The 143,676-nt window shown below is 44.0% G+C and overlaps 4 protein-coding genes and 1 long non-coding RNA gene across 5 annotated transcripts; 3 read left to right on the plus strand and 2 right to left on the minus strand.

Annotated features, from left to right (window-relative positions):
- Positions 1-35,981: 35,981 nt before the first annotated feature.
- HIF1AN (hypoxia inducible factor 1 subunit alpha inhibitor) lies at positions 35,982-44,705 on the minus strand. Its single transcript, XM_060100701.1, has 8 exons — positions 44,492-44,705; positions 43,958-44,208; positions 41,177-41,325; positions 38,708-38,853; positions 37,807-37,913; positions 37,319-37,382; positions 36,981-37,091; positions 35,982-36,130 (listed from the first exon to the last, which is right to left on the minus strand). The coding sequence occupies exons 1-8, from the start codon at positions 44,666-44,668 to the stop codon at positions 36,086-36,088; spliced, it is 1,050 nt and encodes a 349-aa protein (XP_059956684.1). The 5' UTR covers positions 44,669-44,705; the 3' UTR covers positions 35,982-36,085.
- A 1,641-nt stretch (positions 44,706-46,346) lies between these two features.
- Positions 46,347-51,436, plus strand: NDUFB8 (NADH:ubiquinone oxidoreductase subunit B8). Its single transcript, XM_060100710.1, has 5 exons — positions 46,347-46,477; positions 46,741-46,867; positions 48,347-48,446; positions 48,858-49,013; positions 51,253-51,436. Exons 1-5 carry the CDS (start codon positions 46,393-46,395, stop codon positions 51,343-51,345), a joined length of 561 nt encoding a protein of 186 aa, XP_059956693.1. The 5' UTR covers positions 46,347-46,392; the 3' UTR covers positions 51,346-51,436.
- Positions 51,437-54,880: 3,444 nt separating this feature from the next.
- On the plus strand, positions 54,881-88,902 carry SEC31B (SEC31 homolog B, COPII coat complex component). Its single transcript, XM_060100734.1, is given in 30 exon segments — positions 54,881-54,950; positions 57,464-57,550; positions 57,904-58,027; positions 63,928-64,123; positions 64,326-64,421; position 64,478; positions 65,390-65,529; positions 65,888-66,030; positions 66,886-66,985; positions 67,100-67,261; positions 67,810-67,849; positions 67,852-67,905; positions 67,908-67,942; positions 71,164-71,394; positions 73,329-73,403; positions 73,658-73,756; positions 75,632-75,731; positions 76,251-76,429; positions 76,700-76,826; positions 77,185-77,330; positions 78,042-78,215; positions 78,726-78,887; positions 83,240-83,417; positions 83,841-84,149; positions 84,378-84,436; positions 84,725-84,813; positions 84,815-84,869; positions 85,160-85,276; positions 85,731-85,802; positions 86,031-88,902. Coding segments are annotated over 29 exon segments (3,522 nt in total). The 5' UTR covers positions 54,881-54,950; positions 57,464-57,471; the 3' UTR covers positions 86,211-88,902.
- Positions 88,903-90,693: 1,791 nt separating this feature from the next.
- Positions 90,694-95,585, plus strand: LOC132491813 (uncharacterized). The gene is made up of 3 exons (XR_009532758.1): positions 90,694-92,045; positions 92,157-92,313; positions 95,417-95,585. It is a non-coding gene; the product is annotated as an uncharacterized LOC132491813 (long non-coding RNA).
- WNT8B (Wnt family member 8B) lies at positions 91,086-94,605 on the minus strand. Its single transcript, XM_060100722.1, has 5 exons — positions 94,579-94,605; positions 93,682-93,820; positions 92,747-92,872; positions 91,843-91,985; positions 91,086-91,631 (listed from the first exon to the last, which is right to left on the minus strand). Exons 1-5 carry the CDS (start codon positions 94,591-94,593, stop codon positions 91,086-91,088), a joined length of 969 nt encoding a protein of 322 aa, XP_059956705.1. The 5' UTR covers positions 94,594-94,605.
- Positions 95,586-143,676: the final 48,091 nt, after the last annotated feature.

Raw genomic sequence — 143,676 nt, forward strand, 5'->3', positions numbered from 1 at the left:
ACTGGAAAACCAAATGTCCATAAACTAGTGAATGGAGAAACAAACTGCTATATATTCATATAATGGACTACTACTCAGTAATAAAAATGAATGAGCTCTTGATACATGCAGCAAAATAATTATGCTGAATGAAATAAGCCAGAAACAAGAAAGAGGTACATATTTTATGATTCCATTTACACGAAACTCTAGAAAATGCAAACTCATCTATAGTGACACAAATAGGTTAATGGTTACCTGGGAATGGGAGTGGAGGTTGAGGAGAGAAAAAAGAGGGATTATAACGAGAAACTAGGACCTTTTTGGGGATATGGATATGTTCATTATCTCGATTGTGGTGCTGGTTTCATGAGTGTATTCATATGTCAAAACTTATCCAATTATTCACTTTGGATATGTGCAGTTTATTGCATGTCAAGTATACCTTGTATAATGCTGTAAAAAATATTTTCAGGCCCTCCCTAGGCCTACTGAATCAGAAACTGTGGGACTAAGCCCAGCAATCTCTGTTTTAACAAACACTCCAGGTGATCCAGATGCACAGCAAAGTCTGAGACCAATGAGTTAGGTGATAAACTTCCAACAGGTGGCTGAAATAAGGCTCTGGACTGGAGTACAGATTTGAGAGTCACCTGCTTGGAGGTCACAGCTGAAGTTACAGGATGACAGAATTTAGAAAGTAAAGAACAGAAAGCAAGAGGTGGGGACTAAAGAAAACCTATCCTCAGGAAATGGGAGGAACAGGTGACAGAAGCAAGGAAGAAGCCACCTGAGGTTGGGGGAAGAACTAACAGATGCCAAGGAAGTGATATTAAGATAAGGGATGATCAATAATGAGGATATCAATGTGGTATCTTATATTTGCATAAGTGCTATCCAGTTTCCAAATCGTTTTCATGTATGTTAGTGCATTAACCATGCCAGGGCTGGGCAGACAGACATCAATAATATTATACCTGGTAGGTAGCACAGTTTAGATTCTACCTAGGTCTGTCCAACTCCAAATCCTGGGTTCTTCCCAGAATTTGGAATTGGACAGACCTCGGTAGAATCTAGCTCCTTCACTCACTCATGTGACAAGTTTCTTGAACTGAGTCTCCATTGCCCTGTTTTCAAAATGGAGATAATTCTACCCACTAACAGGGTAGAATATTTGTGCTCTGTAAAATACCTGCACCAAATGACTTGCAAAGTTGTTAGTTTCTTTATGGTCTCCACCTACACCTCATGGTTCCTCATCTTACAGATAAAGAAATTGAAGCCCAGAGTGGGTGAGTGATGTACCCCAGGTCATAGGACTCCACATTCTTGACTTGAAACCTATGGGACCACTGGACAGGTCCATAGATGGGCCTCAGTGGGTATGGAACTCTTAAAATCATATGCAGACTGGATATGAGTGTGTGATGTGTGTTTTTCCTGGAGCAAGTGTTCATTATTTACATTGGCATCTCCAAGGGATCCAGGATCTAAAAAGGTTAAGAACTTCTGCTCAAAGGTCAGTTGTACTTATTTTCCCCTAAGTGCCTTGATTCATGCCTCCCCATATTCTTAGCCATCCGTCTTCCCATCACACACCTTCTTCCAGGACATAGTTTCACTATTTCTTTGCTGACTAACCAGTCTGAAAACCAGGAAACTTGCTTCATGGTCTCACCTCAGATCATTCATTCACTCCACAAGCAACTGCTTATTACCTGCAGGTCCAGTCCACACCATATATCTGGTACAGGGAAGGACCCAAACATGGATGAGGATCCCAGCTTGAAGGAGCTTATGGTCAGGTAAAGGAGTAGGCAGGAACAGAGATAACTATGATAGATACAGTCTATGATAGGAAACATGAGAGAAGGGGCGCAAGCAAAGGTCATCTGGAAAGACTGCATTTGGACTGCCTCAGCGTGGACCTTGGTGAAATCTCTCCATCCATATGTCTGTTCATTCAGAGAAGTACAACCCTCAGCTTCATCTTTATTCTTCAAACCACCACAACTTGCCTTCCACCCACCACTTTGATGAAATGCTTTCCTCCAGGTAAACCACCAGGAACCCCTTGCCCTCTTTTACAGACTCTGCCATTTTTATCTTTGATGCTCTGTGACACTGAGCTGTGTTGGCTGGTACTCTGGGGGTCTCCTTCCTCCCTTGGCTTTCCTGACAGCAGCATCTCCTTCTTTCTCCTGCTTCTCTGGGATCTCTTCTCTCTCACTCCCAAGCTCCCGTTAACGATGGTATTTGCCACAGTTCCATCCACAGCCCACAACTCTTCCCTTTCCACATACTCACCCCGATGACCTCATCCAGGCCCATGGCTCCCCTGACCAAATTCACACAGACAATCCCCATACCGTTTTTTTTCCATCCAGCCTTTCTCAGAGCTTAGCTCTGAACAACTGACCAGCATCTCCAGCTGGATTCCTTAAGAATCTCAATTTCAACTCATCTACAATGAACTTACCACCCTTCCCGTGAATCCATTTGTGTTCCCAGAATCAGTCACCCAACCAGAAACCTGGGAGTCATTGTGAATGCCATCTTTTTTATCACCTCTTTTCATCCAAGCAATCACTAAGTCCTGTGAATTTTACCTTTCAGAAGCTTTTAAACTGGCTTCTCCTTTTCCATCTCTGCTGCCGTTGTCCTAGTTGTGTCCTTACCACATCTTTCTTGAATACCTGCAGTAGTCATCTCACTGCTCTTTCTACTGGTCTCTGCCCATTCCAATCCAGCCTATAATAGCTATAACAACAGTTAATCTTCACCAAGGATTGCTACATGCCAGTTTTACCCATACTATCTCACTGCATTCTTACAACAACTCCAAGAGGCAGGCACTATCATTAACCCCATTCTACAGATGAGGGAATTGAGGCACAGAGAGGTTAGGTCACTTTTTAGTAACACAGCTAGGAAGTGGCATGCCAAGATTATTCTAAAATGCAAATTTTAATTATGCTACACACTGTCCTAAAATCCTTAAAGGTTCCCCATCCCCTTAATACAAAAACTCAAATTCTTTAGCACAGCAGTGCAGACTTTCAGATCTGAGCCCTGCCTACCTCTCCTGTGTCAACTTTGCCTCTGGGTTTTAGTACATGCTGTTCCTTTTTAAAAAAATTTTTTTTAATTTATTTTTTAAATTTTTTGATGTGGACCATTTCTAAAGTCTTTATTGAATTTGTTACAATATTGCTTCTGTTTAATGGTTTGTTTTTTTGGCCACGAGGCATGTGGGATCCTAGCTCCCGGACCAGGTATCAAACCCACACCTCCTGCATTGAAAGGTGAAGTCTTGACCACTGGACTTCCAGGGAAGTCCCCATGCTGTTCTTTCAACCAGAAACTCCCCTTTCCCTACATGTTCCCCTTCCTGATTTTTTTTTTTTTTTTTTGCCTTGTAACCCCTACTCATTCTTCTCAAAGCTCAGGCATTGCCTCATACACAGAAGCCTTACTTCACTGTGAGTGCCCCGCCCTCCCCAGCTCAGGTAGGTGCCTTGGTGGACACTATAATGTTCTGTCCGATTACCTTCAATGAAGGACTTACCCCAGTTGCTGGGAGTGCTAGCAGACAGTCTTCAGCTTTCAGCTCCCGTGGCGGAATGGCCTCAGTTGAAGAGAGCTGCCCAGCCTAAGGTCACACCCACTTCTGAGGCTACTTGCATTCCATGACCCACCAACACAGGGGTATGAAACCTCTGGCCCCAACTTGGGGAAAAACTGAAGGGCCATTCTAGCCTCAAGAGTGACCCAAAGAGCTGGGCTCTGCCCAATCCTGATTCCTTCCTCTCCTTCCACAGGTTTTGATCCCAAGAGCTTCCTGATAACACTCTGAGCATTAATTTCTATCTCAGAATCTGCTTCCTGGGGAAGCCCTCAGTACTTATGTCTCCCCAGCTAGGCTCCCTGAGGACTCAGTGATCCAGGGCTAGGGAACTACTGGAGAAAAGCAACAGTCTTCATGAGCCCCAGCCCGAGGGGTGCAGCTCTTTAAATGCAGGGCAATAAGTGACAAAACCCTCTCTCTCCATTGATCCACCTGGTCATGGCTTCTTAACCAGATAATTCACCTCCAGGTGGCCCTGGGCTTCCTGACCCCAGGCAAGTCATTAATTTGGTGACTCTTACTGTCCTCCAGTACTCACCTGACCTTCACCCCCCGGAAACCCCCAAACCATAGTGTGAGGCCAGAGCATGGATTTCAGAAGGCAGAGGGTGGGGATGTATGGCAGTGAGGTTGCACTCCCCTGTCACACACTATAATCACTCTGAAAACAAGTTATTTATACTCCAACTGCTCTCAGTCAAGGTAATGTGGACCCCCAAAGTACCAGCACCCTGAGACCTCATATCCTTGAATTGCTAATTCCAAAGCCTAAACTCTTGATCCTCAAAGTAAAGAAACAGCTCAGTGTCGGAAAAGGCACAGCTTTGGAATCAACTAAATCTGAGTTCACCTCCTGAATCTTCCGTCTTGGTTGTGAAGCCTCTCGCAAGTCACTTCAGCTACCTAAACCCTCATTTCCTTGCTCGTTAAACAGATGTGGTGACAATCCCATCTCACAAGGTTTTTTTGTTTGTTTTAATTGAGACACCACATGTAAGACACTCAGCACAGAGGGGCTGCTCAGTAGTTTACAGTTCTCTTCCTCTATACTTGAGAATTCTGAATCCCTAGAGTCAGAAGCAGAATAAAATGAGAAGCAGAACTCTCACTGTTATAGTACTATGTGTCAGGGACTGTTCTAAGCACCCTACTCATACCAAATCAATCCTCTCAACAATCCTGTGAGGCAGGTACCATTATTAATCTCATCTTGCAGATGAGGAAATGTGGCACAGAGAAGTTAAGTAATTTGCCTGAGGTCACACAGCTAGGAAGAGGTGGAGGCAGAATTACAACCCAGGCAGTCTGGCTCCAGATCTACACCCTGGGGGGGGGTGGAATGAGCTCACACAGTAGGCTCTCAAGGAAGCTTGTTGATGTGGAGAAGGAAGAGGAGGAGGAAGGGCAGTGGAGGGGAGGAGGAAGAAAGGTCACTCTGGGCAGATAATGAGGAAGGCTGAGGGAACAGGTCAAGGGCCATAACCCAAAAAACATATCAGGGCCTGTCTGGCAAGAGTGGGACCAAGAATATGAAAGGTCTTGAGGGTGGGCCATCCATGAGCCTGGAGGAGCCTGGACTTTGACCAGAGCAGGGTAGAAAGCACAAGACATGGTGGTGAAACGTCTTGATGATGTTGTCAACATTTGTAGTTGGAGGTCAGTGTGCGTGTATACAAGGGTGTATTTGGTGCCTGTGGTCTGAGCTGGAGCCTCTTGCAGGGGGCGATCAGGGAAGGTTTCCTCGAATAGGTGACATCTGAGTGTGGCTTTAAAAGATGTGGAATGTGGCTGGTGGAGAAGCAGGAAACTGCGGGCCTGTCAAGGAAGGTGGCCAGTCCTGAAGGGCTTATGGGGGGTGGGAGTGAGGGTGTTGGAAGGGGTAGGTTGGGGCCCATTGTGAAGAGCTCTGAATGCCATGCTGAATCGTCTTGGTCAATGGAGCACTTGCTCAGAGTAATGCTTCAGAAAAAATAATTAGGCAGCAGGAATGAAGGGCAAAGATGAGGAGAAGGAATACCCTGGGGGCCACCCACCCTCTGCATCCCTGTGAAGTCATCTCCCCCCCTCCCCTGGTCCTCTGACAGACTGGTTATCCTGGGAGAAAGGAGAAGCGGGCCACCACAGAGTCATTAATCCCCTGTGTCTTCTGTTTTTGGAAAATGCCTGCTCCACTTGCTGTAGCCAAAGTGGGCACTGGACCCCGAGAGTGCAGGTGGGTGTGGTGTGGAAAGAGGGCAGAGCTAGAGGAGAGAGAGGTGGAATGCATGCCAGATAGTGGCTCCTTTATGATTATTTCTTGATCCACTGACTAAGAGAAAGAGACAGACACCCAAAGAGAGATACACATAAAGGGAAGAAGAAAAACAGAAGATGTCTCCAGTAGAGGGACTTACCTTCTTTCCCATTTGTCTCCCACAGCACCGGGCAGCATCTTGTACGCCACAGGAGCTCAAGAATTATTTGTTGAAATAAGAGACTCAAAGGATATTCAGAAAGTGGCCAATGACTGAGATGGACACAAAAGGTGGAGAGAACTGAGGTTTGGATTGAGGAGCTTGGTGGACCTCCCTTCCCTTGTTGCATCTATATTTGCCACCGTTTCCTTGCCCCTTAACAAAAAAGCAAGTCCTGAGTCTGCTCCCTTCCCTCGAGCCTTCAAAGTGAACAGATCTCAGAGGAAGGCTTCAAAGGCCTAACCCCAGGTTCTTGGAATTTCTGGCAGGGAGCAGGGAGGAAGAGGGGAGTGGCGGTCAGGAAAAGAACCCTAGGCCAGGATTTAGCTGCTGCCTGGGGCTGCCGAGGATAGGGTGGGAGTAAAAGGAGGTTCTCTGCCTTCCATGGTTCCCATGCTCCTTCACTGTCCCCAATCCAAGCCTTTCTCAGAGGCAGCCTCTGTCACACAGGTAACATGCCTTCTCATGAGAGGCAGAGAGTCAGCTGTGAGTATGGGGACACTTAAAGACAGAAGCAAGTAAGGCACAGGAAGAAAGCAGAGGGGGAGGACATGGGAAAAAGGGAAGGAGAAGACAGGAAAAGAGGGAGAGAGGGAGAGAAAGAGAGACAGAGGGGAGAGGGAAGAGATGGGAGAGAACGTCGGGGGAGAGGGAAGGAGGGAGGGGATGGAGAGACAGAGAGAATTTTTACCCAAAATGAATATTACATAGATAATAGAAGCAAGTAGTCATCTAACAGGTGATAAACATAAACACTGGGGTCAGAGTCTGATTGTCTTTCCAACTGTCTGCTGCCCAGTTTGTCTGTTTATCTCTCTGTCCGTCTCTATCTATCCATCTATTCACGTACCCATTTCTTTTTGCTTTTAAATTTGTCTAACTAGCCAGATATCCACATGTCCTAGGTTTGACTACCTGTCTGTCTTTGTCCATCTGCCTATTTGTTTTTCTACCTGTTTTTGATCTGTTTGTCTGCCAATTTGTCAGTTGATTTGGGTAGAATTAGGATGCTTTTGGCTGCAAGTGACAGATGATCCTACCAAAAGTGGCTTAGATACAGAACTGGAACAAAAAATTTCACAATTTGTATGGAAACACAAAAGACCCCGAATAGCCAAAGCAACCTTGAGAACGAAAAATGGAGCTGGAGGCATCAGGCTCCCTGACTTCAGACAATACTACAAAGCTACAGTAATCAAGACAGTATGGTACTGGCACAAAAACAGAAATATAGATCAGTGGAACAGGATAGAAAGCCCAGAGGTAAACCCACGCACATATGGTCACCTTATCTTTGATAAAGGAGGCAAGAATATACAGTGGAGAAAAGACATCCTCTTCAATAAGTGGTGCTGGGGAAACTGGACAGGTACATGTAAAAGTATGAGATTAGAACACTCCCTAACACCATACACAAAAATAAGCTCAAAATGGATTAAAGACCTAAATGTAAGGCCAGACACTATAAAACTCTTAGAGGAGAACATAGGCAGAATACTCTATGACATAAATCACAGCAAGATCCTTTTTGACCCGCCTCCTAGAGAAATGGAAATAAAAACAAAAATAAACAAATGGGACCTAATGAAACTTAAAACCTTTTGCACAGCAAAGCAAACCATAAACAAGACCAAAAGACAACCCTCAGAATGGGAGAAAATATTTGCAAATGAAGCAAATGACAAAGGATTAATCTCCAAAATTTACAAGCAGCTCATGCAGCTCAATAACAAAAAAACCAACAACCCAATCCAAAAATGGGCAGAACACCTAAATAGACACTTCTCCAAAGAAGATATACAGACTGCCAACAAACACATGAAAGAATGCTCAACATCATTAATCATTAGAGAAATGCAAATCAAAACTACAATGAAATATCATCTCACACCGGTCAGAATGGCCATCATCAAAAAATCTAGAAACAATAAATGCTGGAGAGGGTGTGGAGAAAAGGGAACACTCTTGCACTGTTGGTGGGAATGTAAATTGATAAAGCCTCTATGGAGAACAGTACGGAGTTTCCTTAAAAAACTACAAATAGAACTACCATATGACCCAGGAATCCCACTATTGGGCATATACCCTGAAAAACCATAATTCAAAAAGAATCATGTACCAAAATATTCATTGCAGCTCTATTTACAATAGCCAGGACATGGAAGCAACCTAAGTGTCCATCGTCGGATGAATGGATAAAGAAGATGTGGCACATATATACAATGGAATATTACTCAGTCATAAAAAGAAATGAAACTGAGTTATTTGTAGTGAGGTGGATGGACCTAGAGTCTGTCATACAGAGTGAAGTAAGTCAGAAAGAGAGAAACAAATACCGTATGCTAACACATATATATGGAATCTAAGAAAAAAAAAAAAGGTCATGAAGAACCTAGGGGTAAGATGGGAATAAAGACACAGACCTACTAGAGAATGGACTTGAGGATATGGGTGGGGGGAAGGGTAAGCTGTGACAAAGTGCGAGAGTGGCATGGACATATATACACTACCAAACGTAAAATAGATAGCTAGTGGGAAGCAGCCGCATAGCACAGGGAGATCAGCTCGGTGCTTTGTGACCACCTAGAGGGGTGGGATAGGGAGGGTGGGAGGGAGGGAGATGCAAGAGGGAAGAGATATGGGAACATATGTATATGTATAACTGATTCACTTTGTTATAAAGCAGAATCTAACACACCATTGTAAAGCAATTATACTCCAATAAAGATGGAAAAAAAAAGCAATATTGAGAAAGAATAATGGAGCTGGAGGAATCAGGCTCTGGGACTTCAGACTATACTACAAAGCTACAGTAATAAAGACAGTATGGTACTGGCACAAAAACAGAAATATAGATCAACAGAATAGGATAGAAAGCCCAGAGATAAACCCACACACATATAGTCACCTTATCTTTGATAAAGGAGGCAAGAATATACAATGGAGAAAAGACAGCCTCTTCAATAAGCTGTGCTGGGAAAACTGAACAGCTACATGTAAAAGAATGAAGTTAGAACATTCCTTAACACCATACACAAAAATAAACTCAAAATGGATTAAAGATCTAAATGTAAGGCCAGACACTATAAAACTCTTAGAGGAAAACATAGGCAGAATACTCTATGACATAAATCACAGCAAGATCATTTGGATCCACCTCCTAGAGAAATGGAAATAAAAACAAAAATAAACAAATGGGACCTAATGAAACTTAAAAGCTTTCGCACAGCAAAGGAAACCATAAACAAGACCAAAAGACAACCTTCAGAATGGGAGAAAATATTTGCAGACGAAGCAACTGAAAAAAGTTTAATCTCTAAAATTTACATGCAGCTCATGCAGCTCAATATCAAAAAAACAAACAACCCAATCCAAAAATGGGCAGAAGACCTCTATAGACATTTCTCCAAAGAAGATATACAGATTGCCAACAAACGCATGAAAGGATGCTCAACATCACCAGTCATTAGAGAAATGCACATCAAAACTACAAAGAGGGGCTTCCCTGGTGGCACAGTGGTTAAGAGTCTGCCTGCCGATGCAGGGGACACGGGTTTGTGCCCTGGTCTGGGAGGATCCCACATGCTGCGGAGCGGCTGGGCCTGTGAGCCATGGCCACTGAGCCTGTGCGTCCAGAGCCTGTGCTCTGCAACGGGAGGGGCCACATCAGTGAGAGGCCTGTGTACCACAAAAAAAACAAAAACAAAACAAACAAACAAACAAACAAAAACTACAATGAGGTATCACCTCACACCAGTCAGAATGGCCATCATCAAAAAATCTAGAAACAATAAATGCTGGAGAGGGTGTGGAGAAAAGGGAACCCTCTTACACTGTTGGTGGGAATGTAAATTGATACAGCCACTATGGATAACAGTATGGAGGTTCCTTAAAAAACTAAAAATAGAACTACCATACAACCCAGGAATCCCACTACTGGGCATATACCCTGAGAAAACCATAATTCAAAAAGAGTCATGTACAACAATGTTCACTGCAGCTCTATTTACAATAGCCAGGAGATGGAAACAACCTAAGTGTCCATCATCGGATGAATGGATAAAGAAGATGTGACACATATATACAATGGAATATTACTCAGCCATAAAAAGAAATGAAATTGAGTTATTTGTAGTGAGGTGGATGGACCTAGAGACTGTCATACAGAGTGAAGTCAGAAAGAGAGAAACAAATACCGTATGCTAACACATATATATGGAATCTAAGAAAAAAAAAAGGTTCTGAAGAGCCGAGGAACAGGACACGAATAACGACACAGATGTAGAGAATGGACTTGAGGACACAGGGAGGGGGAAGGGTAAGCTGGGAGGAACTGAGAGAGTGGCATGGACATGTATATACTACCAAATGTAAAACAGATAGTTAGTGGGAGGCAGCCGCATAACACAGGGAGATCAGCTCGGTGCTTTGTGTCTACCTAGAGGGGTGGAATAGGGAAGGTGGGAGGGAGATGCAAGAGCGAGGAGATATGGGGATATAGGTAGATGTGTAGCTGATTCACTTTGTTATATAGTAGAAACTAACACACCATTGTAAAGCAATTATACTACAATAAAGATGTTAAAAAAAAGAATATTGGGACAAATCAAGGTCATGTGCCTCTTGATATAATGCACTGAGAAGGACACAGCATCATTCCTGCCAAAAAATGCATAACATGAGGAAACATCAGATAAACCCCAATTGAGAGATATTCCTAAAAAAAAACCTGTTCTGTATTCTTGCAGATTAGCCAGGACATGAAAGACAAAGAAAGACTGAAGACCTGTTCCAGATGGAAGGCAACTACAGAAACATGTCAATTAAATGCAACTGTGACTCTGGAGGGGATGCTGAACCAGAAGGGGAAAAAAGGTATCAAGGATATTATAGTACCAATGGGCGAGGTTTGAATGGATCTGTGGATTATGTGGTAGAATTATATCTATGTTAATTTTCTGATCTAGATGATTGCATATGACTATGTAAGACAGCATCCTTATTTTTTTCGGAAATACACATTGAAGTATTTAAACTGGAAAAGAAAAAGTGGCTTAGGTGATAAGAAAAATATTATCTCACATAACAAGAAGTTTGGGGACAGAGAGATTCCTAAATTGGTCAGTGTGGCCCAGGGGCATCATTTGGCACCCAGATTTTCACAGCTATCCTCTACCATCCCTGGCATGTCAGCTTTTGACTCAGGAGGAACCTCAGGGTTTCCAAAAAGCTGCAGCAACTCAGCACATTACATCTTCACATAGGAAAGTTAGAAATCCAGAAGGAGAGAAGAGGACACATCTCTTCCATCAGTCCTTTTATAAATTTGAGGTAAAATTTCCCCAAAGTCTCCTTAAGAGACTTCCTCCCACATTTCAGTGGTCGGAATTGTACCATATATCCATTTGTAAATCAATCTCCAGCGAGGGGAATGGAATTACCATGATTTTCCTGGACCAACTAAGATTCACCTCTGGGGCAAGGGAGAGGTTCAACCTTCCCCAAAGCACTTGGTCTCCAAACACCAAACAAAAGAATGGGTTCCGCTAGCACGAAGGGAGGACAGAATGTGGGGCGTGGCTATTGGGTAGGCCTATTCTACATGCTGAGCTCTGTGCAATCAGCTGTCCATCTAGCTGTCTATCGATTGGTCTGCCTGTCTGTTGGTCTGTTAGTCACTCCTGGAGACTGTCTGCCTACCTGACTATCCATGTCAGTCTGCGTGTCTATCTGTACACTTATTTATCTGTGTCTCTATTTGTCTTTTGGTCTGTCTATAAATAAATCTATTAATGAGTTTGTGTGTTTACTCAATATGTCTGTCTCTGTCCATCATCCATCTTGAACTTCTGTCCACTTCTGCCCGTCTCTTCCTCACCTATCCCATATTTTTTAAATGGATAGCTCATTTCTTTTTTTTTTTTTTTTTTTTTTAAACCACAGAATAGTCTGAAATAACTCTTGAAACTCATCACTCTGGACAAAGCGCCGACCACAGGGCCCACATCTCCTAACAAGAGAGACAGCAGGGAGAGACTGCCAGAGCTCCCACCCCACCATCTCATGGTGCACCATCTTCCCTCTTCCCAGGTCCTGCCCAGAGGCTGGCTTGCTCATGGTCTCTACCTGTGACGATCAGGCCGTTCCTAAGCTATCTGAGCTCCCAGAGTGACTTTGTTCATTCATTCGTTCTTGAACAAATATTTACTGAGTACCTACTATGAGCCAGGCCCTTTCTTAGGTGATGGAGATACAGAGAGGATACATGGTTCCTGCCCCTATGGGATTTACAGTCTATGCATAGACACGGCCACACATAGCCACACTTACACAGGCATATACACCACAATGGATGCTCCCATGTGTGTGCACACACAGGTTCTCAAATATACGTTTAAAGACACACACAGCTACATCTGGGCCCTGCCAGCCTCTGCAAACATTTGTTGAGCCTAATATGTATGTGGCACTTAAGTTAATCCTGTACAAAAGCACATCTTACACACACACACACACACACACACACACACACGTACACACAGTTATACATTTTACTGCCCTGGGACCCTGATAGTAGGGCACAGGGAAGTGGCACAGGATTCTTATTTCTGTCCCCACATCTAGGCTTGACTCCCTTCATGACCTTGAGTAATTTACTTCTTGACCATACAGTATCCCCTTGTACAAAAGGGGCAATGCCTGGCCCAGGGATGATCAACCCCCTCTCATTTCCTTGAACTACTCTACTCATGTTCCTTTACGGGATAAAAGTTGCTTCTGACCTGTCACTGGGAACATGTCTCTTTCTTTCCTCCCCCCTCTGCCTGTCTGTTTCTCTCCATGTCTCCACAGGGTCTCCCCCAACTGTGCTCCTGCTTTTGTGTTTCCTGTCAGAGTGTGACTGTGTCTGGGTCTCTGTCTTTGTGTGGTGTTTGAGTATTAGGATAGTGTTTGAATTCATGTCTGAGTATATGTTTGAGCTGCTGTGTATTCCTATGTGTGTCTGCCGTGGGTCTCTGTGTGTTTTTATCCAAGAGTGTGTGTATGCATACACACACACAGGCACGCGTGCGCGCGAGCACGCGCTCGGCTCCCCTAATATGCTGAATGGGCCATTACGCCTCTTGTATGTGGGGCTGGGGGTGGATGGGGAGGGGGAACAGAGGGAGGCAGCAGGATTCTGTAAGAACATTAAATCCCAAATAAAGTAGAAAATATTTTTTAAAATCACCGACTTCCCGTTTTCTCCAAAATGGAGTGAAACGAGGCTGGTCCCGAGGCAGGGGCTCTGCGGGGCCAGCCACTGGAAAGGGGCAGCGCTTTATTTTTTATTTTTGTAATAAGAGGAACTGAATTAGAAAAAACGGGGAAGGAAGAGCAGAGTCAGATTGTTAAAGGATTCAATGAGCTGTGGCCAATGTATTCGAAAGGTGCTTAAGGCAGCAGAGCCGCTCACCAAACACACACTCACATGCACACACGCACGCACACACACTGTCATACACAGCCACACCAAGGCACCACATACCGCCATCACACTCACACGACCGAGACAAAGGCACATTCAACCACACTGGCATTGGGACACACACCCAGAGAAACACAGACACACAAACCCATCCCCACACATCCCCCACATGGCCAGTATACACTCCAAGATGCACGCGTCCATCTCAGGTGCCAGGGCAACTAACTCAGATACACCCTGAGACACAAAATCATCTACTGCAAACAGATATACGCAATGACGCAGACACCCAAAGACAAAAACACACATTCACAGTCACACACAGACACTCACACTCCCCACACTTGGATCCACACAGATATTTTCGTATATTTTATGACAACTACCAAATTCACTTCCAACACCTGTATACTCACTCCCACAACAAACTTATTGCAAATAAACTTCACACATACTATGACGCTTGTTCTCTCACCCATGCACCCACTGTGGCTGATACACAAAGACACTCAGGCCTCCGGACACACCCACATCTTCACACACAGTCACCCAACACACCCCATTTGTAGTTATTAACAATACCAAACGTTTATAGGGAGATTTACAGTTGAACATGTATTTTGGTCTATTTAAGCCCCATAATCATCCTGTGAAACAGATGACCTTATCCTTACTTTAGAGATGAAGCAACAGAGCTCAGGGAGGTTAAATGACCCGCCCAACACCACACACCAGCAACAGGCCAAGCCAGGACAAGAGCCCCCTGTTTAAAAATTTAAATTGCCAACTGCAGAGAGCTGAACAAACACAAACACATAGGGTCTTGGTCTTGCTCACACGTTCTCATGAACACAGCCTCACGCTCATTTACATAGGCAGGTTCAATTTCACACACCCCCCCCACCCTTGCCTGGCCTGACAGTAACCTGCATGTGCTGTGCCCACATTCTCACACACAGTGACCCCCTTCTACCTCCCTTTCTCATTTTCTGTTTCTCCAGCTGCTTCCTAATCCTGCCACCCCTGGATAGCCTGAGCTAAGGTAAGTTTTCAGGGGACAGGGATGGGGCATGAGCCAGGCTCTTCCTCTCAGCTACACCTATGACCGCATTCCTCCCACCCCACCAAAAGCAACCCCACCTCGTGGCTGCCCCAGCCCCCTCCCCCAGGGCCTGGGAAAGGTGAGCTCCAGCTTCCCTCACCCTACTCCTCCCACACACTCTAACCAAGGGGACATTAAAAAGTGCTGACAGGGCAGGGGAGAGGCCACCTGCCTGCTCGCCAGTCGGGCCACTTTCATCTCAGCTGCCTCCTGCTGCAGCCGCCGCCGCCCTGGCCTTCCCTCCCCCGGGTCCCTCTTTATTAATCTGGCCAGTCTGGCTAGCCCAGACCCACCTAGTCGCCCCCATCACCCCTTTCCCCTCCAGCGCCAGCGGGGGCGGCTCCAGCTCCCCAACATCCCAGGGCCGCGCCAGGTGGAGGCTCCATTCCCTGCATCGATCATCCCAGGGGCCACGGAGAGTGCCTCCAACAGTCCGGGGAAGCTCGTTCTCCTCCAGATTTACAGCAGGAGATGGGGGTCTCCCATGCCCCCTACTGACACACAGACACATCACACACCGAGCCTCACCTGCACAGGACATGCATGCCACACACTGACAGTCCTACATTCACACTGCACAGCAACACACCCACACCCACAACCTCAGCCACACCCACTGTTGTTACACTGAGTTACACATAACACCCACAATGACAGTCACACACAAGGACCCCAAGGGGAGACATACACCAACAGCCATACAATAACATAGCCACCCGTAGTAACCATCATTTAGAGCACACGGTCAACACAATCACACACAAGCACCCACACATGACACAACATCACACACTAGGACACGCTATCACCCAGCTTGTTGTTGCCCATAACGATAATCAAATGGTACCTGGCTCTTAGTGGCACTCAATAACTTAACATTTATTGAATGAATAAATGATACAGTCGCAGTACATTCACACACTACACTGCACACATATACCTTAGAGCCAAAATGCATAGGCCATAGAGAGTGGAAACAAGCCCTGCTAAGAACATCCCAAGCAGCATGTGACTGATGTCAGAAAAGCAGACAGAAGAAGGTGATGGAATGAAAGCAACCCAGCTGGGACAGGGTTGGGGACAAGGTGTTCAGTTACCTTTTGCAACTGGAGAATCTTTCTGAAACACAAATCTAATACCAGAATAAAGCCCCAGCACTCCTCAACAGTCTGCACAGCCCCATCTTGTACACACCCGCTGCGTGCCTGCCTGGCCATGGTCCTACTTCCTATGCCCCAGCCATACTGGCCTCCTCTCATTCCTCATCCCACTCTGCTCCCTCCTGCCACAGGGCTTTGCATATGCTGCTTCCTCCACCTGCAACACTTTTCTCTCCTCTGTTCTCCCAGTTTACCTTTAGCCCTTGGCTCCAGGTCACTTCCTAACTAGGTTAAATCCCTCATGCTATAGAACGAATGTTTGTGCCCGCCCCTATTCATGTGTTGAAACTTAATCCCCAACGTGATAGTATTTGGAGATGGGGCCTTTGGGAGGCGATTAGTGCCCTTATGAGGGACTCCAGTGAGCTCCCTTGTCTCTTCTGCCGTGTGAGGACCCAGTGAGAAGACAGTGATCTATGAACAAGGAGGCAGGCCCTCACCAGATACTAAATCTGCTGGTGCCTTCATCTTGGACTCGCCAGCCTCTGAAACTATGAGAAATAAATTTCTGTTGTTTATAAGCTACTCAGTCTATGTGTTTTGTTCTAACAGCCCAGAAGGACTTACATCCCACTTATAAGCCCACCTTATCAAACCGTTGATCTCTCCTTTATGGCACTTTTCACGGATGCAGTTTTTCTGTCCCCACGACTAGACTGAAGGCCCTATGAGGGCAGACAGTGTCTGCTTTTGCTTCCACCAACTCACAGGACTGCTACCTAATAGTCCTGAGGGCCTACTCTGTACACATCGCATAGTAGGTGCTCAATAAACATCTAAATGAATGAATGACAGACACGAGGTACATAAAAGAACACTAGAGGGACAGCTTGGCTAGAAGTTAACAAGTCCTAGAATGCTAGAACTGGGAGGGATATGGGGAAACCCTGAGTTTTTGCCCTTGCTGTGTGACTCTGGGCAAGTCTCTTCATCTCTCTGGGCCTCATTTTCCTCACCTGTAACTGAAGGCATCAGAATGTGCTCTGTGGAGCTCTAGGGGCTCAGGAGCATCCAAGTTGCTGTGGGCAACGATGGGAGCAAAGGAGAGCAAGCTTCAGCCACAGCACTTCTGCTTTTATCTCTCTCTCTCTGTGTGTGTGTGTGTATGTGTGTGTGTGTGTTCAGAATTGAAGGTTCTAAAGTTTAAAATATTCTTTGAAATCCCTGAACTAGGTGATCTCTAGTTGTCTTCTGGAATATTACAATGCAACAGAAGCAGAATAGTTCCAAAACAGTAAGATGCCAGAGCATGTGCTACTTTTTATCTGCGAAGTTATCTAAGTGGGCCCTCAAAATCGACAGAGGAAAGGAGCAATAAGAATTGAATGAGCCCAATTGGAGGAGGATTCCTGGAGGAGAGGAGTTTTCAACATCCTCTGCTGATTCCTAACTCTGGTGACAGACTCAAAGAGACCAGGGAGCTGGTGGGGGAGGGATCAGGGAACCACTTCCCAGAAGGGATTGTGATCAAAGCAACAGACTAAAAAAGGTAAGTCCTGCCTGACTATGAGTAGGAGAAGACAGTGGGTGGGTGGGGTGGTGGGGGAGAAGGGCACAGGGTGGTCCACAAGCTTTCTGAAAAGCCCACATGCACTGAGGATGGCAAACAGGAAAAAACTCTATAGTCAAGTCACCCTACAGGAACTGAACTTTATCCTGGGAAAGGGAAGGCTGAAGGCACAGGAGTTGAGAATCACTGAGCATGGAGGGCAGGGTAGGAAAGCCAGATAAATCAGGATAGTTACAGGACACGGGCTATCTGTTTTTCTCTGTGTTCCTTGAGGGGGGCAGAGGAAACAATAGCCTAAACTGGGGGTTAAGAAGGCGGGTGGGGCAGAGAAAGGTCAGAGAATGGAGCCTGGAGAAATCTACTACTTTGTACCTAAGGTGGGGATGGTTCCTTGGGAACCCCTTAGCTAAGAGAAGAACTTCTTCTCCTACTCTATCCCCTCCATCAGCCTCAATGTTTCCTCTCTCTCATATACACCCTTTTCAACCTGCCTTGGGAACCTCAATTGTCTCCCTCTTTCCTTGAACTCCCAAGTTTCTCCAACCCACAAGCCATCTTCACCCACTGCCTCCTTCCTGCAGTGGCTCCCCTGCCTGTCTCTGGCCTCCACCCTGCTGCTGTCCTGAAGTCACTTGTTCTGGAAGCAGCCAACCCCTAGGCCTATTCTCTGGGGTACCTGGCACTGGTGATGCTCTTCTGGAAGCTCTCTGCCCTCTCCTAGTTCTCCAACCTCTCTGATTCTCTCCCAGCAACTCTTCTTATCTGCAGAAGGGGCCCAGGCTCAGTCTGAAGGTTTTCAGTGCTTTCCCCTCCACACTCTCTCCCATGACCAACTTATCTACAAGCAGGACTTCAAATTCAACTAGCAACCCCTTAGGAAAGACCCTCAAAGGGGCCCTCTTTTATATGTGTATTGAGTGTACTCAATAGATGTGGATTAATGACTCCCAAATCGGTACTTCAGTCCAACTTCCAACTGGCATCCCCAATTCCTCACCAGATATCTCCTCCCAGATTCCCCATCACTACATTAAATTCACTGTGATCACCTTGAGTCCCAAACCAGCCCACATCTCCCAGAATTTCCTCAGGTCATGTGCCTGCTAGATCAGGCCCAGCCCACTCTCAATTCATGAATCTTCACACTGGGAATTTCCCTTCAAATGTCCCTTAGTATTGCCGCTTATCTGCACATTTTAACCCCAAACCCAGTCCAATTCATGTGCCTTCCCTCCAGGGTTTGGTCCAGATTCTCCCCCTCACCCAATGTCTTCCCTGACTGCATGAGTGGTCTTCCTAAATATGCCATGCCCTCATCCAGAACCCCACAGGTCTCCATTTCTCTGCCCAGTGTCCAGAGCCCTCAGTCTGACCTTCTGGGATGTGCTCCCAGCCTCCTCTGCAGCCCTAAGCCTGCCCTTCCCTCCAGGAACACTTGCTTCCAACAGAGTCTAATTCTTCGCAGCCAGACAGGTCTGCAAGCTCCTCCCGACACTTGCTCAAGCTGCTCCAATCTCTGGGATTGCTACTCTTCTGAGGAGTTAAATCCCAAGCATCCTTTCTAGCTGAGTTTCTCCTGCACATTCTCAACTGGGACATGACTGACCACTGATACCACTCCTGGCTCCTGCCGGCCACATCAACAAAAATGTCCCTGGTTGAGAACCACTGGTTGTATACTGTTCTCTCACCTTCCTCCCAACTACTTGATCGTCTCTAAATTACCAGTATGTTCCAAGACCTTCTTTCAACTTCCTCAAAGTCCTTAGCTTCTGGCTGGAGGCAATGAGGATCAATGAGAAATAATAATAATAATAATAATAATAATGATGGCAGCATCCCCTAAGCAGAACTTTCTATGTACTAAACACTGTTTTAGGTCCTTTACATATATTTATTTAATCCTCACAAAAACCTATGAGCTAGCATTACTATTATCCCCACTTTTCAGATAAGGAAAGTGAGAAAGAAATTAAGTAATTTTTTCAAGGTTACTTACCTAGTAAGTAGCGATAAAAAGGCATAGCAGAAAGCATACGCTTTGGAAACAGAAAAAACATTCAAATACTTAACTCTGATACCAACTGGCTGTGTGACCTCAGCTAAGTTACTTCCCCTCTCTGAACCTTGATCTCATATGTAAAATAATAATAATAGCACCTACGTAACTCACGGATGGTCCTGTGAGGATCAAATCAGTTTATCTAGAACAGTGTTTGGCACAAAGCAATGCTCCCTTTCTGCATCTCCTTATGTTCTTTTCTCCACTCAAATCCTACCTCAGATACTTAAAAAGAGTAACAATGATAACCCCTCACAGTTAAACTCAGGCTCTTGGCCCCCCTACACTGCATGGCCCCGCACTGTTCAATCAAGCCTTCCCAGGCCTGCTCTGGCAGCTGTTCCTCTCTTCCCCAGCAAAGCCCCTCCCTGCCTTCATAGTGTTCTGACCTCTAGGCTCCTGAGACTGTTGTAATCTGGTCGCACCATGGCTTGCTTGCTCCATGCTGCTCCCAGAAGCAGAGTGTCAGACCTGACCCAAGAGAAACCCAAGCCCGAATCTTCTGCCTCCCAGGCCTGCGGGGCAATATGTCAGATGTCCAGACCACTCCTTTGATTCCACCCCTTCCTCTGTATCCCTCCAGCCCAGCCCCACCCTGGCCACCCTTACTTGAAGGAGCCTACTTTAGGAGGTCAAAGTCTGGGTCCAAGCAGAGCTCTACGACTTCAACCCTTTCTTCTCATCTGCGGCTTTGACCTCTTCTAGGCCCTGGCTCCCTTCCCTTACTTTCCTGTCTATAACTTGGCTCTTCCCAGTGTCTGCTCAATCTCTTCCTCTCCAACAGCTCCTTCTCCCCTGTCCTCTGTCCACAGATTTCCTCCTCCCCCAGGCTAACAAAGCTTTGCTGCGGCTTTTTTTTTTTTTTTTTTTTTTGCGGTACGTGGGCCTCTCACTGTTGCGGCCTCTCCAGTTGCGGAGCACAGGCTCCGGACGCGCAGGCTCTGTGGCCATGGCTCACGGGCCCAGCCGCTCCACGGCATGTGGGATCTTCCTGGACCGGGGCATGAACCCGTGTCCGCTGCATCGGCAGGCGGACTCTCAACCAATGCGCCACCAGGGAAGCCCTGCTGCAGCTTCTTTTTCAAACTGCAACCCATCTCCAGCCCTCTGTGTATTTCTCAAAGGATAACCTACAATGGTCTACACTTGCTGCCTCATTTCTTCTCCACCGACTCACTCTTTAACCCCTACCATTCTGCTGACCTCTTAATCACCAACTCTAATGACCTTCACTGGGTCCTCACCCCCACCTCCTATACCAAACAACTCTTCAGAGTTCGAGCTTGTGACTGCCCCTCCTGTGTTCTCTCCATCTCAATGACCTCCACTCTCTGGGTTCCACTCCTGCTTACTTGGTAAGTGCTTCTCTGGACGTATGTTCACACCTATCCCTGGAACCCCCTTCTCTCCTGTCTCCTGGGTGCTCTCATCTGCTCAAGCCTCAACCCTCACCGTCCCTACTGTGAGCCCAACCCTGAGCTTCTTTCCTCTGTCTTCCACCTCGCCCCTCCCGCCACAGCCACGCCCCTCTGTCCTTCTCACTTACTCTGTCCTGACAGTGGTCCCAGGCCTCTAACCAAGCTGGTCTCTCTATTGTCCCCCAAACCTCAGATGGATTCAGGCCTCTATAGCTTTGCTCCCCTGCAGACAGACGCAGACACCTCACTGTCTCATTCCAGTGTTTTTTGTTTCCTTCATTTTCATAAAATCATAGTCAGAACAAAAGTAACTAAAAATAATTCTACCCATTTTAAGGTGCAGCTCCAGCTGCCCTGCTCTAGGGAGCCTTCTGTAGGTACTCACCTACCTCTGACCTCCTAGGTGTTTACTGGCAGAACCCACAAACCCCTACCTGACTCTACTGAGTCTCCCTTTGCCCTAGGTAATGTGTGAGCCTTGTCTCCCACACCAGGCTCTGGGATCCCCAAAGGCTTAGAAAGCAGGGTGTCCTCACAAGGTCCTCCCCAGAACCAAACTGAGGGAGACTGCATCAGACGGCACCTAAATTCTCTTCCAATTTCAGGGTTCAAGGATTTGAAATTTGAGGTTTCTTTCTAGAATGTTCCTCCAGGAAGGTCTTCAGAGTTTCTGGAAGGTGTTTTCAGTTAGCAGACATCCACATGCTCATGCTCATGAGCTGACAAGAGTGCCCGCTTTTGGAGAGTTGAGCCCCAAGAGAAACCAGGCAGGTCAAACGTTATTTTGTATGTGAAGGTAGGGGAGAGGAGTCCTGGAAACTGACTCCCTCTCCTCAAGTCAGTGAAGAAATCCAGAAAAGGACTTTTTAAAATCTCAGTGCATAAGCTTGCCTTCCCCTCCCCATTCACACACACACACACACACACACACACACTCTCTCTCTCTCTCTCTCTCTCACACACACACACACACACACACACACACTCTTCACCTATACCCTCTGGGACCAGGAAAGTTCCCCCAGAAGCTTAAGGAGCATCCCCCTCCCCTCTTACACCAAAAGAGAATAGTCAGAAGCATGGGCTCAGTGTCTCACAACAAAACACAAAGCATGGCTGCCCCCGTGGGGCTTCACTGAGCATCGCAGTCTCCACCACTTCATCTTCATGGCCCCATCATGATATAACAAACCTTCATCTCCAGCCCCTCAAGAAAACGCCAGTGTACTCCAACCCATCCTCTCAGCTCCTTCCCCTCCCAGTACACTCTGCCCCTATTCCCTTCAACAACACATTACACTCAGCACTCCAATACACCAACATACCCCCATCACCCCACCAGTATCCCCATCCCTGGTGCCAGCACCCCAATTCCTTTATGGCCCTCAGTACATCCAACCTCCCCAAGTCTCAAAACATCCATCTTGGGCTTAAGTATTGTGTCCCCATCTCCAGACCCATCGTCCTCCTCTGAACATCTTGGCTACAGTTATCTGGAGAGCAAGCCTGTGTACTCTTGATCGCCCCACTGTCCTTGTGTGCTCTGAGAAACAGAACTGACACATACTAGGTAGTCTTGTATGTCCTAGGTCAGCTTCTCAAAATGTGGTCAGAGAGCCATGGACATCAGAATCACCCGGGGAGCTGGCTAAAAAAGATTCCTGAGCTCCATCCAGAACTACTAAATGACTGGTGGTGGAGCCACAAATCTGCACTTTCTACAAGCTCCTCTGGTGATTCCTGTATCAGTTCAGAATCATTGCCCCAGATGACTCTTTCAATCCTAACTCTATGAACTTGGCAGTGTTATTCTACTTCAAACAGTTAAGGAACCCAAGACAAACAGAACTTAGTTTAGGTAAACTGGTGACAGTCATTCAGCCAGCCAGGGGCAGGGGATTCAGGTTGGTCCATGACCCCACAGAAATGGAGCTCTCAGTGCCAGGGAACCCTCCTGCCATAGGAGCAGCCCTCTGCACCCTGGGCTCCGTGCCAGGGCAGACAAGAGGCCACGCGCACAGTAGCTCAGGCAGGAATGCTTGGCTGTTAATAGGAGACACACCTGAATTCCATGTGTGTTTGTGCTGTGAGTCTTCTTGCCACCCAGGAGTCCCAGGCCAGCCGCACCTAAGCCGAGTGGCCCCGTGGGCTCCCTGCAGTGGGGAGTGTGAGAAGTGCAGCCGCAGCCTGGCCGTCCACTGGGCTCCTGCTGTTGACTCAGGATCCCCACATGGAGTGAGGGCGCCACGCTGTGACCAAAGTGGGGACTACGTGTCCTGGGGAAGGGCGCTGGGGAGGTGGTGCTTGAGGTCCAAATTTGCAGATTCCTTCCTACCACACTGCCCCATTTTTCTACCCACTCCCACACTGATCCCCATCCTAGACCCCTTCTCAGTAACCCCTAATCGCCCGAGTTCAGGAAATCCTGGGATGAAATTCACAGGCCAATGCCTCTGGGTACCACAGGAAGTGAGGAGAAGTAGGTCCCCCTATTTTCTCCCGAGTACCAGAAGAGTGCTCCAGATACAACTGTCTTTGCCTGGGGTCACTCCTGCCCTTCATCCCAGAACCTCAGCACCATAGAATTTCTGGAAAGTTTCTGGCAGTATTCCGGCCTAATGCCATGCCGGCTGCTTGTCCAAAATATTTTCTCATTTGTCACTGACCTCCTTAAAAAAATGGACCTCAGAATGGACCCAGTATTCCAGAGGTGGCCTGACAATCTCAGAAAGCAGTGGGGTACCTCCCTCCCTTGATCTGGCTGCTCCTTTTCGGTTCATGCAATTTGTGATTGTATTAGAGGTTTTAGCAGTCGCATCACACAGTGGACTCATACTGAGCTTGCAGTCAACTAAACCCCCAGGTCTTTTCTTCATGAACCGCTGTCAAGCTTGGCCCGCCCCGCCACCCGGTATTTATGTCATTGATTTTGTTTTAACCTAAGTGCAGGACTCTACATTTATCCCTGTTAACTTTAATCTTGTTGGTTCCAGCCCAGTGTTCCAGCCTGCTGAAATCGTTCTGACTCCTGACTCTTTCATGCAGAGTGTCAGCTGCCCGTCCCACCTCCATCACCTGCAAACTGGATGAGCCTGCTGCCTCGGTCAGTTGTCAAAAATGTCAGACAAGACACCGGCCCAGACCGAACCCTAAAACATACTACTGGAGACCTTCCTCTAGTACAGGCTGACGTGGATCCATTAATCAACTCTCACTGGGTCTAGTTTTCACCAAGCTTCATGACCATTTGGTTCAGATGTTTCTACTGTGTCTACAGATACTGTGAGAGGCTGTTGGCTGCACTGCTGGAAATTTCTCCTGCCCCATGCTGTGGCCCCAACACCATGGCCATGCCCTTTCTACTCTCCAAACCTCCAGCATTTTACTTAACCCTCACTCTAGGGGATTACAGACTTCCAACAGTGCCCACTCCTACATCTCTTGAGGTGTTAAGATGTTTCTGAGCTTCAGAATCTCCCTGGGAGTCACCAACTATTGCTATTTCCTATCCTATCACCCTATGCCTCCTCTGAGGCCTTATTCTCGCACTTGAATTCTCTCTCCTGCTGCTTTCTCCTCTGCCTACAACTATGCTCAGTTGCCTCCCTCACCTAAAAACCCTTCTACTGGTTGCCTCCTTAAACTGTGATTGGCTTCTGCCTCCATGCTTCTCTTGAAAATGCAAACACTTCCAACCTCACCTCCCATGTCTCCTGAACCTTCAACAATCTTCCATCCCTCAGCTGAGTAACCACACTGCCCAGAGAGTGAGCAGTGATGGTGGAGATGGGGTTGGGATTTGGGAGTCTGAGTCAGAAGATTCAAAACCAAGCCTGATAGACCAGGTATAATCAGGTACAGGAGCTTCATAAAGCAGAGCCTGGGAGCCCTCACACACCAGAGTGAGGCTGTGGTCAAATTACGAAGGGAAGCAGGAAGTTCACAGGAACTGAGACATGAGGTCAGAGTCCAGGCAAACTGTCTGGGCAAGAGAATCTCTGGAACCAGTGTGGTTATAGACAAGAGCAGCAAACACAGAGAAGTCTGAGCCTGGGAACGTCTTGCGTATTTCCTCTAGGGGCTGAAACCAGCCCTGGGGCCAGGTGGCTGGGAAAAGACAGCCTGGACAGAGGGGATGATGAGAATAGAGAGGAGGGCAGGGACTGCACTTTTCCTGAGCCCTTCCCCCAGCTATCAATCTGCTGTTAGGAACCTCAGAAAACCTCTAGTTCAGGTCACAGAGGTGAGATAAACCAGGTATTAGGTACCAAAATGAAGAGTGGTGACTGTGGCAAATGGGAAGGACACGCCCAAAGGGGTGGCAGCTACTCAGCTCTGGCCAACTGCTGTCCTATGGGAAACGGGATCTTACTGTTGCCAGATCTTCTAATTTTCCAGAAAAGCCAAAAGCTTTTGTTTTTATCTAGTTTTTAGTTTTTTGGCTGCATTGGGTCTTCGTTGCTGCGTGCAGGCTTTCTATAGTTGTGGCGAGTGGGGGCTACTCTTCGTTTCAGTGCGTGGGCTTCTCATTGTGGTGACTTCTCTTGTTACGGAGCATGGGCTCTAGGCGCGCGGGCTCAGGAGTTGTGGCACACGGGCTCAGGAGTTGTGGCTCGCGGGCTCTAGAGCGCAAGCTCAGTAGTTGTCGCGCATGGGCTTAGTTGCTCTGCGACATGTGGGATCTTCCCGGGCCAGGGCTTGAACCCGTGTCCCCTGCACTGGCAGGCTGATTCTTAACCACTGCACCACCAGGGAAGCCCCAAGCTTTTGTTTTTAAAGTTTATCATAAATGTTGCCAACCAATTTTAAAAAGTTTCAAAAACTATGTCTGTAGCTATGATTTGACCCACGGTGGCCATCTTAACTGCTGCCAGTGCCTGGAGAGCGACTGGTACCTAGAGAGGGTAAGTGACTGGGTCTCTGGTAATAATATATGCAGAGTTTCCCCGGGAGGTGTTTGATATCCATGAGGCATACTTTTGTGTGTAGAAATAACTATCCAGAAATTACTTTGGTTTTAAGAATTATATTCAGTTTTCGAAGTTACATATTCAAAATCCTAGTTCTTGTCTAAGCTGTGAAGTTCAGCTTACAAACCTTATTATTTTGTTTATAAAACAAAGGAGTAATGTGAGGTTAATATATTTTATTTCTTAAGTACTTCATTTACCTGACTAAAACAAACTTTCCCAAGTACTTAATTATTATATCGCCAATAGATTACGTTCATAAATACAGCAAATCTCAAATCATTTTAAATGTTCCAAAACAATATAGAGACTTGGCGAGATTTCAACTTAAAATTCAAGTCTAAATAAATTATTCAACACTCTTTAGTTGGTATTACAAGGTAAACCTATCAAACTGAAAGGCAAATTCTCCTCTGTTAAGGATTTAAAAACAAACTGCATAGATTCCTTAGAGCAAATATAGTAGTGCTGCAGGTTCCATGTTCTTAAACATGCCTATCCTTCATTCTAAGTTCTCCAGAGTTAAAAGATGCTTACCTATCAAGGAAACAATTGATGCTGCACATATGTTTTGGAGGTTGCCTTCTCAGATGGCTGAGATGGTAAAACAACCAGAAACATTGATTATGCTACTGACTGGATTCTAAGAAGGGACCCATAGATTCCTATTTGTTGTCTCTGAAAGCCCTATCATGGGGCCTTCATTACCTAAGACCTACGAAGGTGGTCACCTAGCTCATATCCCTGAGTTTGATGCGCTTCAATACCCAACTGCATTTAGTCAGACATCTTGAGCCCCACCTAGGCTGTCAGATACCTTGATTAGGCTGTGCACTTCCTTGGCTCTGAAAACACTTAAAAAGTCTTTCCATCTTGAAGATTTCTGCTTTCTTTTCATATTCTTCCTTTCTGGGAGGACCACAACTCTCAGAGGTATTAAGATGACAGCTGGTTGAATGCAGGACTTCTCTCACAACTTTGATTTGTAGTCACAATTCCTAAGGTTCCCCTGGCAGGACTCTGATCTCATCCATAGCTCACTGTCCTGTCCTCCACTCCACACAACCCCTAGACTGGCTTTTCCCTCTAGCACTCGGCACCCACCTTCTTTCTTCAAATTCACCTCTCAACATCACGTGTTCTTCACTCACCCCCACACCAACTAGATGACCAAAGGACCCCTACTCCAGCTCCAACATAGTAGAGTCCTGCCGCCTTCTCCCATGATTCTTCCTCACTCACACTCACACTCCTTAGGACAACCAATCTCACCCTAGACAAGAAGGGAATTCTGATATTACTTGTTCACACTAAGTCATGGACAACTGAGTCCCTTTTAAGCTGGGTAAATTAGCTGCTTCCTAAAGGGAAAAGAAATGAAAGAAAGGGAACTAATATTTATTGGGCACTTACTAGGGAGGCACTAGGCACTGAGATGTTTCACTTGAGCTGTCTCATTCATTCCCAATAGCCACTCGAAGGGGCCTGTTAAGAAAGCAAAGTTCAGAGACAGTAAGTAATCTGACCATCTCAGCGTTGGCAATGGTGAAAACAAGATTCAAACCTAATCCATGGGACTCCAAAACTTATGCCCTTTCTCAGCACACTGCTTTTCCTTCTTAAACCAAAACAAAATCCTGACCAAATATTGGCACAGTGAAAGACAGTGTTTTGGTGAGAAATGCTGCTTTACTGTTTCCTGCTGGAAATGTGGGAGGCTCTTATCTGTGAACTCCTGCAATTCTATGACCCATCCACTCTGGGAAAGCTCTCCTAAACCACCACCCAACAAGTACTATATAGCGCTCAATTTAGACAGAATTTTCACGTATGTTGTCCCATCAGCCCTGTAAGGGAGGCGGTGATAGTACTGACCACTTTTAAAGATGAGGGACTGAAGCATGGAGGCAAATGTGCCCAAAGTCACCCAGCCTGAAAAAAGGACATCTAAGATTCACATAGGGGTTCGTGGCCCCTGAACCTTGTGTCCTTTCCACTTAGACGCACCATGTCCCCCATAGACATCCTCCTGCCCTATTTCCTTCATTCTGGGGATCAGATGGTAACCCAGAACCTAGGTCTCTGCTTCTGCTCCTTAAGACCCCATCCTAGCAAGACCACCTTTGTCCCCATTATCTGCCTTTCACAGACTTTCAGTCTCTTCCACGACCTGGTGATCTCTTTCATTTTGCTTCCCCACCCCAAGTCATCTCTTCTGTGATTCCACTTCAAGTGTCATTATCTTGAGTCAGAGTAGGATCAAAAGAGCCCAGCTATCCAAGCACTAACTAGACACTGGGTCTTCATAATAAACCATTTCCTGAGTGCCCATACTGAATTGAGTGTTTTAAAAACATCATCACACACGCTCATAACAATATTGCAAGCCATGCGCTATTTTCCACCCCTCACAGCTGAAGTGGCGGAGGCACAGACTTAACTTAGGTTAAGAGGTCATAGTTAGGAAGCGGCCAATAGGGATTCAAACCCAGGAGTCACATCCGATGTCTCCATTCTTGTCAAAACACCACATAAACCCTTGTAAGAACAATGACTATACTGACTGTAAAATGGGTGTGGTTTTGCTCAGTCAAAAGCTCGCTATTCAAAAACTTGGAGGGAAACTTCACAGGCCCGTGGCCCTGCCGCCTCTAGACTACTGTGTGGCCTCTGTGCCCATCTCCTTGTCTCCTGTGCCCCTGCCTGCTGCGCCTCCTTCACACCTGTTGTGCCACCAGCTCACACACACTTCCAGTGCTTCTTATTCCCGTGGTGACAGCAGGTCTGATGTCTTCTACTTTCAATGACAGTGTTTCAGGTATTTCTAATATTATAAAAAAGAAATGTTAGATCATTCCTCAGCAATGGCAGCATAGTAGATTAGAGTCCTGTGAGTTGGAGGTCACCGAGAAGGGGTAGGGAATGGTAACATGAGCAAGAAATTTATGCTCCTATCTCTGCTCACGACCTGACAACTAGACTTGCTCTGGGAACAGACACAGGACCTTTGTCAGAAAGCTACATGGACGAGAAGTAAAGGCTTTAAAAGAGACAAGGCTGGGGCCATTAGAAGCCAATGACAATCAAGTCTCTGCTATGGAATAGTCACCCTGCTGAGCCTTTCTTTACATACCTTATTTCACCTAACCATGACAAGGTAGATAATGTTATCCTCATACATATGAAGTTGAATTTCAGGTAGTCTGTCATTTGCCCAAGGTCACATAAGATGACAGATTTAGGATTCAAAGCCAAATATGCAAAGTCCTCATTTTCAACCACTACTCTATATTGCACCATACACTATACATTCAAGAGCTTGGATATGGAGATAAGAAGCAGAGCTTCCCTGAAGGGCAGGATTGACCTCAATGACCAAGTAAGTTTTAAGTAAACGGAATAAAACACAGCAACATTTTCTGGGCCAGAGGGAAGGCTTCCAAGGCCCAGAGCGAAAGAAACCTAAAAGTGGAGAGGTGACTGTGAAGTGACTACAGAATGGCCTGAAGCCGACGGCTTGGCACCAGCTAGAGAGGTCTTCTACATCCATGGGGCTGGAGACCAGGGTCAGACCCAAGAGGATATGAGTGGCTAGAGGGGCAGAGAGGCGTGGCTCAGTGGGGAGGAGGGGAGTGGCTGGGAGTGGGGGAAGAACCTAAGAGATCAGTGGGATATCAGTGTGGAAGAGGCTGAGAATTCCAGGCAGCCAGAGTACCTCTCGGGCTGATGTCTAAGTAACTGGATCCAGCATCGCTTCCAAGTAGGGTGGCAGGGTGAAACTCCAGAGGCCAGAATGAAGTCTTTTATGGAAGCAGTCAGGGAAAGGGTTACAACTGAGCAAGTCCAATCCATCTGCACTCCAGGACAAACGTGGGCTGACAATCAAAATGATTTTCAAATGTTTCTGTAGCTAACCAAAGGGTTTTCTTCTTTTGGGGGTCCACTGTCTGGCTCTTTCCTACGAGTGATTCTTAAAACCCTTAAACATAGAGGAACAGAGTGCTTGCTTTGGAACTGGAAGAGAGAAGCCAGAAAAGAAACATGCCTTTTACTCCTCCCCAATCCCTGGTTATCTTCCAGATAACACCTTAGACTATGTGACTTCTTGCAAGAAGCCTACTGTGAACAAAGGAGCTTGTCAGGTGCTTCTCCTCTGCAAACCTTCAACACTGCCTGCTTGACGCCCCCAATGAACTGAGAGCACATGGGTAGAGACTAGAACTGGGCCTGAAACAAATGCTCCAGGGGCTCCACAGATGGTAGCTATTAAGACTCCAGTCTTATATTTTTCTGAATTCTCTTCGGAATGCCCCTCTGTCCTAAAATAATCTTAACACATATGTAACTTAAATACATGGAAGAGCATGCCATAAAATTGAAACAAGTGGGCCTGATTTGACTACTGTGGTGTTTCATGGTATGAGGTTGGCAACAGCTTCTCCAGGTGTAATGGGAACTCGCCCAGCTGCCCTCACCCCTCACACAGCGTAAGGAGACCTCACACCTGACAGCTTCTCACACCGGCCCTGGGCCGATGAGAGCGGTAAAGTCTGGCTGACCAAGTAGAAGGCATCAGACTCTTCCCTGTTTCCCTCCCTCTAGGGTGGATTTAGATACCAAGGCTCTTCTATCTATCCCCATCTCAATATGAGTTTCTCCAGCATAATTTCCTTATTCTTCCTTATGCTCTTCTTGAGAGGGAGGGAATCACTGAAATCAAGTTTCTGAATAAGTCACAAAATAAATATAACAACCACTACCACAGCTATTTATTAAGTGCTTGCCAGGCACTGTAGTAAAGCTTTACAAACATTGTTTCAATCAGTCCATCAGCCCTGAGGTAGATATTTTCAACACCCACCTTGCCCTACACACATACCATTATAGTTCAGGAAACTTGAGGCTCAGAGAGGTCAAGTCAATCTACAAGGTCAAGCCCAGCTGATAAGCAGCAAAGCTAGAAATCTGAACCAAATACATCTAACTCCCAAACCCATGTTTTTATACACTATACTAGATTGTTAGGTTGTTTCTCATTGGAAGTTAAAGGGCACATGCTCCTTCCCAAAATATCACCTGAAGACTAGATTTCAGGTGGGGAAGAAGGCAAGGCCCAGTTTTTTTTTAAACTTCTTTAATCAGCTATTGTACTAAACACCTGGAGGAGTGAAGTGACATAGTCTGGGTATATAAGCTGACCACTGGGCCCATCTCCTGCTACCCCAGCTTCCAGGGCCTTTCTCATCGAAGACCTCCACTCCTGACACGTGACTACTCAATATGCTGTTTCCCTTCCAGCAAACACTGAAACAAAGAAATCAGACAAATTTGGTGACTCGGAGCATCACCAAAGACACCTGAGAGAAATTAGCAGACATTCCCAAAACACCCACCATCCCTGAACTGCTGGACCCTAAGGCACAGAGATGCATGTATGTGGAAACACAAACTTCAGTTCTTCCCTCCAGGCTTGCCAGGCCCAGCTCCACTCCTGGGGAGTTTCCTGCTCAATCTCCCCTCACTGGTTCTCCACTGTCCATGATTCTCTAGGTTCCCTCATCTCACCCATCTCCGGAGGCCTCACTAACCACAGACCCCTGGTCCTCAAGGTTGCCAGTGTCTGAGGCTTTGTCCCCCAGAAATGCACCAAAAGTGCTAGCAGGGCTCCGCTGAAGATTCTAAGTCCTATGAAGATTAAACAGAACTGGCTGAAGACTAGCAGAAAGGGCTCCCAGAGTGAGAAAAGCTAAACCAGGACGTACAGAAGTGACAAACGAATGGCAAGAGAACAGAGCAGAGACAGAACAAATGGACTAACCGTGGGTGAACAGAATTATTGCAGATCAGAAAAGGAAGATAAAGGGATCCTAAAGAAAGTCAATCCAAACACCTGCAGCCAGGGAGCTTCTGAGAAAGCAACTGTTTAGGAAAAAGGACCTTGGTGAAGGGGCTGCTGAAGAGCCTAGGCAGGGAGAGTATAAGTAGGAGAAACTGGGGGGACTATGGAAAAGGAAGCTGGAACAGCTCTTTAGAGCAGGCAATTTGAGAGGATACCAGAGAAGTAGGCAGGGACTCGGGGGGCAAGAACTGGACGTTCTGGAAAAAGGGAAGATGACATGGGCAGAAAGGCCAGGGCCTCTGGAAGCCCATGAGTTCTTAGGAGCATCCCAGTAACCACCCTGTTTGGGTAAAACTGGTCCCTGAGGGCCACTCTCTGCAGCCCTACTAAACCCTGCATTGGATTATGAAGGGTAGACAAACCAGAGGTAGGAAAGTTACCAAGGGGAGAGACACAGCCCTACCCATAGGAAGTTCACATTCTGACGAGACAACCAACCACCACCATCAACCCTGCCTCCAATCCTTGAGGGAGCCACGAATCTAAGGAACCCACCAACATATAAGCCACAAAACTGAGAAACAAATAACGGATGCAAATCCTGTCCGTGATGTTTGAAGAGACAGAGATGAGAGAGGAGGTGACACGGAGACCTGAGAAGATCCAAGTTGGGACTCTCCACACCTTAACACTCAGCCTGTTACTTCATCTCATCACCTGCTCACACATCTGGGCAGGGGTCTCAGTGCCTTCCACATAACTATAGCTGCAATGACGTGCGAGGGGGGAGGGACAGAATCAACCTTGCTGGGAGCCTAGGATGAAGAGTCCTCCCTGGGGAGCCCAGGGGCTGGGAGGAGCCTGGAGGTTGAGGTTTGCTCTCTACTGATCTTCCTCCTCTCTCAACAGTCTCTAATCTTGTCCTCATAGGGTGCACCACACATGGCTTCATAAGCTCTGAGTGTTTCATGCAGTTTCCTCTCCAACTAAGCAGAGGCTCCTGGAGGGTAAAAGAGGTTTTCTCCACACCCTGCAGTGCAGGAATGTAACAAACGCATGTCACAGGTGGGGTATCTGGAGTGTCGATTACAAAAACATTTTCCACAAACAGCATACACATGTCAAAACCATTCTATTTGCTATTCTTTGCCCTACCACTTGCATTTGACACCCTTTGTTGGCTCATGCCTCTAGATGTCTGTTCCTGTATCCACCTCAGCCTGGGGACTGGGCCCACCTGACTTTGCTAAGAAAATAACAGCTCAGCTTATGGTGGGAACAATGAAAGGGTATGTGGCCCAAGAATCTCTGGGGGGCAGAGGGAGGGTCTCCTCATTTTGGGTTGGCCCACTGATAAGGATCCTTCCCCCCGTCTCCTAACAGATTCAGATTAATGATCGCTCGTTCCTAATTGTCAAATTTCTTTTCCTTCATCCTGTGTCTAATCACCAGTGACAGAAACCATTACGCAAATGAGAGCAGACGACTTCCCCCAACTGTTCGCGTTGGTAAAAACCTTGTAATTTAGAGCTCTGATTTGTAGGGGAAGCTGGTCTCCCCCAGGCATCCTGGACATCTGCTCAACTGATGCCCAGAACAGCCCTTCCTCCACCCCCCAAACTTCAACCCCCCAACAAATATTTGACTTCACAAAAGAGTAGTTTCCTCTGTGCCTGCTGGTGTAAAAATAGGATCTTGCAACATGGCTGACCCTCATACAGGCCCAAACCCCCAACTTCCTCTCACGTGTCTGCCCTCACACTGCCAGCTAGAAGTAAGCAACAGAGCGGAAACGTTCTACTCTGCTACGAGTAGGATTTGAGCCTGAACAGCCCTAACCTAGGTATGTGAAGGGAAGAGCCTCAGCCTCTTCACTGGGGGAAACGGAGGCAGCAGAACATGAATCAAAGTTCTTGGTGAGTATCTAGATCTAGATCTTCAATTCTACAGATGCAGAAGCATGCTGGGAAAAGCTGTGCGACCTATTCAAGGACACACAAGTAACCAATGGGATCTAGAACTCAGTTTCCCTGTAACTTCTTCCAGAACTCTTAACTCATAATATGGCTTCCTGGCAGTTTTCCCAAGAAGTCTTTAGCTGGAGCCCAGAAGAGCTTTCACCCTGAGCTGTATCTTCTGTATCCTTTTGGGCTAAGCCTGTCTGTACTAGACACTGCCTGCTGCCTGTAGTCCAAAGGAGGTACAGTAGGAGAATCAATGTAGTTTGGTGGAAAAGAACAGCAGGGGGTTTGCAGCCAAACAGTACTAAGTTTGAATCCTGATTGCCACTAACTGCTTATTCTTGAACTGTAAAAATGGGAATACCTACCTTGCACTAAAAGCACCAGGCACACATTAGGTGTCTAATAATCAGGGATCACTATTGGACATGAACCCAGAGACATTACCCAAGGATCAAGACCCAACCTGTGAAGGTCCCTCCCCCTCGTGCAGACCTGGGTCGGCACAGCACCCAGAGAGGAGCAACTGAGAGACCACGCCTCCCTGCTGCACATCACCCACACCTTTAAGGAATGAGCCAGGGATGCAGCAGAGCTGCTGAGAAGGAAAATAACGTGCTATATTTCAAAGTGTCTTTGTGGTCAATTTATCTTTTGTCTGCCTTGTTTTCTTTGCTGCGTTCCTCTTTCCCAAAAGAGATGGAGGGATGGAGATCACTGCAATCACATTTTCCAGCATTGGCTATATTTGAAAGAACTACACTTGAGAAGGTACCATGTTTGAACACCCACACTGCATCAGAGAACCCCAGAATGGGGTACTAAAAATAAACACCCCTCCCCAAAATACACACAAGTGCGCTCATGCACACACACACATATGCATCCTCTCAGTCCATCAGTGCACTGTAACTGTAAACTGAGCTCTGGGGGTGAGAGCCATAGCTCGGACACTGGAAGTAAACCTTTGGCAAAAAAAAAAAAAAAAAAAAGGAAAAAATGAACCCAGAGACTTCCAACTCCTTCTTCCTTCCAGAGAGAAGGGGCGTGGAGATGGGAGTGGAGGTGAGCAGACGCAGGGCCATCACACTGCCCAATCCCAGGGGCCCCACTTCCATTATACAGGTGTGAATGATGGCCCTTCGAGTTGTGCAATGCACAGCTGCCCAGCTGTCAGCTGCAGCCCTGAGAGGGGTTCCCATGAAAAGCTATGAACAGAAAAGGAAATTCCTCTCCATGCTCCACCAGTTGCCCTGACTTCTGAGGGTGTTTGTGGAACATTACAGCGGGGTCTGGCAGAGGCGCTGGCTTTAAGAGGCAAGGCTACATTTTTACCCTTGCCATGAGGTGGACGACATGTGGTGAGTTAGCTGCCTAGGCTTGACCCCATTTTGTCTCCTGAGCCAAGAAGCTCCACAGACACAGAGGACGTGGCCTGGGCAGGGAGGGTCATAGGACCTGGAGGCTCTAGCCAGTCGGCCTCAGGCAGGTTGCAGCGAGGCCTGACCAACATCCAATGGCTAAAAATGAGTTTAAAAGCTTTAGACCAGGTCAGGCAGCACTGCCTTGGGGCTCCCGCTGTATGTCCCACTGGACAAGGTTAAGCCGTAGAAACTTGGTAAGCAGAGAGGCAGGCCAGTGTGGACACACACGCACGCACACAGGCACAGACATCCACACACACATCCAGACAGAGGCTTGCACCCCTAGAACCTAGAGAAGCCATTGCTAGGATGACTCCCCTGGCACCCAGGACAGAGAACAAGAGCTGGTGCTGAAAGAGAGAAGCTGTATGTGTCTGTAATTTGTAAGTTAAGCACAATCCTTGGTTTCTGTGTCCCAAGGCTCTTTTCTGTGTATGGCTTGAGCTTGAAGTTTCAAGTTGGAACCCTGTCTAATTTACTCTCCTAGGAAGCTATTTAGGCTCTCAAAGGCAACCTCCCCACTCTCCCTCTCCCCATTAGAGTCTCAGTAGCCATTCCCAACAGCCTAGAGCCTCACTCTGTGAAAACTGGGAGGGGGCAGACTGACCTCATGGTTAGGTAGCTGTGGCCCTGTAGCCCAGATGCAATGGGCGTCCAAGAACATCTCCTCTCTCTCAGGCTGAGGCACTGAGATTGCAGGAGACAGAGCTGAGAGCCAGAGGTGGCATCCTGACCCAGAAGGAGGGAGCAAGGAACAAATACATACACGCGTGTGCAAGCATACACACGCACACACATCCCAAGGTTGACAGACTAACACACAACATGATGACAACCAGAAGCTGGGGACTCCACACACTGAATGCAGGACTTTAGGGGGCAGAGAGGGAAGGTGCTGGGGCACAGAGGCAAGGGTAAGAAGTCCCTCCGAATGGGAGTGGAGTGCCAACCACCCTGCCTTGCCCCAAACACCTGCCTCCAGGGCCATGGCAAGAGTCCAGTCCATTAAGTGCAGCGTGCAATACTAGCGTTTGGAGTCTCCTGTCCTCATCAATGAAGCGGTGTGGACGGGCTAGCAGTCACCTGGCAGGAGGCCTCGACTCCTGGCAGGCTAGTTGTATCGGCCCTTGATCATTGTGTTCAACAAGGGCCCCACCTGTGAAAAGACATGAGGAGCCAGTCAGAACTGCCTGTCCCCTAGCCCTGGAGCCAGATGAGGTGTGTCTGGAGACATCAATGTCCAGCCAAGGGCAAGGACAAGGCTTCCATTCAATCTTGTAAACCCTCTAACCAAATCTCTTCCTAGCAGTCAACCCAGTATCCTGGAGCATGGCCCTCTCCTCTGGGTCCATCTTGTATTACCTTCCCTCTCACAATACCCTACATTTGTAAGCAGAACCAAACTGAAAGACAGAAGGTCAGAGGAGCTAATAATCCCAGACACCCCGAGTGTTTACGTGCATGCTTTGTAAATGTGACTTAAGAGTCTCAAGTGATTCTACATCCTGAAAAGATCACTTGTAATCGGGGCTGGTGCGACCTCCCAAGCCCACAGGTGCTCTGAATGCTGAGGCTATCCACAGGACAGAGGTAAGAGCATTACAAATACAAACCTCCCCCCTTTACCCAATGGGCCACTGGCACACCTGCGTGGGAAGCAGGTCTCAACATTACCTAGAGCAGTCTTGGCACGGCTGGGAGCGTGTGAGTAGATGCTTTACCGCTCGCTTCCCATTCCAAAAGAATCCCCTTGGGGGTCCCCAGCTGGCACACAAGCCCCATGCGGAACATTACTACTAGCATGGAACAGATTATAATTGATCCGCCAGTCAAGCCCAGCTCTCATCAGAAAACAAGGATTTTCTGAACATACCCATAACCTCTATGAAGAAACAGGACAACAGATACTGAAACAGAAGAGCTACAGAGACTGTGACACCAATCCTGACTTGCCCTGGTCACTCTGCCCAGAGTCACAGGAGTGCCACCTTGGGGCAGCCACATACCTCTTGTGGGTTCCCCAAGGCCTCTCCAAGCATCTTCTCAATGTTTCTCATTATGGCCACTTTCTGATGGGCTTTGAGAGGATATTCAATTCTCTTAGGGGTGGGGGCCCCCTGCAAAGGAAGCAGCAGCTCAGGAAATGTCTTTAGCAGGCTTCAGTGTCACCCATTGTTCCTCGCACCATCCTCCCTTAAGAAACCCAGTTCAACCCCACCCTCTCCAGCTCCCCCAAAGATCTGGGAATCACTTCCAGAGATAGTCAACCTCTCCACCCTGCCCCTAAATAATTTAGTACACCTACCTCACCCCACTCCCATCTAGGAAAAAAAACCATATTCACCTTATACCAGAAGTTCACAGTGATGGTAATCCCCCCATTTAGTAATGACTCTATGTGATGCCACCTGCAAGAAAATAAACAGGCTCCTGTTTGCCACCAATACTTCTCAGAGGGAGGGATCCTCTGAAACTAGGTAGAATCCTGCTAAGGGATATAATGAAGACAGTATCTTCACACTCATCCTATCAAACACACCCTGGGGCTAGGGGCAGTGGTGTTCACCCTTCAAATACCAAAGAGTCAAGAACAGTTTCTCTAGCCTCAAGCCTCTGGGATCTCTTTGGACTTGAGGAACTGTCATCTTGTCTAGAAACAGTATTGCCATTTCCCCCATGTTCAGTATGCTCATCATCTGGATATGCCAACCTTCCTGTATATCACGTTAAGTCCAATCCTGCCACAACTCAAAAGAAGAGACATGGATAAGGCTTTCCAGGGAATGGGAAAGAGCACTCCCTAAAAGCCCCCAGTCCTAGCCCCATCCTCACCAGTACATTGGGATGTAAAGAACATCACCAGGGCCAACCACTGTTTCGTAACCAACCACGTTCTGGAAATTGGGGAACCTCTCGTAGTCAGGATTGTCAAAGTCCACCTGAGAGGTTCAAGAGAAAAAAAAAAAAATCAGTCAATCACCAAATTTTTATCAGTAACTTTGGTAGTCAAGAAAGATGCCTTAAAAAATTCTTTAGAATTTATATCCAGCAGAAGACACAACACACATCAAACATACACAAACTCTCTCAGAGAACGACCTAAGAAGATAGGCATTGCTGAATGTTAAATGATAAAGAAAACTAGGCCTCAGTGCTCCTGAGGTCAGAAGCCAATCATCACAGTTTAAAGGTCAGAAAACCCACTCATGGCCTGCAGATCTGAGGAATTAGGACTCATCCTTCACCCAGACCTTCAGAAACTTTTCCCCAAATACATATTCTAACCAGCAAAGATTTCTACACGAGGTAGCTAAACGGTTTTCTCAAGAAAGGAGAGGTGCTCTCTGGTTGGCCACAAAGTCAACCACACACCTCACTGAGATCCAGAAAAGACATTAAGTGACATATCTCAATTCTATTCACCCTTCTCTTTATCAAAAAGCAGCATCCATGACAAAAGTAAACAATTATTAAATCCAGTGGAGACATACACATTTTGTTCCATGAACTTATAATTCAATCAAACAGAATAACCAGAGTCCACCAGCATCAGTGATGGGGTCTGCCCTAAACATCTGGGGACCACCACCGGGACCTGGAATATATAAACTACATTGTGAAATTGTCCTCTGAGTTTGTCCAAACCTGGCATACCTCCACAGAGAAGGGGAAAGACATGCCAGCCTTGGATCTCAAAGGAGTTCTACACCCTCCTCAGACCACACGAGCTCACCTGGCTCTGTCTGTCACATGGATGATGAACAGGATATGGGTAGAGGCACTCAAACTGATCCGGAGGGAACAAAATGCATCGCTTGTAGCCTTTTATCTGAGCAAAGAAGTTCTGTTGCTCATCATAGTGAGCAGGTGTCACATTTCCTGTAGGAAGACAGACATTTTCTTATTCAGAGCAGTAACTCTATTGCACAGGATGGAACATAGGCCCCAGTGCTGGAGAGAAACCCAGCCTGCCCTCTCAGCAAAGGGCTCCAAATCAAAATTTCAGGCAAGATCAGGGAGACTGTAATTACAGCTCTCAGACAATTAGGTGCTACACTTTTAATGGGTGATAAGTCTAGTAGCAAACATTACTGGCTAAGAGTTCACCATCAATTAGCAAAGTAGACTTTCTTAAATGATGACTGCTGCCCTTATTGGAAGCAACTGCACATCAAAGTGATACAAGTACGGCAAAATAATATACTCTGCACAGGTACGCCCCGCTTTTCAAAAGTTCGCTTTACGTCATTTTGCTTTTACAAAAGACCTACATTTGTACCTGTTTTTGCTAACCGAAAGAAATCCAAAGAAGATTTTCATTTTTATGGGAAAAAAAGGCAAAAATATCATTCAGTGTTTGTTTTGCAGCGAGCCATCATAGAGGCAGCAAGCACAAGCAGTGAGAGTGGCACTGCCAATCTCCTCCCCTGGAAACTACACTCAGCATCTCAGCATCAAGCCAGCATCTCAGTATCAAGCCACCATAGCTCTGAACTGTGTCTGTGAGCATCTGTGCTTTATCTCGATTTACTTTGTGCATCCATTAGCAAGATGTGTCCTAAAGTAATTGCTTCTTTGTTTTACATCATCTCGGCTTATAGAAGGTTTCACAGGAATGCTCTGCTTTTAGACAGCTGAGGGGAACCTGTACTTGTACTCTTCTTGACTATGGCACGAATTCAAGGGCAGCAAAAAAACGAGAGTTAGAAACAACTGAAATGACTGGTATCAGCAATGCATGCATGATCTTCTTTGATGGAGTTAATCAGTCATTTGAAGTTGTACGAATATGTACTTGCTTTGGGTAGCTCTTTTGGAGCTCAAAGATTCTCAATCTCTGCTCCCACTTCATCACACCTGTGGGATTGCAACACTTCTTTAGATCAACACTGGAGCTGCTGATTCTCATCGAGGGAAGCATATCAGATTCCTAAAGAGAGTTGTATACTTTGAATAAGGCAAATTATTTAAAATGCCATCCTGAATTAGTTCTGCCCTAGCGTATGTATGCTCCATCTACTCTTTTTAAGTGGGGCTGCATCTGATGTTTATCCTTTGCACAATCCTTGAGAGATCAAGGGACCTCTGCAGGGAATGGAGTTTAGAAAACATTCCCCAGGTCTGCCTGGGTGGGCCAAGACAGCTGCTTTCCTAAGTGCAGAGATCCATATACCTCCTCAGAGGAGACTTGCTCTTTCATCTCTACCTGAGGGATCTGTTTCCCTGCTCTCTACACCACAGGATAGGAAGGCAACATAAAAATTCAGAGTCAGGTAAACAAGAACTGGCTCCTGGCAGGTCAAGCAAGAGTTTGTTTCAAAGGGTCAGGTTAAGGGTCAATTCATAAGTTGCACTGCTGGAAACTTTTATTAACACTGGCACCAAAGGACCCAAATCTGAAGAAAGGACAATTAAAGGGGAAGAAGAGACTTCAGAGCCTAGTGGTGAATGACAATGAGTAATTACTCTGCTTCCTTGTTCAACCCAATTTACTCACCATTTACTAAGTATCTACTAGGGGCCTGGCACTGAGCAAGTGACAGAAATAAAAATAAGAATAAGACAATGACCCTGGCTGGTAAGTAGCTCTCTTTCTCCTGATTGGAGTTTAAAGGTTCCTCTTTTTATTTAAAAAAAAGTATTCATATATTAGCTTATGTACGTGTAAAATCCACTAGCAGGATACACAAGCAACTAATAACATATGGTGCCTCCAGGGAGGGAAGGAAACTGAGAGGCTGGGAAATAGAAATGGAAGAGAGATTTATCACTACATACCTATTTACACCTTTTGAATTTAACCCCATTAATGTATTATCTGTTCAAACGATAAGGTTCAATTTACATTGGAAAAATGTTTCCCTCTTCTACTGGGATAAAAATCTTCTGAATATAGACAGATCCAATAGAAAGCAGCAGAATTTTAGAGATCCCTAATATGTGAATATATATACTCACACAGCAGCTGAGGAAGGGAACAGGGAACTTGCTTTTTAGAGTACCTGACATAACATATGTTATCTCATTTAATCTTCATAGTTAATTATAAGATATTACTGTGTTCATTTTACAAATTAGGACACTGAGACTTAAGAAAGTTACGCGACTTGTTGAAAGTCATGGAGTGAACAAGTGGTGGGGAAAGGTTTAGAAATCACTTCATATGACCCCAAGCCATGCTGCTTTCTGAAAGATTTCTTACCTTCCATGCCAATAAGCAGCAGGTTAGAGGTCAGCTGCCCCCAGCCACGCTTTCCCTGTTGCTTATTAATCCAGTTCCAGTTAAAACCCAAGAAGTCCATGACAATCTTCCTGCCCACAGTGTCATTGAGTGTTTGCTGCAGATACAACCTATGTTCCCCAAGAAGAAAATCCCATTAGTGCATGTACACACTGTCCCTGGTATGGCCTCTCATACCTGGAAATCCAAACCCAAGGCCATACCAACATCTCCCACAAAGAACAGGTGAAGTCATGGGACTCTCACAGAACTGAATCCTTACCTATCCATCTCTGAGCTCTGTTCAACACCAAATTTTATATTTTAGAGAAGTGATTCTTAACTTTTTCTGGGTCACAGTATGAATCCTTTAAGAATCCAAGAAAAAAAAAGAATCCAAGCAAGGTTCCCCATAAAAATGCACACATTGCACTTTAATATAATTTCATAGATTTCCTCGAAGCCTACCCACAGACCCTAGAATGATGACTCAGCCTTGTTCCAGAAACTCTTGGGGCGCGAGACATCCCCTTTGGCCCTTGATGGCATTTTGGCAGCTCGTATTATTGTTCACCAAGAACTAGTTCCCTCCCTGTGAAAGGGTTATTCTTCCTCACCTCCTTGAAGCAAGGCTTGCTTATATAACTTGCTTTGGCCAATGAGATGTCCACAGAAGTGACTGGTGCTGCTTCCAAACTGTAATTTTAAGAACCAGTACACACTACCACATCACTTTCCCTCTGCCACAGCAATTGCAAAGTTTCCAATGGCAACTGCTGGAGCAATCTGTGTCCCAAAGTGCAAAAGATGACGTAAGTAGAGTATCCAGGTGACCTGAGCTGGACATGTAGCATGAGTGAAAAATAAACCTTTGTTGCTTCAAGTCGCTGAGCCCTGGACTGAAGCCTAGTTTATCTTAACTGATTCAGCCACCTATCTGTAGCAGCCATCTATAGCTGAAGAAAAATACCTCACTAAGCTTTCTGCAGACCCAGGGCCCCTAACATGCCTGAGGAAGGTAAGAAGTTACTTAATAGATATGAAAAGCCAAACACACTTGATCAAGCCCCAGAAGAAACACTATTTAGGGGGCAAACGTGAAGAAAAAGAAGTAATGGTCCTGCGAGCATTACTTCAAAAGCTCAAAGGTATCCCAGTGCCTGGAATCACAATGTTTAAGGCAACATTAATTAAAAATCTTGATAAGTTGGAAACAGCTACCTGTTTGGGGACGTGGAACCCTCAAGACTCCAATGCAACCTTGGAATGTTCCCCAGAGATTATGATGTACATATGTTCATACAAATATTTCTCAAGTAACTCTGAAAGAGTCAGGAACACTCCCCAAACAGGAATCTAAGCAATTCCTGTGAAACCTTAACAGAAAATCCTCAAAAGAGCTCAAAGAGGATCCTAACACCCTTCACCCCAGAATCATAACAAGCTGTACAATTATACAATAGAGTTGGTTGGTGCTAAAGTCAGCTGATAGGGCAAATCTTGCAAATAGTAAAAAACTTTCCTTAAATCACCCATAAAGTACAGACTACACTCATAGTTCAGACTTAGGCAAAATGCTTTCACTACAGGAAGCAAGAAACTTAAAGTGACTGAGGAACCAGAGGACTCGTGTCTTATCTCACGCTCATTCCATGCATATGTTCAATCAATAGCTTTACACTCCACCAGCATCATTTAAATCAATCTCTCTTCTCAACATTGGGTGCATGTGTGCGTGTGCGCACACGCGCGCACGCACTGTGGTAAATTTGAGGACATCACGCATGAGATGATTCAACTGAACCAGTCTCTATAAGACATAAAGAACAAATAAACCACAGTTCAGATTCTGGAAACTCTTCTGGTCAAAGTTCCATCATTATGACAATAGCTAAGAGTCAAGAAGCCAAAAAAAAAAAAATTAAAAAGTATGTTTCAAATCCTTTCACTCTGCCACATACTGCTAACAGAGTCAGGAAGAGAACTGAGGCTGGAGAGTGAAGAAAAGCCCAGGGTTGGGCACCAAATGTGAGACGGAGAGAGTCATTCACCATCAAGTACTCAGTGACAGCAATGCCCCAGAGGCAATGTTATTCTGTAGGACTGAATGTTGTCTGGGACCTACATAAGAGGCTGCCCTCATAAAGAGACATAAAGGTAAAGAGAGTCACTCCCGTGTGTGTGTATGTCTTGTGTTTGCTACCATCAATACAACGCAACACATCAATATTCTCCCCACCCTCACCTATACAACTTTTCAGCCTGCACTGCCCCCATTCAAAAATTTTAGGACAAAGGCTCCAAACCCATAATCTCAGGAAATCTACTGACAGATATTTTAAATTGGCCTCTTGCAGCATTTTAAAAAATACGAATTAGCTGCCCACATTTAAAACTCAAAAAGATTTTAAATAACAATACTGATTTCTGGTTTCTCTTGGAAAAAATCAGACTATCTGGCAACCCTGGGACTGCACTCCAAAATGGAAACAAGAGTCAAGTAATGACTTCGCACTTTGAATAAGGCATATACCTTCAGCTTCATCACAGCTTTCACCCAAACAACTTCACTCACTTCATTCACCTACCTGACTCTGCTAGGCAAGGGTGACTCTCCCTTTATGAAGACAACAAACTTGAGAATCACAGTTCAAGTCTAGTCATTCCATCATCCCTCAAGCTAGAAAACTCATCCTCAGATAAGTAAAGGAAAGGAGAATAGATGCCCTAGATCCAGTGGAAAACCACGACCTGGGAATTTACCTCTCTTCACCTCCTCGCTCCTGTATATCCTGCAGTTTCTCAACAAACTCATGAAATTTCATTTCTTCCCTATTGGACCTCGGCTTAAAGTTCTGGAAATTAGCCATCTTCTTCTCATCATAGTACAAAAACTTGTGGGTGCTGGCACTGTACACAGAGAAGTCTCCGTTGCCAATATTTTCTTGCAGGTATTCAAGGTCCCATTTTAGGGCAGGATACACAAGATTTGTGTCTGTCAGCACCACAGGCTCCTAAGTGGAAAAAACAAATTAAGTCGTCCCAAGGAGCTAGTGGGTTCTTGTCCCAAGATTCCAATACTTCCCAACTTCAAAATTACTTCTCCTGTTAACCAGCACGAACCCCGCAAGTCCCATTTTTCCTCGCTTCCCTCTCCATCTCCCCTTAGGCCCTAGTCCACAACCCGGCCAAGTCCACAACCCCTCCCTTCCATCACCACTCGCCTTTGACCTCTCCTCCCAACCTGGTCCCTTCCCCCATCCCCCACCCCATCTTCGACGCGGCCCCGCCCCCTACCTCATTCTCGATAAGCTCCTCCGCCCGGGGGTCGCTCTGACTCAGACGCGGGATGGGCCGGGTCGGGAAGGTATAACTGCGCAGTTGGGACTCATCCCAGGCGGGGCCGGGGGCTTCAGCCTCTTCTCGGGATTCTCCAGAGCCCGAGGCCGAAGCCTCCGCCGCAGCCGCCGCCATCTCCGCCGCTAGGGACGGCCCCACCGGAAGCGGAACCTCCGCCTATTCCGGGGAAAACACAACGGAAACCATAGTGCTAGGCTGCGAGAGAGAGCGTTCCAGACACTAAGAACGCGGAGCCGAGCCCTGGGCGAGCGCCTCCTAATGGTAACCTATAGTTCTACACCCTACGCTCCGCCCCCGAAGACCCGGGACTAGACTTTAGTCCCACTGAATAGGGGTGATCATCGGGTTAACCAATTCACAAATTATTGCTGCCTCAGTGTGCCCAGGCCTACACAACAGGCAAAGAAGGAGGCAAGTTTAGTGGGGCATTAAATTTTACACTGATGGATGGGGAGAAACGCAAACTTGACCCACCTAAGGAAGTCAGAAGGAAAAGCAACTGTCCGATAGATAGATGTTGGGTAAAGGTTGCTCCGAAAGCCTCGGCAAAAGATATATGGCAACTTGAATTCTTTCGAAATCAAAGACGGTTTTCTCTTGCTTGGCACCATTTGATTTTTCTGCCTGTGTCACCATCTCACCTACTTAAAGGCATTTTTGTCTATCTTGACCGAATTAGATCAGTGTTTGCTATTGATTGAATGCAGATGTCCAACCATTCTGAACATCCATTCAATTCTCATTTACAAGAGGGCAAGTTGCTGTAAAGTAGTTCTCCCCCAAATTCATATACTAAATAGTATATATCAGTTTTTATTGCTCTGATATATATTGGGGAATGTCTATAATAATGGATTCTACTCCAAAACAGTGATCACCCTAAAACTTCCTGGAAATATGTGCATATTTGTACTGTAAATTATTCAAATCATACTTGTGTAAATAAAATTAACACATATTCATATGCGAACAATAATGCCCCCCCCAATTCTTTTGTTAGGCTAGTGTTCGGCTAATTGTGATTCGGCTTGAAATGTATTTATCCAAGTCCTAGTAAATCTGAGCGAATTCTAGCAAATCTGAGGTGGGTTCAGATGATAGGATTGGTTTTACATTTGTTGGGTTGAGGTGACTGGGACATTCGGATGTAAACCCGAGACTGAAACTGAAGAACCAGTTTGGGGGAATTCCCTGGGTCCAGTGGTTGGGACTCAGCGCTTTCACCGCCAAGGGCGCGGATTCAATCCCTGGTCGAGGAACCGGGATCCCGCAAGCCGCGCGGCCAAAATAAAACAACAAAAAAAGAACCAGTTCGGGGCCAATTTGTGTGTTGCACCGTGCATCTAACTGAAGTAGATAACTAATTTGGAAAACAAAACAAGAACAAACAAGACCAAGGGCTGAATTTGAAGAATGATCACGTTTGGGGATGGAAGGAGGAACTGCCAGTGAAGGAGAGGAAAAAGGCAAGCAGTCAGAAAAGAGACTGACAGGCTCCTTTTACTTCTACCGGTCCTGGGGTAGGTGGGTCAGCTGTCTACCTGAGATGCTCAGGTTCTGAGTGCCCGTTATCCCTGGATGCGTCTAAGTCAGCTGAGGTAGAAAAGGGACATAACAATCTGAAATGTCAAAGCAGTGACCTGCTTGTTTTTCTCTCCTTCCTGCTTTCCCTTTCTGCCTCTATCCAACCGCTCATCTTCCCTCTGGCTTCCTAGCACCGTTTAAGCCCCGCCCTTATTGAACCCTTAAGACTTTTCTCCCTTGTCGCGTTTGGCCCGGCTCAGCCGCCGTGACAAGGTCTTTGCGCATGTGCGGGGTGAAACGAGAAGAAGGTGAAGATGGCGGCGGCCAGGGCGGGGGTCCTGGGAGTCCGATGGCTGCAAAGGGCATCCCGAAACGTGGTGCCGATGGGTGCACGGACAGGTCCGCGAGAACGGGCGAGGCCTCAGTGTGGGAGAGGGGTGCCTGAGGTTTGGTGCGTCGGACGGAGGGTGGGTATTGTGGATACCGCGGCGGGCGAGTCCGGGCAAGGGCGGAGGTGGAGTTGGTGTATTCAGAAAAACATGTGGAGGGTCTGCTGGTCCCTCGAAGCCTCGGGCTCCGGTCTCTGCAGCCACCGCAGCTTGAAGCCTTCAGAGTGCAGGAGGAATGGGGTCAATTCTGACGTGCCCTCATCTGCTCTCCAGCCTCCCACATTACCAAGGACATGCTCCCGGGACCCTATCCCAGGACCCCAGAAGAACGGGCTGCCGCAGCCAAGAAGTATAATATGCGGGTGGAAGACTACGAGCCGTACCCAGATGATGGCATGGGGTGAGATAGGGTCTGCTCGCACCTGGGTAGTGATGGGAGAAGTTCGGCTGGGTTGGGTAGCTCTACTCTGACCCTTTTCCCCGAACCTTTTCGTGACCCCTCAGAGTCAACGGTGTGGGCGCTTTTCTCCGTGGAGGGAGGTGGGAGGGGATGGGTGAGCAGCTGCAGCCGAGAGGACTTCAATTTTCTCCTTGGCTCAGGCTGTTTCCTCAAATGAGGAAGCTGAGGTTTTAATAGCTCCCTTGAGGACCCCTGAATAGCAGGAACCTTCTTTGGCTCCATCCAGAGCGCAAAGTTTCATTTAGATTGAGCATCTGCTGGGCTCAGGTGCTGTCATCCAGGCACGTGACCAGGCTGGAGCTGGATTCCTGTCATGAGAACCGTATTTGTAGATGGAGTACTCTATATCGTGTATATCTCTCTTTTAAGAAATATTTTGCAGTTAGCGCTGTGGAAGTCATAGCAACTTTAAAGCAGATTAACTAGCCAACTCCCTTACTCCAGTTGATGGTTTTGCCCCCGCACCCCCGTAACATCCCTGTGGTTAATTGTCTGAGTTGATTACCATCACGCTCATTTTCTGTCCTAGCATCACTCTTTCAGCCGTGGTTTCAGCAGCTCCTATTCGTCTTGTTGTTTTCCAATCACTTTCTGTGACACATGTCTAGTTGTCATCATTTCCTATGTCTTTTATTGTGTTGTGGACAAGAGCAGCCTCGGTAGCAGTCTGTATAAGTTAAACCTGGTTTTGTTGGGGAAAAATCCAGCTTATCATGAAGACCCATGAGGTGTTTGAGACTTGGAGTTGTTATGTCAACTCTGTGGTTGAGAAACACAGTTGCTATGAAAAGTGCTTTTCTAATCTGTACCCTTTTGTTTTTATTCCAATTAACTGGGTGATCTTAGGTTCAGACTCTAAACTTCAGTTTCTTTTTCTGTCTAATGGGGGAAACAGAGTGATTGATTGTTAAATTCCTTCTCAGCACTAACATTATGACATTGCATGACTTTTCTTCTTTCTGTTGAAAGAAGATAAGAAAAGCTTACATATGTTAAAATGTTTCAGAGTTTGACATAAATTTTTAATGACAATTTGGACTTCTTCGGTTATTCTGTGCTTAGTGAGTAAAAATTGAGATTTTTTTTCACTTATCCAATAACATTTTATTAATGATAAATTTGGTATTGGAAGGCATTCAGGAAAATGGATCTCTTTTATACCGTTTGTAGGAATGTAAACTGGCACAGTCTTTTTGGGGGGAAATTTGGGATATTTACCAGTGGCCCTTTAACTCAGCATTTCTCAATATGTACACCTCAGGGAAAAAATTGAGATCTTGATTTGAAGGTCAGTTCCTCTGTCCTTAGGGGAGGCAGTTACCTCTGTCACTTGGTTTTTCATCTCTGAGATGAGGAGACTGTGAATTGTCTGAGTGAGGCTGCTCAGAGCCCTGTCCAGAAGTTCTTGCTGTTTCTCAGGTATGGTGACTACCCAAAGCTCCCTGACCGCTCACAGCAGGAGAGGGATCCATGGTATGACTGGGACCACCCAGACCTGCGGTTGAACTGGGGTGAACCGGTGAGAGAACCATATCCCATTTCACCTTCCTTCCTATTCCTTATGTCTTCTGTAGCTCAAATGGCACTTTTCTGCCCAAGGAAGCGAGGTCCAGCAATCTGAGATCTGATGTTGCCTGTGTGGTGTGTGGAATGGGATGTCTGGGAGTAATCAAAGCTCTGTATCGTAAGAGTCAAAGCTCTGTATTGTAAGAGTTGTGAACTTCTATGATTGAGCTGTCTCTGGTCAGCGGAACCTAGACATAAGCCAGCATCCAGTCCTGTGGGCCACAGTATCTCAGATGTGGCTCTCAGAATATTGCCCAGGGCAGTAGAATGCCTTTCAAGCCTTCTGTGAGGCTCTAATCGCTCTGGACTGCATGCCTTTTGCAGGAAGAGCAGTATGTGACAGTGATCTGCCTTTTTGTCTCAGATGCACTGGGACCTAGACATGTATATCAGGAACCGTGTGGACACGTCCCCCACTCCTGTTTCTTGGAATCTCATGTGTAAGCACCTCTTCGGCTTCGTGGCCTTCATGCTGTTCATGTTTTGGGTGGGGGAGACTTACCCCACCTACCAGCCTGTGGTGAGTATCTGAGAAGTGCTCCCTCAGCCACACTTACTTAGCCTTGTTTCCTGAGGGAATGAAGTCTCTGGAGTAGGGATCCAGCCAATACCAAGCTTGACTTCCTGGTAAGGCCTATAGAGGGTCCTACCCACTGGCCTGCATCTTGGATCAGTCTGAGTGAGAAGAAACTGTAGGACTAGGTGAGGAATGAGAATGGAGAAGCCAGCTAGTCTTTAGAGTTGCCATTTTGGGAACTGTACTTAATAATATTTCAGCAAGTGATCTTTTAAGGTAGAGTCAGGGAATCTCGAGTTGAAAGCTTATCCTTTGTTGGTGTGAAGGGCACTTCCTACAGGGTACTGGAAGCAATTAAATGTTTACGGCAAGCATGGACAGTTAGATTTTAGAGAATGTAAAGGACATAGAAAATATACTGTCTGTAGAGAACAGACTTGTGGTTGCTAAGGGGGGTAGGGGAGGTATGGATTGGGAGTGTGGGATTAGCAGATGCAAACTAGTATAAATAGAATGGATAAACAACAAGGTCCTACTGTACAGCACAGGGAACTATATTCAGTATCCTGTGATAAACCATAATTGAAAAGAATATGAAAAAGAATGTATATATATGTATAACTGAATCACTTTGCTGTACAGCAGAAATTAACAAACAATGTAACTCAACTATACGTAAATAAATTTAAAAAAAGAAAATATACTGTCTAGCTTTAAGGACATTTAATTTGGATAAGAAGAAAATTTAGATACATGACATGAGCAACATTGGAACATATATATAGGAATTTGGCACAGTTTTTGTGTATATATATGTGTAGTGAATGTGTATGCTGGGGGTATCAGGTGCTGTTAAGGAGAAGGATTATGCTAGATGCTAAAATATATATTTTTTAGATGGTGGGGAGAAGTTGAAGAGAACATTGGGGCAAGAGAAAATAGAATAAAGGAAGAGGGCAGTGAGTTAGCTGGAGTGGAATAGGCTTATAAATAGTTCCTAGATAACCAGCTGCACTGGTTACCTGGAGAGCTACTAAAAATTCAGATTCCTGAGCTCCACTGCCTGGAGAGCCTAATTCAGTAATTCCAGAATGGGGTTCTAGAATCAATATTTAACAAGTTCCTAGGTAATTCTGATGTCCTGGGAAATCAGTTGTCGAAACTGCTGTGTTAAAAAAAAATATTGTGAAGTGAGTTTGATCAGTTAGGTTGCATGGCTAAGGGATCTGGACTTGATGGTATAGTAATGCACTAATTCAGTAAATATTTATGAAGCCCCTATCACGCACCAGGTACAGAAGGTGCTAAGGGTTGGGGGTACAGGGATGACTTGGTCTGCCTCTAGGCAGCAGGGAGCCATGTTGGGTTTCTGAACAGAAGAATGCCATAATGAAGCCTAGGTTTTTAGGAAGATTAATTTGGGAGTAGTCTACAGGGTAGATTGTGAGGAAAGGAACTGAAAGCAGGAGGCTGCCGTGTTTGTAGTTGGCTGCACAGTGCTACCTGTGCTGAGATAATCAATGTCCTAATGGTAGTGTGTGTGTCTGTGTGCACTGACACAAGGCTTCCTACCGAGCCCCAGGGGCCCCAGGCTGGAGAGTGCACATAGGGCTGGTGTGAGCGCCAACTTCACTTCAGGAGAGCAAGAAACACAGTGTGGCTCTTCCATTTTTCAGTTCTGTAAGCACATCACCCTTTTCTCCTCCCCTTGAGCTGTGTTCTCTGACAGCTGTTTGTTGGTAAAGCCAGCAGCCCCTAAAGCACGTCCGAGCCGTGTCTCCTCTGTGCTTTCCCCCACTGCTGCTCCTGCACGCCTCATTTGCTAGGCCACTTTAGTGGTGGAACCATTAGAGGCTGAGTGACTTAAAGGAGATTGAGTCTGTCTCGACCCCGAGAGAGAGTGGGATGGATGGATGCATCGTCTCATTTAGAAAGCTCTCCCTCACACTCTCCCTTTCTCCCTCTCTCTTTCTCCTTTCTCCCTCCCTCCCTCTCTCTCTCACTCTCACTCACACACACACAAACTGTAGGCACCACTTCTCTTACAATCTAGGCTTTCTTTCTGCCTTGGGCTGAGCGGGGAAGAGGAGTGCTGTCCCTGCTGTTCTAGCCCAGCTGGGTCTGACCAAAGGCTACCATGTACCCATTTACTGTGTGTGATTCTTCACTCAGAGTGGGGTGTAGCCAGGTATTGGCTACATAGATATATGTTGTTCTTGCTGACCTGTGTTTTTTTTCTTAGGGACCAAAGCAGTATCCTTACAATAATCTGTACCTGGAACGAGGTGGCGATCCCAACAAAGAACCTGAGCCGGTGGTTCACTATGAGATCTGAGGAGGCTTCGTGGGCTTTGTGCCCCGTAACTGACTCCCTCAATCCTAGAGATTTTACCTTAATGAAATCGCTAATAAAACTTAGTACTGTGGTATCTGTGCCTCATTTCCCCAGGAGTAGCCATTGCTTAAGCACAAGAAGATGTTGATTTGCTAATTTCACTGGGAAAAGTAGTTGAGGATGTTGATTTGCTAATTTCACTGGGAAAAGTAGTTGAGGGTTCCAGTTGTACAGCAGGTGGTAAGGGTAGCTCCTTTCCCCATCTACAGGGTTGCGGAAGAAGGAAGATACGTTCCTGACTTCACAAGTTGGAACAAGATTTATTTCCCATAAAAAACCTTTTTAATAATAAGTGGTTAGCTAAAAAACAATACTCTAACGTGTTTCAAGTATATTATAGGATAAATAGGTGTTTTGGGACTGGCTTAGGGCTGTGATTGCCTCTAGTCTTATATCTCTTACAAGAATATGTATTTGGGACTTCCTTGGTGGCGCAGTGGTTAAGAATCCGCCTGCCAATGCACGCGCGGGACACGGGTTTGAGCCCTGGTCCGGGAAGATCCCACATACCATGGAGCAACTAAGCCTGTGTGCCACAACTACTGAGCCTGCACTCTAGAGCCCGTGAGCCACAACTACTGAGACTGTGTGCCACAACTACGGAAGCCCTTGCACTTAGAATCCGTGCTTTGCAACAAGAGAAGCCACCGTGATGACAAGCCCGCACACCACGACGAAGAGTAGACCCTGCTTGCCGCAACTAGAGAAAGCCCGTGTGCAGCAACGAAGACCCAGCGTAGCCAAAAATAATTAATTTTTTTAAAAGTATGTATTTATTTAAAACAACATTGTAAATCAACTATACTTCAATTTAAAAAAAGAAAGGGGCTTCCCTGGTGGCGCAGTGGTTGAGAGTCCGCCTGCCGATGCAGGGGACACGGGTTCGTGCCCTGGTCTGGGAGAATCCCACATGCCGCGGAGCGGCTGGGCCCGTGAGCCATGGCCGCTGAGCCTGCGCATCTGGAGCCTGCGCTCCGCAACGGGAGAGGCCACAACAGTGAGAGGCCCGCGTACTGCAAAAAAAAAAAAAAAAAAAGAAAGAATATGTATTTATTCCAAAGCAACTTCTGAATCCTAGACTCTTATAAATGGATAAATTGACATTACCTATGTTTATTAATTAGAGGATAGTCATTGACTTATTACCGAACCTATACATGGCTTTCACTACCTTAATGATTCATCCAAGCTCCTATAATAGCCTTAGAAAGAGAAAAACCATGTTTCTGAGGGTCTGGTTTTTTTTTAATGAAGTTTTTTTTTTAATTAATTTATTTTTGGCTGTGTTGGGTCTGCATTGCTGTGCATGGGCTTTCTCTAGTTCTGGTGAGTGGGGGCTACTCTTTGTTGCGGTGCGTGGGCTTCTCATTGTGGTGGCTTCTGTTGCGGAGCGCGGGCTCTAGGCGCGCAGGCTTCAGTAGTTGTGGCACGTGGGCTCAGTAGTTGTGGCTCGCGGGCTCTAGAGCGCAGGCTCAGTAGTTGTGGTGCACAGGCTTAGTTGCTCTGCAGCATGTGGGATCTTACTGGACCAGGGCTGAAACCCATGTCCCCTGCATTGGCAGGCGGATTCTTAACCACTGGGCCACCAGGGAGGCCCTGAGCATCTATTTCAATGCATCTGTTTAAAAGAGAACCAATTTATGTTCTTTTCTTCCCTTTAGGGACATTTTCTTAAATTACAATGATATTGCCTGAAAACCTGTCTCATAAAAAAGCATACATTCAACATGATCTGTAGAAGCAAGTCCATTTATGCTAGATAAGGGGTCCTTTAGTGGTATCAGTCAGTGAAAGACCTTTATGATATCAGGGAGTGGGTTCTTCTACTGAAATGCCTCTCTTTGAAGGTCTCCACTGCTTTTTATATGTTTTCATTCTCTGTCCTTTAGAGCATTTGATAAGTATTTAACAAACGTCTGTCTGCCTAATATATATCAGACACTGATAGGTCCTGGGGATATAAAGTTGAACAAGAAAATAATTGCCTTCAAGAAGTTACCTAGAAGAGGAGACTGGCATTTGTAAAACGAGGTGAAAAGAATTTCTAAGGTGTCTGAGTTGAGAGAAGGGTGCACTTTTTTTACTTTACTTTTTTTTTTTTTGAATCATGTCCTACTTGAAACTGTGACCTTATGCCTTTGGTTCAGATTTCTTTCAGAGCACTCCAGTGACACTTCGGCCTCATTCCCTACTTCGAGGTGTTGCCTGAGGTTCAGTTTTCAACCCTATTTCTCATCCACTGTTGTGCTAAGAAGTTCAAGAAATACTTAGTACGTAGAGTGGGCAGGCACCACCAATGCCCTAAATTGTTTTCTGTCCTGAGTTCAAAACTCCCATGTCCACGTGAAAAGGAAATCTAGAGCTGTGTCACAATGACTTGGGGCCACGTCATAAGTCTTAAGATAACCAGCTCACCATCTTTGGGGGTATATCAGGCTGGAATATGGTGGTAGAATTCATGCATTAAATTAAAAATTTAAATCATATAACTTAGGTCTAAGATCTTCAGCTGCCTACAGAACATTTTATTTGGAAATGCCATAATTCCCTCAATCAATATAAAAAATATATATGATCACCCCCCCTCCAACTTTTTATCGGTCACAAGAGCCTGTCCAGCTTTCTTTTACAATCATTGCCACTATGTTAATCCAGTCTTTCATCACCTGGTACCTGGATTGTTCTATTAGTCTCCTAATTTGATTCCCTGCCTCCAGTTCTGTTCTCTCTGCATGCTGATCCATATTGCTAGTCTGATATAATCTTATTGCATATCTGCCCATAATTTTCAGTAACTCCCAATTACCTGCAGAGTTGAATTGGTATTCCACAATCTGAATCCAGCCCACACCCCCAACTGTAGTCCCTTTCATTCATGGTATGGGAAACACCAGGGCGCTATTAGCCGGTTGGGCCCTTTCCTCCTCCCTGGGAGTTCACCCATCTTCTTGAAGCCCCAACATATGACACCTGTCTCGTCCCTGAAACCTTCCAGAATAGCCCCTGGTACCTCGCCCCCCGCCCATCTATAGCTTTTAATTAGTTCAACCAACGGTTGGGGGCACCAGTTGCTGGGCTGCAGAAAGTCACCGCTCCTTATGGCCTAGATTGCTTTTTACCTTTTCAACTAAGTGGATTCCACTGAGAGCCCCTGGAGCTAGGGCCGGGTCTTCTCCGCTTCAATAAGTAAATAATGAGTTATTTTCCCTTTTCAGAGGTTGCCCGCAGAGCCTGACTCAAATTGAATAGACCAGAACTTACTGGTCGCGGGATCTGACCCACTGAGCAATCACAGGACAGGTGAGGGAGGCCCGATTAAAAGCTATAATCCTATTAGGGAACGTTCTCCGTGGGTCAGCGGGGTGCTGGGCCTGGCGCCTGGCGGCGCGTGTGGGAGGTGGGGCCTGCGGGCCAGAACTACTTTTGGCCCTCCGCAGCCGCCATCCACAGCTCTCTGCTGAGCTCCGTAGCACAGAGAGACCACCGGCTCCGGCTCCGGCTCCGGCTCCGCTGCACCAGACCCCTGGCCTGGGCTTTCCGCGCAGGTTGGTTTTCCCCGCCTGTACGGGGCCGCTGAGAGGGGAGGCCGTGCAGGGGACCCCGAGCGCCGCCCATCTCTCGGGAGGGTGCCGGGGCGCGCTCGCCCTCCGCTGGCACTCCGGCTCGCCCCGCTCCCGGGGCTCCTGCCGGTGTGACTCTCAGGGGACCCCACGACGCCTGCCCTGCTCTCGGACGCACTCGGCTCGTTCTCCCTGCCGCGCCTGGGTGCCTCAGCCCGAAGACGGCCTCTCTCCAGCGCTGCCCTGGCGCCTCCCCCAACAATCCTGGGCCCTGACCTGGCCTGGGCCCAGTGTCGGCAACGGGTCTCTGCGCCTGGCCTGGGCGGGAAGGCCTGTCAGTGCTGATGCCGGCGCGCCGCGGGGGAGGCCGACCATCCTCCGGAGGGACTGGACAGCCAAGGGTAGCTGGCGTCCTCTTTCACTGCACGAGCGTGTCCAGCTCTTGGTTGAGTGGTCATAGCTCTCCCACTTTTAACGCCCCCGGCCGCCGGCATTCTGACCGCAGCGGGGACCTTTTTTGTGAACAGATGTCTTTGAACAAAGTGGATTAAAAGCCCATCTTCCCAATTTGTAGGCTGGGGTTTAAACACTTAATGGAGTTTAGTTTAGACTGGTATAATGGTTGAAAGCACTGGGTTCTGGAGGCTGTTGGGGTGCACAGCTTGGCCTAGCCAGTTTTCTTCTTTGTAAAATGCGGATAGTGTCAGTACTGACCGCCCAGAACCATTGTGAGAATTAAATGAGATATGCAGGTCAAGTGCACACGGCTAATTTCAGCTCCCGCTTAAGAGACCTTTCTCCAGAAACGTGAAAATGGTATTGACCAGCAGGTGGCACTGGTGACCGTGTAGTATGATGTACAATCTTGTCCGAATATTCCTCAAGTGTTTAGAGGTCCCCGGGAAACCTCGGCTGAGTTGGCAGCCTTAAACTTTCTTCAAGCTGGAGAGTACATTTGATATTATTAAGTAATAAAACTTTTGTTTTGGTAGGTCAAGACTAACCTGGCTGTGGCTTGCTCAAGCAGGTCATGGTGGGTCCCAAGTTTACTCCATCAAGTTCAGTGTTAGCTTTTTTTTTTTTAAACTTCCCTGCTGCTTTAGCCTGTTGGGATGGCACCTTGAGTATGTGTTAGAATTGGTTTGGAAACTACCGGGTTAAAATAGATGTCTGCCTTCATTCATAAAATACTATCGAGCACTTACTATGTGCCAGACATTGTTCTGACGCTAGTTATAACATGGAGAACAAAGCAGACACAGTGCTGGCTCTCATGGAGTTAACTTATTAGTGGACAATACCAACAATGTAGATGTAAATAAATCTATAATTATAGATTGCTAAGAAGAAAAAACGGAGTCTGTTTTTGATTGGGTGGATCACCTCATTGAGGAGTGAGAAGCTGAGCCCTGAAAGATGTGATAAGGAACCAGTCATGCAGAGAATGAAACAAAAAGCTGTCAAATTCTGCAAACAGAATTTACAAAGCTCTAAAGTGGGGAAAAGCCAGGAAATGAAAAAAGGCTAATGCAGCTGTAGCACAATAAGTAAGGGGGAGAGTAGGAAGAGATGAAGTTGAAGTGGTAGGCTAGAGCCTTTGAGCAGGGATCAAAGGGGTTCGCATTTTATTCTGAGTGTGATAGAAGCCACTGAAAAATTTTAAGTGTGGAATGCCAAAATCCAATTTTTGATTTTAAAAGTTTACTCCTGCTGCTATGCAGAGAATGAATTGGGTGACAGGGATGAGTAGCAGGGAGAAGACCAGTAATCTAGGTGATAGATGATAGTATCTTCAAATAGAGCAGTGGTGAAGATGGAGAAAAATAGACAGATTAAGATATATTTTGGAGGCAAAATTTGGAAGACTTAATGATGGATTAGAAGGGAATAAGGGCGAAGGAGGGATCTATGGTGATTTTCAGGTTTGGGGGTTAAGCAGTTGGCTGGGTAGTGGTACCATTTGCTGAAATGAAGAAAACTGAAGGAAGAACAGATGGGTGGGTGAGATGGTGGAATAGAGAATTCCATTTTAGACAGATTAACTTTTAGGTATCTTTACTATATCCAAGTAGAAATATTTGATTAGCAGTTGTATATAAGAACTTGTAGCTCAGAGGAGAGATTTGTGTTGCCGATATAAATTTGGGAGTCATCGACATATGGATGATGTTTAAAACCAAGGGATTGGATAGGGTCACTGAGAGATTATTTGGTTTGATGGTTATCATCACCCTTGGGCCTGTGGCAACCAGTGTATTTGAATATCTTTTACGGTTTAAAGCATTAGATTTCAGTAACTGGGAAAATGAACTGTCATTACAGATCTGCAGACGGTCATGTATTTGTTACCCTGTGTTGCCCCAAAATGCCCCATTCTTTGGTGGTGAGAGAGAAACAAGCTCTCATGTCCACAGGTGTTCCCCTTGATCTGGCCCTTAAACTTGCTGGTTTCTATTTTCAGTAGGCTGAGGGCCATGTCACTTTTCTGCCACCTACAGGACAGAACATGAAGCTGAAGGAACTTGAGCGGCCAGCTGTCCAAGTGTGGAGCCCAGCTAGCCACTACCCTGTGTATCTGGCCACAGGTATGGTGATACTGTGGATAAGGATCCACTGGAGTACATAGGTTGAAGGGAGACCTAGTATCCAGGGTTCTTGATTGTGCTTCAGAGAAAGTTTTAGAGTCATGGAAATCTGGGGTTGGCTAACAGCATATGCAAAGGGATATTAGGAGTTCCTGGTACCTGGGGGTAACCTTGGACTCTGGCTTAAGGCTAAGCACCTCATGCTTTCTTGCTTTCTTTGGAGCTACCATTTGAAAAGGGTATTCCAGTCCTCTCCTGTTCCTCCTCTTCTCTACTGCTTAACCATTTATACCCCAAATCCATGCATATATTGTTGCTCATTGCTGCCTCTTCCTGCCTTTTCTTGTGCCTAGGAACATCTGCCCAGCAGCTAGACGCCTCCTTTAGTACAGATGGCACATTGGAAATCTTTGAGGTTGATTTCAGGGACCCCTCTCTGGACTTGAAACGCAAGGGAGTCCTTTCTCCCTCCAGCAGGTACTATGTCTGAACTTTTGATGGGTATGCAGGGTGGATCCTGCTGTAGACCCTGATGGGGAATCCCAGGAGTAGTATGTGCTTCTCAGGGCTCATGAGGAGACAAGTGAGGGGAGAATGATCTTTAAGTAGGAGAGAAGTTAACTCTGGGTTTATTTTGCAAGAGGATTTTGAAAACACCCACTCCAACCTTTGTGGTCAGCAGCAGCAGCGTCATGCAGAATCATGTGATAGAGACGCCTCACAGAAGCCTGGAGCCACAAGTACCTGATCTGTCTCTGAATGCAGAGGAATTGGCTCCTTTCTCCCTTGGTTCTTGTGACGATAACAGCCTTACACGGTATTTCCTTGTCTGCCAGTGGGAGGCGAAAGAATGATCCTCTCCTCATTGCTGTCAGGTACCGATAGGGCACTCATGGATTTCATGGCTCTGGCAGGCTTACAGGGCTGGGTACTAGCATTCACCAAGCACATGTATACATGCCAGGCACTATGCTAGGGGCTCTGTATAATGTCTTATTCATTCCTCAAAATGAGCCTAACCAATAAATACCATTATTCCCATTTTACATAGGAGAGAACCAAAACTCTGAGAAGCTAGGATTTAAGTCTAGGCCTGTCTTACTCCAAAACCTACCTTCTTTCTATTATTCAACTGTTCTTTTACAGGTTGTGTAAAGATGAGGCTTACAGTCTGAATCAATGATTTCTAAATTTTTGTACAATCAGGAAAAATGTGAATATTCACTGTACTCAAGTATATATTCAGTATAAATAATATACATGTATTACTGTACTACTTTTTAATATTAAAAATATAAATCTTTTTCTTACAGCCCAGAGGATTATCTTGCCCATCCCACTTTAGAGATTGCTGGTCTAGAATGCAACTCTCCATCTTCTTGTGCATTTTTTGGTCCATCTGAGTGATTAGATTAAGTTATTTAGACAGAAGTACCCTCTTCTTTCTTTTCATGGTTTAACCTAATAATGAAAGTTAGTTTTTGTTCTCCTTCTCTTGAGCTCCTATATCACTTTGTTATGGTATCCCTTATTTTGCAGTTTTTAACATTTCTTTGTATTTCCAGTACCTTTACCTTTTGAAGAGCAGGCCTTGGCAGGTTTACCAGTAATGATGAGATATTCTTAGCCTCTAAGCAAGCATTTCGGAAAGGGCTGCTGAAAGGGGTGAGCTAACTTAATAATGTTTATACTCCTGAAGATAAGAAAAGGGGCAGTGAGCGCAAGGACTCTTTTCTTTGACCAGCCAAGCAGCAGCTTCAGCACAGTAGTGGCTCCTTAGGGCTAGGAGTTCCTAAGAAAGAGGCAATGTAATTGCTTAAGAAACCTTGAAACTGAATCCTGAGATCCATGTAGGCAGAGATTTTTGTCTGTTTTATTCACTGCTATATCTTTAGCATCTAGAACAGTGCCTGTCATTAGGTGGTTAAAAAATATCTGTGGAATAAATGAATGATATTAGAACCTTCTGGATTACCAAATGGAGCATTCATGTCCACCAGTTCAGTTTGTTATAGTTAGCCTTCAGTTAGTCTTAGTGCTTTAAGAGCTTTCCAAGGGTAACAATCTGTTTGTTTGGCAGCCAACTAGGTTGAAGGGACCCTTTTTGAAATGTTGGTACTGTATTCAGGAATCATGAAGCATCACCTCACACCCTTCTCTACCCTGCAGGAATTTGGGGACTATAACCAAAACAAATGGTACAGTTAGCTTCCTTTTTCCACCTCTATAATTGTGTCTAAAGATTGATTCTCATTCTCAAAGACCTAAGGGATTACCTTTGACACAGTTCGGTTGGGGCCTTACTGAAGAAATCACCTTAGACCCTCCAGGGTTTAAGACACCCACTTCTTTCCATTCCAGCCTGGGTTAGGTCACTTACTCAAAAGTCAGCACCACAGACAATTGACCAAGATGATCAGGGTAGACAAAGGGCAACCCATCCTTTGCTTTATGCTTTCCTCTTTTCTGTGTCATCTTCTGTTTGGTTTAATGGAAAACACAGTTGTGTTGGGTTGCTACCTTGGCTAAAACTATGTGACTTTGGGCAAATTGAATTCCATCAGTGATCTTAGGTTTCCTCGCTTATATGTAAAGAAGAGGTTGTACAAGATGACTTCTAAGAATCTACTGAACTCCAAATTTAAGTCTTATCTTCAATCTCTCCTTCCCTTTTTCTAGCTTAGTCTCCTTCCTTTTTTCCTTTTTTTTTAACAAATGCCTCTCTGTATCTCTTTATTATTAACTATACATACTCTTCAAAGTCTTCCCCCTTCCATTGCCTGCCCTTTTTACCAGACCCATGCCTCAACCACATTTGAATCCTGAAGATCCCCTTATCCTCAACCCATGGTGTATCAGAGAAATATTATCTATTTAGAAATACCTGACTGAAAGAGAAATGTTCTGAAACACTGGTATGGGTGAAGATAAGGGACAGCTTTAAGCTATAAATAGGGTGAAGAGAGTGTGTGGATTAATGCCACTGGATGCAATCAGAATCAATATGGATTAGCATGTGCACTGAAGCAAGAGATGTTTGGTTTGTTAGATGAATCTCACTCAAGAAGAAAGCTATCTGGGAGAATAATACATTGTTTATGTATTGACTTTTGAGTTGAGGACATAGCTGCTATGGCTGAATGAGTTCAGGGCTCAGTGGGTGATTTGCTGCACTCTACCTCTGTCTACACTGAGGTTCTAGATCTCTGAGTGGCCTCTGTAACCTATGTCTGACCCATCCTCTAGTAACATGGAGAAAGTAGGTGATCTATCTTACAATACCTTTATCTCAGTTCTAGCTACTTGGGGAGCACTGTGACCCCTCTTTAGGTGCCTTTGTAAGGGACAACACTAAGCAGTAAAAGATCGTTTTGGTACTACTCCTAGTTTTCTTGTTTCTAAGACTTGCCTTCTCTCTAGAGACATCAAGATCACAGAGGAGAGAGAGCATGGGCTTTGTTGTTGGACAGACTTGGGTTCAAATCCCAGCTTTGCCATCTACTGTCCTATCAGACACATTATTTAACTTCTCTGACCCTGTTTTCTCTACTGTAAATTTGAGTAACATAGTTGGCACATAGTAGCCTGGTGCATACTAGGCATTCAGAAAAGTAGTTCTCCTCTCAGACAGCCATCGCTCCACCCCAGTGTCTTTATTCTCCAGCTTGGAGCACTGCCCTCATCTGTCTGACTTTTAAGGAAACTTGGATTTCCTCAGTTATTTTGGCCAGGATGTGGACAAACTCATTTTCACTTTAATCCACTAACATGAGGTTGGGATTTTTCTTAAGGAACTTCACTAAGCAAATAAAATCAAAATCCAAAACAAAGAAGTACAGAAATCATGGGAGCAAGAATTTATACAGCACATACTCCTAATCATAAGGTAGCTGAAGCTTGGCCTCAGGTGAGCTTAGCTGGTGTGACGTTCTGATCTCACAGGTCTCAGTTTATTCTCTCCAGCCTTGTCTTTCTCTTTTTGCCAGGAGCATAGCCATGAGTTGATTGTTGGGGCTGGTTCTATCTTTATGCATTCAACTTCTTCCCATTGTTCTATGCTGGTGTGCAGTCTGATGTATCTAGTACAGAGGTTCTTAACCTCGGCAGCTTATTAGAATCAGCTGGGGGGCTCTTATTAGAAATGTAGAGGGCCTGTCTCTGGAAATTCTGCTTCACAAGGTCTGGGTGGGAATCAAGGAACCTGTATTTTCTTTAGGTGCCACCCCTCATTCTGTGATGCCATATGGTCTCCATCATTGCCATCATTATCCTGAGAAACTCTTTAGCAGAGAATTCCACCTGTATTCTCATGTTTTCAAAGTTCCCACCTTCCTATACAAACTCGTCTCCCTATACCTTCTACTTAAATCTCTTAGTTCCTATTTGCAGGCCAAAGGCCATCTTTTTTGTTTTATAACTTTTTATTTTTAAAATATTCAAACACAGAAAAGTTGCACAATAGTACAATGAACAATCATATACCTTCATTTAGACTCATCAGTTGTTAATGTTTTGTCACATTTGCTCACATGCTTGTGTGCTCTCTTTTTGTACACACACACACACACACACACAGCTGTCCACTTGCAGGGCAGAGATGATTGATCAAGTCTCCTTCCTTGCCTGACTCGTCCCAGGTGTTCCCCCTCTCCCAGGTGTTGTCTATCACAGCTATTCGGGCTCCAGTTTCACCCTTACTAGTGAAGTGTTAACAATAGGAATGTACTTTCTGCATGCTTACACAAAGAAAAATCATTTTGTCACACCCCGTATTCTGCATTTCAGCCACTCTAAAGTAACTGGGCCCTCTTCTCCGACCCTTTGATGACTCCCATGTGGTCTCAGGTACCTTTTACCCTGATTTTATATGTCATGTTGTAGGTCACTGCATTCCCATGTGAATTTCCATGGCCATACCTACCTCTGCTTCCGGTGTGACCTATTAGAGGCTTCTCTGGCTAACCTGTTGACTTGCCCTCTGCCCACCCTGTTGACTTGCCCTCTGCCCATGCTGAGCTCTAGCCCCTGGAAGACATGGCAGCCTCTGCAGCCAGCGTGGAACACATTCTTCTGTCCTGTTAAGGTCAGCGCAACCTTAGAAAATATAGCCTTTCTGACGTAGCTTTAGACCCACTGTTTGTTCAGCTCTGCTGTTTTTGTTCAGATGCTGACCTGGTCTGAACTAGTGCTCAGCTCTTCACTTTTGACAGGTTGGCTCTGCAATAATGACTGGCCAAACAGGTTCCTGCCTGGTCGCCCCATTCAATTTCTTTGCTGATTGTTCCCAGGGTGTGGGAACATTTGATTTCAGTTAGAGATCTTATGACATCATTCAATGTGAAATCTGGCTTCTCGGAAGGCTGCGGAAATATCCTTGTCTAGTAGGATAGCCAAGTGAAATGGAGGACAGACCACCTGTGAGGCTTTGGGGATTTCACATGCCTTCCCTAGGGGCTTTGCAGGGGACCCATACTTGTGTGCAGGGAGCCCAGGGTCCATCTCTTTCTTGTGTGAAAGATGCTCAGAAAGCCAGAAAAGTATTTCCCAAATGGTGCATTTATTCTTTGTGCCTCTGTGTCTCTAGGGCTGGCCCACTGAATCCACATGGTTGTTCCAGTGGACTAGACACATGGGAGAGGCATGGGATGGGAAAGTCCTTAGATCTTTTCTCACTTCCAGTTTAAGAGGGAAGAGGGGACAGCAACTGTTGGCCTAAGGAACCTGCTTCTATTCAGGTGTAGAAGAGTTTGGATCTTGCTCTAAATAGAAGACAGTATTTTATGATGGTTAAGAGCTCAGGCTTTGGCATAAGATGGGCCTAACTTTGAACCTTGACTCTGTCACTTCCTAGGTGTCAAATGGGAGTGAAATTACTAACTGTATATACAGAAGTTTCGCAACTTCTCTGTGCCTCGTTTCCTCAATTGAAAATGGAGTTAATACCTCATGGAGTTGTTGATCAGCTAATACATATAAAGCACTTAAAACAGTGCCTAGTACATAGGAAGTTATCAAAATAAGTGTTAGTTGTTATTTGAGTTGGGAGGATTAAAAAGTAATTTATTTGAAGTGTTAATCACTGGGTTTATATTAAACCCAATAATATTAACAAAAACAAAAAAAGCACCCCTCCCCCAGCCCCATGGCAGTGGCCTCCTGGCTTCTAGTGTAACATAGATGGAACATTTTTTCAGCCAAAGGGAAGGAGGACCAGGCAGAGGAGACCTCTGTTCTGTGACGGGGAAATGAGGGAGACAGGCAGGCCCTGACTAAGGGTGGGGATGCCTGCATAACGTCAGAGGCTGACAAAGATGCCCATTCTCTACTTATTGACATGGACCTGAGTTGGTGCTGATGCCATTTCCTCCTCTTTGTAGGTTTCACAAGCTGATCTGGGGGAGCTTTGGCAACAGGCTTCTGGAAGGCTCCGGGGTTATTGCAGGCGGCGGGGATGATGGCATGCTTACTCTATACAATGTGACCCACATCCTGTCTTCGGGAAAGGAGCCTGTGATTACCCAGATACAGAAGCACACGGGGACTGTCAGAGCCCTTGACTTTAATCCTTTCCAGGTACTACATTTCAGTTAATCAGACACGGCTGACAGATCTGAAGGGAAGCGTTTGCTTGTGACCTGTGGTCTCTAACTCTGAGCCCTTCCCAGGTTGTTGTGGGGGTGGCTTTGGGAGCCCCGCATGTGGGTCTCCTTCCCCCTTTTCTGCTCTCATCTCTTCCTGGGAAGGCGGGTCTCCAAAGGCCTGTTCCTTCATACAGGGCAACCTCCTGGCCTCAGGGGCCAGTGATTCAGAAATCTTCATTTGGGATTTGAATAACCTGAGTGTGCCAATGACCCCAGGATCCAAGTCACAGGTGAGGAGCCTTCTGGTGCTGCTGCTTAAGAGTGTGCACCTGATTTTACCGGGGAGCGTTGAATTCTGGAGGCAGCCAGCGCACAGGAGATTTCCATCTTCACCACTGGAGGGCACTAAAGCTCCACAGACTAATGTGCTGCCTACCAGCCAGATAATAGAGAGTTGGAGTCGGGTGGGGACGGGTTGGGGGTGGCTTGTGGTCATTAACTGACCTAGGGGTTTCTGGAAGGCAAATGAAGAAGGGTGAGGGGAATAAAAGACACTGAGAGAAGGCGTGAGCGTACCGTTTATCGTAGTATAGCTTAGGCAAGCTTGGGCCCTGAGCTTAGCTGACCAGGGGCAAGAGTAGGACACCCAGATACACCCTTGTCCTTTTTGTGGGAGGATCAGCATTGTTTTTGTATCTGGTTCCCCCATGCGGTTGGGGGACTCGTGTGTGTCTGTCTCTGAGTGTACCTATCTTGTCAGTCTGTAACTGGGCCCATCTTTTTCTTCCTCGCTTTTGTTTCTTATGCTTACAGTATCGTGAGGTAAGTTCAGTATGAATATGATAGCACCTTGTGCCCTAAAAGTATCAATGGCTTTTCTCTCTGCCTCATTCTCTCTGGGGGTCTTGGGTGTCTATATTTCCCTCCCTCCCTCCCTCCCTCACCTTTTTCCTCCCCCTCTCTCTCTTGTCAGAGACAAGAGGGCTGTTTTAAAATCTTGACTCTATCCTCTCAGGAGCACTTTGGGATAGGAGTAAAACCCAAGTGCATCTGTCCGTCTGAGCTTCTACACCAGTTTCCTAAAGCATCCTCTCTGGAAAACTACCCTCCCAGCTTCCCGAGACTGGCTTGGTTTGGATAGCCCCATGTCTACTCTTGGCCTTTCTGTGGGTGGTTGGGAGCAGTGGAAGAGCAGCTGTTTCTTGGTCCAGGGGTGACAGGTTGTCCTCAACCTGCCCCCCCCAACCTGCCTCAGCAGCCCCTGAAGACATCAAGGCACTCTCTTGGAACCGTCAAGTTCAACACGTTCTGTCTTCTGCTCACCCCAGCGGCAAGGCAGTCGTGTGGGATCTCAGGAAGAATGAAGCTATCATCAAAGTCAGTGATCACAGCAACAGGGTGAGTTGAATACAGGCAGAATATAGGCTCGGGCTCTGCTATCTCTCTCAGGCCTAGTTTTGGAGCTGCTCTCCCCCAGGCCAGGGTTCTGCTTTCGGCTGTTACACCTGTGGATTCAGCCTCATAGCAGATTTCCATTGAGAGTGAAAGCTTAGGGAAGCTAAACTGATCTGATCTGGAGGCTTCTGGTGCTCCTTGCTTATGGTCATCACCTATTCCCCGATGGCTGTGGTGTTCCCAGTCACATAGGAGAGACAAAAAAACTGCCCTCAGAGAGGTCCCATTTCAGCTGGACAAAAAAGGTTCATAACCAGAAGAGTCAGGTTACATTGCCCATTGGGGTCTGTTTTGTTCACAGATGCACTGCTCAGGCCTGGCCTGGCACCCAGACATAGCCACCCAGTTGGTGCTATGTTCAGAAGATGATCGTCTTCCAGTAATTCATCTGTGGGACTTGCACTTTGCCTCCTCACCCCTGAAGGTGCTGGAGAGTCACAGCAGGTAGCATCTCAAACCCCATCCACATCCTTGTTAGAGGGTGGGGGCATAAATGACCTGGGTAGAAGGCAATGCATGCCTCACTTTGGCTACCAGACATTCTCCCTGGCTTCAAAGCTATCCCAGTGAACACATAGTTACCCAGTTCTAGTTCCAGCTCCAATCAAGAGGAGTTCCTTTAGACCCAGAGGTTATGGAAAAAGCCTGAGTTTCCATCTAACTTCCAGAGATGAGAGTGGGGATAGGGTCATGAGAAATACTGGAGCCAATGTTTAGTCCCCCTGGGAGAGTCCCCAAGCTCTGATCTGAGGATGGTACTCATTTCTTTAGGTGATTAGGTTGCCTCCTTCAAGAGTTCTTAATAAGAGAACCTTGGCTCCTGTCTTGTCTGTGAACAGGCCTGCCTCTGAAGCTGTAGCTCTTGGGCCTACAGCAGAGAAAGCAGCCCCATAGTCTGTTCTTTCTAACTCAAGGGCCATGCCCCTTGGGGACTTTTGAGCGTTAGGTCCTCACTGCCCTCTTGGGCTAAAAGCACCCATAGGGATGGGTGCTTGCCTGATTCATGTTGATTCATAATTCCTACCCTACAATCAGGGAAGAGAAGCAGACCATCCTTCAGTGACCTGTAGGAGGCAGAGTGGTATAGTGCATCGTGCACAGACTCTGGGATTTGACTTGGGTTCTGGCTGCTTGACTGCTGAAAGTTCCTTAATTTCCTCCAAAGCCTCATTTTCCTCATTTGTAAAATGAAGTCAGACTGCTCATTTTGGGGGGATGAGATTTATCCAAGATACATAAGGCACCCTACTCACAGTAGGCGTTCAGCAAATGTTAGTTCCTCTTTCCTTTCCTTTTTAGGGGGAACCTGTCAGTGTCATGGAGTCAGGCTGATGCTGAGCTACTGCTCAGTAGTGCCAAGGACAACCAGATCTTGTGCTGGAACCTGGGGAGCAGCGAGGTAGGCTGGCCCTTCTGTGGGCATGCTGGATGGGGAGTCCCGGCTGCACCTGTGTGTTCTGGGTTTCCTTACCTAAGTCAAGGTTTCCTTAATGGTTGTGTTCCCTCATATTAGGTGGTGTATAAGCTACCCACACTGAGCAGCTGGTGCTTGGATGTGCAGTGGTGCCCTCGGGACCCTCCAGTGTTCTCTGCTGCCTCCTTCGACGGCTGGATCAGTTTATACTCTGTGATGGGTAGGAGCTGGGAAGTCCAGCAGATGAGACAGGCTGACAAGGTTTGAAGGGCTTGGTGGAGAATGCTGGACGGAAGGGACTATCTCTGTTTGGCGGGAGAGGGAAGGACATAAGCCTGGAAAGAAGTGGGGACTATTGGAGACTTGGGAGACCAGAGCCCTGGGTTTGGGAAGGCTGAACCTTTGCTCCAGTGCCCATCTTCCCGGAAGGATGTCAGTTCCTGCCCAATACAAAGGAGGCCTTTACCTTGACTCTTGCTCTTGGATGTTCCTGGCGGTATTTTGGGGAAATTGGACCTCCATGCTAGGACCCTTCACTATTTTGGAAGTATGAACTGTCTTTCCTCCCTGCCTCCTATAGATCCATTTTGTGCCACACTCCACTGTAGACATTGGATGCAGTAGGCTTTCCAAGAGCCTTATTGCATGGGAGTCCCATCCTCACTACCAGTCCCCTGGAATATGAGAGTCCTGCCTTTGTGGGCCAAATTGGGTGTCTCAAGGATCCCTCCCAAAATGGAGTTTGTAGGTAGAGTTCCTGGCTAAGCCACCACTCCACACTGGTGATGCAGGTGTCCTTTTGCCCTCAGATCTCTTCTTCCTTTAGCAAAGTCCAGCGTCTCCCACCATTGAGGTGCCAGAGCAAGTGGCCCAAGCATCATTGATACCTCCCCTGAAAAATCCCCCAAATGGATGAGAAGGCCAGCAGGTGTTTCATTTGCTGTAAGTGTAGTGTGTGTGTGTGAAGCCTACTGTGTGCCCAGCATGGAACTGTGTTCTGTAAGAGGTTTATTCTCACTGCCTGTGTCTCAGGTCAGGTCCCACTTTACTGCTCAAGCAGAGAGTTGCTGTAGCTTCCCTCTCTACTCCTTCACCCTGCTTGCTGTGCCAGTCCTGTCTAAAAGGAATTGATTGCTTTAGAGCTCTCATTTATGGAGAACTGCCTGAGATTCCATCTGATTTTTCTCCACATCTACATACCTGGACTGGTAGCGAGTTCAGGCATGGTTAGAATATAAAAAGAACAGGTTGAATACAAAGCAGGAAAGAAAAAAAAATGTAGATTTCATCCTTTCCCTCCTCTGCTCAAAACCTTTGACTCCCCTGCCATTGCCTTATAGACTCAAGGCCAAATGTACACAGAGCACCACTTACCTCCAGTTTTTTGGGGGAGTGGGAGCACTGCCCTAAACATCAAGTTTATTGTGCCGTTCTCACATTCCAAACCCAATCCCCCCTCTCCCAGTGGGGGACGGCAGAGGGAAGGATTTTCACAGTACCTGCAGGCCTCCCCAGCAACGTTCCCCTCTTAACCCTCAGTCCATCTATCCGTGGTCCACTGAGACACAGCTAGGACAAGAGCCGAGGAGAAATGGGAATCTCTCCTTGGGACAACAGGAGGAAGAGGCTAGAGAACTTGATACCCACCACCTCCCATGCCCCAGGAGAACAGAGGTCAGCAAACCATCCGTGCCATCCAGCCCAGTGGAGTGGGGGAGAGGAAGATGATGGTGACTCCAGCACAGCCGGGCTTGCTGCTCAGGCGCCAGAGATGTAGGGAAGAGGCTGGGGCAGCAACACAGGAAAGGCTTTCTCTGCAGATCCAAGAGAGGAAACTATCTTTGGAGCCAGAAAGAAAAGACCTTGGGATACTTTCCTCTTCCCCCAGGTCCTTTGTAGCGGCGGGCAGCTTCTTCACACTGTCTGTTCAGGAGGCCACTTAGTGGCTGGGGGGATGGGCCTTGTGGAACAGTTACACAGGACACTGGAAGTCTTTGAAGGTGTTGTGGGGTGTGGCCACAAGCTCCTAGCTGGAGGAGCCCACCTCTGGGGATGTCAGATAGGAAGTGAACTGCTCTGGCTTCAGCTGACTTCGATGGTAGTTCTTGTAGATTGTTTCCATGAGAGTCTTTCTCTTGCCGTAGGATGACCAAGGCTGGGGCTCCAGGACCAGGATGCCCCTAGGATGTAGGTGCCGGTAGATCTGGCAAAACACGCACTTCCCCTCGTCTCTCCAGTTGAGACGCACCCACCTGTGGAGGCGGAGACAGAGCGCCACATCTTACGTGAGTGTTTGGACCTGCACCAGCCCATCTCGATCCAGCGCAAAGTTACCTGCCCTGGGGAATTCTCTGCTGAACTAAAAAAAAAAAAAAAAAAAAGGCACTAAAGCAGGCGATGTTGTCCAACTTCCACTTCCCCCGAAATGGCCAAGTCCTGCTCCAGTTACATATGTCTACTTTCTGTTCTAGGAATAACTCAACTCTGCTGCCTTCACCTGTACCTTACCCTTCAGCTTCTCTCCTGAACATTGAATCCTACTGCAACCTTTCAAGGTCGCTTGCTTAAATACCACCCCCCTCCATGATGCCCATCTTTAACCCCATCAGAGGTGAAGAACTCTGAGGTCAAGGGGCCTGAATTCTTATCATAGCTGTGTCTCTTACCAGCTGGGTAACCTTGGGCAAGTCACTTAACTCAGGACTTCAGTGTTCTTATCTGTAAAACAGGGATAGTAGTACCTGCTGAGCTTCTATTTGTGAATTGACATGAAACTCAAATAAGAATATATGTAAGCGGGGCTTCCCTGGTGGCACAGTGGTTGGGAGTCTGCCTGCTAATGCAGGGGACACGGGTTTGAGCCCTGGTCTGGGAAGATCCCACATGCCGTGGAGCAACTAGGCCCGTGAGCCACAACTACTGAGCCTGCGCATCTGGAGCCTGTGCTCCGCAACAAGAGAGGCCACGATAGTGAGAGGCCCGCGCACCGCGATGAAGAGTGGCCCCCGCTTGCCACAACTAGAGAAAGCCCTCACACAGAAATGAAGACCGAACACAGCCAAAAATAAATAAATAAACAAATAAATAAAAAACCAAGTATTTGAAGCTCTTAAAAAAAAGATATCAAAAAAAAAGAATATATGTAAGCACTTTGTAAAACTATCGAGTATTATACAAATCAAAAGTTAAGATGGTTCTGTTTAGCACAATCTGTAATGTAGATTTTGTGCTGTAAGAGTGGAAAATTCTGGCTGGGAACATTCATAAAGGAGGGGGTAGTAGTGAATGGTTGGGGGCTAGAGCAGTAGTTGTCAAGCATGGCTGTAGTTGGAATATCCTGAAGAACTTAAAAGAAATACTGACGCCCAGTACCACCCCCAGAACTTCTGATTTTTTTGTCTGGGGTACGGATAGCTCCCCAGGTGGTTTTAATGTGCAGCCAAGGTGAAGAACTGCTGGAGTAAAGGAACTTTCCTGGGCTCTGCTTTTGTGCCAGGTGCTTTATATAAAGTACCTCATTTGGTGAGAAGGATGCTCAGGTGGGGTTGTTGTGGTGGTTGAAGGCACAGAAGCAGGAATGAACTGGGCACTTCAGAGATGCGGAGTGATCACATGAATGAACAGAGAGAGAGGTGCTGGAGAGGTAGGTCTGGCCTTGATTTTGAAAGATTTTGTGCACTCTAGGCAGAGGAGCATAAGCTCTCTCCGGGGCCTTGTGAAACCAGTACAGGCTCCTGAATGGCAGCAGGGATAGGGTTGTAGTCTAAGGCTTGGAATGGAGGAGGAAAAGACCAGTGCTAGCACTGGGCATGGGAGACATTGAACAGGAAGAGGGAAGACTTTGTCGTTGCTCAGCTATTGTGGGTAAAAAGACTGTGATAATGCCAAGGAGTTAAGTCCAGGTGACTGGGAGAAAGATGGTACCAGGACAGGTGAGGAAAAGATGAGTATCATGTACTGAAGTTTTAAGTTGATGGTGCTGAAAGTGCAGGGGTGGTTTTGGGGTGGGGGTACATTCACTACTGAATTCCTAATCCTATTTTACCCCCAGGAGTTCTCTTATTATTGCTTTCCTATCCTAGGGTCGACCAATAGATAGCCTTCCCTGTGATCCTGACTTGGTGTTAATTTTTGCCTTAACCCTTCTTGTTTTTCCTCACCAGTTTGGGGGGAAGCTGGTTACCTTTGGCCTCCCCAGCACCCCTGCCCATCAGGTGCCACAGCCTTGCCTCCACCTAGTCTTCATCCGTCAGGTCACCACAGAACCTGAATTCCTCATGCGGTCAGCTGAGCTGCAGAAGGGCCTGGGATCAGGAAATCTCCTGAATTACTGTCAGAACAAGATCCAGCAAGCATCACTGCAAAGCGAAAAGATGCTCTGGCAGTTCCTGAAGGTAGGAAGCCTGAAGGCTGGCTGCTCAGAAGTGTTTCTCCAAAGCCGGGCACCCCAGCCTCTGTCAACAACCACCACGTGGCCCAGATTACAGAGGGCCTAACCCCGCTGGGATATTTCCTACATGGCACCCACCCTGGGCACAAAATCTTCACCCTTTACCCAAGGCTCAGAGACCATTTATGGCTAGGGAAACTGAAGAGTACAAGCAGCATTTGCCTTTTTTCTACTGTTGCTGATGTCCTGGATACTTTACCAGAGCCAAGGTGAAGGCTTTCACAGTGCCATGCCACAGGGCAGTTAAGGTGATGGGAATGGAGAAGAAAGAAAGGGAAAGGAAGGGAAGAAGATCAGCTGGAAGGCTTTGAGTTGTTTCAGGTAACCCAAGGCAAGTCATTGTGGTGGGACTCAGGGCTCAAGTCCCACTCTACTCTGGAGGCATGGCTTCAGTTGCAGCATCAGTTTAATTTCAGGTTGCTTATGACACCATGATGAGTGCTTTACGTGTCAAAGGAAGTGAGCATGTGAGAGGAGAGAGCTGAAGAAAGAAAGAAATAACTGGACAGGCAGTGAGAGGATTAGTCATATCTTTGGGATTATAGAGTAGAATGCAAAAAGAAGGACAGGGCCTGTCCTGGGGGTTCTGAGAAGAACTTGGAGTCTGTGCTTCAGATATACTAGAACTTTATGAAGGTCGACACCAGGAATCTGAGAAGGAGAAAAGGATCTGAGGAAGATCATCAACCGTAGAATGAAGCTAGAAAAAGATGTGGGAAGAAAATAGTAAGAAATAATGCTATTGTTATAAGCAGGATACAGGTAGTAGCTCCAGGAATGGTGGGGTGGGAAAGAGTAGAGGGAATAATCGGGAGTTCAGCCTTTACTCTGCTGAACAAAGGAGGCATTGGTGCCCATAGGACAGAGGGGAGTCTGATTTAAAAGCTACACAAGAGCTGTCCATGATGATGGTCCTGAAGCTGAGTATCGATGAACATCTCCAGGAGAAGAAGATAGAAGAAGAAGGGGGCCCTGAGAAATTATGAGAAAGATCATAGTAAGAATTCATGGTTCAGTGTAGGATAAATGAAGGGCCCAGGCCAGCTAGCCCATTAGGGTAGGGCTTCAGGAAGCCTTGGCCCTTAGTATCTGGAACACTGAGTGGGTAAGCTGACTTCATTTACTATATCCATGCAACTTCACTTAGGAGTCTTCTCACCTAGCCGTTTAGACTCATAAGACTGCTGAAGGCTCACTTGGCATCAGTCTCCTCAGAAGGATAGGGGACAGGAACCACAGCTTGTCAGCAGGGCAGCATCAGGGAGCATCAGGTGGTTCTCTTCTGTGGGAGTCCTTGTTACAGTCCATGAGGCAGCTTAGAGTTCTCTCCTTCAGCTCCCCAGGTGCAAGAAGATGAGATATACATCAGGCTGGTGCGCTAGCTGCCCTGGCTTGGAAGCCCTAGGCCCACAAGAGCCAATATCTCTCGTACAAACTCCAAAAGCATAGCTTCTAGGGTCCCTGCAAGGGATCTGTTTAGTACAGGAGTCCTTGCTATCAGGGAAGCCCATAGCATGGTGTCCACATCAATTATTTATAGTTTACATAGTTCCGGTCCAGATGCAATTTACCAGTCACAAGCTGTGTTGCCTAGAAACATAGCTGACATTTTACTCTTATCAGGCTACCGGGGCAATAGATCTAGGAAGTCAACTGAAGGTCCAGTTCTCATTGCAGAAGGGGGAAGGGTTTGTTAACACATCTGCCAACACCCCAACAGGAATCAAGTCTGGGGAGAGATGGTGTTGGCCTCAGTGGGCACTTCTGGTAGTGCAGAGGACTACATTGGAGGGTGCGCTGGCACAGATGTCCAGCTGGTGCAGGAGGGCGGCTTTCACATTCATTTAATGGAGATGTCTATGTTCTGTGGTTCCTTAGGTGACCTTAGAGAAGGACTCCAGAATGAAATTCCTAAAACTATTAGGATACAATAAAGAAGAACTTCAGAAGAAGGTAAGCTGCTTTCACATCAGAAACGTGCTTGATGCAGAAAAGAGAAGCCTGCCAGTGGAAACCATCTCAGAATACCTCTTCCATTGATACATATACGAGCATTTTACCTCCTGAAGGTAGTCTCTTTCTTTCCCAGGAAAATACCTCAAGGATCTTAGCGAGTCCAGTTGGTGGGGTATGGAGGTGGGAAGAAAGCATAATGCTTATTTGACCTCGTGCTGGGAAGAGTGGTACTCATAAGTCTCTCCCTGCAGGTGGCCACATGGTGGAAGAGTGATTTGGGGCTGGGTGAGAGCCCTCAGCCCAAGGGAGTTGACCTCAACAGTAACAGACAACAGGCCTTTTGCATCCAGGTGCGGTAGGAGCCCAGCCAGCCTAACCTAGGGTAGCATAGAAGATCTACCTTTAGGGTATCTTCCCCTTCCTAGCCCTAAGCTTTGTTCTCAGTAAGTGCTCAGCTTCTATGGAAGTCTTCAAACTCCTCACTCATTTAAAACCAGAGTGAGACACAGAGACCTAGGCTTTTAGGCTAGGAGTAGACTTGTGTTTTAACCATGAAGTAGAGCGCTTCCCAGACCATTCCTGGTTATTCTTTCAGCTTTTTACCCATTAAGGGCCAACTCTTTTCTTTTTAATTGAAATGTAGTTGATTTACAATGTTGTGTTAATTTCTGCTGTATAGCAAAGTGATTCAGATATACATACATTCTTTTTAATATTCTTTCCCAGTATGGTTTATTACAGGATATTGAATATAGTTCCCTGTGCTATACAGTAGGACCTTGTTGTTTATCCATTCTATTTATACTAGTTGGCATCAGCTAATCCCAAACTCCCACTCCATCCCTCCCCCACCCCCTCCTCCTTGGCAACCACAAGTCTGTTCTCTATGTCTGTGAGTCTGTTTTGTATTGATAGATAACTTCATTTGTGTCATATTTTAGATTCCACATATAAGGGATATCATATGGTATTTGTCTTTCTCTTTCTGACTTACTTCACTTAGTATGATCATTTCTAGGTCCATCCATGTTGTTGCAAATGGCATTATTTCATTTTTTTTATGGCTGAGTAGTATTCCACTGTATATATGTACCACATCTTCTTTATCCATTCATCTGTGGGTGGACATTTAGGTTGTTTCCACGTCTTGGCTATTGTGAGTAGTGCCGCTGTGAACATAGGGGTGCATGTATCTTTTGAATTATAGTTTTGTCTGGATATATGCCCAGGAGTGGGATTGCTGGATCATATGGCAACTCTATTTTTAGTTTTTTGAGGAACCTCCATACTGTTTTCCACAGTGGCTGCACCAGCTTACACTCCTACCAACAGTGTAGGAGGGTTCCCTTTTCTCCACACCCTCTCCAGCATTTGTTATTTGTAGACTTTTTTAAAAAAATAAATTTATTTATTTTATTTATTTATTTGTGGCTGCATTGGGTCTTTGTTGCGGCGCGTGGGCTTTCTCTAGTTGCAGTGAGCGGGGGCTACTCTTCGTTGCGGTGTGCGGACTTCTCATTGTGGTGGCTTCTCTTGTTGTGGAGCACGAGCTCTAGGTGCGCGGGCTTCAGTAGTTGTGGCACATGGGCTCAGTAGTTGTGGCTTGTAGGCTCTAGAGCGCAGGCTCAGTAGTTGTGGCACACAGGATTAGTTGCTCCTCAGCATGTGGGGTCTTCCTGGACCAGGGCTCGAACCTGTGTTCCCTGCATTGGCAGGCGGATTCTTAACGACTGCGCCACCAGGGAGGTCCCTGTAGACTTTTTAATGATGGCCATTCTGACCGGTGTGAGGTGGTATCTCATTGTAGTTTTGATGTGCATTTCTCTAATAATTAGCAGTGTTGAGCATCTTTTCATGTGCGTGTTGGCTATTTGTATGTCGTCTTTGGAGAAATGTCTATTTAGGTCTTCTGCCCATTTTTCGTTTGGGTTGTATTTTTGTTGTTGAGTTGTATGAGCTTTTTGTATATTTTGGAAATTAAGCCCTTTCCGGTCGCATCGTTTGCAAATATTTTCTCCCATTCCATGCATTGTTGTTTTGTTTTGTCTATGTTTTCCTTTGCTGTGCAAAGGCTTGCAAGTTTAATTAGGTCCCACTTGTTTATTTTTGCTTTTATTTCTATCGAAGGGCCAACTCTTAATAGCACTCCCAGAGAGAGCTACTAAGCCAGCTCTCTGTTCCTAGGCTCATTTCCCAAGAAGCCACCTCTGTCCTTCTTTGTACAGACCTCCAAACATACCACCAAGGAAGCCTCTGCCTGCTCAACCTTCTTTGATGAGCTGGTCCCTCAGGACATGACTCCGTGGGAGATCCCCATCACAGAAGGTACCCTGACCCTGAGGGAGAGGAACCCTCTGTGTGGGAGTGGGTGGGCTTAGCGTTCTCAGGACTTGAGGACGTTCCCTTCTTGTCCCCGGCCTCCTGCTTCCCCCTGTGGTCACAAATGCTGGGTGGTTCTGTACCAGTTCGAGCTCTCTCTGGCTGAAGATTTTCATGGATGGGTCCTTTGTATGGAAGGCCCTCCACCAAGGTATTTTCTTCTATCCTTCTGTCTTTTGCTTCCAGAACTGGGACCCCCTTCTTGTTGAGCAGGCACACGTCACACCTGTGATGCTGCCCCCCGAGTCCCTGCCTTGTCTTGGGCCCTGTCCTTAGAGGGTCACCACGGGACCTGGGCACCCAGTACACCCCACTACACTTTGTCGTGAGGGAATGAATTTTGGGAGTTTGGGGCAAGGGAGACTGAGGGATGCAGAGTATAGGAGGTGGGCTGTGGGCCCTGCTGGGGACAGGAAGCTAGGCTCTGAGGGCAGGCTGATGCAGAGGGCATGCCTCTACCTACAGACACAGACGGACTCCTGAGCCAGGCTCTCCTGCTTGGAGAACTGGGCCCCGCTGGGGAGCTGTGTCTGAAGGAAGAGTGCTTTGCTGATGCCATCATCCTGGCCCAGGCTGGGGGCGCAGATCTGCTGAAGCAAACACAGGAGCACTACTTGGCCAAGAAGAAAACCAGAATTGCCCCGGTAACTGCCCACCATGCAGGAGAGGAGGAGAGGGGATTACTTGGGCCTTGTCAAGTGGATGTCCATACCTTGGGACTGGTGTTTAGACGATCTGCCTATCTCTCTCTCTCCCTACTCTTAACCACCCCTACCTTACCACTAGCCCCTAATCAGTGGTCTAACAGGGAGGCTGCTTATGAGGGGCTTTTCTCAGCACATCTGTGTGTGTGACTCCTGCTGCCTACACTGGATGGACGGCTGATGGCCTCCTTCCCTCTCTGCCCATTACAGCTGCTAGCCTGTGTTATACAGAAGAATTGGAAAGATATGGTATGTGCCTGTAGCCTGAAGAACTGGAGAGAGGCTCTGGCCTTGCTACTGACATACTCAGGGCCAGAGAAATTCCCCGAGCTCTGTGGTAGGTGACCCTCAGCTCCAGGATGGAGTGGTGTGACTCTAGCATGGAGTCAGTGGATACACTGAGGGAGGAGACAGAGGAGCGGCCTGAACTCTGGGAGGTCAAGCCATGTTGTCAGGGACTAGAGTGCATCCCTCTACGTTTAGCAGAGGGCATTTATGGTCCTCTTTTACTTTTTCTTATCACATCTCAGTGCAAGAGTTTTGCCCTTCACTGCAGAGCAGGATTAGCCTCACTGTTGTCTTAAAGCCACTGAGGCTCCTTGTCCCATAGCTCATGGTCCCCCACCTGTTTTCAAACAGGAGGAGGAGGAGCACAGGGAAGCTGTGCCATTTAAGAAGTTTCTGTCTCTCTACAGACATGCTGGGGACTCGCATGGAGTAGGAGGGTGGCAGGACGCTAACCTCTGAAGCCAGACTCTGTTACGTGTGCTCAGGAAGTGTGGAGCGGCTGGCGGAGTGCTGGGCAAAATGCCCCCTGGCTTCATCCCCCATGGCTCTACGGGTACCCCTTCTCTGCAGGGCCCTGGTCCTCCACACCAGGCCTTTAGGAGGGGCTAGCAGTGGAGATTGCAGGAACATCAGAGGTGAGTCTTCTGAGTGACCAGGCTGGAATCAGGGTATTAGGGAAGAGATTAGGGCCCCTAAAGTCTGGGACCTTTTCCATGGATAAACTATCATCTTCCTTCTTTCTCAGTCAAGGGAGACTGAGCAGCAGCTGCTTAGATATTAACCTTCGTAATTTTTTCCCACTTCAGGTTTGGGTGTATAAGTTTACTCTATATTTGAGTAATTGTGAGCTTGGGCCTTCTATTAGCTTCTGTGAAAAGTCCTGTATCTAAATTGTACCAGATACTTACTCTGTGGGTACCCAGAGAAGGTGGGGGTCACAGACTTATGCGGAGACAAAGTCACACATGAAATAAGAGTATAACAGAATCTGAAGTTGATGATGTATTAGCATAAAAGATAAAAAAATCCAAAAAGAGGAGGCAGAAATGTACAAGAGTGTAAGACTCAAACGGCTTGGGAAGTGAAGCCAAGTGGCCCTTCTCTGACTGTCATGTCTCTTATATATCATCACCTGCTACCTGCACCTGGCTATGGCCAGGTGCCCTCATACCCATAGCAGGGAAGTCCTTGGTTGAGCTGCCTGGGCTTGGAGAGCAGGATGTGCTTTGAAGAGGGCTGACTGCCCTTATCCTTGTCCCTATAGGACCTGATGGAGAAGGTGATGGTCCTTAACAGGAGCTTGAAGCTACTGCGGGGTCCTGATGGGGTGAGCCCAGGCCCTGCCACAACCTACAGAATCACTCAGTATGCCAACCTCCTGGCAGCCCAGGGCAGCCTGGTCACTGCCATGAGCTACCTACCCAGTGACAGTGCTCAGGTGAGGGGGGCATGTGGAGAGAGCAAACCATTTCATTCAGTCATCTAACACTGGCTGAGCACTTCCATGTTCCAGGCACTATGCTAAATGCTGAAGCTCCCAGGATAAATAAGATCTAGTCCCTCAGGAGGTTCACAGTCTCTTGGGGGAAAATCAGATATCACTAATTTATCCTGCTATAACAGAAGCTTATACTAAGCACTGTGGGACTTCATAGGCAAGGGGCTGGCTTTGTCTGGAGAAGTCAAAGAAGGCTTCCCAGTGGTTAAAACATTTGAGCTGGACCTTCAAAGAGAAAATAGCTTACCAGAAGATGTCAGGCATTCTAGGCAGAAAGAACAGCAAGAAGAAAGGTTTGGCAGGAATTAGAGACCTTTTGAGTCCTCTAATGGCTGAAATGTAGAGGGTCGGCTGAAGTTTGAATGCTATGTGGGGCCAGGCTTGTAAGAGGGGATGTTTGCTTGTTTTAACTTTACTTAACACAGTTCTTCATGATTATAACTTTTATAGCCACCAATTCAGCAGCTGAGAGGTCGGCTTTTTCATGCCCAGGGTTCTGGTGTCTTGGGCCAGCAGTCTCCCCCTTTCCCCTTTCCCCGGGTTATTGTGGGAGCTGCTCCCCACTCTCAAGAGACATCATCTCCCAGACTGGGATTCCAGTCTTCCCACCAGGTAAGATATTGCTTGTTCATTCATTCAAAAATACCTGTTAAGTGTCTACCAAGTGCCAGGCATGATTCTAGGCACTTGGAATATATTAGTGAAAAAAATGATGAAAATTCCTGTCTTCATAAAGTATGGATTCAGTTATTTTTCTAATAACTGTTTATTGAACAACTACTAGGCACTTAGAACAGAAAGGTACACAAACTATGATCCTTGCCCTTAATCAGCTCATAGTCTAGTCTAGGAAAGATAGGTAAAAATTAACTACAGTAAAATTCATAAATGCCATGATTGGGATATGATTAAAGAGCCATGAGATCACACAGAAGAAAGCAATTTACTGGGGGATGGGGGAAGTTCAGGGAATGTTTCAGAACGAGTATGATGTTTGATCTGAGTCTTGAAGGTTAAAAGTTATTTAGGCAAAGGAAGAGGTAAGGAAGGCTATTTCAAGCAGAGGAATGGCATCTACAAAGGCAGTGAAGGGAAAGTAAGCAGAGCCCATTTGAGGAATGACTAACATTTTAATGGGGCTACAAAACAGGTGTTTGTGGCAGTGGACTGAGTTAGATGAAGCTGGGGTAACAAGTGGTAGTTAGATCAGGAGAGACCTGGCATTCTGTGTTTGAGTTTAGATTTGAGGGACTTCCATGATGGCGCAGTGGTTAAGAATCCTCCTGCCAATGCAGGCAACATGGGTTCGAGCCCTGGTCCGGGAAGATCCTACATGCCACAGAGCAACTAAGCCTGTGCGCCACAACTACTGAGCCCACGTGCCACAACTGCTGAAGCCCACGCACCTAGAGCGCGTGCTCCGCAACAAGAGAAGCCACTGCAGTGAGAAGCCCATGCACTGCAATGAAGAATAGCCCCCCACTCTCCACAGCTAGAGAAAGCTGGCGTACAGCAACGAAGACCTGACACGGCCATTAATTAATTAATTAATTAATTTAAAAAAGAGTTTAGACTTGACCCTGAAGGCAGGCAGGCGCTATTGAATGGTCTTATGCAGGGGAAGGACTAGCTATGTGTCTAGGAAGGGCAAGGCTATAGGTGGTTAGGAAGCTAAAGCAAGAGTTGATGAGGGAATGAAAGACCTGAAACTAGAGAGTGAGGTTGGATTTGAGATATTTAGTAGGTAGAATTGACAGAAACTGGTGATGGTTAAGAGGAGTGTGCTAAATGGGGGGACTGACCACAGTGCCCAGATGGATAGGATGCTGTTAATTTATGAGACCAGGAGCCTACTAGAGGGGAATAAAATGCAGGGAGATTGTAGATAAAGGTATCAGGTAGAAAAGTTCTGATGATTCATCCTGTCCCACCTTTAATTCCCACCCTAATTTTCTTCCCTCCCTCACCTTCCCCCTCCCTCCTCCTCCTTATCCTTCCCTACTTGCTGGCTCTCTCTCCCTCCCTCCCCTCCCCCTTTCCTCTCACTCTCTCTTTTCTATCTTGAAATAATTACAGATTCACAGGAAGATACAATGAAATGTATTGGGAAGTCTCATGCATCCCAAGCCCACCACATCCCATGCCAGTGTCCCACACAACCACAATACCATATCAAGGCTGAGATACTGACATTAGTATAATCCACAGATTCAGATTTCACTGGTTTTACATGTACTTATTTGTGTGTGTGTATGTGTGGTGTGTGTAACCATGTAAGAATTTTACTCTTCATCTTTTTAACAGAGTCCTCACAGAGCAAAAAAATTTAATTTTAGAAGGGCCAGTTTATGAAGTTTTCCTTCTATGGATCATGCTTTTCATGTCAAGTCTAAGAGCTCTTAGCCTAGTCCAAGGTCCCCCAAATTTACTACTGTGTTTTTTCTAGAAGTTTCATAGTTTTATGTTTTACATTTAAGTCCATGTTCCACTTTGAGTTAATTTTTGTGGAAGTGTGAAGTTTGGGTCAGGTTTCATTTTTTTTTTTTTTTTGCCAATGGATGTCCAGAATCATTTATTGAAAAGGCTGTTCCTCTTCCATTGAATTGATTTTGCTCCTTTGTCAAAAATTAGTCAGACATATTCGTATGGACTTATTTCTCAGTTCCCTGTTCTGTTCCACTGATCTGTGTGTCTGTCCTTCTGCCAGTACCATTCTGTCTTGATTACTACCTCTATATCAGTAAGTCTTGACATGGGGAATAGTAATTTCTCCTACTTTATTTTTCTGTTTCAAAATTGCTTTGGATATTCTAAGACTGTGTCTTTTCACATAAATTTTAGAGAAAGTTTGCCTATATCTAAAAAGAAACTTGCAGAAATGGACAGGAATTGCATTAAAACTATAGATTAATGTAGGGATAGTTGACATCTTTACTATATTGAGTCTTCCCATACATGAACATGGTATGTCTCTCCAATACTGTCTCCATCAGCACTTTATAATTTTCATCATACAGCTCCTGACATGTTTTGTTCATTTCAAACATAAGTATTTAATTTTCTCTTGAGCAATTTGAAATCAGATGGCATTGCATTTTTAATGTTGGTTTCCATTTGTTTATTGTCAGTGTATAGAAATGTAATTGGTGTTTATGTGTTAATCTTGTATCACGTGACTTTTCAGTGCTCATAAATGAGATTCCTGGACTCATTTATTTGCTTTAGGAGTGTTTTGTGGATTCCTTGGGAATTTCTATGTAGATAGTTATGTCATCTGTGAATAGAGACAGTTTTATTTCTTTTTTTCCAAATTGTATGCCTTTAATTTCTCTTGCCTTATTGTAGTACTAAAATAAGAATGGTGAGTGTGAACACCCTAAACTTGTTTCCAGTCTTAGAGGGAAAACATTCAGTCTTTCACCACTAAGTATGATGGGAGCTCTAGGTTTTTTGTAGATGCTCTTTATAAGGCTAAGGAAGTTTTTCCATCTATTCCTGGGGTACTGAATCATGAATCAGTGTTGAACTTTGTCAGATGTTTTTTTCTGCATCATTTTATATGATCAAATGATTTTCCTTCTTTAACCTGTTGATATGGTGGATTACGTTGATTGATTTTTAAATATATCATAATATGCATTGCATGACCTGGGGTAAATCTCATTTGGTTGTGGTATATTATTTTTATATACATTGTTGGATTTGGTTTGCTAAAATTTTGCTGAGGCTTTTTTAAAATTTTATTTTATTTTATTTATTAGTTTCTGCTTTATAACAAAGTGAATCAGTCATACATATACATCTGTTCCCACATCCCTTCCCTCATGCATCTCCCTCCCTCCCACCCTCCCCATCCCACCCCTCCAGGCGGTCACAAAGCACCGAGCTGATCTCCCTGTGCTCTGTGGCTGCTTCCCACTATCTATCTACCTTACGTTTGGTAGTGTATATATGTCCATGCCTCTCTTTCGCTTTGTCACAGCTTACCCTTCCCCCTCCCCATATCTTCAAGTCCATTCTCAAGTAGGTCTGTGTCTTTATTCCCATTTTACCCCTAGGTTCTTCATGACATTTTTTTTAATTCCATATATATGTGTTAGCATACAGTATTTGTCTTTCTCTTTCTGACTTACTTCACTCTGTATGACAGACTCTAGGTCTATCCACCTCATTACAAATAGCTCAGTTTCGTTTCTTTTTATGGCTGAGTAATATTCCATTGTATATATATGTGCCACATCTTCTTTATCCATTCATCCGATGATGGTCACTTAGGTTGTTTCCAGCTCCGGGCTATTGTGAATAGAGCTGCAATGAACATTTTGGTACATGTCTCTTTTTGAATTATGGTTTTCTCAGGGTATATGCCTAGTAGTGGGATTGCTGGATCATATGGCAGTTCTATTTTTAGTTTTTTAAGGAACCTCCATACTGTTCTCCATAGTGGCTGTACCAATTCACATTCCCACCTTTGCTGAGGCTTTTTGTGTCTAAGTTTATGAGAAATATTGGTCTGTAGTTTTATTTTGTAGTGTTAGTATCAGGGTAGTGCTGACCTCATAAAGTGAGTTAGGAAATGTTCCTTCTTCTATATTCTGGAAGAGATTATGTAAACTTTGTGTTAATTCTCTGAATGTTTGGTAAAATTCTCCAGTGAAACTATCTAGGCCTCGAGATTTTTTGGGGGGGGGAGCTTTTGAATTACAAATTTAATTCCTTTAATAGTTACAGAAATATTCAGGTTTTCTATTTAATTTTGGCTGAGTTTTGGTAGTTTGTGGTTCTTGAGGAATTGGTCTGTTTTTTCTAAGTTGTCAAGTTTATGAATGTAAAGTTATTTTTTTTAAGAATTAGTATTTTTTAAGAATTAGTATTTTGTTTCATTTTCTTTGTTGTTTTCCTGTTTTCAGTTACTTACCTTTCTTTTTCTTTCCAAGTGCTGACCCTTTCTTCTCTTCCATCAGGTTCTGGCTCCATCTCCAAGGCCAAGGATTTTTACACCTCCGTCATCACTTGTGATGCCCTTGACACCTTCCCGTCCTAGCCCTTATCAGGGCTCCAGAATGCAGAATACAAGTGACTACAGGCCATCTGGGTTCCAGGAAGCCCAGTCTTTGCCTGTGGTCCCTGGGGTAAGGCCTGGTGAGTGACTGAGTGAAGACCTGTCTAGGCAGAGCACAGAGGAAAACATCTGTCATGGCCAGAATGGATTTGGGAGGCAGTATGTCTATCTAGTGAGAGGAGCTTAGAGTTTGAATTCTGAATTCTCAGTACTGTCAGTTACTGACTTTGTACCTGTGGGCAATATACCTAGCCACTTTGTTTCTTTTGAAAATTGAGAGTGGTTGTTATGTTGGTCATTTCAACCCCACAGGATTGTTCTGAGGGTCAAATAAGGAATATAGTTAAAAGTACTTCGTAAATGGTAGATCTCCATACACATGTATTAGTTATTTATTATTATTATAGTTTTCTTTTTATTGCTGCTTTATTCCTCCTGATGTGCTCTGAGTCTCTCCCAAATTGAAATTTGGTGGCAAATGACCTGTTTCTATCCCATTTCAGCTTTATCTCAGCCGCAGCTGTCAGGAGGGCAAAGGGTGCAAGCTCCTAACCCCGTGGGATTCCTTGGAACATGGCCTCTTCCTGGTCCACCCACAGCACCCCCAGACATTATGCAGGCTGGTTCTGCCTCCCTGCCTGAGACTCCTCAACGGCTCCCTCTGCTTCCTGTGAGAGCACCAGGCTTCAACCCTATGAGCTCCCAGCCACCAGCCCCTCCTGTCACCTTCTCTGCAGCACACCCTCCAGGAGGGCCAGGTGCTCCATGCACCGATGTCTTCCCAACCACTGGCATCTTGACTCCTCAGCCAGGTCAGTCTTCTCCCATGGCCTCCCTCTCCTCCCCTCCCCGCTACCACCTTGGGAGTCTCTTTCCTCAAGCCAATGAATTGGGGTTGGAGAATGTCAACTCAGAGTGTGGCTGGTCTGTGGAGGGAGGTGTGGCAAACTCCAACTAAAATAATTTTCCTGGTCTTCAGACCAAAAATTCCAGTGTTTTTGATCATGCCCCTAAAATACCTCTATATTTATACTATTCAGGACCTCAAGATTCCTTGGAAAATGCTCCAGTGCCCAGGGGAAACCTCCAGAGGAAAGAGGTCAACACATCTCCCCCCACTCAACCCCTTATACATTCACCGACGACCCACACTCTAGTTCCGTACAGAAAGCAGCCTGGTCCTTCCCGTTCTGCTTTCCCCACTCACTCTTCTCCCCTCAGCTCCCTCCTCTTTCCTTCTTATACACATTCACCATCTTCTCACTTCCAGGTTCCCCACTTACTATTCTGTGCCCTCGTTCATTCATGATTTCTGCCACTCCCTCAAAGTAGGGCCGAAGGAATCTTTCAGCTTAGACTCACGTGCCTTTCTTTTCTCTCTCTTTAGTTGCCAGAGACATTTATGCCCCCAGCACCAATTACTGCTCCAGTTATGTGCCTCACCCCTGAGCCACGAGGGGTCCTTTCCTCACAGCCTGCTCTCCCCAGTGTGTCATGCTCCCCCTGGAGCCCCAGGAGAACTTAGCCTGTAGGTGACAGGAATGATGTGTTTCCCTCCTCTTGGAAACCTTTTCTTGGGTATAGAAAAGCAAGGAGCATGGTAGATGGCTTCATTCCTCAAGTTGGAGGCAGACTCTGGGCTGAAGGAGATGGGGTGGGGGGCAGATACCAAGTGTCCCTACTGCAGACAAGAGAGGATGCCCCTCCTCAGCTCTGCTCTAGTGGGAGCAGTGTGACCCACAAGTCACTGAGGACTAGTCCTGAGGGGAGCAATGAGCAGGACAGCTTGCCTCTCTCTCCTGTGTCCCTGCTCCCTCCTCAGCAACTTCAGCGGCCACATGCGAAGATGGACAGGAAGGAGCTGCCCCCTGAACATCAGTCCTTGAATATCAGTTTTGAGGCGCTTCTGCAGCGCTGCTCCCTGTCTGCCACTGATGTAGTGAGTCTGAACCTTCCCCACGTTGCTCCCCTCCTACCCTAGCTGGTCCCAGGATCCCTTAGCTGTAGACCAGTGCCTGTGTGACTCTTCTTACTGTCCCTGGACATGCTGCCTGTATCTTATACTTGTTTGATGTCCATGTGGAGTTGGGGAGGACTTGTCTGGTCTGGAGGTTATCTCCTTGGTAGCAAGACCAAACAACACTGAGACCTAGCTCTTGGAAAGGCTGCAGGGAGTACTGCAAGGAGGGTGAGACCAGGAGTGAGGAGACCTGCCATTCATTCCTGGCTGTGTCAGCTTGAGCGAGTCACTTGGCCTCTTCAGGTCTCCTTTATGTCCTCCGTGAAATGAAAGAGCATTAAGCCATTCTAGCTCTAAGGTACCGTGATTCTTTATGGTTCTGTGTAGTGTTAGGCATAGTAGCTGGAATCAGAATCCACTTCCCTCCCTGCAGAAGACAAAACGGAAGCTGGATGACGCAGCCCAACGTCTAGAATGTCTGTATGAGAAGCTCTGCGAAGGGGCAGTAAGTACAGTCAGTGGTGCTCCTCTGCCTCCTGCTCTTCCACCTTCCCCCGTGGCCAAAAGGTGCCCAGTGGCCCTTCCTATGGGCCTCACCGACCCTGGGTTCCTTACAGAATATAGACATCTTGCCTGGACTGGGCTCTAGAACTTAAGTCCTCTCTTCTCCCTTCCATGCCTCCAGAGTAGGGGTGGGGTTGGGCTTACTGACTGCGGGCTAATTCTTCCACAGCTCTCGCCTCCTGTCCTGGCTGGGCTCCACGAGGTTGCCCGGTGTGTGGATGCAGGAAGCTTTGAGCGGGGCCTCGCTGTGCATGCTCAGGTGGTGAGCTGCAGCAGCTTCAGCGAGGTCTCCAGCTTCATGCCTGTCCTGAAGTCTGTCCTCACCATCGCTCTTAAGCTACACATCTAGACCAGGCAGCTCCTCTTGCCAGGAGGCCACTTCTACTGTTACTTAACTCCTTCCTGCAGGAAAGGGGAATTTTGGAACAGATTCCGTTTGTTTTTCCTAGCCCTCTTCCCTTGCTGCCAGGTATTTGATGCTGTAGGCTTGGCTCCCAACCAGCAGAGTGCCTGCTCTCCACCCCTTTATGCGTGGCCCTCTGGGATCTGCTCAGGGGTCTCTCAGCCTGTTCTTCTTCACTTTCCCTAAAACTGTACTCCAACAGGGCCTGGCGCAGTGTGTCTTCTCCCCCAGGGATATTCTAAGTGGCTTCTGAGAGGGTGAGCAGGATCATTATTTCCAAGTCTACCTCGACTGTACCCATCTTGTGGGTCTTTTGTCTTTCCCGTTCTGTGGGTTATGAGCCTGACTTTACCTTTTCCTTGCCTCTGACTTCATATTTCCAGGTTCATACTTCTCTGAGCCACAGAGGCTGGGGTAGAGTTGACTGCGGTTCACCCTTTGAACAAATCATACACATGAGGGATGGGTGCTGAGCACAATGAAAAGAAGGAACTCAGACCCTTTTAAGAAGGGACCTCTCAACTGCCAGCATTGTTAAGGATGGGCTAGGTGAGGTGGAGGGTGGATGGGATACCTTTTGCTGAGAGCTGTCTTAGGCTATGGGATAGGAACAGAGGGACCACTACCTGTGGGGAGTGGCCCCTGACTCAGCCTGCCTGATCCCTGGCCCAAGGCCTAGACCACTCATTCTGTGATTAGAAGCCAGGTTCTGGAATAGGAGCCATATTAATGAAAGAGTCTTCTAGCACTGTTCTTCAAGGCTTGGAGGCCCTCTTCCCCCAGCCCCACACTTCTCAGGGCTGCCTTCTCTGGCTGCGCTTTCATGGTTGGACTCTGCATTTGAAGCACTGATGTACTTTATGTGCAATAAAGCGGCTTTAGTTTGGTTTCCTCTGTCATCTCCCAATTATTATCTCCTCTAGGTCCTATTTTGCTCTTATCTGTCTTCCCAGTCTTCTTTGTTCTTGTTCCCTATACCCTAATAAGACAGAGGAGAGGCTTGTGGACAGATAGGAAGTCAGGCGAGTTGAAGAAAGGAGGTGGCACTGAATTAGGCTCTCCTTGCAGCGTTTATGGTCACTCTGCTGTGTGTGTGTGTCTCCATCCGTGCCTGACATTCAGCTTCAGGGTTTTCCCCACACCACTTCAGGGCTGAGCTCAGCTACACAAAAGGGGCTGGGTGTGAAGCCAGGGTTACGATCTCTAATCCTGTTGTAGATCGCATCATGTCTGCGGGCTAGATGTGTGTGTTTGGGAGGAAAGGATTGTTAGGCAGTATTTGTTTGTAAAGCCACTTGCTCTTCAGATAATACTTGCACTAACTTCTATTGATGAAGCAGTTTGAGCCCCAGCAAAGTCCTTTCCCAAAGTGTCTTTGAAGCCAAGAGCCCATTGAAGGAAAGAAAGGCGGGGAGAGGGGATTAGTTTGTTCAGCAGCTGTGAATTTCAGTGGGAGGTTGATGAACTCCGAAGTCTTTGTTTAAATTAAAGGTGGGGAGAAAAAAGCCGCTGCTGGAGCGAGAGCCTCACTTGGGGCCCTGAACTAACACAAGGAGAAGTCTGAGCTGCGGGGAGCTGTGTACTGACTGCGAAGACTTTTCCCAAACACTTTTCGGGAAAGGTGTTATGAGAAGAGAAGGGGGCGGAGTGGGGGATTAGCATGTGAAATGAAGTTTTCATTGACTCCGGTGGGGGTAGAAGGCTATTTTAATGGCATTTTGTTCTCTTATTTTCTCTTCTTGAGCTCTTTAGAGATATTGTTTTGCTAAGGCAGGCTTTCTTCCCCCTTCTTTCCAGTCTGCGGATTGCCTCTATGGGAGCCAACATAAATATTTCTCCTCCAGGAATGCGGGTTAATTAAAAGGAAATGAATGAGTGGAAGCATCCAATCCAGACCCACAATAGGCGAGTGCCCTGGCCTGCCCTTCCCTCCCACCACCACCAGCAACGCCAGCGCTGAGCACGACCCTGTCTCTGTCTTTGCCCTAACCTGCTGCTAAGGCCAGTTGAGGCTGCGATTCTTTTCAAGAAAAGAAAGCCCTGCCTGTGTGTAGGCTCACAGGCTAGGGACAGGAAGGAGACAGTGTTTTGTCCCCTCCACCCAGCGTCCTTGTCACTTCTCAGGACCTCCCTCTGCTTCTGTCCCCTGGCTGAGACAGATGGACTCCTAAAGAGCACACAAGAGGAGGGAAGGGGCCTGGGTTCCAGGACTCACCCCACGGTACCTTACTAGTTGGTGGAACAAGCCACACATCTTTCTCAGCATCAGTTTAAATCTGTAAAACAGAAGGTTTCACTAGCTGACCTCGAAGGTGTCTTCCCAAGCGACCGGTCTGGTTGTCCACATTTATAAAGGGGAACACAGCACTGGTGATAGATTATAAGAGAGAACCTAACACTCCATGAATGCAGGAGGTCAGTGTGTTGTTCACCACTGTATTTCCACTCTGGTGTTCGTTGAATGAATAAATGAATGAAGAGGTAACGCAAGAGGGGGAAAAAGGCAATCCAGATCTAAGGTAGCTCAGTATTTTTTTCTTTATAGATGCAAATGAATGCGGTACCAATCATATCCATTTGGGAATACAAAACAATAACGTATGAAGGAACTTTCTGGCAGCATGACATGTTTCAAGTACTGACCTGGAGTTATCAAATGTGGAGGACAATAGTTCTCCTACTTGTATGCAGAGAGACCTCCTGGAGAATGTAGCTTTCCTTTGCAACATTGTACTTTTATATTTTCTAGCTGCCTTGCCAGATTTTCTTACTGTACACTATCAAGTAATTCTGCCAACTGAGACAGCCAAGTTAGTACATGCTGCTGCTTGATTAGGGACGAAGGGCGAGTTGGGAGATTCAAGAGGCCCAGATCAAAGCTGAGGGAAGGAGCAAAAGGCCTTTTGCTGATGGAACTGGAAATGAAGCACTAGGAGACCCTGAGGGAATCATGTCCCCTGTAAGGAGGGAAGGGGAACCTCTCTCCTCAGTAAGTGTTAGTGGGACCAGAAGATGTGTAGGGATGAGGCCAGGGATTTGAGGTCTGACCTGGCCATTGTGTCAATTTGGAATATGGGAGCCTTTCCACTGTCACTGGTCAGTCTTTAGAGCCTCCACCCATTTTACCCACTTGGAGCCACACCTCCTCTGTGCTTTCTCCTCCTCTACAAGAGGTGAGATGAAGTTGTCTAGCATTTGACCAGTTCTGCTCCGGAAGGGCTGCGGGGCTACCTGGTGCCTATGACCCAGGACCAGCCTAGCGGAAGGGAGATGACCGGCAAGCTCCTTGGGCTGCAGAGGGTCTGTCAGGGATTAGTTCTTCCCTTCCCAGAGCCCTATTTCACTAAGTCCCTGTTGTACTGCTGCTTTCTGAGAAGAGAACCAGAAGACTCAAGCACAACCAGCAGCAAGGTCTTAGCTAAGTGAATGTATTAGTGGAAGATTTATGGGGATGATTTACTAATCCTTGGCAGATTAACCTCCGTCAGGCCAGGATAACTACTTAGGCCATCAGGGAAGTGAGGCTCACAGGAGGATAGTATCCTGGCAAGGTGGGAGGGAGGAGAGGACCTAGAGGTTATATCTTATACACGCTCTTCCCCATATCCCCAAGGATAAGTTCAATACCTGAAAAAAAGGCACATGTCACAGTGACTGCAATAAATTAAGGTTCAAGGTGCTGAACTTCCTATTAACAGTTTCATTGCAGGAAGTTTATGTATTGAAGGAAAGTATCCAGTGCCTGAATCCTGCCTGTTTGAGAACCAGGTTAGTGAAAAGGAAGGGTCCCAGCTTCTCCTTCCTCATGACCTGTCTTCAGAGGTGCAAACCAGGGTCTGAATGGGAAATTAGCTTTATTTATCTCAGTCTTGGCTCAGGGGAATAAGATCCTTTGGGGAAAGAGAAGAGGTAAAGTTGGTTGCTAGGAGGCTATAGGTTAGGAGCAGGCAGGAGGTTACTTTAAAGTGTAGGAAATGACTGGCAGTCTGCCCTTACATCATTCCTAGATGTCGTGGGTATGTGTCTGGAGCACCTTGGGTGATTGTCTAGGAAGGTCATTGCCCCACTGGCAAAGTCCATTAGAGACATGGTAGCACAAGGATGAGTGGCATCCTTGGTTTCCAGCAAGTCAGCGTTCTAGGGTTCCCATTTCCTCCATCTTCAACCCCTGCTTCTAGGAACCAACCTCCAAAGACATGCTTTTTCCTGGGTCAGTTTCCTCAGTATCCCTTCAGGGAAGGAAAGAAGGAAAAGGGGGAGAGAAAGCAGAGATTCCTGGGGAGTCTATGCTAGCAGTTAGGGAATCAGAAGCACAGGAGGGCCTCTGCAGAAGGAAGATATGGCTATGACAGCTGGCAGCAGAAAATGGAGGGGGAGGGGTGGGGATGGGGGGAGGGGGGAGACGGGTAAAAGAAAAAAGCCGTGTTTTCCCTGGGCCCTGCCTATCTCTGAAGGGCTCTTCCAGTTCCTAAGCTCTCCACAGGCTAGGCCAGGCGTTAGGGCAGCTGGGACCGGGAGGAGGAACGCCTATTCTCTTCCTACTCCAAGGAAGATCAGTAGCTCAGAATCTCAGAACAGAGGGTTCTCAGACCTAAGTGTGGTGAGCAGACGATGCAGACAGTGCGAGGAGTCAGCAGAGGAATTGTGGAAACAGGTTGGAAAGTGGCAAGCACAGGAGAGATTACAGCGTCTCTCTCTCTCTCTCTCTCGGGATCCCTGGCCTTGGTAGTGTGGGGTCCCTATTCCCTAGATTCCTCTACTACTGGGGTCTCTAAAAGAAGCCAAGGACAGATTGGGAAAGGAGAGTGGGGAAGGGGACCCTTAGGGTTTTCTCCCGGGTTTGTGCGCCGCGCCGCCCCGCGGCCGGTCCGCGCGACTGCAGAAGTACTTGGTGACCCGGCGGCGGCACTGCTCGCAGCGGACCGCGCAGCACCAGTGGAACTTGCAGTTGCAGCTGGACACGGTCTCGGCGCGGCGCTCCTCCACCGCTAGCCCACAGTCCCCACAGAGCCGACGGCAGCTTCGGCGCTCCCAGCGGCCCAGGGCCCGGCCGCGCCGCAGGCACTCTCTGCCTTCGGTGCCCAGCAGTCCTAGAGTTTTGTTCTCCAGGCAGTAGTCTGGGGAGTCCTCCAGGTGCACCAGCTCCCTCGTGGAGATGGAGCGAAAGGTGTCTGCGATGGCGCCGCGGCCCGCCGCGCTGTTGCCAGCACCCTGCAGCAGGTCCACCTTGAGAGCTGCGTGGTACTTCTCTTTCAGGTGCGCGCCCACCTCTCGGAACTCAGGCAGCTGCAGCCAGCAGGTCTGCGTGGTGCAGCTGCCAGACACGCCGTGGCACTTACACGTGCGTTTCATGGTGCCCTTCACCGCCTGGGAAGAGAGCTAGGAGTGAGCGGGCCAGGGATTAAGCGCCTGGGGAGTGTCACCCTCTGGCGGGTTGCGAGGATTCTAGCTAGTCTACGTGGCCAGCCGCCTCGATGCCGCGATTCCCCAATCTGATGAATGAATTGAAGAGCCGTCCGCACCTAGGGCTGGTAGTGGATGGAGCCAGCTGCCTGACCCCAGGGGCTGCAGGACTCACCTTGCGGCCAGCCTCGTTGTTGTGCAGGTTCATGGCTGCCCGAGCATCCTGTCCTGTCTCCAGGGCATCGACGAACTGCTTGGATATTGCCTCTCCGAAGCCCACGTTGTCGCTGCAGCCTCCCCACAGCCAGCCTTGACCCCCTGGAAAAAAGGCAGTGGGAAGAAAGGACGGCCCGGAGCCTCCTGGGCTGCTGGTTCTAAGTGGGTTTGGGGGATCTGAGGTGGGGAAGGGTTCAGGTGGGGCGAGTGCCCTGTCTCCAAATTAGTTTCACCCTAGATTTGTTTTTGCCACCTTTGTGCTCCTACTTCCAGCTTCAGCCAATCCCGTGCCCAGGACTCCAGGACATGAGTAGCTGCCAAGTGAGACAGGTGCCTGCTCACCCTGTTACTATGTTTCTGGCCTTTGGGCAGAGTGTGCAGACCTCCGCCAGCGACTGACGCCTGGAAGGGACATAATGGTGCAACAAAGGTGAGGAAAGCACAGCATTGAGGGGGAGAGAGAAGGGCAATTCAGATATGGAACAGCAGTTGGCAGTTGAGCTGCAGGGCAGGGGGTTGGAAAGGATAGTGGAGGTAAACAGTGGAAAGGAGCTAGGGATAGGCAGCATGGAAGGGTGTTCCCCCTATGTTTGAGACAGTAATAGGACTGATTCTGAAGGCAGGGTTCTTCCGTTATCGTTATTGTGTTTAAATTAAGGAAACCACCCAGTCAGAGAAGGGTCCCCAGCTACATTTAGCCTGGTTTGTCACTGTAGGGTTTGGGCTCAAACTGGTTCGCCCTGATTTTCCTCAGATTTAGAAGAACACAACTCTTCTTCACCCCACCAAGTACCCACCAAGCTTTTCATTACTTCAGTGAACTTCACTGGGCTGCCCTACCCACCCCCAAGATCACTACTCACCCAGTTGCCCATTGCGGGAGTCATCACAGCCACAGTTGTCAAAATCCCCAAGGCTGCAGTTTCTAGTCAGAGTGTACATGACCCCGGCAGAACTGATGGCATGTACAAATGCTGTCTCCCGATTAGCTGACAGGAACCCAAAATTGAGTGAGTTAGAGGGAGGAGTTACAGCCCAAAGACATACCTTTAATACCATCATTATACCCTCCTCTCCCTGCTCCATTCTATTTCCCCACCTTTATAATGTACCTTATTCTCTTCCAGGGTCTGCTCCGGCCCTGGTCTCAGCCCTGCTCTTCTTCCTTCCCATCTTTTCAGGTCACACGTTTTATGACTGAGTGGCTAGATTATTGTTGATATGGGTGCGATTTAGGTGGGAAGGAGCCCAAGAAAGGAATGGGGGAGAATCTGAAGGTTAGGTTGTAAAGAACCCATCCCCACTTCCTCCTGGAACATTGAAGTCTGAGAGGCAGGTGCTAGCTAGTCCTGAAAAGAACCACTGATTGGCAGCTCTTTCATTTCCTTGCATGGCCGCTTTTTATCTTCTCCATGGGAATCTGGGCTCCAAGTCAGTTCCCACTTGCCCTGTACCTCTCTGCTAAGCCTGCTGAAGGAAGGGGCTAAGAGGCATGAAGATTTACGACCCCTACCTACCTTATTTATATTTTGAGGAAGCCTTTAGCCAGCCGGGAGACTGAGGGTGGTATAGGTCCATTTGTTGAGCATTGAGGGTGTTGGGGAAGAAAGAAAAAAGCTCTCTAGGTAGGAAAGAGGAGCTGGAGAAGGAACAGAGAAGATGCTGGAGAGGGCAATGACCTGAGAGCAGAGACCAGCTGAGAACAAGGGTGTAGAGGAGGCAGGGGGCCATCCGTGGAGAGTGGGGCTCTAACCTATGGCCAGGGGGTCCAGGGAGCTGTGGCCAAGGCTTTCCTTACCACTGCGAAGGCCGCCATGGCTGGACAGCTGCAGGGCTCTCTCAGGGCAGTTCCAGCGGTCCCAGGCAAACTGGTATTTGCATTCTTCAATACCACTCTGGGCACCAGCTGCCACGCTGCTGGAGTAGATCAAGTAAGCCTGCAGGGACACAGGGGTCAAACTTCAGACTCACAGCAACTGAACTTGGGAGGCATTTGCCCTTAAGTGGCCAAGCACCTCTTTTCCTGTGCACTCCCATCCCTCCAAAATAATGACAGAGTAAGCACTTTAAATATGCTTTTAACATCACAAATAACATCACAAATAAACTTAGGTAGAAACCTAAGGCTCAGAGAGGTGATGGAAAACAGTTTGCCCAAGGTCCCACCACTAACAAATGTTTAAAGTAGGAATGAAAATCGGTTTCATTAGACTCTAGACCTCACTGCCTCTATTCATTATACTATTCTGTCACTCCAAAATGAGCCTCAATTACATAATTCATGAATTTTCAGCTGTTTTCATCCTACTACTAGCTTAGAAGAGAACATTTTGTAAGCTGGAAATGTCCTTAGAGATCATGTAGTACAGTGCCAGCACTTTAAAGATGGAAGACAGCCTCCCACCCTGCGCTGAGAAGGATGGGTGACTGTAGCCTGACACTGCGAAAGAAAACTTTTCTGGCTCTGGAAATTCTGGCCATAAATTCAGAGTTAATATTCCTGAGTTCCTGTCCTGGCTCTGACACTAGTTTGCTGTGCGGTTTGGGGTGTGTCCCTAACCCTTTCTGTGCCAGTTTTTCTGCCTATAATATATATAGCATAATAAAAGATTTAATAAAATATATTGACATGTGTAGTCTTCAGTCAAGAAGCTGAGTGAAATCCAGATAAGTCAAAGGAATTTTTTTTTCTTACCTTTGGACCAGTCATCAGGAAATTGTTCACTGACCTGGAAGAGAGAAAAACCACAGAACATAATAGAGATACACCAATTCATTTCTGCTGCCAAGAGTTGTGAAAATTACTTCAGCAAATATGCAGGCACACCTCAGAGATATTACTGGTTTGGTTTCAGACCACTGCAGTAAAGTGAATATCACAATAAAGCCAGTTCCGTGAATGTTTTGGTTTCCCAGTGCATATAAAAGTTATGTTTACACTATACTGTAGTCTGTTAAGTATGCAATAGCATCATGTCTAAAAAAATACAATGTAAGTGCCTTAATTAAAACATAGTTTATTATTAAAAGTGCTAATCGTCACCTGAGCCTTCAGCGAGTCGTAATCTCTTTGCTGACAGAGGGCTTTGCATTGATGTTATGCTGCTGACTGACCAGGGAGGTGGTTGCTGAAGGTTGGGGTGGCTGTGGCAATTTCTTAAACTAAGAGTAAATTTTGCCGAATCGATTGGCTCTTCCTTTCATGAATGATTCCTCTGTAGTAGGCGATGCTGTTTGATAGCATTTTGCCCACAGTAGAACTTCCTTCAAAACTGGAGCCGATCCTCTCAAACAGTGCCACTGCTTTATCAGCCAGTTTATGTAATAGTCTAAGTCCTTTGTTGTCATATCAACAATATTTACAGCCTCTTTACTACGGGTAGATTTCATCTCAAGAAACCACTTTCTTTGCTCATCCATAAGAAGCAACTTCTCATCCGTTCAAGTTTTATCATGAGATTGCAGCAATTCAGTCACATCTTCAGGCTCCACTTCTAATGCTAGTTCTCTTGCTCTTTCCACTACATCTGCAGTTACTTCCTCCACTGAAGTCTTGAACTCTACAAAGTCATCCATGAAGATTGGAATCAACTTCTTCCAAACCACTGTTAACGTTGATCTTTTGACCTCTTCCCATGAATCATGAATGTTCTTAATTATCTAGAATGGTGAGTCCTTTTCGGAAGGTTCTCAATTAACTTTGCACAGGTCCATCAGAGGAATCTATCTATGGCAACTATAGCCTTATAAGATGTATTTCTTAAATAATAAGACTTGAAAGTGAAAATTACTCCTTGATTTATGGGCTGCAGAATGGATGTTGTGTTAGCAGACATGAAAACAGCATTAATCTCACTGTACATCTCCATCAGAGCTCTCAGGTAACCAGGTGCATTATCAATGAGCAGTCATATTTTGAAAGGAATCTTTTTTTTCCCTGAGCAGTAGGTCTCAACAGTGGGCTTAAAATATTCAGTAAACCATGTTGTAAACAGATGTGCTGTCATACGGGCTTTGTTATTCCATTTATAGAGCACAGGCAGAGGAGATTTAACATAATTCTTAAGGGCCCTAGGATTTTCAAAATGGTAAATGAACATTTGCTCCAATCTAAAGTCACTCGCTGACTTAGTCCCTAAAAGAGAGTCAGCCTGTCCTTTGAAGCTTTGAAGCCAGGCATTGACTTCTCCTCTCTAGGTATGAAAGTCCTAGATGTCATCTTCTTCCAGTAGAAGGATGTTTCATCTACATTGAAAATCTGTTGCTTAGTTTCACCTCCTTCATTAATTATCTTGGCTAGATCTGGAATCTAGATAACTTGCTGCAGCTTTTATATCAGCATTTGCTGTTTCCCCTTGCATTTTTATGTTATGGAGATGGCTTCTTTCCTTAAACCTCATGAACCAACCTCTGCTAGCTTCAAACTTTTCTTCAGCTTTCTCACCTCTCTCAGGCTTCATAGAATTAAAGAGAGTTAGGGCCTTGCTCTGGGTTAGGCTTTGGCTTAAGGGAACGTTGTGGTTGGTTTGATCTTCTATCCAGACCACTAAAACTTTCTCCGTATCAGCAATAAGGCTGTTTCACTTATCATTCTTGTGTTCGCTGGAGTAGCACTTTAAATTTCCTTCAAGAACTTTTCCTTTGCATTCACAATGCAGCTAACTGTTTGGGGAAGAGGGCTAGCTTCCGGCCTATCTTGGCTTTTGACATACTTTCCTCACTAAGCTTAATAATTTCTTGCTTTTGATTGAAAGTAAGTGACTCTTGTTTTCATTTGAACACTTAGAGATCATGGTGGGGTTATTAATTGGCCTAATTCCAATATTGTTGTGTCTCAGAGAATAGGGAGGCCCAAGGAGAGGGAGAGAGATGGGAGTGGCTGGTGGGTGGAGCAGTCAGAACCCACACATTTATTGATTAAGTTTGCCATCTTATATGGGCATTGTTTGTGGTACCCCCAAATAATTACAATAGTAACATCAATTTTTTTTTTTTTTTGGCTGCGCTGCACAGCTTGCAGTATCTTAGGTCCCCGACCAGGGATTGAACCCAGGCCCATAGCATTGGAAGCGATGAGTCCTAATCACTGGACTGCTAGGGAATCCCCACATCAAAGATCACCATGACAAATATAAAAGTAGTGAAAAAGTTTGAAATATTGGAAGAATTACCAAAATGTGACACAGAAACACTAAGTGAGCAACTGCAGTTGGAAAAATGGCACCAATAGATTTGCTCAATCCAGGGTTGTCATAAACCTTCAATTTGTAAAAAATACAAGATCTGTGAAGCACAATAAAGCAAGTCTGTAATTGAGAGGAAGAAAGGGAAAATGGTTTTTCCAAGGAAAAATTTTGCATAAGGAATTTACTTAATTTAGTGGGAAAAAAAAGAACATGTACAAAAGGAGCTAGTATTATGCTTTGCTTGGATTTTTAAAATTTCAGATACCAAAAATGTTGGGAGTAATGTTTGATCGTTATTTTGCCGTGGAGTGGGAAGAGAGCTAGCATTAACTTGCTACTGTCTACCAGACACTCTACTCTCAATGTTTTACATGTTGATGTTGTTAAATCCTTACTATCTTGGGCATTGTTATCCCTAGTTTTCAAATAGGGAATCTGAGACTCAAAAAAGTTAAATATATTGTACAAGCTCACCCAGTTAATTAGTGATTGAAGCAAGATCTGAATCCAGGTCCATCTGACTCCACAGGACTCTTAGAAGGATAGTTCTCTAATCAGAAAGAGGTAAACAGTGGAATAACTTTCTAGGGATTGAGTCATAATTAAATTCCAAAAGTAAATAATCTGACTCTGGCAAATAGTTTGGCTGTTTCTTTCAAAACTAAAAATGGACTTGCCACACTACTTAGCAGTTCCACTGTTGGGCATTTATCCAAGAGAAATGAAAACTTATTTTTACTCAGGAACTTGTATTCAGATGCTCATAGCAACTTTATTCAGAATAACCAAAAATTGGAAACTACCCAGATATCCTTCAAAAGGTGACTGGTTAAAAAAATTGTGGTACATCCATACCATGGAGTGCTACTCAGCAGCAAAAAGGTATGAACTCTTGATACACACAAAAACTTGGATGAACCTCAAGGAAATTAAACTGAGTGATCAAAGCCAATCTCAAAATGATACATACTGCATGATTTCATTTATGTAGCAATGGTTAAATATGTAATTATGGAGCTAAAGACTAGATTAATGGTTACCAGAGGTTAGGGATAGGGGATGGATACCACTATAAAGTGATAACACCAGACAGTCTTGCGGTTATGGTAAACTGTCTTGATTGTGGTATGGTTTTGCAAAGCTATACATGTGGCAAAATTGCATCGAGCTATACACATACATACATATATACATACACACACACAAATAAGTGTATGTAAAACTGGTTGAAGTCTGAATAAGCTTCATGGATATTGTACTATAGCTGTAAGATGTTAACACTGGAGGAGGCTGGGGAAAGGGTGTGTGGGACTTCCCTGCATGTTTCTTTGCAACCTTCTGCAAATCTATAATTATACAAAAATTAAAAATATACATACATAATCTAGAGTGCCAGAGATTTGGCAAATGGACTTCAGTATAGGCATGTGAAAATTAATGCATATATATTACCTATTATCTTTCTTTTTCCATTATATTGGGAGAAAGTAACATGGGAATCGTTATGTATTATTCCATGAAAGTTGGTGTAACCTGCATTTCCAAAGGCCAGTAAGATGCTGGCCATCACAGAAAGTGGGTTGGAAATGAAAAAGGCTAAGAAAGTTCAGTTTCCCATCAGAGGCCAAAGTAGCTTGACTGGCGTCATACAGAACACACACAACACCTAAAATACGGGTAGTTTTTGACAAACAGTATCAATAAACTGAGATGCGGCCATATGAGAGAAGATGGAAAAGGTTCAGAAAGAAATGTAACAGAATTTTAGAAAATCATAAAAGACTACAGAGTCTAGCAAAACCAAGGCCTACTTTTTAATGCTTGGCAAGCAAAATTAAAGAAGCAATAAATACAAAGAAGCAGTACTCTCTTGGGGGCAGTAGTACCATCAAAGCAGAAAAATAAATTCAAAATGATGTGAATGAACTCATAATTGCCAAAGCCATTATGGGTTTGGAGATAAATTTCTGATCCTTAAAGACTAGTGTCAGACAAGTCAGCCAGTTCCTGTGCCTCAGATAAAGAAGCCTGAGCTTGCTGTGTCTCAGAAGGGCAATCTTTATGTGAGGGATAACTTTTGAAGATTTTTGTACATTACCAGGGCAGACAGAGGCTAGTTCCCATTCCACAAGACAGACAGACAGTATCAGGAAAGAAAACAAAGCAACAAAATGAAGACTGGGTGGCAGCCAAAGGAGAAAGCTTAGTGGTGAGCCTGGGTCAAGAGACTTCCTTTGGGAGGACACTGAGTTGAAGTCACAGAGAGTGATGAGCAGAGATGCTAGAAGATTCTCCTTTCCTCGAAGATCCTACAGTATGTAAAGATTTGTATGATATGCTGGTATAGCCTAGTTGATTAATCAATCAGATGTAATTGAGCACTTGCCATATGACACAACTGTAGGCCTTATTTGGACAAAATTCCCGTAAGTTGACTTGGGTTGTTAACCCCGAGGTATTTGCAGATATATTTGAACCACATGGAAGGGGTTACTTGTATCCAGTATGAAGAAAAGACTCCAGTATGTCCTTGCGCTGAGCACCAAAGGAGGAGGGTCTTGTTCTTGATTAATGAGATGATGGCAAGGTGTCCTTTTGAGGAGTAAAATAGAATATGGATTACAGAAAGCATAGTGAGTGTGTAATGTGAGGAGAGCAAAAGAGGAAAGAATTTAAGTGTTTGTATGGGTGCCACCTAGGGACAGTAATATGATTAAAGGAAAGATGCTAACAAACAGTGGAAGATGGAGACAGCTCTACAGAGCATGATCCAAGCAGCATACTACTAGATGAAGGTGCAAGCTTCCTGTTCCCTATACGTACAATTGCTGATGACACTACCCAGGTTGGGTGTCAGTCAAAGGGTTTATGTCTTTCTGGACCCTCCCAACTCTTCTCAGACCTTTTGTTAAACTCCAGACTTGCATATCCAACTATATTCCTTTTTTTAAAAGAACTAGTGTTTGAGTCCTAATTTTTTTTTTTTTTTTTTTTTTTTTGGCCATGCCGCACCACACGGCTTGCAGGATCTCAGTTCCCTGAGCAGGGACTGAACCAGGGCCCCCTGCAGTGGAAGCACGGAGTCCTAACCACTGGACCACCAGGGAATTCCCCCAACTATATTCTTGACATCTCCACTTCGATCTTTAATAGGCAGCTCAAACTTAACACGTCCAAAACTGAACTCTTGATCTTCACTGCCACCATTTCAAACCTGCTCCTCCCATTGTCTTCCCTATCTAAGGAATGGACAGTTCTTTCTTCCATTGGCCAGACAAAAATCTTGGAGTCATCTTTGACCTTTCTTTCTCTCACATCCTGTATTCAGTCTGTCATCAACTCCTGCCAGCTCCAGCTCAAATTATATCCAGACTCTAACTGGTTCCCAATACCTTCACTGCTGTCACCCTGGTCCAAGCTGTCATTATCTCATGCCTAGATTATCATTAAGGCCTGCAAACTGATCCCCTTGCTTCCACCCTTATTCTCCCATAATCTATGCTCAAAATGATTGGTCCCTTTAAAAAGTGATCCATTTAAAATATAAATCAAATTTTGCCACTCTCTGCTCAAAATCCTCTAGTGGTTTTTTATCTCACATAGAGTGATAGCCAAATTCTTATTGTGGTTTATAAGATCCTATACAATCTGACACCCAGTTAGGCCTCTGGCCTAATCTCCTACTACTCTCCCCTCACTTACTCTGGTCCAGCTGCACTGGTCCCCTTGTTGTTCCTCCAACACACCAGGCACTCTCCAGCCTCTGGGTCATTGCACTTGTTGTCTTTTCTGCCTGGAATGGTTTTTACTCAGATAGTCACACAGCTTGTTTCTTCACCTGCACTGGCCTTTTAATCAAATGTGTCATTCTCCCTGAGGTTTTCCTGGATCATCTATTTAAAAATTGAAACTTCCCCCACCCCTTTCTCTGCTCCATTTTTCTCTAAAGCACTTTTCATCATCTGAACACTAGGTTTTACATCTTTATTTGTATATTCTCCTTCCACTAGACTGTAAGCTTCATTAGGCAGGTTTTTTTTTTTTTGGTCTGTTTTGTTCACCAAGTATTATCAGTGCCTTGAACAGTGCCTGAAGATACTAAGCATTTAATAAGTATTTGTTGAATGAAAGAACAAAGGAACTCACATTTAGGGGTGGGAGCAGGAAGAAGTATCATCTGAGGAAACTCAGAAGGAACAGCAATCTAGAGAGATGGGGGAAAGGAGAGAATCCTTCATTTATGCCCAAGGTCTTACCACCATGATTATGCAATATCTCCCAAATCTTTACCTCTAACCCTGACTTCCATCTTGAGATCCAGAGCTGCATTTCCAAATGAATGCTAGACTTCTCTCCTGGGAATATATCTAATTGTGAGGACAGTATGTTTATTTTTTTAAATTTTAACTATTTAATATTAAAACACACACTTTTCAAATAACTCCAATGCCTATTCCAAAATATTAACAATGATAATATCATATGAACACTTACGGGATATGGTTAAAACTTGAGTTTTTTCTTACAAGGGAAACACACAGCTATTAGAAAGCACTCTCAATAACAGTATAATCCTCAAAGGTTGGGGTGGGGTGGGCAGTTGGTGCAAGAGACAAGAAAATAGTAGATTATCTGTGAAAAAGTCTTCCTGGAGATTATAATTAGCCTCCCTCCCCACTCTCATGGTGGTTGAAAATCACTATTATATTGAGAGAAAAACTCTCCTTTTTTTTTAAGAATTAAAAAAAAATTTACTGTGTGTTCTTTTGAAATCAGCAAAGTGAACCTAAGAAAAATAGGTAACGTAATCAAAAAGATAAAAGCAAAAGTTAAAGAATTAGAAGACAGAAAAACAGTAGTTTTATAGAGCTGTCTTTAAAAGATAATAAAACAGCAAATCTTTAGCTAGAGTCACCAAGAAAAAGAGAAACACAAATACATACAATTAAGTTGATTCATGCAAAGAAAATACTATAAAAGGTTTCAAGGGACTTCCCTGGTGGTGCAGTGGTTAAGAATCTGCCTGCCAGTGCAGGGGACACAGTTTCGAGCCCTGGTCTGGGAAGATCCCACATGCCACGGAGCAACTAAGCCCGTGCGCCATAACTACTGAGCTTGCGCTCTAGAGCCCGCAAGCCACAACTACTGAGCCTGCATGCCACAACTACTGAAGCCTGCGCACCTAGAGCCCATGCTCCACAACAAGAGAAGCCACCGCCAATGAGAAGCCCGTGCACTGTAACAAAGAGTAGCTCCCGCTCGCCGCAACTAGAGAAAGCCCGCGCACAGCAATGAAGACCCAATGCAGCCAAAAATAAATAAATAAATTTATTTTTTAAAAAATTTCAATATATCCTTCTATTTTCTTTAAAAAATTTTAAAACTACAGATGATTTTCTAGGAAACTATTACTAAATTTGCCTTATTATTAGGCAGAAAACCTGAGAGAGGGAGTTCTAGAGCCAGACGGTTGGTGTCCCAGCTCTGCCACTACTAGCTATGTGACCCTGGGAAGAGACTAGTCTGTGCTCAGTCACCTGAACCGTAACTAATGTGGGGATGGTGTGGTAACCTCAGAGGGTTGTTGAGAGGGTCAGATGAGATAATACTTGTATAGGACAAGTGACAAACTGGGGGAGATGCTTACAATATATGACACATGAAGAGCTCTTACATATTAATAAGAACAAAACAAACACAGAACTTAAAAAAAAAATAAAGGGGCCTCCCTGGTGGCGCAGTGGTTAAGAGTCCGCCTGCCGATGCAGGGGATACGGGTTCGTGCCCCGGTCTGGGAGGATCCCATATGCCGCGGAGCGGCTGGGCCCGTGAGCCATGGCCGCTGGGCCTGCGCGTCCGGAGCCTGTGCTCCGCAACGGGAGAGGCCACAACAGTAAGAGGCCTGCATACCACAAAAAGAAAAAAATAAATAAATAAATAAAGGACACAAACAACACAAATCCCAAAAGAAATAAAAATGGCCAGTAAACAATGGAGGAGAGTATGTTTAAAAGTTAACTCATCTTCCCTGCCAAACTAGCCACTTCTTCTGACTTTACTAGTTTTTTTCCCCAGTCTCTCCCAATCCATTCTCAACATCCAATCAGTTTTTACGACCTGTGTGTTTTTTACCTTTATAATATTTTTCACATACCAGTTCCCTCTTTTCTTTCTCACTACCTCAGTGACTCTCATTGTCGCAGCCTTAGTTGTGGCCTCTGACCTAGACCACTGTAGAAGCTCCACTAATAGACTTCTCTACATAACATTTTTTATCCCATTCAATTCAGGTAGAGTCTGCAGCTAGATCAATCTTCTGAAAGCCTGATTCCAATGTCATCCTACTCAAGAATCTTTTGTAGTTCTCCAACTCTGGACACTCAAGGTCCTCCATAATCTGACCCTACATACCTTTCCAACCTCATTTCCCATTAAACATCCCTACTTTTCCAATCCTCTAGTCAAGCTGAACCACTTGCTATTCGTGGAAGTCCATGCATTCATGCCTCTATACCTTTGCTCATGCTGTTCTGTTAAATCTTACCTATTCTTAGTATTTCCAACCAGTAGTGCTGAGACAACTGGATATCCACATACAAAAGAATGAGGTTGGATCTCTACCTCACACCATATAAAAATTAACTAAAATGGATCATAGACCTAAATGTAAGAGCTAAAACTATAAAACTCTTAGAAGAAAATACAGGTGTAATTTTTCATGACTTGGAGTCAGGCAATGGTTTTTTAGATATACCAAAAGTACACATAACCAAAGAAAACAGATAAATTGGACTGAATCAAAATTAAAAACTTTTATGCTTCAAAAGACACAGTCAGGAAAGTAAAATGACAACCCGCAGAATGGGAGAAAATGTTTACAAGTCATATATCTGGTTAGACACTTGTATCCAGAACATATAAAGAGCACTTACAACTAAAGAGTAAAAAGGCAAATAACCCAATTTGAAAACAGACAAAGGATCTGGATAGACATTTCTCCAAAGAAGATATACAAATGGCCACTAAGTACATGATAAGATGCTCAACACTGTTAGTCATCATGGAAATACAAATAAAAAACACAAGAGGGCTTCCCTGGTGGCACAGTGGTTGAAAGTCCGCCTGCCAATGCAGGGGACACGGGTTCGTGCCCCAGTCCAGGAGGATCCCACATGCTGCGGAGCGGCTGGGCCCGTGAGCCATGGCCACTGAGCCTGCGTGTCTGGAGCCTGTGCTCTGCAACGGGAGAGGCCACAACAGTGAGAGGCCCGCATACCGCAAAAAAAAAAAAAAACCAAAAAATAAAACAAGAATTTTCACCCACTAAACTAAAATTAAAAAGACTATAACAAGTGTCAAGGATGTGGAGAAATCAGAACCTTCATACATTTCTGGTGGGATTAAAAAATGGTGCAGCTACTTGGAGAATAGTCTGGCAATTCCTCAAAAGTTTAAACAAGGAGTTACCATATGACCCAACAATTCCACTCCTAGATATTTACTCAAGAGAATTAAAAACATGTGTCCAACAAAAACTTGTACATGAGTGTTCATAGCAGCATTATTCATTATAGCCTAGAAGTAAGAACAACCCAAATGTCTATCAAATGATGAATGGATGAATAAATTGTGGTCTATTCATACAATGGAATATTATTCAGCTGTAAAAAGTAATGAAGTACTGACAAATGCTACAACATGGATGAACCTTGAAAATATCATTCTAAGTGAAAGAAACTAGACACAAAAGGCCATAAATTATATGATTCCATTTATACAAAGTGTCCAGAACAAGCAATTCCATAGAAACTGCAAGTAGATTAGCAGTTGCCAGGGACTGAGGGATGGAAGAATGGGACATGACTGCTAATGGATAAGGGGTTTCTTTTTAGGGTGATGAAAATGTTCTAAAATTGATTGTGGTGAGGGTTGCACAAATTTGTGAATATACTAAAACCTATTGATTTGTGCACTTTAAGAGGGTAAATTTTATAATATATGAATTATATCTCAATAAATATGTTATTTAAACACCTTACTTATTCTTAAATTAGTATCTAGCTCAAAAGCCACAGCCAGAATTTTTGAAGATTCACAGCATCTTTTTTCTTCCTCACATAAAGGTTTTCCTTTATTCCCTTGTAATCAACTATAAGTGGAGCCTGCCTTAATTATCATTGTATCCCTTCCAGCTCCTAATATAGTTCCTTGAACATAGCAAGTACTCTATAAAAGCAAATTAAAGGGTTTTGAAAAAATAATCGGAGGGTCATCAGAATCAACATAAAATTCTAGGATTAAAGGGACTGAAAAAGGATTTGGGGGACTATGAGAACAAAGTTTATGGCAAGCCTGTGTTCCCACTAATTTTCTAGCATTGTGAGCAGATGAGCGTGCTACATTTGCAGAAGATTATTCCACAAGAGCAACAGACAATGAACACTGAGCAGATGTATACAGAGGTTGATGTTATAATCAAAACTTTTAGCAAAGTCAATCTGACATGCTTAATGCTATATGTAATTGTTATTGTGCTTCATAGTAATTAGGCATAAGTAGTAAGCAATTTACATAAATAACTGTAGTTAGTTTTGCTTTTACACTGCCAAATAAAAATTTTATAATTGTTTCCTCTCCTTTGGTTAGTTTTCCAGTCTATATACTGGTAACATATAAAATTTAATTTCTATCACGCAAATAATAGTTAACGTTTATCGAGTATGTAAGGAACTCTCTGAGTGCTTTACCTGTAACATCGTTTTCAATTTTTATAACAACCCCATGAGGTAGGTACTGGACTACTTATTGAGTGTTTATTCTGTGAACACAAAATACTATTTTTACTGCCTTACATGTTTTAAGCTCACATAATTATTACAATTATATGAGGTAGAAACTAGTATGTCTTCCATTTTACAGACACAGAAACTGAAACAGAGTGGTTAGCCAGTGTCACACAGCTAGTTAAATGGTAAAGACAGGGTTGGAACCTAGTCAGTCTGGTTCTGGAGCATGTACTCCCTTACTGCTGTGCTTTTCTGTAACCCATATTTCTCTTGCTCTTATTCCCACATACTAATCCAGGACTCCTGATCCCAAAAAGTTCTTGATAAGTATTTCCTGGAGGTCTCAGGGATGTTTTGCACACAGTCAGAAAAAGCTCGGTTAACTATCACATTGTCTCTGCTGCTTTTCTATTATTCCATTGCTCCAGCTCTTCCTTCTGCTTCATGCCTACCAGGCACCCATATCTACCAGGCTCGGCTTTATCTACCACCACATCCCCTGGGCACATTTTGGGGGTACTGTTGCTGCTCACATTGGGTTCAATGCATAAAAAAGTAGGGACAAACAAATGTACCACACTAATGCAAGATGTTAATAATGGGGGGAATCTGTGCAGGGGAGAAGGGCAGGGGATATATGGGAACTCTGTACTTTCTGCTCTAGTTTTCTATAAACCTAAAACTTCTCCTTTAAAAAGTCTATTTTTTTTAAATGTAGGGGCAAATGTCTTTTAACCCCTTTTAGAGTTTTACCTTTCCCCTTGGGTATCAAAACTGCCATTTGTGTATAAGTTCTTACAGGGTTTTAGCAAAATAGTTCTTTTGTTTTTGCTCATAACAACCCCTGGGAAAGAGACTCCTAGTCACCCTCCAACCTCCTTCATTGAACTGAAACTGAGGGGCTTGCTAACAAATTCCAGTGACAAGCTTTATAGCTGGATCTTCTCAATTCCCTTCCTTTAGAGAGAATCCTCTCCTGGGAAGACTCCATAGTCACTCATTTAGATAAACCTCCGGGGCCTGAGCCTTACCAATTTTCCTGATCTGCCTATATATGCTGAATCCAAGTGGTGGGCCCAGCCTGGAGCCCCTTCAAAAGGTAGCCCTTTCAAAGGGTGCCATCCTTGCAAGGAAATGAGCAATTTTAAAAAGTATTAACTAGAGACTCTGTAGTGTTCTGTTCATACCTTTCTTGGGATCGGCTTTCAGGGACCTCAGGCAAAAAGTGCCTTTGCCCACCCAAGAGCAGTGTGCTTAGTCTTGACACCCTGGCCATTATTGGTTCACCCACCCTGGACCTCTTCCACTCCTATAATGACTCTGAAGAATGAGCACCAGTGAACTTTCTGATTTTAGGGAAGACTGTTTATTACCTTGGAAGCTGACAGTTTCCAATGGCTCAAAAGCAAACACATGGAGACTAGGGTCTGACCAGATAAGCAGGATAATTTCTCAGTAAGACTCTGACTGAAGCTCTAGCCCTGCCCCTGTCCCCAGATGCCTGAAGAGGGTTACTTTGGTGTCAGCATCTCCCCAGTGGAGGAGGGTGTAAGCAACAACCACACTCTGCCGATCCCCTTTAGTTGTCAGGTGGCCATAGTGCCTGGCCTGGACAGGACTGGATTCTTTCCCTACTTCCTGTCTCCTACCATCTCTCTTGCTTTGGCATTCTTTTAGAGGTGTTCCATTAGTCTGGGGCAGGGAAGTGCAGACTTGGACTATGTAAAACTGGTGAAGTCTGAATGTGCTTTATGGATATTGTACTACAGTTGTAAGATGTTAACACGGGGGGAGGCTGGGGAAAGGGTGCATAGGACTTCCCTGCATGTTTCTTTGCAAGCTTCTGCAAATCTATAATTATGTAAAAATAAGAATGTAACATACATACATGTATACATAATCTGGAGTGCTGGAGATTTGGAGAATGGACTTCATTACAGGCATTTGAAAAACAATCCAGATGTATTATTTGTAAAGCGCATGAGAATCTTCTGGGGTTTATTAAACATGAAGACCCCCAGCTCCAGAGACTCTTGTTGGGTGGTGGTGATGGGGGAGTGGGTCAGAATCTGCATGTACACGTTCCCGAGACGGTTGTATTGCAGATAAGCCTGAGAGTCCGCTTTGAGAAGCACTGGTCAGTGGGAGAACACGGAGGTGCTTACAAGCATCTGATACCTAGGTATAATTTGAGGGCCTGGGAGACTCAAATTATTGCCTCAATCTTCTGGAAAATGGCTGCTCCAACTGCAACAGTAACAAATAGGTGGACATTCTCTTCGGTTGTGTCTGGATGGAGCACCTTCTGGTTTCAGTAGTTCCCAAAGCTCTCACTGGTCACTGCCTTGAGGCGCTGAGTCTCTGATTGCACTGAGTGTTAAAACCATGGATCTCATTCCTTCCTTGCAGTTTTTTCTTTTTTTCTTTCTTTTCTTTCTTTTTTTTTTTTTTTTTTTTGTGGTACGCGGGCCTCTCACTGTTGTGGCCTCTCCCGTTGTGGAGCACAGGCTCCAGACGCGCAGGCCCAGCAGCCATGGGCTCCGGACGCGCAGGCCCAGCAGCCATAGACTCATGGGCCCAGCCGCTCCGCGGCACGTGGGATCTTCCCGGACCGGGGCACGAACCTGTGTCCCCTGCATTGGCAGGCGGACTCTCAACCACTGCGCCACCAGGGAAGCCCTGCAGTTTTTTCTTGGTATTAGTGTTTTCCTGGTGATTACAGCTGCCCTGTTTATGCCCACCTTCCGCATTCCAAGGCTAAAATATCTGGGGGGAATCGAATATGCTCACAAGGATTCTGAATCTTTATCTAGGGGCCCTCTGTCCTCTAAGAAACAAGCTAACTACTTTCACTCATGGAAGTCTTTAATGCCATAACTATGATTTTATATTCTTAGACGACCTCCACACTCTTGTCATCAACCTTGAAATGAGTCTTTACTCATTTTTTGGCCTATGCTTTTTCCTACAAGCTTCTAATGCTGTTTCATTCTTCTCCCAAGTTAATTTACCAACAGTAAGAACTTGAGAGAGCAATCAGATCTCTCTCTCTCCTTCTCTTTATCCATCAGTCATCCTGAGCTCTCACAGTAATGTTTCACTCAAAGTAACCTCTGCTGATACTTGCTCCCATCTGGGCTGGTTGGCCAAACTGTGTCCTTTTGCTTGTCTTTACTAACTTTTGCCACGACTTCTCTAATATCAACATTAACAAGTTCCTTCCTCTTCCTTTTAACATGAGTTTAAGTCCTTGCTATTCTCTTCATTACTAAGTATCTTTTCAACACTTGTTAAGCAGCCGTCCACACATACAGATGCATTAGTAGTTTTGAGGTTGTGGGTAACTGCTAAAGCAGAGCCCTGTGGACTTTCTGTCATTTCCCCATTGCTTCTCTGCTCTAGGGACCTTCTAAACTTGCAGCACCTCAGTGGCTGTAATCTGGCCATAATCTAACCACAATTCAAAATTCTTTGATCTAGGGCACAAACACCCACACCTTTCAACATTACATATCTTTTCTTGTGGCCTATATGGCCTCCTGAATTGCCTATTCCATAATCAACCTGATCACCAGCAAAAAAATTTCCCAGGGATCTGGGGCAGGAGGGGAGGGACTTTAGATCCACCCAAATACAAATGCCACAGCTTCTCTTTTAGCTCTTGGAAAGTCTCCAAGTTTCTTTAGTTTGTTTGTTTGTTTGTCTTTTCTTACCTAACATTTGTTATCCATAGATCCATACACTCAAATTTTTAAAGCTCTCTTCACCTGATACCATTTGAAGAAATTTATTTTACCCCCTTAGGAAGTTCTAGAAAATTACAAGTTCCCATTCTCTGTTAGCTATTCCTCATTGTGGACAGGCGGTTGCAGCCATTATCCAATTAGTTGTACCCATTTCTCCCTATTTGCGGGCTTTCTCCAAACTAGGGTAGCCCATGAGGCAGTCTGTAGCATATCACCTTGTACCATGAGTGGTGCAGCCGCCCTGGTGAGGACACATACCTGGTTCTGTATAGTTCCATGGCACAGGAACAGGAGCACCCAGCACTATGCTATCTGCAGACTTGCTTCTCCCTTTGCCTGACCATGACCTTGTTACTGGGCTAAATTTGTGCACATGATTCCCTCTCCCCTCAGTATGAGAGTTCCCTCCCAGGAAAGAACTCAGTCTCACACAGAAAGCCTTGAAGGCCAGCCTCACTGGTTTCCCAAGTGTGCCCAGATACATTTGAATCCCAGTGGTTGATATGACTTTGATTTAAGTTAGGATTCCCTTTTTCCCTTCTGCACACATGTTTTTAAAAAACAAAGGTTCTAAATATAATTATAATTCTCCAGAATTTGGTGTTTTCCTCTCAATGCTAAGGACTTTCATCTCAATGCTCTCTCATCCCTTCATTTCTTCTGCCTCCTTTCACTTTCCCCACAAGTCCTTGAATAACAGGTTTGGTTTCTCCCTGCCCTTTGAGGTCCATAGAAACTCTTTGGGTCATGAAGCTCTAGTTGGCCTACTTCAGGAGAGACCATCGGTTTATAATAACTATGGGTGATGGCCCAGGGAAAAGAAGAAGTGGTTGTAAATGAATGCAGATACAGATCTCCATCTGGTGATTTGGCACAGAGAGAGTACAGGGGAAAGGTTAAGGGGAGGGTCCAGAGTAGGGGAGCTGCTAGAAGATGCCCCAGTGAAACAACTTTCTCTTAGAATGAATGTCTGAAGGCCAGGTTTTTCACCTCATAGCGCTCATGAGATGCACTGGGCTGGGGAAAGCCCAGAGACAGCTCTTTCTGAGCAAAATTCTTCATGACTCTAGCCTCTACAACATCAGTCCCACAGAGCACACACGCACCAGCACACACACAGAAACGTACGTACATACACAATTACGTATATAGAAGGTGAGCCTTACTAGTGACTGTGACATAATATCTCGTTGGTCCAAACACTTTCACTACGTTTGCTGACAATACCTAAGGATATTTAAGCTAGAAATAATTCACTGTACAATTAGAGTTAAGTTTAAAATGCAGCTTTTTCTAAGAGTGACCAGCATGACTAATTCTTATCCACTGTAAAGTAGAAATAATTGAAATCAGGCTCTTTCCTATTTAGTTATGGGGAGGGATTAAGGAAGTAGAAGGCACAAGATAGCTGAAGTCTTCAAGGGAAGAGAAGGATTCAGAATTTCAAAGGCAAGTTTCCTCCTACTTAAAAATTTGTATTTCAGTAGATTGAACAGAACAGAGGCCAGATTACAGTGAGTAAACAGTTATGAAATGAAAGTAGCTAGTATAGATTCATTGAAGGAGTACGGATATGAAAGGAAAGAGAGAAAGAAATGATTGCAGTGAAGATTGGGGCCAAGTGAAGGGTTTTTTCAAGATATGTATAAAAGGAAAAATTAACAAATGTGTAGTTTTGGCCATATCCCCATATCTATTTCACGGATTTAAACTCCCTCTCTTTCTTCAAGGGGAATTCAGCCCTATAAATAATTCTCAAACTGTTTTATATAAATGTGAATTTTCTATATTATAATGCAGTGCCCTAAAATATTAGGGGAAAAAAACTCTTGTAAACCACTTGGCAAGGAAGAAAGAAAGAAAGAAAGAAAGAAGAAAGAAAAAGGAAGGAAGAAAGGAAGAAAGAAAAGTTAAACAGATGCCTCAGTTTTAGCAGTTGTCCTTAATATTTATATTAAAATCCCACATTATCTCAGATCTAGCCCTTGCCAAGTAAGTACTGGAAAAGATAATATAATAGCCCACAGACAGCTGTGTATCATGGGTCTCTGCAAAACAGTCTCAGGTTCCTTCCCAAGCAAATCATAGATTTTCAAGGGATAATCTTTTCCCTTGAAACTGAAAAGTCATTTGTATTTCAGGATATTTTATAGAGTGATAGGCTCTCTTTCCTTGTCCTCATTTCCTTCCTTCTTTATGTATTGTAGCAAACTCTGCTGAGAAACACTGAGCTACAAAAAACACTTCAGCATTCAGCATGTAAATGAGGACTGTAGCTGGGAATAAGCTGTACTCATTCTCCATTCTGTGGTCCCTAAGCGAAAGCTGCTAAGGTACAGCTCAAACCACTGTTCCCAGAAAGCCTGGGATTGCAGGAACCCCTTCCAGGATTGTTATGAAGGCAAAGAGTTTTGTTTTGTTTTATGATCTTGTAACGTTGGTCCCTGTAGTGCAGACTTTAGAAAATATTCATGTTCTCAGTTGCATTGATGGATCAGTCAATCAGTTTATATCAGGATCAAGAAGGGAGGTATGCATGGTAACTATAAAAATTATCCTACAACACAACTAGGTGACCAGTTCAAGGCAGGAATATTGACAGGCATTGGCACTTTGGTACCATTTTCATTACTTAATGGAACAAAATCCAAATGGATGGTAAAATTTTCTTTCCTCAATCTGACCCAGTTATCAATTTCTGTTGCCTTTGCTAACCAGCCACAGCTCAAATAGAAATAAATTCAAATATTTTTTGAATAAATTTTCTCTTTTTACTCATTTGTATTCTTGGTTTTTCCCCCAAGGGCAGTCATATCTGTATGATGTTTCCCAAGATTCACTCTAATTACTGGCTCAAGATCTGTCAGACACAAGATTCCTTTTCCTATCATTCTTTTTCCTATTTTGAACCATGGTAGTATTTGGAAGATTTAAACAAAGAGAAATATATGCAGTTGACAATGTTACAAGAAAGTATAGATGAAGCAAGAGGAGCTTGCAGTTGATAACTGTTGAAGCTGAGCTATGGGGGTTCATTATATATGCTGTTCTCGCTAGCTTTGTAAGAAAATGAAAATGTTCATAATATAAAATTAAACAACAGAGTGAATAATCCAAACAGAACCAATCATCTATGCAGTCTAGGCTCTACCAGATGCCTTGGATTCACATGAAGAAATGCCAGACACGATAAAATGGTTCACTATCACTATTTATTATCTTGGGTAGTATGGAAAGGAACCTTCAAAGTCTGATATAGAGAGCCTGAGTAAAGCAAAAGGACTGTGATTTATGGTAGCAAGAGAGAATTACAGTCTTGAATGAAGGGGAATTTTTCCTCATGCAGGATGGTTTAAGCTTGACCTAGTAAACATAAGAATTTCATCTATGGAGTTGCATAGAAAGATTGAACTAGTGGCCCACTTACAGGGTCTTATTGAAACTACTGGCACATAGCCTCGTACTGTGCTGGTACTGCAGGATGCTGAAGTTGGAAAAACATCCTATTAAGAAGAGGGAGTTTGAACTGGTCAGATAAAGGTAAGTTTAAGCGATACCCCTATGGTCTGATTTCTCTTGGCCTGGAGAAAACTCTGACCTTAGAAGCATACAGTGAAATGATATGATCAATAACAAGAGCCAACAATAAAGATTGAGAAAAACAAACCATAAAAGTTTGGCTTATAATGAGGCTAGAGGGTCTGTCCAAAGTGGATGGTAGTTTCTTTCAAGAGGCCCTCCGAGTGTAGGTATATTTCAGATGGGAGGCAGTGGGAAACGTTATTTATGTGAACCAAGCTCAGAGTTCCCCCAACTGTTAACTGAGCATGATCTTTTACCTAGGAAGAAAAATCTGCTTTCTGAAAAATGAGGGTTTATCCTAAGAAAAATTGTACGGACCTCTCTCTCTAAGCCCTATGAATTCTCCTCTGCCTTTCTGATGGAAATAGGAAAGAGGTTTTTTTTCTGTTTGGGTTTTTTTTTTTTTTTGAAGATCAACACTATACATTTATTCTACACATCTCCCCATCATGTGCTTGAATTAGGGATATTGGGAAATTTGTTTTTACCATTGGCTAGTTACTTTGATAATCAAAAGGCAAAAGAGCTCTAAAGATTCCAAGTGTTTATTTAAAAGCTGTAATGAAATGAAATGAAATTAAAAATGATGAAATGAAGGACACCCACAATAATTCTTGAACTCCTGGAAATCCTAACAGATGCTGCAAATATAGGTCTTTATTCTTAGGAAAATATAGTCAGAGCTAGCTTCCTTATGCTATACATAAACTTTTAACATCAGAGGCAGTACAGATAGTACAGAAGTTTTTGAACTGATCTCCAAACACACACAAACCCACTATGTGGAAAAGAACAAGTAATTTGAGGTTTAGGGCAAAAGCCAGTACTTCACACATCTAATCCAAATCAAAGAGACTGCAGATAGTTTTTGGTGGGATGAAAGGAGTGAAATAAAAATAAATTCTATGGGTAAATAAATGTAAGAGACAATTTAAATAAGCTAACAGAAGAAATACATTAAAAAATAAAAATACTAGCCAGGTACAAGCTTTTGTTTCTCAATGCCAGGCTTCTGCATCTTTGTCAGACTAAACTGTTAATATCATTAAAAACTCCCAGAAGAATTGGAGTGCCAGACAGAGAAAGAAGTCTGGCCACAGAATGAAGGAGCATGGTCCAGTATTCTAGCTACTGAGCTACAAATCATGGGCAGAGGAAACAAACCAGAGTCTTGTCTGACACAGGATAGTTTAGTGGCTCAGAGTAGCAAGTGGTGTAGAGTCAAATTCCTGTCTCACTACTGACAAGCTGTGTGTCTTTGGCCAAGTTACATAGTGAACGCTCACTAAATGTTAGTTCACAATATTATTATTCCTGAGTATAGATTGTGTCCCAGGATATGGGGTGGAGCCAAAGCTAATCATAAGTTACCCTTTCTCAGGAGTCTATAGCTATATAGCAGTAAGAACTTCAGTAAACCAGGCAACTTTCTACTTTTAAACTACAAAATGTGAAAAAGGGGAGAAGAAAACAGAGGTAGCTAATTTAACCTGGGAAGACTTCGTGGAGGAGGGACTACCTGAACTAAGTCTTTAAGGATGAGCAGATGGCAAAGTTCTGTTGAAATCTTTGGACTCTTTTAGCCAAAAAGCCATTTCACCCAAATGTGAGCAAATAAAATCCTTTGCAAATGTCCTAATTTATAATAATAATAATAATAATAATAAAATCAGCCAGCAGATTAAGAGAATTTGATCATATCAATTGGATAAAAAGAGAAAAGAATAAATGGAGCCCAGGAAAAAGGGATTTTATTAATAGTCCCAGAGAGAATTAGCATTACCCAATATAGAGCAGCATTAAACCAATTGTCCCAGCTGGGAAAAAGAAAAAAAAAAAAAGTAAATTCTTTCCATGGAAGAGAGAGGATTTGGAATGAAACTCCTTTTCTTCTAGCCTTTTAAAAAATACCCCCATTTTTCTCTATATAATATCACAAAAAGGAGATCTTTCTTTGTGTCATATTATCATCTACGCACACAGAAATGAAGATGCACCACGGAGCATCCTCCTCATCGTTTATACAAACTGGTTTTGTAAGAAAAGCTGTAATGAAGTGTCTCCTCCCAGACCTCACAGCCTTTGTAAATGATAATAATTATTATTATATTAATATTATCTATAGCAAGAGATACAGAGATACTGAAAGGAAAAACGCAGGGCTCCGCTATTGAGAAATCAATGACAAAATGGGAATTAAATTTCAGTGATCATGTCTCAAGCCCTTAGAAGGACTTCCTACAGTGCAGCTGCCAACCTAATCCACCTCCGAGTTACTCCACGAATACCAAGCCTTTTTTTATGGACTATAAACTTTTTTTTATTGAGAAGGGAAGCTATTAGGTATGTGAATCTTTTATATTGGCATATTATTTTCCTAATTTCAAAGCAATTCCACACACCTTACTTTTTATTTCCCCAACTTTGCAGATTCCCAACCTCTGTGAGGATGAGAATCCCTTTTTAATCTGACAAAGTTTAGTGGATTCTCACCTGTTCTTTTTTTATCTGTCAGTGGGAAGAACTCAACAAAAACTTAATATAACAACAAATTACCATGAATTCAATAATTTTTAAATGAGTGTGTATTTTATTGTTCATATATATGTGAAAAATAGTTTCACATATATGCAGACAATAATAAACTATAGATGATGCTTGGTGAGAACATGGACTCAACCCCCCCCCCACACACACACACATGGTAATTGAAGTGCTTGCTAATCAGGGGCTCTGCATGTCATTATCAGATGAAATTTCAAGAGCCATAGAAAGGTTACCCTAAAAATGTACCTGGAGAGAACCAAGGAATTATGTATATCAAAAGCTGCCTTAAAACCCAGAGATTTCAGATAAATTCTTGCTCTACTGCAGAAAAGAGAATGACCCTATTTAACTCCTTTGGAAAGAAGGAGAGGCAGTGATCTCTGTTAAAGAATGAGAGCAGAGCCAGCGTTAACCTCTATGTCTCAGTGCATCTTTCTGATTTGGTGATTGAGTGGAGCAGAGAGAGAGAGAAATGGATAGAACTGAGCAAGACCCAGTATCATTGTGAGACATCATTGGGAGTAAAATAAAGGTAAGAGTTAAGGAAAAACATGTTCTAGGCCTGTTCATGCCAGATAAGTAAGTATATTGGAAGTGAAAAGTCAAATTGGTTTATCTCTGGCCACCATTACAACTGTCTCCATCTGCTTGGATGTATCATGCATTCATGCGTTCCCATTCTCTCTCTCTTTTTTTTTTTTTGTTATTGTTTTTTGTTTTGTTTGTTTGTTGGAGCCATTAGGATTAAGAAAAACAAATTCAGAGAAAAGATTTTTCTCAAGTTACTAAAGGAAATTATCCTCAGAAGTGTCCCAACAAGAAGAAACTGTGGAGAATGCTTCCCCCCCACCAACTCCCACCCAATTATCTTGCACTGAGATACCTAGTAAAACTGCATGTTGTAGGTGAATGTCATCTTTATTCTCTCCTTTTCAAGCCCAGGAATTTCTGCTGATGGACTCTTTTAGACAGTAATTTCAGGAAAGCCTACAATTGAACAGCCAAGCAGAAATTGTGGTTCTATATTTGTTAAATGCTTTTGAGGTCCTCACATAAAAGGTTGATAATGAAGTATTAAGAGAAACTCTGAAAGGCTGCGGTTGGTCAAATTTCTCTGCATGGCACAAAGGGGAGGATGACCTTATGCAAAACCCTGATAGTTCCATTATAAGAATAACCAAGATTTAATGTGAAGTTTAAAAATCACTTTCAAATGCTACCCAAACCAGACTCTTGGCAAAGTATAAATGTTTCATTCAAATTGGGGCTTATAGGGGAAAAGCAATTAAAATCTAATTGCATTATACAGGAGATTTATACATTTTCTCCTCAAAGTCAGGCAAGGAGAGAAGGGGTTCTTAAACCCTGTTTTTAAATTAGAACTTTCTTTCACATCTCTTTTTTTCTTGTCTCCTTTTGAATCCAGACACTTGAATTTGGACAGACAAGCAACCCAGCCACCTTTCAGTGTGGCTGTGTCAGTATCGGAATGAAATGAACATGACCCCCTCCAGCAGGGAAGGAACACACAGTAAAGGTATTTTTTATAGAACAATTCTTCACACTGCCCTGGTGACTGGGGAAAGGAATCTCGTGTTTCTCTTTTGCTGATACTGAATCAGCTGAAGAATACCATGAACGTCAGTAGAAATGCTCTGAAATAGTCTGCTCTCCCTTTTGTCTTTTTGTTCTCATGAAGGAGAGAGAAGACAGATTTTTTTAACATGAAATATTTAATTAAAATGCCACTTAAAAATCGACCAGTTATTCGGTGGTTCAGTTTATAATCGGCGATGTTGCAAATTATTGCGTTAACTTGCAAACTGTATTAATTTGGCATACTTCTGTTCGACTCTCTAATAAAGATGGCTATACTCACTAAAGATAAGAATACATTCTTAACTAGCATAGGAAGCTGATTTCAGCAAAGAAATTCCTATTCTTGTTTTCTCAATAGTTAATGTAACAATTGGATTTATATCTTGGTTACACAGATGGGCAAAATTAGAACTGATAGAGAAACTGAGTTTATATCTTAATTGGAGAGAAATTCCAAACACCTTAGCAACATGCATCTCCCAGGTCTTACTTCTGTATGTTATTGCATACTTGCTTATTAACATTTCCATATATAGATCCTTATACGGTTTCCAAGAGCTAAATGAAAATGATGATAATATCATCTATCATTTGTGCAATGGTTTATAGCTTACAAAGCACTTTCACATACATTTTCTCAGCAATTTAGAAATTTGTGTAAATGGAATAAATTAAATATATTTGTAGAGAAGTTTAGATTTCTAAAGCAGTTTATTTCAAACACGTTTATTAACCCACTAGCAACTCGGTAGCTCGAGCAAATTTTTAGTCTCTAGGAAGTGTCAATATGGACAGTTAATTAGAATATTATGAAAAAAATTAAAGTCAGAAAGTGCAAAATAAGATCCCATTGAATTTTGTCTCCAGCCTTCACCTCAAAGATCAGATTCAGCAGACGGTAGAACTTGCTTTGAACCACCTTCTTCTTCTCCACAATGCGGACATCAGGATTTGGTAAAAAGGGGTACTGTCCATTTCCCCCCAAAAGACTTCGAATATTTGTGGTCCAGCAACTTATAAAAGTAAGAACCCCTCCCCCCATCTGATCATCCATTCCTTTATTACCTGGGGTCCTAAAGATTTACTAAAACCAGCCATAAATTAGGAAGAGCCCTACTCCACGGAACAATTTTTTTCCTAGGAGAGATCCCAAGGCTTCCAACAATTCTGGAAATGAAAATAAGCTCTCTCCAATAGATTACATACATTTACCTATTCCCAGTTCCAGGTAAGAGTCCAGGTTACTTACCAGGTGTGGCTGAGTTGGAGGACACAGGTGAAAAGAAAGATGCACACAGAAGGCTTCATAAGCAACATAATCCTCTGGAGTGACAAGGATAGAAAATTCTAAAAACTTGGGAGGCTGAGAGGTAAGATGGGAAAGTATTCTCCTCAGTGGTAGTGGGGTGGAATTCTCCTCAAACCCCAACTTCCTTGGTGTGTAAGCGATCCCAAACAGAGTTAAGGGGAGGTGAAATGGAGCTGCCAAACTTCCAAAGAAGAGATTATCTACTTAATTAAAGTTTTTTCCCCCCTCTAAGTCCTTCAGCCAATCAGAACTCAAGTGCCAGAGAAAGATTGAGTCGATCAAAAGAACACTCCAGGATCCTCCCAGACAAATGCAGAAGAAGGGGACGAGGAAAAGGGGACAAAGAGAGGAACACGGAGAAAGAGGACAAAGAAAGAAGGTGGGGGGAGGAAGAAAGGGACATAGCAAATCCCCTCCACATAATCACTGCATGGAGTCTCTCTCCTCCCTCCCGCCTCTGCCCTCCCCCCCCACCCAGCCTCCCTCACCCATGCACACTCACCACAGACACAGACACACCGAGAGGGAAGCCTGGTCCCCAAGGGGATTTAGAAGGGACTGTGCTTTCCTGGTTGTCCTTTGTAGGGCTTTGAGGCTTAATTTGCATTCAGGGTAGCTTTCTTCAGAGAAAAATGTACCATGTACTGGGTGAACCTCAGCCCTCTAATCTGAGAATGCAGGGATATGACCCAACCATCTCCAGTATTCTTTAAGTTAGAAAGAAGCTTAGGAAACTTTAGGGAGCCTGATGGTTTCTTCCTTTCAACTTTTCCATTGAATGCTTACTTGTCGAACACCTATTACATTCTCAACCCTACACTAGACATTGTGGACATTTTTTAAAACCAAAACAGGATTTCTGCCCTAGAGACATTTACAACCTAGTAAGGTGATAATACAAGAATGTAATTTAGTAAGGTATTAAATTGCTACAAACTGACTATAACTCATATAGGCTTATTTGGGGAAGGTTTTCTGAAGAAGGTAGAATTTGAGCTTCGAAGAAGGGATGAAATTTCAATAGGCAGCCACCTCCCTACGGTGAAGCCAGGAGGGTGCCCAAGTTTCTTGCTCTCACATCTCGGAGCTGCTGTCCCTTCTGTTCTACTAAGAAGGAAGGGTCACCTGAGTCACAATGCAGGAACCCAAAGGGCCCCCAACATACTTCCACATGGTCACATCTGCTTTATCATCTGCACCACCTTTCCTCAGGGCTCCCCAGAGACAATGGTCTGTCTTCATTTCCTTCCCTTTATCTTTATTTCTCTTGCTTCAGAACCCTCTCTGGCCAGATCTACACTGGCAAAGGGAACTGGAAAACAAAGAATTATTAGATTCATTACTGGATTATTCAGGCCAGAAGATTTAGGGCTCTTGACTTGAATATTTTGACCGTTAACCTTATTGTCCATTTTGAATCTTCCAGATCTTTATTTGAGATTCCTTAGTGTGAGATGAGCTCAGTCAGTTTTGACCCCCATACAAACAACTTTAGGTCCTTTACTCACTCTTTGTTTCTCCTCAGCTTTGAGGTGTAATTAACAAATGAAAATTGTATATATTTTAGGTGTCCACTGTGACGGTTTGATATATGTCTCTATTGTGAAATGATTACCACAATTAAGTTAATTCATACATTCATCACCTCACATGGTAACGGTGTGTGTATGTGTGTGTGTGTGTGTGTGTGTATGGTGAGAACACTTAAGATCTACTCTCTTAGCAAATTTCAAGTGTCCAATACAGTATTGTTAATTACAGTCAACATGCTGTACATTAGAATTCGTTCATCTTATAACTGAAACTTTGTACCCTTTGCAGATCCTTCTCTCTTTTGTCATTCAGAAAGGGAGCTGCAGAGTCTATTTAAGACCCAAAGTCAAGTCCTAGGAAACCAAGGCATGATGACTCATGTATTTCAATCTTGACTTCTTCCCTGAGATGAGGACAGGGTTCTCTCCATTTACTTGAATTCTGAGGGGATGGTAAACTTGTAGGAGGTAGAACAGACTTGGGTGATTTTTCTGTGAAAAGGGAGAGCTAATTTAAAACAAGTTTCTTGATGCACTTTCCCACGCCCTCAGAATTTTTTCCCACAAAGGAAATATTTAATACCCTCATTGTTTTGTATAAGGTTAATGCCTTCTCATTGTGAAAACTTAAACATGACAGAAATATATGAAGTAGAGAGCTCACGTCCCCTTGATGACCCACCTCCTTCTCCCCACTCCAGGAGAACAACTAAGTTTTGGATGGTCTTTTGGGTTTTTAACTGTACATATAGGAATATAAATATGTATATTAACATTTTCCACAAAAATGAGGTTATATAGATTATATTTTGCAAGTTGCTTTTCTCATTTAATAATATGTTGTACTGCTTTCTATGTTAGGGCCTAAAGATCTCTCTCTTCTTTTAAGAGTGTGATAGTATAAATTGTCAGGTGTATAAATTGTCAGCACTTTGCTGAATATTTGGGTTGTTTTCAGTCTAGTAAAGGAATTGGAAACTTTTAAATTTATTTCAATTTGGAGTTAAGTATTGCTGTTTTAATCACTTTGATACTGGAGAATAGAGTTATCTCAATGTCTGAGGTACAAAGGATTATACATAAAGTTATGATTTCCGCAGTACTTTTGTGTTTGTTCTTAAATTATTGATAATCTTTTTCTAATTGAAATATTATTGCCATACAACATTGTGTAAGTTTAAGGTATACAATGTGTTGATTTGATACATTGCTATATGGTTGCCATTGTAGTGTTAGTTAACACTTTTATCATGTCACATAATTATCATTTCTTTTTTATTGTGAGAACAGATCTTGGTCTCTTAGCAACTTTGAAGTTTATATAACCTTCTTAATCTCCTCCCATCTTCTCCAAATCCTAGGTCAGGAGTTTCCTCTTAGTGTCCTCAAATCAAGGGTCCCATGTAAAAATGAACTACATTTACACTATTCCTCTAAAAATGAACTGTATTACATTATTCAATAACTTTCAATTTATAGATATTTGAAAATAAGATGCTCTTAGGTTTTCTGGAATTTTATACCAGCATCTAATATATCAAAGTATTTTATAACCAGATTTCTTAGTCTTCTTTTATCCTAGTTTATCTTCTGAAGATGTTTGCTTGATAGTATTCTTTTAGACCTAAAAATGTAGAAATTAAGGCACAGGGCAGAAAAGCAATCTACTGAATATTCTAAATGATACCACCTTTTAAAATGATTGCTATTAATGTCCTGACATTCTGCTATATATGTCCTGACATTCTTCTATATTGTTTAATCCCTGTTTAAGACTTCGACAGTGGCATATTTGCTTTGGGTAAGACCCTGCATTATGGTGAGAGAGGAGGCTGTTACTACATTTATAGGCTTCCGGGAGAAACGGACTAGCAAATGCTCAAAAGTGCTTAAGGGAGAGATAGGCATGGAATGCTGTGGAAGCATAGAGGCCGTCTACCTAAAGGAACAGAGGAGAAAGGCTGAAAGGCTTCCTAGAGCATACAAATACTTGGTTGAGTCTTAAAACAGTGAATAAGAGTTAATCAACAGTGACCGAGAGGAAGAGGGTTCCATGTAGACGGAATAACAGAAGGTATTACAGATCTGTGAAGCAAGAGGGTATATTTGGAGAACTGTAATTAGTCCATTGTGGCTGGATTGACTGTGACATGAAGATAGAAGGAAGGCCAGAGAAATTCGGTAGGACGCAGGTGAAGAAGGACCTTGTGCTAAGAGTTTGGATTTTATCATGAAGGCAATTGGAACCAATCAAAGGGGGTTAAGCAGATGTGTGATATAAAACGTGTATATCAGAGGGATTATTTTGGGGCAGTGATGAAAGATGGCTTTGATGAGACTAGAGGCAGAGACAATTTAGGGCCAGTTACAGAAATCCAGGTGAGAAGAGACAAGGGCTGAACTATTGTAGTGAATAAAAGAGGATGGTGGCTATTAATATAACAGAGGCTGCTATGACTGCATAATTGCTTGGCACTTCATACTCATTAAGTATTCAAGATTCATTTGTTAATATTTAATCTATTGGTCTCCATAGTATTTTTTTAAAAATCTATTATTAAAGTTGATCTGCAGACAATTCATATTTAGGTAAAAGCATCTTTTTAGACTTAACCAGGCATCCAAAAAAAAAAAAACCACTCTATAAGCAAAATAAAAATACTAATAGAAATAGAAATATTTTCAACATAGATTTTAAAAAGTAAGTTTCTTACATATGTAAAGAGCTATAATGAGCCATTAGGATGAAAAAAAATAGCCCTATTTAAAATTGGCTAATTCATATGATTAGACTCTTCAAAAACACAGAAGTAAAAATATCCAAAAAGCAGATTAAAATATTGAGCTTTCTTGATTATAAGAGAAAAGACAGATAAAAATGAGACATTACCTTCATTTATCACATTGTCGAAGGTTAAAAAAATGAGACCTAGTATTGACAAAGGAATTGTGTTTTATCAAATGGTCATTTATATGGTAGGAGTGTGAATTAATCCAATGCTTTGGAAAGCAATTTGGTAACATGAATTTAAAACTTTAATCATATTAATACACTTGACCCAATAATTCCCCCTTTAGGAATTTATCATAAGGAAGTAATCAGATAATGTTTATCAGGATATATCTACAAGGATATTTATTGAATTATTATAAATAATAGTTTTAGTAGAAAACTTCTGGACTGTCTACCTAGCTCATAGTGACTGATTTTATGGATTGTCTTACTTCCAACGGAGGGGCCTCCAGCAGTGATTTTGTACCACGTGGCAACCTTCCTCCACCCCCACCACAGTGGTCATAACTAAGTTGGTACTCACCCCAGCTGAGCCAGTCAGGTTTCCTTCCCTGGGAATTTAGACGACAGAGAGAATGACAGAGAGGAAATAGTACCTCTGTCAAATTGAACTTCTCAGTGTCTCCTGAATAGTCCGTGTATTCTTTTTTCAAAAGGAGAAGAATGCTGAGAACAGAAAGGAGAAGCATGGGATAGCAAAATGCTTTCTAAAGTAGATGACTTAAGGAATCTATACAGTAATAGCTTGTAGACGCATCACTCCAGTCTCTGCCTCTGTCCTCCTATGGTGCTCTCCCTGTGTGTCTGTGTGTCTGTGTCTCTTTTCCTCTTCTTATAAGGACACCAGCCATTAGATTAAGAGCCCACTCTACCCCAGTATGACCTCATCTTAATTAACTACATCAGCAATGACCTTATTTCCAAATAAGGTCACATTCTGAGGTACTGGGGGTTATGACTTCAAAATATCTTTTAGGGATCACAGTTGAGCCTATTACACATGACCCCAACAAACCTTGAACTCTTATTCAGATGTTGTATAATCTCATATTTAACTCTCTGGACCCTTTCACTTAGGTGGTCAAATCCCACACATCAGATGTTGGAAAGTTCTGTGACTCTAGAGCCTGCATTTTTCATAATGATCCCTTTCTCATTGTGCCATTATTTTTACTTTGAGAACTCTTTTATTTATTTGCCAGAGGGATAGATGCTTGGCTGATGGAGGGAGAGTGGAGTTGATGACTTGTCTGTTGTGTAAATAGACTTTTAATTAATAAACATCACATCCCACTTATTCCCTCTGTTGTACCTGGCGTTTCCCAGCTAAAAGCTTCTCCGGGATTCTGAGGAACTGATTAGTGCCCTTGGCTGTATCACTCACCATGTTCTCTGGGCAGTAGCTTCCTCTTACTGGCTTCATTCATTACCCTTTCTTTATCCATTCTCTAACTTCCAAATATTGGTTGAAATCTTTCATTTCCTTATGGGCTCCCTCATTATTTTCACCATCTTAAGTTTTATTTATGTGGATGTTATTTCTCTGTCATCATTTTAACGGGAGGTGGTTCCAATAGGGAATGGGGAAAACTATGTGTTCATAGCCATCTAAAAATGTGTATTACCAAATTAGTTTTCCTTTTATATTTCTCAATTCTTTTTCTTAGTTCTTGCATTGAAACTTGAATATAATGTTGTTAGTGGTCATCCTTATCTTATCCTATTTAGGTGGAAATGCTGCTAATATTTCATCATTAAATATGATTTTTGTTGTAGATTAGTTTCCTTCATGAGACTGAGAAATTTTCTTAATATTTCTCCTGAGTTTTAAAAAATCTGTGATGGGTTTTGATCTTATTCAGTTATCTTGGTGGTATCTGTTGAGCTAATGGAGCTTCCTCCTTTAATATGTTAATGTAGTGAATTATATTAACATAGTTACTAATTCAGAATCATTCATGGATTCCTGGGATGAACGTTTCTTGCTCAAGATGTACTGTTATTGTACTGCATTGCTGGATTAATTTGCTAACATGTCATTTCAGATATTTCATCTGTGAGCATAAGTAAATTTGGCCTACCCTCCCCCTTTTTTTAAGATACCAAATGCCATCCTAGTTTGGTATTGGTAGCAGGATTATGCTAGATTTTTGGAACAAACTGGAGGACTTTCGTCCTTTTCTAAACCCTGATACAAATTATATAGCATAAAAATGATCATTTCTTTAAGATTTGTTAGGACTCAGATAAAATTATCTGAATCAGATGCTGTTGTTTTGAGGAATAGAACTTTTCCATTTCTTTTGTAAATATCAGTCTCTTCAGGTTTTCTACATATTGTTGAGTCATTTAAAAGTATTTAAAATATTATAAAATATATCATTCAGAACTAAAACATAACGAATATATGTATCCATCCTACCTCCATCAAGTCCAAACCTTTTTTTTACTTGCTTAATTTTTAAAAAGAAATAAGGGACTAGAGATGTACTTGAAATCCCTAACATTCTTCCAATTCTATTCCTTTCATTCTCTCCCTACACATATCATTATTCTGAATTTGGTGTTTATAATTCCCATGCACATTTTATACTTTACATACATATGTATTCTTTTTTTTTTTTTTTTTTTTTTGCTGTACGTGGGCCTCTCACTGTTGTGGCCTCTCCCGTTGCGGAGCACAGTCTCCGGACATGCAGGCTCAGCGGCCATGGCTCACGGGCCCAGCCGCTCCGCGGCATGTGGGATCTTCCCGGACCGGGGCACGAACCCATGTCCCCTGCATCGGCAGGAGGACTCTCAACCACTGCGCCACCAGGGAAGCCCCAGATATGTATTCTTAAATAACATATAGCATTGTTTTGAATGTTTTCAAAATTTATACAAATACAATTATATGCCATGTGTTGTTCTGTATCTTCCTTGTTTTCCTCGTCTTTAGTATTAACCTAGTTTCTTTATTTAAACCACCATCTAACATATCTTTCATGAATGTACCAAATTTTTTTTATCCATTCTTTCTTGGTGAATATTTAGGAATTTTTCACACAGATATTCATGTCTCCTGGAACTCCTGGCACAGATATTCATGTCTCTTGGCACTCCTATATCAGAGTTTCTATAAAATATGTGACTATAAATGTAATTGTTGGTCTCTCAAAAAAGTGCTTTGCCAGATTCTGCCAAAAATTTTTCCACAGTATTAATACAAATTTATATTCCCTTAAGCAATATGAAGTTTCTTGTTTCTTCACATCTTTATCCACATTTGGTATTTTCACATTTTTTTCTTTTTTTATTGAATGGAAGATTCTTTAGATTCTATAAAGGTTATTTTCACATTTTTAATTTTTTCAATCTAGTGAATGTGAAATGGTATCACATTTTAATTTGCATTTTATTGATCACCAGTTATTCAGATTGTTATTCTATGAGTTACTTCTTCCCATCATTTATTTTCTATTTCATTTTGGCTTTTATCTTTACTAATTTCATCTACTTCAATTGGATTTATTTAATAAATTTATTTGTTTTTTTAATTAATTAATTAATTATTTTTGGCTGTGTTGGGTCTTTGTTGCTGCGCATGGGCTTTCTCCAGTTGCGGCGAGTGGGGGCTGCTCTTCGGTGCGGTGCACAGGCTTCTCATTGCAGTGGCTTCTCTTGTTGCGGAGCACGGGCTCTAGGTGCATGGGCTTCAGTAGTTGTGGCACGTGGGCTTCAGTAGTTGTGGCACACGGGCTCAGTAGTTGTGGCTTGTGGGCTCTAGAGCGCAGGCTCAGTAGTTGTGGTGCACAGGCTTAGCTGCTCCACAGCATGTAGGATCTTCCTGGACCAGGGCTCGAACCCATGTGCCCTGCATTGGCAGGCAGATTCTTAACCACTGTGCCACCAGGGAAGCCCCTATTTTATTTTTTTGAGTTTCTTGCATAATACACTTTATTTATTTTCAATCATTGTTAATTTCCAATGTATACATTTAAATTTTTTCCTGAGAACTGTTTTAGCCCCATCCCACATTTAAAATTTTCCATTTTGATTTCAGCTCTAATCTGAGTTATTTATCCAGGCATTTAAAATTTTGTAAATGTATAAATTTTTTAAAAATTATTAGTCTCTGGACTTCCCTGGTGGCGCAGTGGTTAAGAATCCGCCTGCCAATGCAGGGGACACAAATTTGAGCCCTGGTCTGGGAAGATCCCAAATGCCGCGGAGCAACTAAGCCCATGCGCCACAACTACTGAGCCTGCGCTCTAGAGTCCCTGAGCCACAACTACCGAAGCCTGTGTATCTAGAGTCTGTGCTCTGCAACAGAGAAGCCACCGCAATGAGAAGCCCGCACACCACAACAAATAGCAGCCCCCACTCTCTGCAACTAGAGAAAGCCCCCACGCAGCAATGAAAACCCAATGCAGCCAAAAATAAATAAATAAATTTATTTTAAAAAAATTGTTAGTCTTTAATTTCAGTACATTGTGATTAGGAAAACTCATTACTTTTTGAAACTCCTTGGGATTTTCTTTCAATATATATGACTGTTTCATTTGTGTTTGAAAAGTAGGTATAAATCTTACATGTACTATTATATCTAGCTTTTTAAAATTGCTTTGATATTAATTAATTTGAAAATAAATTTTATAAATATACATTAAAAATAAAGAAACAAGGTACACTGAGCACCTATGTAGCTTAATATAAGTAATAGAATAATTTTATTATGTTTGAAATACACTTTATACCTCATCCCAATCTCATCTCCTTTACTCCCCCTTCAGAAATAAATAATACCTTGAATTTTTTTCTTTAGCATGCCTTTGCCATTCACATGTTTTATTCCTAAACAATGTTGGTTTTGTGTTTTTGGACTTATACTAGTGAAATCATACTGTATATATTCTTCTGCAGTTTGCTTTCTTTTCACTTAACATTACATTCCTGAGATTATCCATGCAGCTATTCATAGCTGTAATGAATTTATTTTCACTGTGATAAGAGTATTTAATTGTATAAATAGTTTACAATTTATCCATGTTACTGTTGATAGTATTTGGATTGTGTCAGATCTTTTGCTAGTCCATAACAGTGGTGCTGTGAATGTTCTTATACATGTCTTTTGGTACACATGCACAGTGGTTTCTTTAGAATATATACCTAAAGTGGAATTCCATGATCATAGGGTTAGTGCATCTTTCACTTTCCAAGATGATGTTAAATCGTTTTCCAAAACAATTATAATAATTTACACTCCAACTAGCATTTTATACTCTACTGGGCACTTTATGATGTGAACTTTCAAGCCTTCACCTATTTTTTCTATTGGATTATTTGTCTTTCCTCTTTTAATGAAATATATATATTGGATTTTAAACTTTTTTCAATTATATGCATGGCAATACCTTCTCCAAGATTGTGGTATGTTTATTTCTCTTTCTTTGTAGTATCTTTTGATTAATAAAAATTCTTAATTATAATATAATTAATAAAATATAACTTAGTATTATTACTGATAGTAATTTATTCATATTACTATTATCATCATCACTAATGGCTTGTGCCTTTTATATCTTATTTAAGAATTTCTTCCCGGGCTTCCCTGGTGGCGCAGTGGTTGGGAGTCTGCCTACTGATGCAGGGGACGCGGGTTCGTGCCCCGGTCTGGGAAGATCCCACATGCCGTAGAGCGGCTGGGCTTGTGAGCCATGGCTGCTGGGCCTGCGCGTCTGGAGCCTGTGCTCCGCAACGGGAGAGGCCACAACAGTGAGAGGCCCACATAACGCAAAAAAAAAAAACAAAAAAAAGAATTTCTTCCCTAACCCTAGGTGGTAAAGATAGTCTTTTATATGTGTTGAAGTTAACAAATAAGTAAATATATGTGAAGCTCATAGAACAGTACCTGTCATATTAAAGTGTTCCATAAATTAGCTATATTAATATTATCAATTTTATCTTATTTTGTCAATTCTTAGATGCACATTTTTGCATCTGTGGTAGGCTGAATAGTGCTCCCCCCACACCCCTGCAAAGATATACAGGTCCTAACCTGGAACTAAGGTTACTTTGCAAATGTGATTAAATTAAGGATTTTGAGATGGTGAGATTACCCTGGGTTATCTGGGTGGGCCCTAAGTTAGCAAGTGTCTTTATAAGAGAGAGGGAGGTTTGACTGCAGTGACAGAAGGGAGAAGGCAATGTGACAATGGAAGTAGACAGAAATTTGAAAATGCTATGCTGTTGGTTTTGAAGATGAAGGAAAAGGCCACGAGCTAAGGAATACAGCTCTAGAAGATGAAAAAGGCAAGGAAATGTGTTCTCCCCTAGAACCTCTGGAGGGAACATGGCCCTGACCACGCTTTGGTTTTGGCCCATTGAAACTGATTTCAGGCTTCTAGCCTCCAGAAATATAAGAGGATAAATGCGTGTTGTTTTAAGCACCATGTTTGTGGTAATTTGTTACAGCAGCCATAGGAAATTAATACAGCCTTATAATTTACAGATTTTATAATCCCTGCCAGCCAGACCACAAGTCATGATATAGTTATTACCTTTGAATACAGGGTCTTGGTTGTTATTCCTGATCTCATTACTGGACAGCTGCAATCCTTTGACATTTCCAACAATAGACTATTTAAGAACTATATGGAAAATGACTATAAATCCTGGGTATTGTCTGAAATATTCTGTTGACCCTTTCTTATAACTCAAGGAAATGTTAACATCAAAATTTGCAAAATGGATGCCAGTGGCTTGGGAGTTATACTGATAACATGGAGTACTACCTAAGAAATGCTTTGATCATCAATGTTCCTGATGGCAGAGGTGCTACTGTGCAGACAATAGGGATGGAGTTCAAGGATGAAGCCAAAAACTCTTTGTAAGATTCAGGCTCTGAATATGAAAACATTTTAGGAATATTTTTATCAGCTTATTTCTCTCAAAGTTTCCTTCTTATGCATGAACATGAAATCTGTGTTTAAGTAAGTTTATAATAGTATAAGATTAAAAACCCTAATTAGTAAGAAAACATTGTCCTATAGTTTAATTGGCATGTTTTTCCTGTCTTAAGGTAGTGGTGCATCATAGAATTGTTGGCACCTGAGATTCTCTGAAATTTAGTGTTGTTGTTATTATTAATAACTTGTACCTTTTATGTCTTGTTTAAGGAATTATTTCCTACCCATAGGTTATAAAGATAATCTCTGGGACTTCCCTGGTGGCACAGTGGTTAAGAATCCGCCTGCTGATGCAGGGGACACGGGTTCAATCCCTGATCCAGGAAGATCCCACATGCCGCGGAGCAACTAAGCCTGTGAGCCACAACTACTGAGCCCACGTGCCGCATCTCCTGAAGCCCACATGCTCTAGAGCCCATGCTCCACAACAAGAGAAGCCACCACAGTGAGAAGCCCGCACACTGCAACAAAGGTTAGCCCCTGTTTGCCACAACTAGAGAAAGCCTGCGCACCGCAATGAAGACCCAACACAGCCAAAAAAAATTTTTTTTAATCATTAAAAAAAGATAATCTCTGATATTGTGTTCTAAAAATATTATAGTTTGTCCTTTATATTTAGATTCTGAATTCACTAGGAATTGATTTTTGTAAGGTAGGGGTCCAATTTAGTTACTTTTCATATGGATAACAAAGTACCATTTATCAGAAAAAGCTATCTATCCTTTTTTCACTGCTCCTTTTTACCAGCTCTACTGTAGGTCAAGTTTTCATTTATTCATGGGTCTGTTTCTGGGCTATTTTATTTCATTGGCTACATTTTTTGTCTCTACGTTAGTAAGATACATTTTAATTATTAGGGATTTATAATAATTATTTATATTTTGTATGGCAAGTCCTCCCATCTAGTTCTTCAGAATCACCTTGTCAATTTTCCCCTCCTCCCAAAACACTTTTAGGATTTTGATTGGAATTTATCAGATCTACAGATTAATTTGGGGAGAACTGGCATCTTCACAGCACTGAGTCCATGACTGTAATACAGCCCTCCATTTATTCAGTTATTCTATAATGTTACTCAGTGAAGTTTAATAATATTCTCCTCCAAGGTCTTAGATGTATTTTGCTAAATTTATTCCTAAATACTTCATATTTTTCATGCTACTGTGAGATCATTTTTTAAATTGCATTTTTTAACACTGTTGCTGACGTGTAAAAATTCAACTGATTTTTCTACATTGGCTTTGTATGCAGAAACATAATATTATTCACCTTAATTGTAATATTTTGTGGTATATTCTTTTGCCTTTTCTATGTTAACACATCATATGAACTGAAAATAGTGACTGTTTCTTCCTTCTCTTTCTTGTTTTTCTGTGTCAGCTAAGACTTCTAGTTCCATATCGAATAGAAGTGATGATAGTGGCAACCTTAGTCTTGTTCATAAAATTGGAGGGAATACTTTGAATGCTTCACCATAAAATAAAATTTTTAAAAATTAATTATTTATTTTTGGCTGCGTTGGGTCTTCATTGCTTCTAAAGTTTTGTGGGGTTTTTTAACATCTTTATTGGAGTAGAATTGCTTTACAATGGTGTGTTAGTTTCTGCTTTATAACAAAGTGAATCAGCTATGCATATACATACATACCCATATCTCCTCCCTCTTGCATCTCTCTCCCACCCTCCCTATCCCACCCCTCTAGGTGGACAAAAAGCACCGAGCTGATCTCCCTGTGCTATGTGGCTGCTTCCCACTAGCTACCTGTTTTACATTTGGTAGTATTTATAAGTCCATGCCACACTCTCACTTCGCCCCAGCTTACCCTTCCCCCTCCCCGTGTCCTCAAGTCCATTCTCTACATCTGCGTCTTTATTCCTGTCCTGCCCCTAGGTTCTTCATAACCACTTTTTTTAGATTCCATATATATGTGTTAGCATATGGTATTTGTTTTTCTCTTTCTGACTTACTTCACTCTGTATGACAGACTCTAGGTCCATCCACCTCACTACAAATAACTCAGTTTTGTTTCTTTTTATGGCTGAGTAATATTCCACTGTATATATGTGCCACATCTTCTCCATCCATTCGTCTGTTGATGGACACTTAGGTTGCTTCCTTGTCCTGGCTATTGTAAATAGAGCTGCAATGAACATTGTGGTACATGACTCTTTTTGAATTATGGTTTTTCAGGGTATATGTCCAGTAGTGGGATTGCTGGGTCGTATGATAGTTCTATTTTTAGTTTTTTAAGGAAACTCCATACTGTTCTAGATAGTGGCTGCATCAATTTACATTCCCACCAACAGTGCAAGAGGGTTCCCTTTTCTCCACACCCTCTCCAGCATTTATTGTTTGTAGATTTTTTGATGATGGCCATTCTGACTGGTGTGAGGTGATACCTCATTGTAGTTTTGATTTGCATTTCTCTAATGATTAGTGATGTTGAGCATTCTTTTATGTGTTTGTTGGCAATCTGTATATCTTCTTTGGAGAAATGTCTACTTAGATCGTCTGCTCACTTTTGGATTGGGTTGTTTGTTTTTTTGATATTGAACTGCATGAGCTGCTTGTAAATTTTGGAAATTAATCCTTTGTCAGTTGCTTCATTTGCAAATATTTTCTCCCATTCTGAGGGTCGTCTTTTGGTCTTGTTTATGGTTTCCTTAGCTGTGCAAAAGCTTTGAAGTTTCATTAGGTCCCATTTGTTTATTTTTATTTCCATTTTTTCTAGGAGGTGGGTCAAAAAGGATCTTGCTGTGATTTATGTCATAGAGTGTTCTGCCTATGTTTTCCTTTAAGAGTTTGATAGTTTCTGGCCTTACATTTAGGTCTTTAATCCATTTTGAGTTTATTTTTGTGTATGGTGTTAGGGAGTGTTCCAATTTCATTCTTTTACATGTAGCTGTCCAGTTTTCCCAGCACCATTTATTGAAGAGGCTGTCTTTTCTCCATTGTATATTCTTGCCTCCTTTATCAAAAATAAAGTGACCATATGTGCATGAGTTTATCTCTGGGCTTTCTATCCTGTTCTGTTGATCTGTATTTCTGTTTTTGTGCCAGTACCATACTGCCTTAATTACTGTAGCTTTGTATTATAGTCCGAAGTCCAGGAGCCTGATTCCTCCAGCTCTGTATTTCTTTCTCAAGATTGCTTTGGCTATTCGGGGTCTTTTGTGTTTCCATACAAATTGTGAAATATTTTGTTCTAGTTCTGTGAAAAATGCCATTGGTATTTTGATAGGGATTGCATTGAATCTGTAGTTTGCTTTGGGTAGTATAGTCATTTTCACTATGTTGATTCTTCCAATCCAAGACATGGTATATCTCTCTGTCTGTTTGTATCATCTTTAATTTCTTTCATCAGTGTCTTATAGTTTTCTGCATACAGGTCTTTTGTCTCCTTAGGTAGGTTTATTCCTAGGTATTTTATTCTTTTTGTTACAATGGTAAATGGGAGTGTTTTCTTAATTTCTCTTTCAGATTTTTCATCATTAGTGTATAGGAATGCAAGAGATTTCTGTGCATTAATTTTGTGTCATGCTACTTTACCAAATTCATTGATTAGCTCTAGTAGTTTTCTGGTAGCATCTTTAGGATTCTCTATGTATAGTATCATGTCATCTGCAAACAGTGACAGCTTTACTTCTTCTTTTCCGATTTGGATTCCTTTTATTTCTTTTTCTTCTCTGATTGCTGTGGCTAAAACTTCCAAAACTATGTTGAAAAATAGTGGTGAGAGTGGACAACCTTGTGTTGTTCCTGATCTTAGAGGAAATGGTTTCAGTTTTTCACCGTTGAGAATGATGTTGGCTGTGGGTTTGTCTTATAGAATGGAATGTCCTATAAATATCAATTAAGTCCATCTTGTTTAATGTATCATTTAAAGCTTGTGTTTCCTTATTTATTTTCATTTTGGATGATCTGTCCATTGGTGAAAGTGGGGTGTTAAAGTCCCCTACCATGACTGTGTTACTGTCGATTTCTCTTTTTATGGCTGTTAGCATTTGCCTTATGTATTGAGGTGCTCCTATGTTGGGCGCATAAATATTTACAATTGTTATATCTTCTTCTTGGATTGATCCCTTGATCATTATGTAGTGTCCTTCTTTGTCTCTTGTAATAGTCTTTATTTTAAAGTCTATTTTGTCTGATATGAGAATTGCTACTCCAGTTTTCTTTTGATTTCCATTTGCATGGAATATCTTTTTCCATCCCCTCACTTTCAGTCTGTATGTGTCCCTAGGTCTGAAGTGGGTCTCTTGTAGACAGCATATATACGGGTCTTGTTTTTGTATCCATTCAACCAGTCTATGTCTTTTGGTTGGAGCATTTAATCCATTTACATCTAAGGTAGTTATCGATATGTATGTTCCTGTTACCATTTTCTTAATTGTTTTGGGTTTGTTATTGTAGGTCTTTTCCTTCTCTTGTGTTTCCTGCATAGAGAAGTTCCTTTAGCATTTGTTGTAATGCTGGTTTGGTGGTGCTGAATTCCCTTAGATTTTGCTTGTCTGCAAAGGTTTTAATTTCTCCGTCAAGTCTGAATGAGATCCTTTCTGGGTAGAGTAATCTTGGTTGTAGGTTTTTCCCTTTTATCACTTTAAATATGTCCTGCCACTCCCTTCTGGCTTGCAGAGTTTCTGCTGAAAGATCAGCTGTTAATTATCGGGATTCCCTTGTATGTTATTTGTTGTTTTTCCCTTGCTGCTTTTAATATTTTTTCTTTATATTTAATTTTTGATAGTTTGATTAATATGTTTCTTGGCATGTTTCTCCTTGAATTTATCCTGTATGGGACTCTCTGCGCTTCCTGGACTTGATTGACTACTTCCTTTCCCATATTAGGGAAGTTTTCAACAATAATCTCTTCAAATATTTTCTCAGTCCCTTTCTTTTTTTTTTTTTTTTTTTTTTGTGGTACACGGGCCTCTCACTGTTGTGGCCTCTCCTGTTGTGGAGCACAGGCTCCGGACACGCAGGCTCAGCGGCCATGGCTCACAGACCGAGCTGCTCCACGACATGTGGGATCTTCCTGGACCGGGGCATGAATCCGCTTCCCCTGCATCAACAGGTGGACTCTCAACCACTGTGCCACCAGGGAAGCCCCCCTTTCTTTTTCTCTTCTTCTTCTGGGACCCCTATAATTTGAATGTTGGTGCATTTAATGTTGTCCCATAGGTCTGTAAGACTGTCCTCAATTCTTTTAATTCTTTTTTCTTTATTCTGCTCTGCAGTAGTTATTTCCACTATTTTATCTTCCTGGTCATTTATCCATTCTTCTGCCTCAGTTATTCTGCTATTGATTCCTTCTAGAGAATTTTTAATTTCATTTATTCTGTTGTTCATCATTGTTTGTTTGCTCTTTAGTTCTTCTAGGTCCTTGTTAAACCTTTCTTGTATTTTCTCCATTCTATTTCCAAGATTTTGGATCATCTTTACTATCATTATTCTAAATTTTTTTTCAGGTAGACTGCCTATTTCCTCTTCATTTGTTTGGTCTGGTGGGTTTTTACCTTGCTCCTTCATCTGCTGTGTGTTTCTCTGTCTTCTCATTTTGCTTCACTTACTGTGTTTGGGGTCTCCTTTTTGCAGGCTGCAGGTTTGTAGTTCCCATTGTTTATGGTGTCTGCCCCCAGTGGGTAAGTTTGGTTCAGTGGGTTGTGTAGGCTTTCTGGTGGAGGGGACTGGTGCCTGTGTTCTGGTGGATGAGGCTACATCTTGTCTTTCTGGTGTGCAGGACCACGTCTAGTGGTGTGTTTTGGGGTGTCTGTGAACTTATTATGATTGTAGGCAGCCTCTCTGCTAGTGGGTGGGGTTGTGTTCCTATCTTGCCAGTTGTTTGGCATAGGGTGTCCAGCACTGTAGCTTGCTGGTCTTTGAGTGGAGCTGGGTCTTAGCGTTGAGATGGAGATCTCTGGGAGAGCTTTTGACATTTGATATTATGTGGAGCCGGGAGGTCTCTGATGGACCAGTGTCCTGAACTTGGCTCTCCCACCTCAGAGGCACAGGCCTGACAACTGGCTGGAGCACCAAGACCCTGTCAGCCACATGGCTCAGAAGAAAAGGGAGAAAGAAAGAAAGAAAGAAAAAAAGAGAGAGAGAGTGTGTGTGTGAGAGAGAGAGAGAGAGAGAGGGAGGGAGGGAGGGAAGGAGGGAGGAAGGAAGAAAGGAAAGAAAGAAAGAAAGAAAGAAAGAAAGAAAGAAAAGAAAATTACTAAAATAAAAAATAATTATTCAAAATAGAAAAAATTTAAAGTAATAAAAAAAGACAAAAGAAGAAAGAAAGACGAGAGCAACAAAACCAAAAAACAAATCCACCACTGATAACAAGTGCTAAAAACTATACTAAAAAAAAAAAAAACCGACAGAACCCTAGGACAAATGGTAAAAGCAAAGCTATACAGACAAAATCACACAAAGAAGCATACACATGCACACCCACAAAAAGAGAAAAAGGAAAAAAAAATATATGTGTGTGTATATATATATATATAAAGAAAGGAGGAAGAGAGCAACCAAATCAATAAACAAATCTACCAATGATAATAAACTCTAAATACTAAATGAAAATAAACCTAAAGCCAGGAACAAATTAGATGCAGAAAGCAAACCCCAAGTCTACAGTTACTCCCAAAGTCCACCGTCTCAATTTTGGGATGATTCGCTGTCTATTCAGGTATTCCACAGATGCACAGTACATCAAGTTGATTGTGGAGATTTAATCCGCTGCCCCTGAGGCTGCTGGGAGAAATTTCCCTTTCTCGTCTTTGTTCGCACAGCTCCTGGAGTTCAGCTTTGGATTTGGCCCCGCCTCTGCGTGTAGGTCACCTGAGGGCGTCTGTTCTTCGCTCAGACAGGACGGGGTTAAAGGAGTAGCTGATTAGGGGGCTCTGGCTTACTCAGGCCGGGGAGAGGGAGAGGTACAGAGCGCGGGGCGAGCCTGCGGCGGCAGAGGCCAGCCTGACTTTGCACCCGCCTGAGGTGCCGTGTGTTTTTCCGAGGAAGTTGTCCCTGGATCACAGGACCCTGGCAGTAGAGGGCTGCACAGGCTCCCAGGAGAGGAGGTGTGGAGAGCGACCTGTGCTCGCACACAGGCTTCTTGGTGGCTCCAGCTGCAGCCTTAGCGTCTCAGGCCCGTCTCTGGTGTCTGCGCTGATAGCCGCGGCTCGCGCCCGTCTCTGGAGCTCGTTTAGGCGGTGCTCTGAATCCCCTCTCCTCACGCACCCGGAAACAGTGGTCTCTTGCCTCTTCGGCAGCTCCAGACTTTTTCCCGGACTCCCTCTCGGCTAGCCGTGGCGCACTAGCCCCCTTCACGCTGTGTTCACGCAGCCAACCCCAGTCCTCTCCCTGGGGTCTGACCTCCGAAGCCCGAGCCTCAGCTCCCAGCCCCCACCCGTCCTGACGGCTGAGCAGACAAGCCTCTCGGGCTGGTGAGTGCTGGTCGGCACCGATCCTCTGTGAGGGAATCTCTCCACTTGCCCTCTGCACCCCTGTTGCTGCGCTCTCCTCCGTGGCTCTGAAGCTTCCCTCCCCACCTCCCCGCCCAGCCCCCGTCTCCGCCAGTGAAGGGGCTTCCTAGTGTGTGGAAACTTTTTCTCCTTCACGGCTCCCTCCCAGAGGTGCAGGTCCCGTCCCTATTCTTTTGTCTCTGTTTTTTTCTTTTTTCTTTTGCCCTACCCAGGTACTGGGGAGTTTCTTGCCTTTTGGGAAGTCTGAGGTCTTCTGCCAGCGTTCAGTAGGCGTTCTGTAGGAGCTGTTCCACAGGTAGATGTATTTCTGATGCATTTGTGGGGAGGAAGGTGATCTCCACGTCTTACTCCTCTGCCATCTTGAAGGTCTCTAACTTCTTAAGTTGTATGACATTTTGTTCTCTTAAGTTGTATGACATTTTGTTCTCATTCTTGGGTCACTTGCTCTGGAGGAAGCCAACTACCCTGCTGGGGGCACACTCAACAGCCCTATTGTGATCATCTTCTTTTCAAAATCATTTAATGTTATAAATTTCCTTTCAGGCACTGCTTTAGCTGTGTCACATGTGTGGTATATTTATGTCACTCAGTTCTACATATTTTTGAATTCTAGAGAATATATACTTGGTAATGTTGGGTATCTTCTAGGTATGTCCATTAGATTAAATTGTGAATTATGTTCAGAATTGTTAAAACTTCTTTTTTAAAAAATATTTTTAATTAATTAATTAATTTATGGCTGCATTGGGTCTTCTTTGCTGCACGTGGGTTTTCATTGCAGTGGCTTCTTTCTTCGTGGAGCACGGGCTCCAGGTGCGCGGGCTTCAGTAGTTGTGGCTCACAGCCTCCACAGTTGTGGCTCACGGGCTTAGCTGCTCCGCGGCATGCGGGATCTTCCCAGACCAGGGCTTGAAACCGCGTCCCCTGCACTGGCAGGCAGACTGCCAACCACTGCGCCACCAGGGAAGCCCTGTTAAAACTTCTTGATGAATTGATCGTCTTTATCTCAAGTAATGCTTTTTTGCTTTAAAGTTTGTCAGATATTAATATAGTTGTTGTTAGTGTTGGCCTGGTATTTTTTTCCATCTTTTTACTTCAAAACTTTCTGTGTCCTTATGATTTATGTCTCTCTTGTAAAACCTCATATAGATAAATTTACTTTTAATCAATCTATCTTTGCTTTAACTGGGATTGTTTAATCCATTTACTGTGATTACCAACATATTTGAATTTCCTTCTATGCGATTTTTATCTGTTCCACCTTCCCCACATGTATCTTTTTCTATCTTTTCTTGCCTCTTTTAAAGGGATTGAATATTTTTTCATTCCTTATTTCCCTTAGAAATCATATACTTTCTCTATTCTTTTAGTGTTTACCCTTGAAATTTTATTATCCATATTCAACTTTTCAAAGTCCCAAGGTAATCAGTGTAAACCACACATGCCAATAAAAGACTGTAGAAAACTTTGACTCCAATTATCTTCCTTCCAATTTATATGCTATTATTTTCATGCACTTTAATTCTATCTTGTTTTATTTAAACCCCATAAGACATTGTCATTATTATTTAATCTAGTTATTGCTTTTTTAGAGTCACCCACATATTTACCACTTTCTTTTCTAATTATTTTATCTGTGGTCTCAAAAAACAGATCATTTTCCTTCTACCTGCATTACAACCTTTAGAATTCCTGTAGTGTGTTGGCAAACTCAGTTTGTGTTTGAAATATTTTTATTTCATTCTTGTTTTTGAAAGATAGCTTTACTAAATATACATTCTAGGTTTATAATTATTTTATTTGAGCATATAAATATATTATTGTTTTCTGGCTTCCATTGTTCCTTCTGAAATGTCAGCTGTAAATCTAATAATCTTCCTTTTGAAAGTAGTGACTTTCTGTCTGCTTTTTTTTTTTTTTTTTTTTGCGGTACGCGGGCCTCTCACTGCTGTGGCCTCTCCCATTGCGGAGCACAGGCTCCGGACACACAGGCCCCGCGGCCATGGCTCGCGGGCCCAGCCGCTCCGCGGCATGTGGGATCCTCCGGGATCGGGGCACGAACCCGTGTCCCCTGCATCGGCAGGCGGACGCTCAACCACTGCGCCACCAGGGAGGCCCCTGTCTGCTTTTAAGACAGTCTTTTTGTCTTGGGTGTTCTGCAGCTACACTGTGCTGTTTCTAAATGTGGGTTTCTTTTCTCTTTTTTTTTTTTTTTGGCCAGACTACTTGCAGAATCTTAGTTCCATGACCAGGGATCAGCAGTGAAGGTGCAGAGTCCTAACCACTGGACCACCAGGGAATTCCCAAAGGTGCGTTTCTTTTTTTAAAAATTTATTTTATTGACATATACAGCAAAGTGATTTAGTTATACATATTTATGCATTCTTTTTCATATGCTTTTATATTATGGTTTATCACAGGATATTGAATATAGTTCCCTGTGCTATAGAGTAGGACCTTGTCGTTTATCCATTCTCTATATGATAGTTATCATCTGCTAATCCCAGACTCTCAATCCATCACTCCCCTCCCCCTCCCTTGGCAACCACACATCTGTTCTCTATGTCTGTGAGTCTGTTTCTGTTTTGCAGATAAGTTCATTTGTGTCATATTTTAGATTCCACAAATAAGTGATATTTGTCTTTCTCTTTCTGACTTACTTCACTCAGTATGATAAACTCTAGGTCCATCTATGTTGTTGCAAATGGCATTATTTCATTCTTTTTTATGGCTGAGTAGTACTCTATTATGTGTGTGTGTGTGTGTGTGTGTGTGTGTGTGTATACACTACCCTCTTCTTTATCCATTTATCTGTCGATGGACATTTAGCTTGCTTCCATGTCTTGGCTACTGTAAATAATTATGCCTCATTCTTGAATATCATCTAGTTTAAAGGTTCCTCAGTTCTGTTTACTTTTTCTCCATCTCAACTTTGAAGAGCTTTATCCCCAAAGCTCACTTTTAGTCTTAATAACTTCTCACTAAAGTGTGCTTTCACTGTTATCCATTCAACCTTCTTCTGGGTTGTTGGAATCCAGACCTTGTGCCTGTAACATGCTTTTTGTGGAGTTTAAGCTAAACCATAGATGGGCCAGTCAAGTTTAGGAGCTTTTCTAGGATCTGTGTCCTTTAGCTATTTCACTTCTCATTTGAACTTACAGATTCTTGAAAAGTCCAAGGACTTTCACAAAAGTCTCTTATAAAAACACATGTAGAACCTATCAAAAAAGAGATTAAGAAAGAGGTGGGGGTGACATGAGGACTGCTCTTTTTAAGGCAGGTACTTATAAGTTGAGGTTTTCTTATGTAGGCACTATTTCAAGCAGTAGTGTTTGTGTCCAATATTGGGCTCACAGATGAAGCTTGAGACAGAGAATTTGACAAGGACAAAAGATAACAACAATGTTAGAAAATGTGAAGAGTAAAACTAGTGTTAAGAGGGCCTAATAACAAATTTATTCCTGACTATAAAAAGACAATTTAGTGATTCCATTGAGGACCAAATGGGAAAAGACAGCAATTGCTTTAGAAAGGATTTAGTCTGGATATTAGGAAGACCATTCTGACAACTAAAAGTAATTGGATGCTGGAATTCATTTTCAGAAAAATGGTGAGATCTTCTCTGGAGATATTTAAAGAGAGTACAATCTGCTCTCCTTTCAAACTGCTTGAAGGTGGTTCATTCATTCATTCAACACATATATAATGAGTGGCTGTGTTGTTCTAGATGCTATTCTATGCACAAGGGATACAGCTCTCAAAAAGAAGGAATGAACTCTTTGTCATAGATGGTGATGGTGGGGGAGATGGATAATGAATAAGTGACAAAGCAATTTCAGATGATAAGTGCTATAAAGCAAGATAATTAATAAGAAATGACTAGAGACCTACTTTAGATCAGGTGGTGATGGAAGGCATTTCTTTTTTTTTTTTTTCGGTACGCGGGCCTCTCACGGTTGTGGCCTCTCCCGTTGCGGAGCACAGGCTCCGGACGTGCAGGCTCAGCGGCCATGGCTCACGGGCCCAGCCACTCTGCGGCATGTGGGATCTTCCCGGACCGGGGCACGAAGCCGTGTCCCCTGCATTGGCAGGCGGACTCTCAACCACTGCGCCACCAGGGAAGCCCGATGGAAGGCATTTCTGAAGAGGGGATGTATGAAATGAGACATGAAAGACAGGAAAGAGGCATCTCGTATGGATCCATAGAGGAGCAGTCCAGTGAATGGAACAGTAGATGCAAAGGTCCAGAGGTAGGAACAAGTTGGGCAGGTTTATGGAATGAAAGACCTGTAAGGCTGAAGCATAGTAAGCAAAGATGGGGAGAATAATTGGAGATAAGGTCAAAGAGGTAGAATAAACTAAATCAGGAAGAACCTTCAAGATATTTGGATTTGATTCTAAGAGAAGTGGGAAGCCGTAGGAAGGTTTTAAGCAGGGGAGTATTTTGATATGGTTTATATTATTGAAAAATGTATTCTGGTTGTTGTGTGAAGAATGCATTAGAAGAATGATAGAATAGAAGCAGGGAAAACCATTTAGGAGACTGCTGTGGAGGTCCAGGTGGAAGACGATGGTGGCTTGGCCAATGATGTTAGCAGCAGATGTAAAGAGAAGTAGACAGATCCAAAGATTTTTTCCAATACATTGGTTCTATGATTTTCAGAGGAAATTAATTTTTTATTTCAAAAAGAAAAATAATGTAGGCGTGCAAGAAACACGAACATTTAACTTTTACTGCCTATGATTTCACAATGGCTTGTACACTTAACATTGTTTGCGGATGGGAAAGGCATTCTTTAAAACGAGAGCACTGATGAAATCAGTATCATACTGGTGTTATGGAATGGTCTCGATGGAGATGCATTCTCTGCTTTGTACATTGACAAAGACCCTTTTCTTCTTCTCAGTTCTCTGCAGTCATAGCATGCTTATTAGTGATAAGGCTAGAAAGATCATTTATGGCACATCATGCAGAACCTTGTATGATAGGCTAAGGACACCATATTTTATTTTGTAGGGGGAGTCATGGAAGATTTTTCTGAACAGAGGAATACTTATGATTAAAAACTTTTATTAAAAATGTTAATTTGGTAAATAATGGATCAAAGCGGAGAGATCCTGGAGATAAGAGAATCACTTATAAAACTCTTGCAATTACCCAGGAAAGAAGTAATAAGGCTTGGGCTTCCCTGATGGTCTGGTGGTTAAGAATCAGCCTGCCAATGAAGGGGACACGGGTTCGAGCCCTGGTCCAGGAAGATCCCACATGCTGCAGAGCAACTAAGCCCGAGTGCCACAGCTACTGAGCCTGCACTCTAGAGCCTGTGAGCCACAACTACTGAGCTCACGAGCCACAGCTACTGAGCCTGTGTGCCACAGCTACTGAAGCCCACGCGCCTAGAGCCCGTGCTCTGCAACAAGAGAAGCCACCACAATGAGAAGCCCGCGCACTGCAATGAAGAGTAGCCCCCACTCACCGCAACTAGAGAAAGCCTGCACGCAGCAACCAAAACCCAACGCAGCCATAAATAAATAAAGAAAGAAATAAGTTTTTAAAAAAAGTAATAAAACTTTACTTTAGACTAAGATAGAGATAGAGGTGGGAGAAGAAGGAACTGATGAGATGAGAAACATTTTGGAGGCTGACTTACAGCCTTCAACACAACTTACAGATGGAACTGATTGGAATTAGTAAGTGGAAAAGAAGTAGGCAAAGGTTGTTTCTGAGATTTTGAATCGGATGACTAGGATGCTGTTAAGAGAAAGTGGAGTACAGAAAAGGAGATGGTTTGGGGCAAGAAGAAATAATTCACAATGATGAGAATTATACTTAACATTTCTGAACTGTACACTTAAAATGGTTAAGATGATAAATTTTATGTTATGTATCTTTTTACCACAATTTTTATGAAAAAAGAGGAAACAGAATAAAGGAAAGAGTAATAAGGGCAAGCTATTCTGTGTCAGCAACAGCAATCTGCCAAAGGACAGTCTGGAGAGAGAGAGAAGAATGCCTTAGTTTGGTGAATTATAGGGCAAGTCAAGGCGACCGATGGTGATTATTTAGCTTAAGTCCTGCAAGAGTGAAACATGGTATCTAATGACCATACCAGCCTGTCCAAAAGCCAGCCCTCCAAGAAACCCTCTGGGGTTTTATTTTGCTCTGGACTTCTGAAGAAATATGTTTCATATTTTTAAAAAATAAGCACCAAGCAATACACAAAGCTGTCCTTACTCAAGTGATCATACCTCTGCCAATGTGCTAGAGGAAGAGTGATGAAATGACACCTCAC

The sequence above is a fragment of the Mesoplodon densirostris genome, chromosome 1, assembly GCF_025265405.1.
Source record: "Mesoplodon densirostris isolate mMesDen1 chromosome 1, mMesDen1 primary haplotype, whole genome shotgun sequence".
In the NCBI taxonomy this organism is placed as follows: Eukaryota; Metazoa; Chordata; class Mammalia; order Artiodactyla; family Ziphiidae; genus Mesoplodon; species Mesoplodon densirostris.

Excerpts from the sequence above, each read along its gene's own strand:
- HIF1AN (XM_060100701.1), bottom strand. The coding sequence starts at position 44,668 with ATGGCGGCGGCTGCGGCGGAGGCTTCGGCCTCGGGCTCTGGAGAATCC. Across the intron at positions 41,326-43,957 it reads GAGCGAGGAGGTGAAGAGAG|GTTGTATCTGCAGCAAACAC; the intron begins GTAAATTCCCAG and ends TGGGGAACATAG. Across the intron at positions 38,854-41,176 it reads GCTGCTTATTGGCATGGAAG|GAAATGTGACACCTGCTCAC; the intron begins GTAAGAAATCTT and ends GTCTTCCTACAG.
- NDUFB8 (XM_060100710.1), top strand. The coding sequence starts at position 46,393 with ATGGCGGCGGCCAGGGCGGGGGTCCTGGGAGTCCGATGGCTGCAAAGG. Across the intron at positions 46,478-46,740 it reads GCCGATGGGTGCACGGACAG|CCTCCCACATTACCAAGGAC; the intron begins GTCCGCGAGAAC and ends TCTGCTCTCCAG. Across the intron at positions 46,868-48,346 it reads TACCCAGATGATGGCATGGG|GTATGGTGACTACCCAAAGC; the intron begins GTGAGATAGGGT and ends GCTGTTTCTCAG.
- WNT8B (XM_060100722.1), bottom strand. Across the intron at positions 92,873-93,681 it reads CCATGGCGGCCTTCGCAGTG|CTAATCGGGAGACAGCATTT; the intron begins GTAAGGAAAGCC and ends GGTTCCTGTCAG. Across the intron at positions 91,632-91,842 it reads ACAACGAGGCTGGCCGCAAG|GCGGTGAAGGGCACCATGAA; the intron begins GTGAGTCCTGCA and ends CTCTCTTCCCAG.